Here is a 140,627-nt window from a genome sequence, read left to right as displayed (position 1 = left end):
ATCGACGTGAGGTATCATTGGATACGTGATGTGCTTGAGGCAAAAGAGCTGAACTTGGAGAAGATTCATACAAGTGAGAATGGTGCCGATATGTTTACGAAATCCTTGCCTAAGGACAAATTTGAAGATTGTCGGGAGAGAGCGAGTTTATTGGAGCCCGCGAAGTTGCGTTGACGGGGGAGATTTGTTGGGTCAGCTCATTTGACAGCTGGGCCTAACAAATTAATAAAGCTCATTAGGGCATATTTAATTAAGGAAAAAAAAACACAGCAGTTTTAGTGTTGGTTTTTCTCTCTCTCTCTTCCAGCAGTTCTTCCTTCATTGAAGCAACAATTCCTTCACTGGAGCAACAGGTTCTTCTTCTGATTTCCTTTATCTCTTCTCCATTTGGTTAGCCATCTTTAGTGATGATAATAATGTATGTGAATGACAAGTTAGGATGAGGTCAATTGATAACTTTTGTTAGATTACCTCTATGCTTGTATTGAACTACATTGTATACCCATTTGATATAGTGGATGATTTAAGTGGCCGAAGTGTCCCGTGGTTTTTACCTAATTTGGGTTTTCCACGTAAAATCTTGGTGTCCTGCTCTCTGTTTTTGATTGTTTGATTGTTTGATGTTCAATTGTTTTGCCTGTCTATTTGATTACACAAAAGGGAAAAAGAATTGTTAGGCCTTGTTGTAGCTTGTTTATTTCTGAATTGCTAAACATGTGCTATTATTCGATTTCTCCAACATTAAAATATATTAAAAATTCATATTATTATAAAATACAAAATTATAATTCTTATAAAATATGAATAATAAATAAATTAGTGATATTAAAATAAAATAAAAATACAAATATCATTTTTTTCTCAAAATTAAAGAAAAATCATTTCAAAACAATTATATTCAAAATCAAAACCCAATAAGCGAAATATAATGGTCATTTATAATATTGTTAATCATTATTGCTCAAGATCTGTACAAACACTTTGAGATATTCACATCTATATAATATCTAAAGTAATTATAATCCTTTGAGGTACATCCTAAGTTTATGAAAATCTTTTTTATTATTAGTCTTATGTTATAACTCATTTGAATTAAATTAAATATGATGAGTATTATTATATGATATTTCTTTGTGTAAAATCTTCAATTACAATAGTTATTTGAAATGTTTTAAGTCCTACATTATGAATGAAATCTAAACTTTTTGAAAGAAAAAAAAAATGTTGTAGAAATATTAAAGTACTTCAAATTAAATTCCAATAATTTGTATCAAACCGACATTAATAAAAGAAATTTGAACTATAACATTAATAATCATTTCCTTTTTGAAGCATATCATAACAATAATCAATTGAATCCACAAATTTCTACTGAAAAATTATACATCTGTAACTTTTTATAACAAGATCATAAAGTCCTTAGATTGATAAGTGCTCATTTGAATGTCCACTAAAAATATGCTCATTTGAAATCTTCCTTTTTCAAATCCTTCCCCCATTGAACTTTCTACTTCTCTTTCTCTCTCTTTTCTATTCCAGGTTCTATATGAAACTACACAGATTCATTTATTCAGAAAACCAATTTTCTTCAATCTATTCTCATTTTTTATGAATTCGTCACATTCTGGAGAAGATGAAGATTGACCCCTGGAAGTAAAATATTGTGATAAGATATCAAATTCTTCTTTGTTGCTGTTTACAAGGAATGCTTTGGAATACACTCACTGATAAGAAAGGAATATAGTGGGTTTCCATCTCCAAATTGGGTTTTTTATTTTTGCTAGGGCTTGTATCATCTGCTCCATTGAAGAGGTCTAATCAGTTTCTTTTGCAGACCACTGTTTTGATATGATTGTGGACCACATCATCCATGGAAGCTATTATCTACAAATGGGTTTTCATATTTCTGCTTTCTTGCTGGCTCATGTTCACAGTTTCATACTCAGGTCAGGTTTATTCCATTCTGTACTTCACTTTTCTTTCTTTTCCATTCTGAGAAAATTGAATTCTTTTATTCATCTTAGTGGAGGGTTTGCATGGAGATTCAAAAGTGAGAGGGGTGAATCTCGGTGGATGGTTGGTTATAGAGGGCTGGATTAAACCTTCCCTGTTTGATGGAATCTATAATGGGGACATGCTTGTGAGCTTTCTTATTGACACAACAAAATGTTTGTTTGATTTTCATTTCTTCTTCTTCATAATCTTAACTGTTGTGATTAAACTTGCAGGACGGAACTGAGGTTCAGCTGAGATCAGTAACACTGCAAAAGTATGTTTCAGCTGAGAATGGAGGTGGAATGGATGTTACAGTTGATAAGGATATCCCATCTTCATGGGAAACATTCAGGGTGAGAATGGAGATTTGATTCTAGTGCTTCAAACATCATCATTTGAAATTAGGTTGATATTTTAAGGTTTCTCACTAATCTTTTAATTCTCATTCACTAAAGTTGTGGAGAGTATCAGATTCAGAATTTCAGTTTCGTACTATGCAAGGCCAATTTTTTACCTTCAATGGTGAAGGGAATTCTGTAACTGCAACAGCCGAATCACCATCTGCTATGGAAACGTTTTATATCGAGAGGTATAACAACGATAGAATCCATATTAAGCTTCAAAGTGGGACATATCTTCAGGTATGTACTATGCTAATAGATAGGAAAACTAATAGGGATGATAGCTTATTGTGAATTATGATTTTACATTTGTAGACCTCGATAGCAAATCGAATAACTGCAGACTACCCAGGAATCCCAGGATGGGATGATAATACAGCCACGTTTGAGATGACGATTGTTTCAAATGATCTCCATGGCGATTACCAACTTGCCAATGGATATGGTCATGCTAAGGCAAAAGAAGTTTTCAAGGTAAAAAAGCTACTTTCTGGAAATTCAGAAAGAAAATGACCTGATTTGATCAAATTGAATTGCAGAAGCACAGGAACAAATTCATAACCATTGAGGACTTTGATTTTCTGCATCAACATGGTATAAATTCGGTGAGGATACCAGTAGGTTGGTGGATAGCTTTTGATCCTAATCCTCCATACCCTTATATAGGAGGTTCTTTGGAAGCTCTTGACAATGCGTTTACTTGGGCCCAGTAGGTCCTGCTTTGATCATTCCCCTCTTCATATTACTCTGCACCCCCATTATATGACATTTTCTCGAGTTTGATGCAGGGCCTATAACATAAAGTGTATAATAGATCTTCATGCAGCTCCCGGTTCTCAAAATGGGATGGAGCATAGTTCTAGCAGAGATGGTTTAACTGGATGGCCTACCTCGCAAGATTATATTTCACAAACTTTGGATGTTATAGACTTCTTAGCCTCCAGGTAATAATAATGTAACTGGAAATGTATCAAGAAGCAAAAACAATAGTAATGAAATTAAATTCTATATTCACAGGTACGCAAGCCATCCAGCCTTGCTGGGAATTGAATTGCTCAATGAACCGTCAGCTGCGAATGTCCCATTGGATGTCCTGACTTCATTTTACAAACAAGGATACCAAATTGTGCGAAAATATTCCACGACAGCTTACGTGATTGTTTGTCAAAGAATTGGAAAGGCAGATCCTTTGGAACTGTTACAAGCCAATATAGGTCCTTCGAACCTTGTGGTGGACATACATTACTACAATCTTTTCGATAATTATTTCGTCAACATGAGTAGCAAAGACAATATACAATTCATTCATAAAAGTAGAGAAACCCAATTACAAGCTTTAAACAGTGCGAATGGTCCCCTCGTTTTCATAGGTAGAGATTAGAAAAACATATTTTCTTCTTTTATTGATTGTTATCTGAAATGTATCTGATTTATGAAAATGTGTATGGTTGGTTACAGGAGAATGGGTGAATGAGTGGAATGTGACGAGTGGTTCTGAAAAAGACTATCAAGATTTTGGAAAGGCTCAGTTAGAGGTCTACGACGAAGCTTCTTTTGGATGGGCTTACTGGACAATAAAGAATGATCGAAAACATTGGGATTTTGAATGGAATGTCAGAAATGGTTATCTTGAAATAATAGGTATAACCCTGAAGATGCTGATTATCTTTCTCTGTTTGATTATAAAGGTTTGACAATGGTGCAATAACTGATTGATATTTGCAGGTTATGGCCACAAATTGAGAAGCAGTTTTACTAATTTTCTTGGATTATCATGCTGCAGCTTCCTACTACTCATAATTTTTTGATTCAATAGTTCAAGCTAGTCAAAGTTTTCAGTTATTGTATGACATTGAATGCAGAATGTTCATTATTATTGATTGAATTCTCAATTGCAAAATCTCTATTGGAGGATTCCTATTACTCTATTATTCTGTTTTCTTTATGTTTGTTTGATAAATTGTATTCTAACATGAACCCTTATGCTCTAATTGATATTATAGACAGTAATTGTTCTTTTTATTTGATGAATTGGGATTAGTTGATTATATAAAACGTTTGGGGAATAAATTGTAAATAGATCAGAAGTTCAAGGATTTATATATTTTTTTCAGAGTTATTTAAATATTCTGTCTTATTTTTGTACATATATTTATTAATATATAAAAATAAATAAAGATAAATTAAATGTATTGATATAATATATAAAAAGGGAATAATGACAATTTTATTATTAAACTATAACAGAATATTTAAGTATATTACTGAACTAATTTTAAAATGTTATTTTTTAAAAAATAATATATATTATATATTTATTTTTATTCACTATTTTTAAATAATAAAATTTAATTTTACATTTTAAATGTATTAATCAAACAAATTATACATTTTGAGAGGCATTAATAATAATTTATTTTTTTAATTAATATATTTTTAATATTTATTTTTATTAACATTTCTAAATAACAAAGTTTATTAATAAAAATATATTAATTAAAAAAAATGAATTATTATTAATTCCTCTCAAAATGTTTAACTGTTTTGGTTAATAATTCTGAAAATATAAAAGTTTTATTATTTAGAAATTGTGAATAAAAATATAATATATATTAATTTTTAAAAAAATGACATGTTAATTATACGTGTCATCGTTTAACGGACTTGAATTCTCAACTACAATGGTATTAACAAACAAAAATTAGTTCAGTGATATACGTGAATATTTCGTTATAATTCGATGATAAAATTGACATTCTTTCTTATATAAGAATACGAGTGAAATGATAATTGATTATATTGTGTTATTTAACAAAGCTCAACCGAATAAGTCATAATATCCTAACCCACGATTTTGTTTAAACTCTGATATGGTTGGTCGGTTTAATTGTGGGATGGTATACTTTTATTTAAATGAATTAGTTATCATTGATTTAACTAAAAAAATATATAACGAAAATAAATTGCAAAACTTCGTCAACAAAATCAAAACTTACAATAATTAAAATTCTAATCAAACAATCATAAAATCTTTTCTCAGTGATTCTAGAAATTCATAAAGATGACGAGTGATTTAATAAAATAAGCTGAATAAATATATTTAACCAAAGATTAGTATGTAGTAAAAAGTCAAATATTATATCAAATAGAAATTGACTATGTACACATGTATTAAAAAAAAGTAGAAACTTATTCCAAATCATTTTATTAAAAATAATAAAAAACAACCCGATAACTTTATCTTATGTGCGGATAAAAAGAGACGCAACATAAACTTAAAATATGATCTAAAATAGGATTCAAGACAATCAAAATGTATAAACAAATTCATTGAAAAATTATTTGAATTATAAAATTTTCAATGAAAAAACTAACATAAAACAAAAGTAGATCATTACTACTTATTACAACGAATAATTATCAACTAAAACCGACTTAAAATGTAAAAATAAAATATAAAATAAAAAAAGATATACGTAAAATAAAAATATACCTGAAGAAGAAGAAGGCTAGATCCAACGTCAGGCGCTTGAACCCTTCTTCTCTGACGGAGCTAGAGAGAGAGAGAAAGATCAACTGAGAAACCTAAAAACTATTTTCTCAATCCTTTGTGACGTTTATTGCCATTTTCTCTGTGTTCGTTGTGAAGAAGAGTTCTTCATATCTCTAGCTAGACTCTGTTGAATATGGCTGGACTTCGATTGCAACAACCTGAAGAACCAGAGCTATCACAGGCGCGAGTAACCGCCGCCGCTGCATATGCTTCCAATGATCTGATCTCCGACGACGACCGATCTATTGCAGCCGACTCATGGTCTATTAAGAGCGAGTACGGCAGTACTCTCGACGACGATCAACGTCATGCTGATGCCTCCGAGGCGCTTTCTGTTTCTGCTTTCCCTGCCACCTCCGATTACAAGTACGCTTTCCATATCTTCTTTGATTTCCTTGTCAACATTTCATTTCGAGATTTCAGGAAAATATGCGTCACATTTATCTTATAAGTACTTGAGAAATTCTTCTTGTTTGACCTTAATCATTACCGAAAAGTTAATAGAGTTCAGATTGACTTATTCTATTGGAAGACTAAAATTCACTGTATTCTCTTACACTTCACATCTAATATATTTTTCAAGGCATAGCATATATGTAAATGAAATTGATCATTCTTTATTTTTTAAAAAGCTCGGATAAGGAGGAACCAGATGCTGAAGCTATTACATCGATGTTGGGCTTCCAGAGTTATTGGGATGCTGCGTATGCAGATGAACTGGTTAATTTCCGTGAGCATGGACATTCTGGTGAAGTGTGGTAAGTTCAATAAACCATTTTCATTTCTTTGATGTTGAGTACTTTGGAAGGAGGTGCTTAATTTGTCAAACTATGGAATCTCAAACTTGAAAGAGGTTGTAACAGGATTTTTGAAAGGTTTGTTGTCAGCCTAGACTTTTCTTTCGCTGTTTGTATAATATTTCTATAGAAATTCAATTTGTTGTTGATGCATGCTTAGTTCTGCAAGAAAGTTTTGGTTTAGATGGCTGTGCTGTCCAGGGTATAAAAGAGAATTGAAGGGATTCATGAATAGAGAAGAGTTATTTAGAGTTCATAACAAATAATGAAGAGTATAGAGAGTTAGTGGGAGCATCCAAAAAGGCAATACAAGAGATTTTGTTTCCAATCTTCAAGTCTCTGCACCATGTTAGAAATTCTTCTCTTTGATATCTACTTTAGCTTCTAAGAGGTTCCTTTGTGTTTTGGTATGTGTACTTTGGAAAGTTTATAAGCAATTTTCAGGCTCTAGAGTCTAAACTTATGGAAGATTAAGATTGAAGGACTCCCCGCAGATGATTGATGATAGTACTAAACATCTTTTTTATGTTCACCATTTTGCATAGGCCTCTGGCTTGTTGTGCTTTGCATCCTGTATCATAGTTCTTTAGGCTTCATATGTTAGGACTACTTGCATTTGAATGAAGCAATACTTTTAAAGCTGGACAACAGGATTATGGTTATAAACATTATTGTCTCTATTTTACTAACTTTTTTCCTGGTTTACCATCTCCAGGTTTGGGGCTAATGTCATGGAAACTGTTGCTTCTTGGACAAAAACTTTATGCTCAGACATATCTGAAAGGCATTTTCAAAATCATATCGATGGTAAATCTGGTCCTGTTGAACAGATTAATAAAGATGTTACTGGTTGGAATGTTCTTGATGTTGGCACAGGCAACGGGTTGCTTCTCCAAGAACTTTCTAAGCTGGGGTAAATATTTCCTTCAACGTTCCTCTTTTAGTTTTTGGTGGAAATTTAGTTAACAACCTTTGGAATGTGTAGTACCATGATTACTTTGTATATGTGTTATATTTTATTTTTCTTGATTGATGCTCTTACTTTTCAATGGGCTGTATAAATGCTATTTTGATTAAAAAAACTGAATGTTTCTCTTACATTTCAATGGTTGGTCTGGGTGGTTGAATGAAACTGATGCATGATTAAAATATCGTCAACAAAATTAGTGATTTGATGTCTTCTTGAATGTATTTGTGTTTGAAAGAGCATGTTCTAATGTATACAATTTAGTTGATATTTGCACCTTAGAGGTAGAATACAGGATGGATTCCTCCAATCCCTCTAGAATTGTTTTAAATTCATCTGTTTGCTATATTAACATTTGATGGATTCAACTTATAGAATGATTGTTCTCAGCCAAAAAAAGAAAGAAAAGAACTTATATATTAAAAGGATACCTTCCTGAACATGATTTGAATCCTCTACTCTAGCTTAAAGCATTTGGTAAATCCTCATAATGTCATTGATGTAAAACTTGAGATGTCAGTTTTCCCTTTGATGTCACAGATCTTCTACATATTCTCTAAGCACCAAGAAGTAAGGTTAAGCATTGTTTTATTTTGCCTGAAAATCCATTCTGGTTGAAATTGGAAAAGTTTATATTTGAGCCTTAAATGATGCACATGAAGTATCTTGTTATAGATCACATACTTGTATATATTAGTAATTTTTAATTATTTAGAATTATGTTTAGGATATTAGTAATTTATTTATTTAGGGTGGTTATTTAGACCAGTTGAGTATCTATAGTTAATTGATTTGTGTACAAGTTGAATTCAAGTTAGAAGTATAGTTTTGCTTTTAATTAGGGTTATATTTCATAAAAGTGAAATTTAAGTGCCCATAGCTATGTAGTTAATACATTAAGTGAAATAATATAAAATCTTATGAGAAATAAGTTTGAGACCTAATTTTTAAGTATGATTCAAGAAATTAAGTGTTTAGTACTAAGTCTTGTCTAGTACTGATACTAATTTAAAACTTGACAAGTGTGATCCAGTAGTATATTCTATTGGTCTATCAATGGAATTGGGATCCAGATGTGCAATGGTGGATGAAATAATTTTTGGGTCTATAAAGGCTAAACACATGTAGTTGTGTACAGAGAGCTTATAAGTAAAGCACATGAATTATCATGCATAAAGATTTATCTATTCATCAGTGTTCTAAACGGCGGTAGGCGGTGGCGGAGCGGTAAGTGACTGCCTACTGCCTTGGGTGCCTAGGCGGTGCCTAAGCGGTGCCTAGGCGGTGCCTAAGCGGTGCCTAGGCGGTTGAATATAAATATAATAAAGATGTTCTATAATTATCATTTTACTAAAAAGTCAAATTAATATTCTCTAATATAGTAACATTTAACAAAAATAAGTATGTAGACGAGCTGGAGAAGAGATAGAAGATTAGATGATCTAAGAAGATGTAGATGATCAAGGAGGTGAGTTGAATGAGATAAGAAACAGAAAAAGAAGAAGATAAATGAATTGGAATGTAAAGAGTCATTTCAAAATTTAAATAAATAGTGGGTGATAAAGAGTTTTTTTTATTAAATATATATATACATATATTAATCTTAGTAATTAATTAATTAAAAATAATTAATAATTAAATAATCTGACCGCCTCATGTATAGGCGGAGCGGTGTTGGACCGCCTACCGCCTAGGCGCCGCCTAGGCGGCCGCCTCGACCGCCATTTAGAACACTGCTATTCATATAGACTACTAATATATTTATTTACTTTAGATTATGTTTGGAATAATAATTATGTAAGTTAAAAAGGGTTTGAATAGTTTTTGGTTTAAGATAGAAATCTAGTTTACTTTGAATAAGACTGTAAATATTTGACATAAATCTAGTTTTGGGGTTGTCTGATAGGCTTCTCTCTTTCTCTCTATCTCTCTTCTGTCTATACTCCAGAACATAAATCTTATATGTTTGGTGTTGTTTCATTGGTTTTAAATTTGCATCTTCTTCTTGTCAAGTAGGTATCTCCAAAATGCTTGAGAAGTAAATTTGATTCCAATCTTTTGACCAATTGGAAGTTAGGAAGAAATACTAGGAGTAACATTCTTTGTAATTGTTTTTTTACTAACGTAGTTGATAAAGAGTGTTAATAATATCATGGTGGAAGATACAATTAATCATTGTCTAAAGTATTTGCATTTGTAGTTGTTTGTTAATTAATCATTGTCTAAAGTATATATAGGAACTAGTATAAGGTATAATGGGTGTATAGCTTTATTATAGGCAACCATCTGTGGTATGCAGTAAGAGATTTTTATAGAGGAATATTTTGGGGAGTTATAGATTGAGATGCTCCCCCAGAGCTGTTAAAGACCCTGAAGATGGATGCAGCTCATAATTGTGAAGCCCATGGTATTTACAATGTCGAAAGTGGGCCAACCTGTTTGATTGTGTTTATTCAGAATCCAAATGAATAAAGCAGGTCTAATTTGTTTAGGATAATTATATTTTGGGTTTGATTTGAAAGATGGGTTCAGCTTGGGTTACACCTGAGTGTTACCTGTAGGACTTGTTCACAACTGATATTTAGCTCCTTGATTTGTTTATGCTTTTTATGTAACAGTTCTTGATCAGCTCAAGTAACAACTATAATTTTTATCTTTGGTGTTCAGGTTTTCCAGTCTTACAGGTACTGATTACAGTGAAGCTGCAGTAGACCTTGCTCAAAAACTTTCTGAGCGTGATGGATACACAAACATTAAGTTCTTGGTATGCTGGAACTTGGCCTATAAACTCGTTTACTATTTAAGTAATTACATTAACACTAAATTTATCATAGAGGGAATTGAAACCTGCAACCATTACAAAAGAGTTTTCTTTGGGTGTAATGCACTGCAATTATAAAAAAAAGTATACTATGTTAGTTACTTGTAATTCTCTTCAAAATGAACATATGCATACTTACCATCATCTACCAGAAAGTCCATATATTTTATTTGAATGATTACAGGTTGATGATGTACTTGAGACAAAGCTGGAATCAAAATTTCAACTTGTGATGGATAAAGGAACTCTTGATGCTATTGGATTACATCCAGATGGCTCCATAAAGAGGTAAGGTGGAGATATTTCTACATTTTAATTGAGAATGATAGTTTCAATTAGGCTCTGTAGAATTTGATGGATTGAAAGTTAACCGGCAAAGTTATTATTACTAATATAAATTCAGGGTCTTGTATTGGGATTCAGTATCGAAACTGGTAGCACCAAATGGAATATTGGTAAGCATCCACCCAGCCCCATAAATATTATAGAAATAAGAAAAAGTAGGCATTTTCTTAATTTTACCTTATTATGTTTGTGTGGTATATGTTATAAGGTGATAACATCATGTAATAGCACGAAAGATGAGTTGATAGAAGAAGTGGAAAACTTCAATCAAAGAAGGAGGAGGGTAGGAGGAGATGATGAGAGTGGAAAAGTGGAGGATTGTTGTGATTATCTGCTACGGTATGTTGATCATGTTCGTTCATATCCAACGTATTCATTTGGCGGATCTGTAGGGTCTCGTGTAGCCACTGTTGCTTTTCAACGCAACTAGAAATGAATTATATGATTGGTTTGGTTGGTGCTATATACAAGTGAGTAGTGTCAACTAACTAAGTGCCTTTTTATGAATGTCCTATGTTCTTCTGATTGGGATTATTGTAACTTTTCATTACTGTTGTTGGAGGAAAGAAAACCAAATATAGGAAGGGAGAGGGGGGGATATGAAATAACTACTCTTACTGCTGCAAGTATTATATGTCACACTGCTTTGATGGATTTATTGATTGTTTGTTGCTCTAACTTAAATCTTCTTAACCCTTTCAATCAAACTTGTTTACTTTGAGATATGGTTTCTATTTATTGTTTAGATTATCATTTGAACAATTATGTTTGTTTTACAAATCTCACAACTTGATCAGCTATATTACTAGTAAATGTGTTTGCTTTGTGGATAACATTTGTTTTGTACTCTACTTCCACACTTATTCTTAATTAGGTCATTTAAGCAGATTATTTAAATACTTCGTCATCTCACCTTCTTATGTGCGACTTGTGACCCACTCTAAAACCAACTTAGTATGTTGGCAAAGTATCAACCAAAAGTTGCACAGTGAAAGGATCAATATATGCTCTAGGTGAGACAATGAAGTTCTTAAACTAGTTAATATTATAAATAAGTAGTGTTCATAAGCATGGATAAGAATTAGCACCTTTAAAAAACATTATTAGATCTATTGCATGGAAGATCATGATTACTTGATGTCTTGAATCCATCTACCCCTCAGACGGAATAACATATGAATTTTTAATATTAATCGACCGATCATTAACGAGTTGTCGGATTTCTTCCTCGACTAACGGTCTTATCGATTGACATGATAAACGTTGTTAGATTAGGTTTGGGCCCGAAACGCTCTCGGTTCCAATCGGGCGTTTAAAGAGCCCGACGTATTAGCTTTAGTTGGATAAGTCTACCTCAATCACTACTCTTTTTCCGTTCTTTATTTCTGAGATAGTTACAACTCATGGGTGTGTCTTTAACGTTTGAAATTTAAAAGATTTGGGTCTGACATAAACCGCCCTCGTCTAATCTACTCAAATAATTTGCCTCCCGATGCCTGTCAATATTGCAAAGGTTTGAGTTTTGGCCGGGCTGAGTTTGTTGCCTAAGCTTGTGTCACCACTCCCTCCTTTGGTTGTGGAAACAAAATTTACTCGAGAATCAAAATCTTTTTAGAGTCTTCACTTTACCACCAATAACATTATAACATTAACAGTACAACGCATTAGGCGCCCTAGGGGTGATGAAAAAATTGGCTGAAGATCAATGGTGTGTGACCCTGCGAATTTTTCAACAAGTAAAAAAAATTATTTTTAAAGGTAGTTTTAACCTTTCTTATAGGTTAATTTCACGTCGTTAAAGCGTATTTACGACGATAAAATTACCGCCGTCATTAAAAATTTTAGCCGTTAAAAATATTAATCAACAAGAGTTGAAAAAATGTCATTAAAAATTTTAGCCGTTAAAAATATTAATTAATAAGAGTTAAAAAATTGCTGTTAATATACTTTATTAGAGATTTAACTCAATTATATTCATTACATTATATAATAATATAAATAATTTAACGTCCAGTGGTAAAAATAACCTTAATAGAATAGAAAGTTTCGTTGTTTTCTAGTTTTTCTTAATTTAAAAAATTAATTTAATCATATTTATAAATAGTCTCATTAATATATTTTGAAGGTAAAAATTTATATTTATATTATATATAATAATATTCATAAGCTAAACTAAAATTTATTATACCTTTATAATTTTGTATACACTATTATTTTTTAATTTTATTTCAATTAAATTTCTAAAAATAATGCAAATTAAGAGGTCAATGTTTATATCATATTTACATTCCTAAAATAAGGTATATTATAATGTCAAAATTTATATCCAGCTTACATTTTATAAAAAATTATATATAGAGTAGTTTTTTCTAAGTATCAATATATTATATTACACCAACATATTTATTCGAATATTAGTTAGTCTTTTATCTTATTAAAATAATATGTTTGTTTTATATAATAACTTTTTTAAATATGACTTTTATAAATTGTAGTTAAAAGTGAGACTTTTAATAAGAATAAAACTGTTTAAATACGACTAGCATAATGTTTTTGCGTTACAAGGATAAATAAAATTCATATTTACAAAGTTGAAATAAACAATTCTCACATCTTTGACGTCGTCATCATCATTATCGTTTTCATCATCTTTTTCGTCGATAATATCTATGATATGGACATGAGGGGCTTCGATGTTTGAGACAATCAAGTGGTTGTCCTACTCCTCTCATTCAACGTTGTTTTTGTAATTCATAAAAAAGAGAAACATGATAAAAAATTTGATAAATATTCATTTAATTTTTTTCTCATAAGTTCATCAATTTAACCCTCATTTCTCGATCAACTAAAAGTATCATTTGTTACCTAATAGACCTATCATATTATTATTCTTGTAACCTCATATTTACACCCAACTATCTCAGTAGTACCAAAATATTTTAATTTTACTTTTGACAAACCAACAATCTCATCATATCACTAACCTCTTTACCTTAACTTTTTCGGTAGACCAACAATCTCATTCATATATTTAACCACCAATATTTTTTGTTTTCCAATTAGTCTATCATATTACTAATCTCTCATCTTATTCCTTGGCAAACCATCAACAAATCTCTTATCATTGACAAATCAATGTTACCGGCTTCTTATCACTCAATAAACCAACCAAAAATTTTAATCACACTTTCATACCTATTATCCCTCGGTAAATCAATCACTAATCTCAATAATACTTTCACTCGCCTCTTATGACTTATCCCTCCCTCTTAGCAAATCAACCAAAAAAATCTCTATCGACCTCTTATCTATCAGCAAATCAACCACAAATCTTAATCACACTTTCATACCTATTATCCCTCGGTAAATCAATCACTAATCTCAATAATACTTTCACTCGCCTCTTATCCCTCCCTCTTAGCTAATCAACCAAAAAAATCTTTATCGACCTCTTATCTATCAGCAAATCAACCACAAATCTCAATCACACTTTCATTGTTTCACAAATCTCTTATCCTTTTAGCAAACAAATATTACCGACATCTCATATAACTCAATAAATCAACCGCAAACCAACCATCAATTTTAATCATCTCAATCCCAATATTACCGATTTTATATCCATCGACAATCCATCCATCCATCTCAATTTACCTCAAAATCTATTGTTCTTGAAATTATTAATATATATATAAATATTTATTAAAAAATTCTATAAAATAATATTTATTATGTTAATATAATTAAATTAATTTTATATTTTTAAAATTGATTAATTCTTGAATTTTTAATGTTTTTATTTATTAGTTAAAAATAAAAATAAAAAAGAAATAAATGTATATATAATTTTAAAAAATGGTGTATAATTATTGATATATATATATATATATATAATTATAATGAACACTTATTATTTTTTTTTTATATATAAAGTCTTATCTATTTTGTTAATCAAATCAATATTCATAAAGGCTGTACATATTTACTCTCACGTTAACATTTCCTAATTTTTGCGGTTACTTTATATTTAATTTATTACTTAGAGATACATTTTATTTACAAAATTTATTAATTCTTGATTATATTTGATTAATTTGTTAGGTTGCAAGTTCGAAACATATCTATAGTCAGGAACAAATCTATGTAGGGCTCGGGTGGGCTAAAGCCCACCCAAATTTTTTTCTTTTTTCTTACAGTAAAAATATAAAATTACCCTTAATTTCTTAATTTTTTTAAATATAATTCATTTTTTTTATCTAATTATTAAAAAAATGTTAAACTTTACTTTTATATACTTGTTTTCCTCAAAATTTTCTCGTTATTATTTTATTCCCACCCTAAATTTTTTCAAGCCCGCCCCAGTTCGAAATTCTGGGTCCGTCCTTGCCCATAGTATTTTTATTTTTAACTGTTTTAAGTTTATGGGCGGGTTAACCTACAACTGACTCAAATATCCATTTACTCTCACATAGTCACATATATATTCAAATTAACTACAACTCTCAACCCGACAATCCATACATTTTGAAATTAAGCATCATATTATATATATATATATATGATGTTGGATCATTCCATTATTGATGTTGTGTTGAATCCTGCACTATTGATGTTGTTTCCGTATTTCTCTAATACAAAAAACAATGAAATTCTTATTTCAACGTAGTATTTATAAAAGTTTACAAATATCTAAATAACATCACATCAGAGAAACTAACATTATTTCGATCCATTTTGTTCATAACTCTTTCGATGGCAGATTATTTACGTTTTGTTGGTGGTCGACCTCTAACCCTTACTCTCACGGGGGTGGATCAATTGTGTTGGTGAAGAAGGTGTTGGTGGAGAAGCTGATGTTGTCGAATATGCAATAAATTTTTCTTTCATTTATGTAAGAATATAGAAGGAGATTGTATTGAATAATCTTTGAATTACATATGGTATGTCTCTTCACTCTTGTATAGACATTAAATTAGACTTATAAAAAAATAATATAACACAATAATATAATATCGGTATTATCACAAATTATCATATTGTGATAATATCTTATAGATATATTGTTTTTATATTATATTTATTACACCCCATAATCGAAGCAGGTGAGCGACGTATACTGAGATTGAATCGAAACTCTTCAAAAAGAATCCGAAGTAATTCCAAACAACGATGATGTAGCAGCCGAAGCCGAAGAAGTTGTCCCAATTAGTGTAACATCATATGAAGATCAAAGTGCCACTGAGATCGCAAATGATCCGAAAGTAAATGCATCATAATAAGACGACGATGCACTAGTTGTCATCCCAAAAGTAGGAGATGGTGAAGAACTAATGACAGTTGATCCAAATCTAATGAAGGAGTGGAGATTGTGGAAGTCGTTGTGTTGGTTAATCCAAATCCGAAAAGAGCAGAAGCTCTAGTTGCGCCAAATCCAAAGGAAGGTATGGAATCGACTGAAGCCGATACACCAGTTGTTCCAAAGAAATGTGTGGAAGCGACTAAAGCCAGACACCAATTGTTCTATTATAAAAATTAATTAATTTATGATTATATGCTAATAAACTTTTAAAAGTTAGAAAAAAAAACAATATTTTCTCAAAATCACTTCTAATATTTTATTTTTAAATATTTTTTTAAAACTTTAATTAATTTTGATTTTTCTTCCAATATTTTTTTATGTTAATAATATTAATGAATTTTAATATATTTTTTTAATAATTAAATTATTAATTATTTTATTTTGAATAATATTTTTAAAATGTATATAATTAATTTAAGTAATAATTATATTATAATTAAAATATATATTTTTTAAAATTAAAGTTTTAAAAAAAATTATTAAATAATAAAAATTAAAACTATATAAATAATTAGCTGTTATTATTATTTTTTGTTAAATAAATATTAAATAGGTTTAGAAAAATAATTGTTTGATAAACTATTAATTAAATAAAATTCATTAAATAATATTTTAATTTTTATTATAAATAATATTTTAAGTTAAAATATGAGTAATATAATATAATTATATATTAATTTACTAAGAATATTATAAATTCACTATTAATATATATATATATATATATATATATATATATATATAATATGATTTTTTGGTTAATATAAAATAATTTCAACCTTCAATATTTTAATAATTTTATACTTTATTCTACATTAAATTAAATAATGAATTTAAAATAATAAGGTATAATTATATATACATATATATATATAGACATATTTTATTCTTATTTTTTAAATATATATAGAGACTTCTATAAAAATATATATATAACATATTATTGAACATAACTATAATTAAAATTTGGAATGTTTTATTTTCTTTGGAAATTTATCATATTTTTTAAAATATAATTATTTATTTTGTATGTATGGGAAATGTGAATAAGAGAAAAAAAAATAAATAAAAAATGAAAAAATATATAATAATAATAATATAATGACTAAACAAAATACTGACAATATTTAATTTTTATAAATTAAAAAAAAATTATAATATTAATGTTATGTAATATGTATAATAAGTATATGGATAATAAGTATATATTATAATAACTTTATATAATTAATTAATTAAATAATGATTAACTAAAATTAAGAATAAATTAGAAAATAAAAACTATAATATAATATAATATATATTAATTTATTAAAAATAATATAAATTCTCTATTAATATATATATATATATATATATATATTTATACCGTATAATTTTTAGTTAATAAAAAATAATTTCAATTTATTTTGAAAATTTTATACATTATTTTTTACTAATTTAAATATATATAATAATAATATAATAAAAAAATTATTTTTTTATAATATTTTAATATATTTTTAATAATTTATTTAATAAAATATAATTATAATTATTATTTTAAATGTCTAATTATATTAAAAATAGTTATATAATTTAATAAAATATTTATAAATAATTTAAATATAAATGAAAGAAATAAAATTATAATTAAGGTAAAGATTTTCACTATTATTTTATTTTGGTTAAAAACTCAATTATTTATTACTTGTTTATTGGTGAAGCGTCTTTTTCTTTAAATTAATATTAAGAGATTATAATTTTACAAAAAAAAAAAAAATAAAGAATCTTTTTATATTTATCATTATATATATTTTTATTCAAATTATATATATTTTTATTCAAGTATATGTTAAATAAAAAATTAACTACTAAATAATAAATTTTATCTTTTTAATAATTATTTTATTTTGAATATTTATTTTTAAAATATATATAATAATTTAAGTTATAATTATATTATAATTAATATATATATATATTTTTTAAATTAAATAATTTAAAAAGTTTATTTGAATAATTATAAAAAAATTTAAAATAATTATTGAATAATAAAAATTATAACTATATATATATAATAGCAGTTATTTTTATTATTCTTTGTTAAATAAATATTAAATTTATAATTTTTAACTAAATAATTTAAATTACTCTATTAAATTAAAATTAAGAAATTATAAAATATAATATTAAATATATATTTACTTTTTATTAAATACTAAATTGTTTTAGAAAAATATTTGTTTAATAAAATTGTTTAATAATTAATTTTGGATTATATAATATATTTTAATAATTTATTTAATAAATATAATAAAATTTTAAAATTATAATATATTGATATTAATTTAAATGATAGTAATATAATATTAATAAATAAATTTATTTATTAAATAAATTTCTTTAATAAAATAAATAAATTGATTTATTTGAGTTAATATTAATAATGAATTATAATTATAATTATGAATAAGATATAAATTAATTAATGTATAAAAATAAAAATTATAATGTTTTTTCATTTTTGTTTGGATAAACTATTAATGAAGTAAAATTCATTAAATAATATATTTTTTTTATTATAAAATTTGTTATAAAGGATATTTTTTAGTAAAAATATGAGTAAATAATATAATATATATTAATTTTAACCGTCAATATTTTAATAATTTTATACATTATTCTACATTTATAATTTTTTCAATATGTTTATAATAATTTATTTAATAAAATACAATTACTAATATTTTGAATGTCTAATCATATTAAAAAACTAAGTGTGATAGTTATATAATTTAATAAAATATTTATTAATTAATTTAAATACAACTATTTAAATAAATTTTTTAATAAATAATTAGGTATAATACATATTTTATTCTTATTTTTTAAATATGCATAGAGAGTTTTATACAAATAATTATATAACATATTATTGAATATAACTAACCATTAAAATTTAAATTAGAAAAAAATTAAAATAAAACATATAAAAATAATAGAATGACTAAACAAAATACTCTTAAATGCTATATGGAATAAGTTAGTAAAAAGTTTAGTTATAAATATAAATATGTTGGATTATAATTTTATTTTATTTTATTTTTTATTAGTTAAAATTTTGTAAATATATTTTTTTGTTACAAGAATAAAGTATATACTGAAAAACAATTATGAAGATAAAAACACCATTAATCAGCATTAAAATGATAATTCCTCTTCCTCTTCCTCTGTGTAGGAAGTACCCAGCAAACCATAATATATTGATAGAAGCTAAATCCAAACCTTAGATATAAATGATATTTTGAAGGTCCATACTCAAATGTCAAAGAAAATAGAGAAGCATGAACACAAAAAGTAAAAAAGAAGAAGCAAATACCAAAATATGAAAGTCTAATATGAGCAAAGAAAAAATTTCACAACCTCCTAAATATAAACCAGATACTTTATTAAATTTAATGAACAATAACACTATCATATTACTTATTATGATTATTGTTAAATACTAATCTATTTAAAAATAAATTGTTTTAAATTTATCTAATGCTCAAAATTAACAAATAATTATTGAGATATTTTTATGTATAATTATTTGTGTTTGTAATATATACTATATATGAGAGATTAGTAGTTAGAAAAAAAAAATCACATTATTTTAAGAGGAATGATAGAGTGAGGGAATTTAGTAAGGGAATTTGGTGAGAGAATGACGTGCATCACCTTCATTGGAAAATGTAAAAGTCAGAGGAAAGAGAGAAATTATTTGATTTTTTCAGCGAATAAGATTATGCCACGTCATTCTCTCACCAAATTCTCTCACCTAATCATTTCTCTTATTTTAATTATATGTCATTGAGATAAAGAGTTATGTCGTTACACTATAATTTTAATAAAATTATTTTTAATATAATTTAATATATTAAGAAGTCATATTATTATAAAAAATATTAAAAGTAAAACTTGTATAAGATATAAAAATAACTAAATATATTAATTATGTTATATATTTATTTAATTTTATTAAATGGAATGGAAAATTTGGGGATAAATTATAATTGTATGTATGTAAAAAATGCAAGATTTAATTTTAATCTTTTAGACCTATTTATAATATTGTAAAAGTATTTATGTTAATTTAACAGTTGGTATTATATATATTATAGTTAATAGTTTAAGATGTTTTTTATTAATGCGTTAATTTATTAATGTATATATAATTCATTATTTTTCTTTCTTTTTAATATATGATGATTTTTTTAATATAAAAAAAATATTTTATTCAAAATTATTAAAAAAAATTTTTTTTTCAAATGTTAATTTATATAAATGAGATTTTTTTTATATATAACTAGTAAATTTTTTTTTGTTAATAATGTACTATTTTATTGTAAGTACTAAAAATATACCCTCTAATTTATAATAATAAAATAATTGTTTTGAATCATTTTAAATAAATAAGATCAAAGTAATTAATCACGTACCAAAAAACATATTTAAAATAATTAATTAGAATTAATTAATGTGTTCAAATTAATTAAGAGTTAAGGCCAAAAATAAATAAAAATATTTGGGATAAATATTGTACCCATAATATCTCCAAATAGTTTTAGAAAAATTAAAGGACAAAAATGATAATTAAGAGTGAATTTTGTATCCAATTCACCAAAAAGAATTAATTATTTAAATTTTAAAAATATACAACAAAAAAGAAATTAAAATAAATTGGTAAAATATTTGACATATTTATTTTAATATTTTGTGTATGGAAAAATATCAAATTTAAAGTTAAAAAGGTAAAAGAAAAATCAATTTCAAATAAACCCTTAAGGTTTTAAATATATATGGTTGGAATCAATATCGTCGGTACATTCGGCACGTTTGGCACAGTTGTTCGGTCGCGCGATTTAGTTGATTTTGTCGTCAATTACAGGAAACGTGGTCAAAGTAACGATCGTCGGCACGTTTGGCACATCGGGGAAAAATCGTCAAGGGTTTGAATAAGGTCGTTTCAAGATTATTGTTCTGACTTTAATCTCATGTTTTGAAGTCTTAATGGAATATGGGTAAAAGGAAAAACAACAAGGTCAAAGAAGTGCAGGATTTTGTTCTTAAATGAGTCAAAGAAACTATAGAGAAAGAAATGAACAAAATAGCTGAAGAGGTTATTAAAGAAAAAATACAGGAAATTAGCAAAGACCCAATTGCTGCCAAAAGCTTTTAGAAAATAATGCAGGGATCAAGGAGAAGAAAATGAGGAGTTTGGATGATATGGTATAATCAAATGACCAATTTATTTGGACTTAAAACTAAATCATCAAACTCTTGATGCATGCTAAGAAAGGAGAGATTGTATTTAGCAGGGAGAAAATACAAAGCACAACAGTCCAGCTTAATATTCAATACCTCCAATACTAGAATTTACTCAAAAATGATGAATATGAAGTAATAGTAAAGTGATTTGTTGCAACATGAGGGAGTTAATGAATTCTCCTAAATCGAATACTTAGACTATAAGAAGTAATTCTACATGTAAAGTCAATGAAGTCTAGAAAAACAATATTGGGAAAAAGGCTGAAGATCATGCATACAAAGAAAAAATTTACTTGGTCAATGTATAGACAAAAGTGGAGGTACTGAATTCTCATTTTAAATTTAAATTGTCTGTTGTAGTAGAAGAAAATTGTGTTAGGGAATAGGAAAATGTAGTGGTGGGAAATTACATAGGAAAGAATATAGTTTCTTTCATAGTCACTAAAGAAACATTTATGAAGTAATAATAAGAGGAAAATGTACTGGAGAAAATTTCAGCAAATGTACATGATCTCTAATTTCTGAAATTTAAGATGAGATCAAATTTGGATGAAATTCTAAAGAATTGGCATACATATATATATTGAATCCAATTGCATTAAGTTGGAAAGATGGTCGGAAGATTTGAACTTATTAAGCAAACCTAAGGAAATAGCTCAGATATTGTTCAAACTTTGGAATACCATGCACACATGTATAATGTAGAAACTCTAAGTCAATTTGCAGGTTTATTTGGTACATCATTATACATGGACTCAATTACTGAAGAAAGATGAGAACACCTATCAATTGCTAGAATTAGAATTGAAGTGCATTCTAGAAACGCACTACCGAATAGTATGACAATAATAGATAGAAAAGGAAAACCTATTGTCATGGAAATCATTTATGAGTGAAGACCATATAGATGCACTTTCTGCAACACCTTCCAACATGCAAGTCCAAATTGTGATTTGACTAAGGAAGAAAATCAGAAAAATTCATAAAGGACAAAAAGTAAAGTTGCAGGAAAATGAAACAAAGATGCTTATTATCAAAGAGAAAAATGTGATTAAAGAATATGAAACAGAAGATAAAGAAAATTATATACAAGAAAAAATCATTACGAAGGAGGTGGAACCTCAACCTAATCATGTTGAAGAGATAATTGAGGAATCTCAATCAAATCAAGTTGAAGTAGTTGCCGATGAAAACAGAGAGGAAGATACTCATGCTAATCAAGAGAAAAAATAGAATTTCAAGGTTGATATAGAGTAATTCAAAGTTTTGGAGGATTCTAAAGCTGAATCTGAATGAAATAAAGACAATAATATCGAAATTCAAGTTGAGAACAACAAAGTTAAGAGCCCCGAAATCCTGAAGAATAATTCTTTCTATCAAATCAGAACGGATTCATATAAAGAAAAAAAAATCAAAATGACAAGTGAAGAGGAAGAAAACTTGTTGAAACATCAGATTGGTATGAAAATAAAAATCCTGATTGGGATAATTATGATTCGATACAATTTATAATCATTGTTTGTAATTTATGTTTCTCGTATGTTTGATTCCTACTAATTAGGTTCTTTAGGATCGTTTGATTGTCATCATTTAACCATAGATAGGGTTTGTCTAGTTTTGATTCTTGACCCTCCCACTTTTGGGATTTAATGAAATTGTTTTAACCTTTTTCAATAAGTATATATATATATATATATATATATATATATATTTATATATATATATATAATCGGGTATAGAAAAAACAAATAGATTTGTTGCAACAGGAGCTGCGTCCATCAAATGAACAATTGTCCTCATCTGAAACTCTAAGCGCTTCCACATAACCGGTTGTAGCCAAGCAGGAGCGCACACGGAACGCCAACAGAACTAATAGCGCTCAAAACGACGTCGTTTTGAGCGCCACCTTCATCTTCATCGCGACCGCCGAGTAGATAGACATGAAGATCCGTGGATGATTTTATCAACTTGGAACTCCATAGTTAGTCAACTATTTCAGCTCATTTAAAGCCTGAAATGATCATCCTTACGATAGTGATCATTTTTCCCTATCAAAATAGGGATGAATCACCATATTCTGGCGACGACTTGTCAAGAACAACCAAAAGTCATTAATGGTTTTGGCTGATTCAAGCCACTAGGTGCTTCAACCGACCTTGGGACAGTATAAATACCTCCCCTAAGGTCAATCCGAAGAGAACCAACCAACACAGAAGCCTCAAATCAAGAAAAATCAAAATCCGTCAATAAATCTTCAAAACTTTGGATTTTTTGAATTTTTCGTTTAAGGCTTCAAACTTGAATCTGTGCATCCAGAAAGCTTCCCTAAGTATCAAAGAGTGTTCTCCAATCCTTGGTAAGGTTACAATCATCCTCAAATTCATATTCACAGTTTGAATTTGAAATTTTATATTTCAAATTACAAAAGATTGTATGCTTGTTGTTTATATGATTTTATGATTGAATATTGATCCTTGGATCATTTATAAACTATATGAATATGATAGAATCGATGAATCAATCTAACAAACAAAAACTCAAATTTGAATTTTCAAAATAAAAAAAAAAATCAGTTTGCTGTTATTGGGTTAATTCGATCGAATCACAACCAAGAAAGCTTCCCAACATGATTGTAATGATGTTGGGCAACCATTTAGATCATGTTTGATCCATCCCGATCATGTTTGGTCAAAATCAATTTTTTTTTGAATTGGTCAAAATGAACCGCTAGTGTTCTTGTTTTGGTACCAATCAAGTATATGTGTTATAAGGAAGCTATTGGATAGCTCCTTTCACTTCAAAACAGCCTTAAATCAAAAACTCGATTTTTGATCAAAAACTGTTTTGAACAAATTGATCATCATGGAGGTCGATCCATACCTTTAGATGATGATCAACATGTTCCTAGGAGCTTTGTGAAGTTATCAAAGCTCTTGGATCAAAGAATCAGAGCTAAAAAAACTAATTTAAAAAAATGAATTCTTGTGTTCTTAAGGACCGAGACTTGTGAGTCTAGGATCGAGAGATCCGACCGAGGAGACCGAGACCAAGGACCGAGAAAATCGACCTAGGACCGAGACCAAGGACCGATGTTCTTGAGTTAAGATCGAGACCTAAGACCGTTGTTCTTGAGCTAGGACCGAGAATTCTTACATAGGACCGGTAAAATTTGGACCTAGGACCTAGAGCTCCCAGGTCCATGCTTGAGAAACCTAGCCCCATGCTAGTCTATGCCCGATATGTTTTTAAAACCTAGACTAGTAAGATCAGCTAAGGATCGAGCGTCCTTAGAACCTTGACCGAGAGCTCCCAAGCCCATGCCGAGGGTCTCCGGACCCCGACCAATAAAATCGAACCCGGACCTTAGGACTCCGGTCATAAGGTTTGTTTGGTTCCACTTTTAAAAATCCAAAATTATTTTTATAATTTTGACTCCAAATTATTTTCTAAAAATCCCTAAAAATTAGAAAATACATTTTAAATATTTTTAGTATATTTTTACAAAAATATTTTTAAAATGTTTCTTTGATGTTTATTTTTAAACTCTAATGTCTTTAAAAATTCATATATAATGAATCTAATATATTGAAAGTATAATATAAAATAAGATAAATTGTGATAATATTAATATTATATTATAAAATAAACTTAATATTTTAATTTATTATTATTTAACATAATTTTCATTTAAATATATAAAATAAACTTATATTATCTATAACTAATTGAACTATTCTTTGCTCAATCTTAATACAAACTATCATAATTGAACAAATTAATCTGGAGGAAATAAAAAACAACTTCATTCCAACATTAAATTCACAATGATAAAATTAAAAACAAATTGTTTTCTCATTTATATTTTATAACTAATCATAATACGGAGTATCAATGATTTGATTTCACTTAAGTTATTAAGTTATAATGAAAGGTTATGACTAAACTTTCTAAATTCAAACAAAACAAAATAATTTTTTTAATTAATACTGATAAATCAAAAATATCACACTAAAGACTAAACTTCATAACTAGCTACTTAAAAAATGCTCATAAATGATTGAAATATCACAATTACTTAAAAAATTACAAACATTTTATTTAGTATTCATACCTAATCCCCATAAAAGAAGACATCAAAATTAAATCATGCTTGAGAAAAGAACATCAAATCAGTAAAAGTATGTGAAAAAAGAAAGTAGAGTCCCAAAACTTCAAACCAAGGCCATATCATGGAGCAGACCCCTCAGCAGCCTTCTTCTCTTTTTGCTTCTCTCTTTTCTTCTTATTTCTCAATGCAGTCTTGCTCATTTCCCTAAATGATCACCATTGCATTATCAGAATAATCAATTGATGAAATTCAAATCGACATACAAAAAGTTGGGCAATATGAGAATAATTTTACTTACTGTGACGGACCAACTCCAAATAACTGTGTATTCGTCGAAACCAAGCAAGCAAGAAAGCAAACACCCACATTAATAATAATAGATGAAAACTCGATGATAGCATTTGACAAATTAGTTTTTACATAATACCTCAGATTGAACAGCATCTAACAGTTTAGCATGAGGGGGACGATAAGCAGCAGGCTTCTGTACCGTGGTGGTTGTAGCAGCAACAGCCTTTTTTATGGAGGAACCGCCTTTCGAAGCTTGTCCTCCTGAGGATCACTCTTAACTGTTTTAGAGACATTTATTCTCAAAATTATTCAGTATTTAGGTTTGATAAAAACAAACAAACCTTGACTCTTTGTTTCTTCCGTTTTCAAAGATTCAAAGGACTTCACCAGTTCCGCAATTTCACCAAACCTGTCTGGAGATTCTGGTTTCCACTCAACCTACTCAAAATTTTCGACAGGAGGATTGTGAATTGTTTCGACTTTTCAAGAATTACCAATACAGACAGACGGACAACAATAGATCAAAACAACTCACCTGATACAATTTGTCAAACATCTTCTTGAAGAACAATGATCCATTATGGTGAAAGATCTTAATCCTGGAAACAATCTTATCATGTAAGATTTGCAGGATGAGGGCAAAAAGGGAAAGAAAAAAAAACACGGGGAAGAAAGATTCTATACATACCCATTGTCAACTTGTAGTCTAGGAGCAGTAGTAGCAGTCATAAAATAAAGCCCATCCGGTGACCATTCACTCGTTACTGATAATTCCGCCTTTGTATCCAGAAGTTTCTTTTTCTCTTCATAGTCCCAAAAGGCCTTAAAAATACATTATTATTATGAAACAACATAATGTTATTTGGAACCAAACACAACTTTCATGATTAACTCAAATTAACCTCAAGAATAAGGAAACACTAGTACACAAGCAACACAATTCCATAAAATATAATTGACTTACCATATAACCAGGCAAGTTTCCAAACCCAGCCAAACATAAAACTGGCCAACATTATTAAGGTTAACAATTAACTTATTGAACATCATAGAGACTATTAAAAAATCAATCACATAATAGAGAAACACTCTATTGAACATCATAGAGACTAATTTCAGAAAATATTGTAAAGCTGCATTTTGCACCCTATGATAATGCAACATCCATTTGTTCTACATCCAGATTTATAAATAAATAAATAAACGGAAAAATAAGGATACACTTCCCTTTCGGATTCATTCTAATAGTATTGTAAGGTCCTGTTCCTAGCTCAAGTAGAGGCTTGCACTTCTTGTCAAATAATGTAGCAGCAGCATCAGGCAACGCTAAGCTTTGTTAAGGATCAGTGACAAATTGCATATCAAAGTAGAGATGATTGACAACAAGACAAAAATATCACAATTTAAGCTATAATGATAGAAGGATACATCCATAAACAACAGCAAATTCGTTACCAGAATTTGACCACTGAACATCATGGACAGGCCCTTCTTTACCTGTCAAGACCTTCAGCCATTAAAGTTTGCTAGTAATATATCCACCAACTGCACATATCGGGTTTCTGAAATAGGAAAGTCTCTAATAATATGATAACAAAACATACGAAGAGGCACAATTCCTTCATGAGCGCCATCAGTTGTCAAGTAGTTTAGTTTTGTTTCACCATAATAATTTTGATTGGTTTTGTCAACATCTGACTGGACCACAACAAGAAGCCCAGTTGAACCAGTGTTCCAAATCAGTTGTATTGACGAGCATCGGAAGAAGCTCCGACGAGCAACTGGTTGACTTCCAGAATTTCCAGAAGGGAATATCTGGACACTGGCTGGAACGCCCTGCAAACAACATTCAGTCAGTTATTCAACAGGTAATTAGGTCAAAGGTTCTATTAGGTTTGAATCGCATTAGTCAACTATTGAAATATGTGCCTCTTATAATAACTTTCAGTTGATCTGTACCTTTTATAAGGTTAAGAGACTTATTAGTCCTTTTTTGTCAATGTTCAAGGGCTTTTTTTGTCTTTGTTTCCTATCTTTACATCAAGACATACATATAAATACAGAAATGCCACCAGAAAGAAAGCAAAAAGATTTGGTAGCATAGATTTCTTCCTAACAGGGTCCTTTTATTTGTATTATCGTCCTGATCTTAGTTCAGGGGGAAAAAAGAGAGGTCATTTCACATTTCCATTAAACAAACTTCCTTCATTATATGTACCTTAGATTCTGGAACATAAACTGCCACATGGGATCCAGGGGACTTTGATAATTCAACAGCAGCAACTCCAGGAACTCTAAGCCTATGCACAATTCCCTTAGAGAAATCGGCTCCATCAAAAAACTGAACCTCATTTGTTGCCATTCGACACGCAACAGATTCATCAGAACAAAAACGAATTACAGGCCTGAAGTCACAAAAATAAAAATATCATAAAAAGAAGAATTCCACTTAAAATAAAAGATTGGGGGGGCACTTCGTTTCATACCAGGTGGTTTTGTTCATGTTCTTTTGAAAATGTTGATAAACTGAAACACCATTCTCCACTTTCCACAGGGTAACATTTTTCTCCTGTGGGGTAGAGGCTTTCTGAAAGGTCTGAAGATAAGTCCCACATGGCGATAAGGTGTACCCTAGAAGATTGGGGACTTCAAAGGATTTGATTTCTTTCAAGGTCTTGCAGTCTTGGATGCTGATACGAGAATCTGGTTTTACCACCAACAGTTTAGATCCATCCTCACTGAACATGGTGCTGCTGCAAGGAACTTTCTCAGTCTTGACATTTGGTTGATTATTACTGAAAGGAAGTCTATTCCACAGTGAAAATTCATCAGGTGTTCTGACTGGACAGAAGAAATAGCAAGAAGACATATTAAATAAGCAACAAATTATATATATAAGTGCATAGTTTGTGAAAAAATATTTACCTAAGATCTCCAAAGACGGGGAGGGTCCTGGTCCTGTGGCTGTCATCTTCTTTAGATTATCTGTAAATCAACAACTGAAGTAAACACCCCTAGAATAGTAATTAAATGACTTCTTCTGGGAATGGTTAAAGATCTTATCTTTGTTCAACAACAGAGGATGATCACACTAAAGATTGTAAATGTGGAAACCTAGTTTCTGAAAGCTCCTACTTTCACTTCTACTGATCAAATTCAAAACCCACTAAAATGAATCCAAATTTACAAAACTGAATTTCTAATTATAGACAGAAACGAGCATGAATGTGACATTTTCAAAGATGGCTTGAGAAGAAATGAACACTTCGGTAGAGAGCTTGGATAATAGATATATCTCTATTCAAGAAGATGTTGAGAGAGAGGTGTATTCAAGAAGATGTTGAGAGAGAGGTGAGACTCACCGCCGCCGTCGCCGACCAGAAATCTCGGTGTCCCCAACTTCCGCCGGCCGTTTTTCAGATCGGTCCCCGTTAGTAAATTGGAATGCAACAACAGCAGGAAAACTTAAATGGGCTAAACCAGTTTGCTCAAAGGTATAATAATTAGCCCATAAGGTCAAAAACTTAAATATCATCATATTTTTTATTTTGTTTTTATAAGTTAATTCTTTTATTAGTTTAAATAAATAGTTAGGTATAAAAAAAATATAAATAATTTAAAAATTTTAAAAATTTTAAAAAAAAATTATATTTTAGATAATATAATAAAATTATAATAATTACAAAAGAGAAGAATCCACCGTCTTAAAATTTGTAAAATTTGTTATTGTGACTTAAAAAACAAATCGATCAAGTTAGTAAATAATGTCGAAAAAAATTATATTAAATGACTTATCATCTACGTATATTGATAAAAATAAGGAAAAATTTATAAGAAATGATACATATTAGAGAACTTTTTATTCGATAAAAAGAAACAATTTCTGATCACATAACTTTATCTCTTCTTGCTGCTAACAAATGAATGGACAAAACTCGAGAAAAAATTGTTAAGACAATTGGTGGGTTTGTAATAAACTACACAAAAAAAATAAAAATAAGAGTTTTATCTGAATATAAAAATTTGAAATAACAAATTCAATCCAATTAAACAAGATCGAACGAACAAAATAAGTTAGAAAAGAAACGAGTCACGATCATAAACTCTGCACTCTAACTTAAAGTGATTTAAACATTATATACATATGATTTAAGCATGGATTTTGAAGAGTTGTCTTTTATGTAAAGTCATCTCGAAGATTATTGAAATGCAATACTTTGGCACAATACTTCAAATGTAAATTTATTGAAATCTGGCCTTAGAATTATGATATTTTGGAAGCTAATATTGAAAAAATGAAGCTCAAGCAAAATCCTTTTGCCACTTCCCATCATGAAGTTTTAATAAAAAAAAAAATCTTTGGCATCTTAAAATTATCATTTTGTTCAGTCTACCCAAATAATCAGTTTTTTCATCAATCATAACAGATATTTGGAAGAAGTGAGAATAGATAACTTTCAATAACCTGTGGAAAGTGTCCTAAGATATTTTTTTCTTTCAAAAAATACAAATTAAGAACAAACAAACATAAGCCTTGATCAGATGATTGTATAATAAAACTTGCTCTAGTCTAGCTACCACAAATATGAAATATTATTATTAGATTTACATTCTATGCTCCATACTGACAGGCATTTGGTTTCTATTTCAAATGAAATAAATATTTTCCAATAAAAACTCATCTTGAAAGGAATTAGACTCTTAATAATCGAATGCAGATAACCTATGAATTGGTGGTACATTACACAAATCATTCATCAATAGCATAGACAAAAAAAAAAACACAGAATCATATACTTTTTTCTCAAAAACTACCAGCAAATCATGCCTAGTAGAAAGAAAGACAGATGTTTGGATTTTTTTTTTTTCATTTCAATCTCGGAGCACTTGGTTCACAGCAGACCCATAAGGAAATATGCCACCCAATTATGAGGAATGAGTAAATATAACCAAAAAAAATTCAAATTATTTTATTTTCTTTATTGTGCGAACCGAAAAACATTACTGACTGCAAATTTGGAATCATAATAACCAACCACCCTTAGATAACATCACAACCAAAATAGATGCCTTTATAAAGACATGTCCTCATTCGGTTGCGGGTGTATCTTCTGCTGTTGCGTTCCCTCCTGTGAAAGTCAAAACAAAACAAGCGTGTTATGAAAATTATCATACAAAAAATTATAGTGTCCAAAATCTTTTTGTCTATACCTTCATCATCAGCAGGACCACAAGGAGATTTCCGATATCGTGTTTGCTGTTGTGTTGGCTATACAGCACAAGATAACAAAAGAATAAAATCATTATTTGTTAGAAATATACATACTATAACGACCATTATTGTAAAAACTTTTAATTGACAATAATGACATTATCTTCTTACTATGAAAACCTTATCAAATGGAGTCATTTCTAAAATCTTAGCTATTCATTCTCATGATAGGTGGTTAGGGATGAGTTCAAACTTCAAATAGTATGTTAACTAATCCAAATAATTAAGTGCACATTTGAATTAAGTTCACTGTATAATTGTTATTACAAACAAAATTAAGCTAAAAAAATTAAATTGAAAATCTAGCATAATTCAATAAACAATGAATTACTTCACTAGAAATTTATCAAATTGCGTCACTAGAAAGGTAAAATAATCCATTTGATCAAACCAACCTATATACGAGATATACTTTCATATGGTTTATTAATCATTTATTTTCTCTACACTTACACAATTAGGCAATTGAAATTTAGTATTCAACATTCAGAACTAAATTCCAGTTTTAACAAATGCACCCTAACACCTTCTCTTGTGGAGAAAGGACAGACAAACGGAGCACAAGATGTCATGGAAATTAAACTTCTTAAGTTAACAACTAATGTAAGAGATTAACTTGTATTGAGTGATACCAACAACAATTACCAAGCTAATACTCATTGATTCAACAACTATAGCAGATAACACATTAGCATTCAAATTTATGCACCACAAACAAATTCAAGGACCCTAAAAAGAATCATAAAATAAATATCAAAACATGTGAAAATTAATTTGAAACTAATAGTAACTAGTATTACTACTACCTGTAGTTTAGGTCGAAGTGCTTCAAGTGGTCCTTTGGGCTTATCCGCTCCTTGCTGTTAAAAGTGTCCAATTAACATAAGGCATTCACTAAATAAAACTCTAAAAGACTAAAACCAATAAGTTTGTATGACAAATAAATTTACCTTCCCTAGAGCCCAGTCAGCAGAGTCAAAGTATGCACGTTCGTGATCCTGAATCAAGAAGCAGACTGAAAACACGCTCAACCTGAAGACTAATATTTTGACGTTTCATTATGTTAACAATGTTACCTTTGAAATAAGAGGTGGTTTCCTGGGCATAATCCCTCCATATTTCTTCTTAACAGTTTCTTCCTACATGATACCAGGAGGAAATTCTTTCAATTTTTCAGAAACAAAATAAAAAATAAACTACTCCAAGATGTAAGAATTTGAGATATCTTAAAGTATGATAGCAACCTCCTGTTTGGCTGATGGCATGCACTTTTCTGATTCGTCTACATGCTCAGGTTGTTCAACATCCTCAATGCCAGACATGTTGATTTGATTTCTGCAGTATAGAATGATAATAAATAACTTTAGTTCCCCATGATATCTTTGCTAGATAAGAAAAGATTAACTATGCAACCCCTTAAGCAATAACTGCTAGGAAGCCTCACAGCTATACCAAACTATCATTACTAATTGATGTAATAATTTGTATGTTCATCATAGCCTATAGCTACTAAAGAAACAGAAATGAAAGGCTGTTCAAGAATATATGTAAGCCCCAGTGAGCAGGTTCAGGAAAAGATACGAGAACTATCAAATGGAAGATCCTTGGATTGTAGCCTTCATGAAATCTTAATTCAAATTGATGTCAACAAAACATTCTCCTTTAGTGTATAGCTTTTCCTGAGTCTAAAGAAAGCTTTTGACTTTCAAGGCCTTTTTGTGATTTTCAAGGGAAGTTTTAGCACATGAATGGCCCTAAACAATCTCTATGGAATAATCAACTAGCCTCTTACTTCTTAGCAAACTAATGCCAAAAGATCAACAACTAAATAGAATTAAACAACACACAGTTCAATATCCTTAATAAAACAATCAACAGGACTTCAAATTCCGTAATTACGTTGTCCGATGTAGTTCTCCAAGTTCGGTAAACTAAAATGAAGATAAAAGGCAGAAAAACCAGGGAAATTTTAGGATGTCCGCAAATCAACGCTGTATATGTCAAAATAATGAAAATATGAACAGATCTAGTAAACATTATTGAAATTTTCTTTCATTTCAAAGTAAGATCTAGTTCAGAATGGTTGATCCAGAGACGGATCTATCGGAGAAACCAGTCGTCTATTTATACATTTCTTCGTCCTCGGTTAACAAATGGAACGACATGAATAAAGGAGAGATTGATCAATACAAGGTTTGACAGATATTATTAACTTACCAATGAAAAGGAACTTTCAGCCACCTCCAACTTCGACCTCTGTTAGAGAGAGAAAGAGAAGAGTGATACGATTGAGGCTAAGTGAAATGAAGATGGAATTTTTTTGAGAGATAAATATGGGTGTTAATTACTCTTCATCTTCATAATTGAAGGATTAAAACACCAAAATTTACTCCTAAACTTCATAAAAATAAAATGATAGAATAAGGTATATATTAATAATATACAAAATAAAAAATATTGGTAGATTATTTAGATAAATATCAATTAAAACTAAGTTTGAACTTTTAAATCGATATTAAGCTATTAGTATCTTCTACCGATCCTCTATGTTCCCTCTCACCTGAAGGAAGGGTAAAATATGAACATAAAAAATTCTGTAGCAGACAATTATATATATAATGATGTTTAATTTTAAAAGTGTTCGAAGACAATCATATATATAATGATGTTTAATTTTAAAAGTGTTCGAATTATCGAGTTGAGAGTTGTGGTTAATTTGGATATATATGTGAGAGTAAATGAATATTTGAGTTGGATTGTGGGTTGACCTACTCATAAACTTAAAACGATTAAAAATTAAATTAAAAATGTTATAGGTATATTTCGAACTTGCAACCTAACAAAAACAAGTACAGATTCATATTTGATTGACCAAAGTGTGAGATTACGATATTAAATGTTAAAAATATTAATCAAAATTTTGATTACCAAAATGAAACTGTAAGGTCATAAGATGAGAGGTTTATTCGGAAAAAAAATATATGATGAAATATGTGAGAATATAAATTGTTTTACCGAAATGAATAAAATGTGGATTGAGAGTGTTCTATTTTTTATTTTCATATATTATATTTGTTCGTAATTTATTAAGAATTTTAAACATTGAATACATATTATTATTTTATTTATATTTGTATCCGTTTGTACAAGTAAAACTTCTTACCCTAATTTGTTTAATAAGTCCATTCTCGTTCTTCTTACCCTATTCCAAAAATATTTGATTAACTATTATATTGTCGAATTTGTACGAATTCAATTCCGTCATAAATACTTTGAATGAAAACGGAGAGGTGCATATGTTATATGTTAGTTCTTCTTAAATCAATATATATATATATATTAAGATATATAAATACCTCACCCAAATCTTGTGTAACTCAATATATTAGTTAATGTTACGATTAAATAAATATATCAACTTAATTTGTATATTTGTATTTAATAAGTTTTATTTGTTTGAATTTATTATTATACTAATATTTTTTCTTACTTAATTTATTTAAAATGTGTTTTAAAAATTAATCTATATTTACTTTTCAAGATTTTAATATATAAATAATAAATGTTTGATAAGTAATAAAAAAAAATGAACTGGGCTTAATCATATCTTGGTTGAATTTAACTAACATAGTAAAACAGGATTCGAATTTATTTTAAAATTACCCAATCCAAGGGTGGTTATCCTAATTAAAATTGGTTGAATTATGATTTGTTTTGTTTCTAATATATATCCAATTAATTATTATTATTTTTGATGAGTTTATTTTATAACTTTATCAATTAACTATTATTTTCAATTAGAGTTTATTCTTAAAAAGAATTAACATATGATTTTTTCTGTTATTACGTCTCACTTTAATTTAAATGAATTCTCACAATTATTATACACTCTATTTTTATTGTGGTGAAACTTTTTAAAGTTTGAGTATTATAGGTCTTTTTTGCCATTAGACTAAAATATTGGTTCTATTTAAATATTTTATTATTATTTATGTGTCTTGTGCAAATTAGAAATCTGACAATAAAATTATACAAATCAGAAATAAATAAATAAAATTGACTATATTTTAAAATAATATTTTTTTTCAATTTGTGTTTTACTATATTAAGTTTTATTGTAGCTGAATATATAGTTTTGTACTATTATTTGTTGTTCAAATAAAACTAGCTTATGGTGCAGTTTAATGTTGTAATAATATATAATTATAATTACATCAAAAGGTTATGTTTATATGTAATAATATATAATTATAATTAATCTAAAATATAATTTTTAAACTATATATTATAAATAATAACAAATTATCCTAACAAAAATAAAAGTAATTACATTTTTTTGTTAAGAGATGACTACTTAGACTAATAGTATTGTTGTAACTTCTAATTTTTGTAATTATTGCATTAAAAAATAATAATTGGGTAAGTAAAAAAAAAAAAAAAAAATCAAAACTAAATAATTATCAGATTTGAAATTTTTTCACGAGGCTTTAGGAGGATTCAACCGTAGCCCACACTTGTAAACATAATTCAAAGGTGATTAAGACTAAGTTTATTAATTTTGATATCGATTAATATTGAATTTATTGATCTAGTAGTCGTTTAGGGTTCATCAATTCTCACGTGTCGGTTTGGAGGATTAGTGTTGTCTTTGTCAAAATATTCGATTTTGTTTTTCAACTAGCTAGATCGTGGGAGTTAAGATTTGCAGTTTGTCCATTAACAACACACAAATGGAATTTACATTAACAAAATGATTCTCATGCCATGTGACTATTATGCTCACATGAAAATAATAATTGTTCTAACAGTTTCAACTTATGTCTAGAATGACATCTTTTATAAATTCATGAAATATTATTTTTTCCTTGAAAACATCTTTCTACATTGATAAAAAAAAAACATTTTTTTTTGTGTTCACATTACTTGTTCATTATTTTGAATTCTACTCCATATTTTATCTAAATATCATGCAACACCAAAAAATTACTTAAAGAGAAAAATGATTCACTTAGATAAAACCAAAATATTCATTAATTTTGAATATGAAATATAAAAAATATTTTAATAATTTGATCCAAATAATTTAGTTTTTCATCTAAAGGATATTTGAATGACTCAATTTTCTTTAAATGACCCAAATTAAGGTTGGCCAAACAATCCCACATTAAGCATTTTATTATTATTATTACAAGCAAAACTTAAGACCAATACCAAGAATGCCTTTTAGGAAGAAAAAAAAACAATTTGCAATGACATCTCCGATTCAACTTTTTTTATTATTATTATATACACCGAATTGTCAAACTAAATCTTATTAGGATGATTTTAGACGTATTCTTTTAAACATCATAAGGGGTTATTTACGGTTAAAGTTATACAAAATGAAGTTTTGTTTAACAGTTTCAAACGTCATTAATTTATTATATACGTGTAATTTAATAATAAATAAATAAAAGATAAATGTCATTAATTAATTAACGAATTTCACCGTGAGGGTTTTGACTACCAATTTTTAAAAAATCGTTAATCAAACCTTTCACTTCGTTAAAATTCGATAATTAGTTAGTGACATTTATCTTTTGCTTGTAGATAATAAGTTAACAATGACTTCTTTACATAGTTAAGATTGGTATCAATTTAACAATTGGACAAATATATATTAAATTAAAATTTGTCCCCTTACCGACATAAAAATATTAAAATAGAATTAAAATGAGAAAAAGAGGAGCCAGCCATGGGACTCTTTGAAGTCCTATTTTGAAGCTGGTCCTCTATTGACCAATCAAATAAAAGGTGGTGGTGTTTTGATTATGGCCCCCTGTTTTCCGGTTCAAAAAATAGACAACCTCTCTCTCCAGATTCTCAATTATTGATCATCGTGTTCATATCTTGATCACACGATTAAGATTAGGTCAAATCCTATCCGTCCACGAACGTCTTTAACATGTGTACGTTAGCTTTCCTCAACATTTGACTATATTTATCTTCGTTGGATCAAAAAAACCCATTTCCCAAATCTATGCCAACTGTTGTTATTTCAACCTGAAAACAACTCCCACCCCTTTCCTCAATGGTTTGGGTTGGGTTGGGTTGAGTATCCCCAATTTCTGGACACAAGAACAATAACAGACAACAAAATCAATCAAAACACTTCCAATTTACAGATCAACAACCAATACATGAACTAGATCGACCCTTTTCATCTGCTATTAGTTAGTAATCATGGCGGCAACTATGATGATGATGAGTGGAATTGGAAAGAACAATATCTCCTCACTCTTCTCCATCTCCATCGTTAACAACCCACAAAATGGATCATCTTGTTCTTCTGGGCGACAACGTTTTCCTCCTGTGAGTCATCATCATGTCAGGTCTCATTCCCTTGGATCATCGTCCGATAGCGTTTTCTACGGCGAAAGACTCCCTGTAATCAATCCTATCCACAAACGGGTTAATTCGTTTCCTTCTTCTCCGGTGATTAATTCTCAGGTATCCATCCATCCATCCATCCAAGTTTCAATTTTTATACAATTTCTTTCTGATAGTTTTTCAATTTACAGATGAAAGTAGGATTATTGAAGAAATCACCGCCATGGTGGGAGAAAGGGCATCATTCAAATATGAAAGAAGTGAAAGATGCTCAAGACCTTGTCGACTCGTTATTGAACGCCGGTGACAATTTGGTTGTCGTTGATTTCTTTTCCCCTGGTTGTGGCGGCTGCAAAGCTCTTCATCCTAAGGTATAAAAAACAGAGCTTTTTTTTTTTTATCTTGTTTTTGCCATTTTGGGTTGATTTTTACACAATAATTGGAAATTTTTAACTACAATTTGTAGATATGTCGATTGGCAGAGATGAACCCAGATGTGCAATTCATGTTAGTTAACTACGAGGAACATAAATCCATGTGTTATTCCCTCAGTGTTCATGTTCTTCCATTTTTTCGATTCTATCGTGGCGCAGAAGGTCGTCTTTGTAGCTTTAGCTGCACCAATTCAACGGTTCGTTCTTCTTCTTCTTCCTCCTTTCTTCCAATTGTAAATGTGTTTGCTTAGACATGAATCCATGATCAATATCTTCAGATAAAGAAGTTTAAAGATGCATTAGCCAAACACAGTCCAGATCGATGTAGCTTAGGACCAGTGAAAGGTCTGGATGAAGCAGACTTGATCGCGCTTTCAGCAAACAGGGATCTTTCCTTCAGCTATACACCATCACCAGCAAAGCAGGTTCCTGCAATTTCCGAAAGACAACAAGAAGAAGAAGAATCTAATACTAATATACATACAACACCAAACAAACAATACCATCATGATCATCATCATCAAGAAGAAGAGAAGTCATCATCATTGATTCCATCTGGAAGATGATTTGATTATACATATGTACATAGTCTCTTCACACTCCTCCCTGTTTCCTATGGATTGAGAATCGATGCATATCGTGTACAATTATCGTGAAGAAATGGTTGTTGGATTAATATTTGAAGTCCAAGCCGTCTGTATAAATCAAATTCCACCACGAAGAAGCGATTAAGCAACCGCGACTGACCTTGTCCGCAGGCGCTTATGATCTCTCCCTCTTTATATAATATATACATATCTGTTAAACTTTTATCTGAAGTTGTTCACTTTTATAGCTTGTAATGAGAAATGCTTCAGATTTCTTATATTAATAAGCTTTTGATTGTCATCTGTAATTGAAAAAATTGAATTGAAGGTGGTTGTTTCAAATAAGGAAAAATGTCAATCAATGACCATAAATAATGTATATAAAAGACTTCTACAAAAATAAGATCTGCAGAAGCAGGACAAAGAATGTAACCAAATGAGCTCCAACAAAGAGTCCTGAGGTCCTCGACGTAGGATAATCGATCTGAACAGCGAAATTACATGTCGGAGTAGACAAGTTCTGCGACGTTACTCTCGCGAGACCTTGAAAATTACAGCTCAAATCCCCTTGATTCTGACCCTGATAGTAAGCGTTAAACGCATACGACGCATTCCCATTTGCATCCAAACCATTACAAGAAGAACCAAATTCAAGTGGGGTGCAGTCCGCAAATGTACAAGCGAAATTGATATTCTCTGCAAGCTTACTCAAATCCTTAGCGTTCGGATTGAACTCACACCAGCTCGCAGGTAAATACTTCACATCCTTGGCACCGATCAGAAATGTATTCTGCCCCTGTCCTGAAAGATCCAAACTGTATTTCGGCTGCCCGTCATACCCAAAAATCCCCCAATGCCTTTCGAAATTCCCCGGCATAATACTCTTGATATCCTCATCAAGAAGTCCAAATAAGTAAACTTGTAAATGCCCAGGACGAAGTGGTGTCCCTTTATTAGCAGCTAACCTAGGTAAAAGCCCATTGTAAAATCTCATAGCCAAATTCTTGTTCGCATTCTTATCCCCATCTGTCGGCCATCCAACTTCTCCAACCAAAATTGGCAATTCTCCAAATCCTGCTAATTTCAGAGCCGAAACTAAAGTGTCGAAATTCGCGTCGAAAACATTTGTGTAAAGAATACCATTGGTGTCTTGAACAGGAGTGGCGGTTCCATCAAAGAATGCATAATCAACTGGGAAATTATCATTTCCATATAGACTTAAAAATGGGTAAATGTTGACTGTAAAAGGCGCTCCATTTTGGCTCAGAAACTGAACTATTTGTGTCATTAGACCACTGATATCCGGTCTGAACCTTCCCGCTGATGGAACTGCGTTACCAGCCGGTGATTCATAGACGTCAGCGTTAAGTGGAACCGTTGCTTTGATTTGATCTCCATAACCAGCTTCGTTAAGTGCATTTTGAATGTTTTGAAGAGCAGGAAAAGTAATATTCAAGAATGAATTGTTATAAGATTTCAGAAACGGTTCATTCCCAACAGCAACGTATCTGTGTAAGAACAGTACTTCATTTAAAACATTGATTTCAATTTTAAACAATGAATAGTTAGAAATGGGTAAAAGAGAACTAACTTGATGTTAACTCCTCCAGTGAAATGGTAACGAGTGACATTCTTGCTGACCCATTGTTTAGCTCGATCATAGCTGTTCATAGAAGCAAGTTGATCATTGGGGATAGCCACCATAACTTCAAGGTCTGAATCAGCTAAAGCATTCATTGTACTCTGATCAGCATCAAACAGCTTCACCTTGTTTATACCATTATCTTTCAACATCTGAACAATTGTCTTAGGAGGAAGCTTATGGGTCGCCATAGTTCCCCAGTTCACGCCAAGCCCATCAAGGGTTCCATCAATCAACCAAACCATACTCATTAACAATAATATCTTTAAAAACCCAAAACCCCCCATCTTAATCACTGAAAATCAAAACAAACCCAGGTAAAATCGAGGAGAAAGGAAGAGAAAACAATGCTGTTATATAAGCTCTGGTGTGAATCTGGCGAATCCTGGCCGAAATTTTAGAAATTTTTGGTACCCACAATTGGGTGAGAAGAAGTAGATATGTCGTGCAAGGAAATAAGATCAGAAAAGGGAAAATAGGCAAACGCGTATAATCTAGAGAGAAAGGAGATTATCTTTAAAAAGAATCTAAAGGTTAGGGTTTTGATGGAGATGGGTAATCCAGTGTCAGATTTCAAATAGTACTTCTCTTTTGTGTCCACAAAAACATTTTTCGATTCAAACAGACAAAGAGAGAGACGGAGACAAGTGGCTTCATTTGGAAGGTGCTACAACGGTATGATTCCATAAAAAGAAGGAAATTAAATTAAATGCATTTAAATTCATATTTAATGGACAATTCTCAACCTGACGCCGTAAATAACGTAATATTGCTTTTTCCACTTTAATTGCATCATACCTAATATTTTAAATATTTCCTTTCAAATTATACCCACTTTTTCATTTCTATTCACACTACATTAAATAATTTAAATTAAATATTATATATTCAAATAAAATATATAAAATTTTTATTATATTTTAACAATTTAGTTTATTTTAACGTATAATATTTTAGTTAATTTTTATTTTAATTATATTATATATTTATAAAATTGAAAGGTATAGTTTGAGAATAAAAATGAAAAAGTAGATATAAATTATAATAATAAAAAGTGTATAAAAGTATTGAGTAGAATTATTATTATTATTTATTTTATTGAATATTAAATAATATTTAATTAAAATAACTTAAATACATTAACTTTTCCTCTTATATATTACCTTTTCATTAAAAAAAAGATAATATATTTAGAAAAAACTCAAAATAGACAACTCTTTATATTTACTTTCTTTTGCAAAGTTTCTATTTATAAACTTTATACAATAGCAAAATATAAGAAAAATGTAAAAATTAAAGTCCAAGCTGTTTTAAAAAAATTAGTATAATAGGTTTTAAAAAAAACTGATAGATAATCTATTCTTTAGTCAAATTTACTTCTTTTAAAAAGTTTGAAAAAAAAAATAAATAAATAATAGAGAATGTATTGTAATAAGTAATTTGAAACAGTTACATTTTGTGACTTTTAATATATGTAAATTTGAATAACTATATCACCAATGAATGAGCATAAAATAATTATTTAGAGGTGCACATACACATTGTTGAGACAAAGAGATACACTAGTAATAGTAAAAAAAATACAAACAAAAAGGGTAAAATTTTGTTTTTATCTCAAAAACCACATCAAAGCATTTTTTTTTTTAATTGTGAACTGAAAACTAGTTGAAAATTTTCTAATAGATAGTCTATTTACACTAAATCCATAAGAGATAGATTCTTATGTCTTTAGTGAAAAATAAATAAATTGAAAGTTATCTTAAGATAAATTCTTATTAAAAGTCACAATTATAATTTTTTTTTCTAAGCTAATAAAATATTGTGAAAATAAAAAGTGACTAGCATTATTTAAAATTTTATCATAATTTTTCGCTATACGTCAAAAAAATACTTTTTCTATAACCTAGATTTTTCGATAACGACAAAATATAACTTTCAATAATTTGTACTATTTTGGCATGTTAAATAGACTATCTAGAATAAGTATTTAGATAAAATTATGTTTGAGATTTTGTATATTTACAAATATATATAGAATAGAGGGAATTAATGCTAATCTCTCCCAATCAAAAAAAAAAAAAAAAAGTTCAAAAATATGTTAACTTGTAATTCAAATTAAATCTCAACTATATATTATTATCAAATAAAAGTATGATTTCCTAAAATAAAAAAGTCAGCTATGAGAATAACTTGAATCACAAACAAGTCAATCAATTATTCTTTAAACCACAATTTTGGCCTTATGATACTTTTTTTACGATTTTAGAAGATAAAACCAAGACAAATATATGTAAGTCCATCCCGAAAAAAGTAGTTTTTTTACGATAAAACTGTAACATTATTCCCTAATTTTGTTAAATTTTTAATATAAATCACTGTTTTGTTTATCTAATTATTAAAAAAGTGGTAAAACTTATCTTTTATTCATCAAAAATTTTCTACCCCATCTTTCATTCCTGAGTTCGGTCCCTGAATAAAACTATAGAAAACGTTTGTTTAAATATGAAATTAAGTACACTTTGGTAACTTAAAATTACTTTAATATTCTAAGTTCTAACATGACTGTTATATTTAGTATTTTCCAAACTTCAATATAACTTCAATGTTCAAACATGAATGTTACATTTAGTGTGATTTTCACCGATTATGATATGCATATAACATTCATAAATAAGTAATAACCAATCACATGGGCAATGCATAAATGTCAACACCATATATATATGAAAGCCCACATTATTCTTAAGATGTAAGATCTAACCCGATATTCTTTTATTTATTTGAGATATACTTTCGACGAATAATCTGGGTTAAGAATATACAGAACTGTACATAGAGTCACATATAATATCAATGTCAATTAGTTGACGACTACAATCGTCATATGTATTGTATGTATGTATATATATATATACAGATCATAGCCAGGCATATAAATTTGAGACGCCACAACTGATAAGATGATGACTAAGATAGATATTGACGCCACTCTTCTGGAGTACCCTTTCTCGTTTTTAACATTTTCATGGTAAAATTCGTCAAGGGTATGGCAAGTATGTCATATTCCTTGGGAGCCTGAAGAAGTATGGCATCAAGTATAATGGACATTTTTTCCTTCTTTCCATATTCTTGTTTTCTAGTTCATAAGACAACTTAATTATCACAAACTGTTACCTTAGGCACCTTGAGAAGTTTCATGTTGGCTTCCTCCAATGTCTTTTGCCCTTTCTTCGAATTGCATCCAAAACAGGCCGTAACCTGTTACATTAAAAAACTTTCTTAAAGTCCTATGCGTAAAAAAATGTCTTCTCATAACTATTCCACACGTGACAATTGAGTTAAAAGAGTCAGAATACTCAAAATCAGACGGTAAATTTCTGAAAGTGTTTGGCAAATCAATCTTGAAAACATTTTGATTCCTACTAAAATATGTGAAATCATCTGCAGCTCCAAACAGAATGCAAACATGTAAACCTGGTGAACTACCAATCAATTATGAAAACCAGGGTTCAAAAAGAAAATCAGTGTATTCAAACTCTTTCGATTCTCAATGTGATATACTTAGGCAATCGCCGCAATCCACTCCTGGATCGTTCCATTTCTGTAGTCCAAATGACGAATACTCTGCATTTTTAATCCATACTAGAGGCAAGGTCTCCTCATAACCACTGTCAAAAGAACCATTATTACAACACAACCCTAATGGGTTCTATAGCCTAAACAGGCGGTTGGATGACTCAGGAGACCCTCAATCGGATGTCAAAGCTCAAAAGTAAGAAAAATCAGAATCCTTGTCATACGAGAAAGACAATTAAGATAGATAGTTACACATGACATTAGTAATAGTCGAGTGAAGTGGGAACAGTTAACTATATATGTTGTATGTACCGGTCTGCTTACTTGTCACTTAGGCTACATTTGTTTGATGACATAGAATAAAGAATTATAATTTCATTGAATGTATATGATTTTTTAAGTTTCAATTCTATCCTTCCTACTTTGAAATTGCAATTACATGATTTCTTCAAACATAAGAATTGAAAGGGAACTGAAATTAGAAATCTAAGCATAAAGTTACAATTCAATTCCTATGTTTAGAGAAATCGTTGAATTGTAATTCTTAAGAGAACTGTTTGATTTCTCCTCCTTCCTTTTTCTTACTTAATTTAAGTTTTCAAACAAAAATAATAATTGTTTCAATTCCATAAGAATTCAACTTCTAAATCCAAATCCTTATTTTAAGTCTTTACACAAACAACATAATTGGATTTTCTCTTCTAATTCCAATGTCAAATGCAAATACACCCTCATAATACATCTCCAAATATAGCCTTTTTATCTATAGCCCTTTTTTTTTATATATAATCTTGATCTTCCTTCTAATATGATATTTTGCCAACTTGGAAACACTTCATAGTTATGTTTCTCTATCAGGATCCAAATGAGAAACAACTAATACATTTTTTAATCTATTTATGACTAAATTTAGTTTCTAAACGTTTTTGTATATAGATCTAGATATAAATAAATAAAAATGTATTCCCAAATGGGACCATATCTTCTTGCTCTCTTCGCAAACCTAGTTATCAATATTGAGTTATCAAGGGGATAGTAGTTTGGAGATTGTATTGTTAAAATGATTGTGATATATTTAACAGTGAATCACAAATAGTGTCAAAAAGGAAAGTATTGAGGTGTATTAAAAAGTAACTTCCATTTGATTTATATTGTTCTCATAAACATGAAAACCTTTCACCATTTTTAACACCTCCACTAAGCAAAATACAATGAGAAACCCTCAGGGAAATAAAACCACCAAGAACCTTCAAGAAAGTAGATTTCACACTTATAAAGGATAGTTTTTTACCAGATTTTCCCATTCCCATTCTCCGCCTCTTGCCATAGGCTTGACATGGTCAATAGTCAAGTTTTCGCGTGACGAACAATACCTGTTCCCAATCAAATAGAGAGTATCAACATAACATGGAAACCTAGAAATACTATCTTTTGTGGAATCTAGAAATTGAAGAGAGTTCAATGGGAGTGGCGACATCCAATCTGCATACTTACTGACAAGTGAAACTGTCACGAAATAAAATGTTCTTACGACTAAGAGTATTTCTAACTCTTTTTATCTTGACAACTTGCAATAAGTGGGGAACCTGAGAAAATAAGAAATATCAAACCCAATGTTGAGAAGATAATGTCTCAATACTGATGGTTCATACCCTTAGTACAGCAGGAATATAGAAAGATCCACTTGGTGAACTAACAGTTTGATCATAATATTCCAAAACATCAGCCTGCAAGAAACATTTGCAACAAAGGAAAACGGGAGCTAAAATGAAAGAAAGCCAACTCAATGTAATATGCAAGCAAACAAGCAAGCAAACGTAATGTTTATCTGTATTCTTCCCCCACCAAATGTTCTTCCTAAGCATGATGATGTTATGATTCTACCTTTTCCAAGAACTCTAAGCAAATAGCACGCTTCCAACACACAACATTGACGGGCCTAACAGAGTAGAACATATGTTTGATGAACATAACATTAGAGCTCAATCGCAAAGAGTATTTCAATCAATTGGGAAAATGAGCTAACTATCGAGTGACAAACCTGTAAGAGACATCCAAGACTAAGCCTCTGAAAGAGGAGAGCTCATCGTCACTATCAAACTCACTGATGTCATCGTCTCCTGAGAAATTTTCGCCATAGAAAGTTGCTTCAGAAAGTCTATCATCGGTTTTCCTCTTTGATGACGAAGGCTGAGACGGAGGGGAAGAAGAAAATGATCGTCCCCTCGTATTTTTATTGTTCAATGCGGAGGAAATAAGCTTGCGTTTGTGAGCCGGACGAGAAATTGGATTTGGGTTACCCCCACCTCCTCCTCCTCCAGAAAGCTTATTATTATGATATGGGTTTTTAGATTTAGATTCAGATGATCCAGTGGGTAACCCATTTCCATTCAAGAGAAGTTTTAGTCGCCCCTGAGCAGTGAATTGTGCCATGAATATGATTATGATTATCTATCAATCAATCTGACAGACGACAGCAGCAGAGCATTGGACTGATGATGATCAAGGAAGGGCGCTTTTTCTTTTGGGAGAATCAATCATCTTTCATCCTGCTGCAACGCGAGAGGATTGTGTGAACTGTGAAGAAAGATCTAGGGGGGTTTGTAATGGTAAAGCGAATGTGTTTTCTTCTTCTTCTTCTTCTCAGAATAGAAAAAGACATGATTTTCTTTTTAGGAAAAAAGCTGTGGCCACAAACAGGTCTAGTTACGTACTCTCTCCCGCTGCTTCTGGAAAATATCTCTGTTCCATGGTCCCGGCAAGGCCGCCGGAGCCCATTTTATTTTTTTCTTCTTCTTCGCGAGAAAACTCCACAAAATAAATAAACTATTATTATAAACATTAATAAAAAAATATATACTTTTTCTTATTTATTTGTATATGAAAATAGAATAAAAGAGGTTTTTTTATGATGAGTTATTTTTTCTTAATTGAATTAGGGAGTTATATTACACAATTAATTTGTTAATAATATTATTTTTTATATTTTAAAAAAAGTTCATGTATATTAAATATCGTTTGAGTATAAAGACAAAAACATATCATTAAAATAAAAATAAAATAAAAAAATGGTACTCAATATGTTATCGAGTTCGTAAGTCCTCGATATAACAATTAACTTCTTAACAGACTCTACTGACTTTTCGGAACGAATCTCAAAAATCGTCATAATAATAGTACTATTATTATGATTGATACGCATCGAACTATTATGATCACTACAAATTCGACGATTTCTCTCAAATCAGATAGTGCATCAAAAAATAATTGGGATGATAACTAAAATATGTAGGTCTTTCATTTTAGCCGCATCAATCCAAATTTCTCAGCAATTATCTAAAGACTCGGGCATTATCCAATTAAATTCAGTAATACTCCACAAAAGACTTCAAATACTAGTCACCCATCGACAGTGAAAAAATAAGTGAGTTGATGATTCAACATCTTCATTACATATACGATTATACATAATATAACATTTTTTCATGCACACATATCATCCGTAGAAATTTCACCGTGAATAACGCTCAATCAAAAAAATGAGATCTTGGATGGAATCTGACTACCAAAGTTTCTCCCAACAAAATTTTATGGAATCTTCTTAGCAAATAATTTGTAACAATGCCCTATATAAAAACTATTCATATTTTGTCAACGCATAACGTCTTTTTCAAACGAGGATACTTGTTTGCGTGCTACAAAAAAATAAAACTCTATTATGGAACGAAGTCTCCATAATGTTTAATATTTTTTTATATCTAATTCGGCTAGTGAACCACTAAACCGATGATCAAACATGTCTTTAACTATGACATTTTTATCTATAGCAACGAAAGCAAGCTCAAAATACTGTCATAACTAGACTTTTGACACTACACTAAATGTCGTCCCAAAAACTAATAAAAAACTATCCCGCACAATGAATCTAGATTGCTCACAATTTTTTTCCACATAGAATATATTCCCCTCCAAATTACATATTGCCGAATAATTAGACATTTTGGTGAAACAACTAGACCAATCATGATCGTACGGTCCATACTTAAATCTGATTATTGATGTCCAAAGACTATCCGACTCCGTTGTAAATATACTACACCATTTTCATAAAAGAGTCTTATTAAAAGAAATATGATCTCAAATATATAAATTTTCTTGACCTTTAAAATATTTAACCTTATCACAACTAACTATATGACAAAACGATGAGTTAGAAGATTCGCATAAAAATTTACACATTATTTTCTCCATTTTTACCGCCACACTTTTGAGAAAAATGAATAAAGACATCACAGACTTAATGAGGATTAACCATCCTCTTTCGAGATTATTATATTCCATTTTAGTAATAATTGGGTCTCAAAAGACATTGGATCGTAATTTAGCACCCAATGACATACCAAAATATATTGACAAAAGAATACCAATTCTAAACGTCACCACATTTGCCAATTTCATTCTTCTTCTGTTCGAAATAAAATATGAGAAAAAAATGTATGACTTATTAAAATTAACTCGAAAACCGAAACTTGCACCGGATAACCATAAAATATTTCAAATGTGCTTAAAATTCTTATATGTAACAAGAACCATACGTAGCATGTCATCAGAAAAAAACAAATGTGATATGACAAAATGATATCTTCTTAACTCACAACTCACCGATTCCCGAGTTTCTGTAAAATTCATATTTTTTTTAGAGAGCTTTCATACCAATGTGACAAACAAAAAAATGAGAGGATAGATCACTCTATTTGATCTATTGAGAGCTCTCGTAAATTCACGAGAACTCTTATTAATAATGATAAAAAACTTAATCGTTGATGGACAAAATCTAATATAACAAAATCATTTTGCCATAATTCTAATTTGGTTCATTTCATCAAAAAAAACTAAATAATGTTATTCATCTTCTTAAATTGTATAAATATATTTGAGTTAAAATAAATTCTGTAAATAATAATTATAACTCGATAATTAATAATTAAATATTATAATATATTCAAATTTACAAAACTTATTTAATTATATTATCTATATTATTAATATATTAATATATATATATATATATATATATCATAATTTATTATGATAGCTAAAAAATATATAATATCTATAAATTTAATATTGACTTAGTTATAAATAATAAAATAATAAGATTTTTTTAATTTAATATATATATTAAAATTATAATTTTGAATTAAAAAATATAAAATATAAAATTACATTAGTTTTAGTTTGAATTTGATTAGAATTAGAATTACAAATCTTAATTTAACTAAATATTTAACAAATATAAGAATTATAATTAAATGCTCAATTCAAATTCTAATTAAAGGTTACCAAAGACATCCCATATAATATGAAGTTGGAGAGAAAACAAATAGTCACTCATTTGATTAATGGCTACTTTGCTCTCACTAAGATAATTACCTGAGCAAAATACTTTTCTAATTAAAAATTTAGACCAAAATCCACTCTTATTTAAAATAAATTTATTGGCAGTTGAATTTGATATTTTAGCAAATACTCTTATCAATTAACATATGCTAGCAAGTTTTTATTCTATATTTATAAACTTTGAAGTTTTTTTTTAATTAAAATAATCCACTTCTTTATAATCCAAAAAAAACAAGTTGATTTGAATACTTTTGATTATTTGAAAGGTGAGCTTATAATTAAATACAAAAAAGAGTATGAATAAAAAAACAAGTGATTTATACTTTATTCCAAAAGAAGGGGAAACATTATCTGACTTAACATATTCTTCTGTTTACCAAAACAAACAAACAGCGCATATTTTTAACACTAAAATACTCCGCTTCTCCCCTGCATAGAAAACGTCCAGATTCATATTAACCATAAACAGAAGAGTAAGGGAGAAAGAGAAAGAGACCCCAAATATAAAATAGAACGTAAACAGTAGTAATTTCCCATAACGATCCCATAAAGGAAACACCCGACTGCCTCGCCGGATCTTTACTAAGGTATTTAAGGTGGGTTTATCATCTGTCTTCACAGATTTTGGCCTAATTCAACTGCAAAAGGGTTTCTGTCAAGAAGGTATTTTTATCAGATCTAATTCAAACCCATTTATGTTACCTGCCTTGAAATTTATTCTTAATGTTTCCCCAATGCTATCAGCTTCTATTGCTCTTTATCTTCTTCTTGTTATTCTTTACTGATTTATTGTAGGTGCGATAGTTGGGGGTTAGTGGGTTACCCACAATTTTATTTGACATTTCTTCTAGTGGGTGTTTGATCATTGTTCTGTGTCATATTTATTAACCATCATCTTCTTGAGAGGAAAACAAAATGTTGATAATTGAAGTGGTGTTCTATGACATTTGTGTTTTTTTACTTTGAAAATAATAGAAAATATAGAATTGTTTGTAAATTATTGAGGCTATTGGGTTATTGTTATCTTTGTAAAATAACTTTTTTCGGCTTGATACCTCAAAATTATTATGCTTCATTCTCTTCTCCTTCAAACAAAATTATTAGATCATCATTATTAGTCATTCCTCAGAAGACTTTGCAAACAATTAGCACTGAAACGCCCTCAGTGATGTACTAATATGAATGAATTAAAGAAGATGCACATAAGCATGCTGTTGAAGATTGTTAGACAAGTTATGTCATATTGCAAATTCAAGCTGATCATAAAGTTTACCATTTTGGGTTTGAAGAAGAGTGTTAGAAATATGTTTATATCTTTGATTTGATTGAGATGTTATTAATTTGTATTATCTTATAAATAGACAATGGTTATCTATTCTGTAGAAATTGAAAGTCTTATCGTGGAAAATGGATTCAGGAGAAGTCTTATTCCTGCCTGTTTCACTGTGTTGCTAAAACAAGTTCAGGAATATGTAAGTGTGAAAGACTGAATAAACATTAAGATGAAGAACTGAGTTATTTTCTTATCAGGTGTGTGTTTGTGTGTGTTGTTAGATATGGGTTTTAGTTGTTGTTTTCTTCCAACACTTTGCTTCATTTGATCTGTACCTATTCTGATTCAGTTATTATACACTTACCACTGGTTATAGTTGGAAGTAGACCAAATAGCTTTCATTAACCTTTTTAATGGAATATATAGTTTGCATTTTTGTTCTTTTGTAAATTGATTGTTTTCTTCCATTTGCCTCTTCTGTCCTAAATTTGTATTGACTTGATTCAATTGTTTGTTTCGCTTTTATTTTGTGTCAGAGTGATTGCGCTTCCTAATGTCTACTGTAGGCAATTCTACAAATATTTTCTGGCATGAGTGCCCGGTTGGGAAGGCTGAAAGGCAAAAATTGCTTAATCAACAAGGTTGTGTTGTATGGATCACAGGTCTCAGTGGCTCAGGTTATAGCAGCAAGCTTATCTTCTATATTCTATTCTTTTTCTTTAGTTTAAAAATTTGTTCTTTTTCTTTAACTAATGAAATATCCTGTTAAACATAGAAGAAACTTCTGATTTCAATCTTCTTTAGTTACATTGTGTCCCTTTTGGTCTTCTCTTGCCAACCGGCCATGAGAATTGTATCGTCTGCTCTCTCTTTTTTTCCCACAAATCAACAGATAATTTATCATATATGTAATGGTACTAAATTGGTTTGTGGATATGCAGGATAACCTATATCAATAGCAAATTATATATCCTTCCATTGTGTGTCTAACATGATCCTCCATGATCTTTTGTCCAAAATTCTAAGGGAAAAGCACGCTGGCCTGTTCAATAGGCAGAGAGTTGCACACCAGGGGAAAACTCTCTTACATTCTTGATGGGGATAATCTTAGGCATGGTTTAAACAAGAATCTTGGATTCAGTCCTGATGATAGAACAGAAAATATAAGAAGAGTTGGTAAGTTTATATGCTTAGCTAAGATTTTTTACTTTCTAAACTAGGATGCTCTTACATTGTCCATAATTGACATAATATAACTTGTATTAAACTGTTATAAGATAAATTGAATTAAATGATTTTACATTTAATATCTAGGTGAGGTTGCAAAGCTCTTTGCAGATGCTGGCATAATCTGTATTGCCAGTCTGATATCCCCTTATAGAAAGGATCGTGATGCTTGTCGTGCAATGCTGCCTGATTCGAATTTCATCGAGGTAAGTTCATATAGAAGAACCATTATGTAATTAGGTTTGTTATTATTAAGTTTAAAACATGACAAATTGAACTCAGTTTATATATTTTTTCTAGGTTTTCATGAACATGCCTCTGGAACTCTGTGAAGAGAGGGACCCTAAAGGCCTTTACAAGCTTGCACGTGCAGGAAAACTTAAAGGTGCATCACTTAGGTTATTGTTTGTTTAGGTTGTCAAAGATAAAAAAAAAACTCATCATTCTCGAAAAACAAAGACAAATCTAGGGTAGCGGATAGCTCAGGTGATAAAAGTCTATATACTAAAGAGGTTGAACTCTCAAGTTTCACTGAAATCACATTACAGGAAAAACCATGATCTAAAAAAATGGATAGATCTAGGCTGTTCATATTCATTTCCATCCATGTACAGCATCTTCTATATTATCCAGTCTGTTTATAAAGGACGAGTTTCTTATGGTCTTTAAATAATTCGATGGAAGGGAGTTATTATTCTTCTGACAAACTACTAGCATTGGGGAATTGCAGGTTTTACTGGAATAGATGATCCTTATGAGTCACCCTTGAATTGTGAGGTGAGCAGTTACTAATATGATGAATATGTGCAGATAACAGTTATTTTGATTGAAGGTGTTAAAAGTAACTTTCTTCAAAATCCAGATCGAAATACAAGAGAAGGAAGGAACTTGTTCTACACCATCTGAGATGGCTGGACAAGTAGTTTGTTACTTGGAGGACAAAGGATTTCTTGAAGCTAATAAGTGAGATTTTGACATATTCCTACAGTAATTGATTGAGATGATCTTATTGAATTTCTCATCATATATATATATATAATAACTTTCTTCAAAAAAACTGATCCTCAAGTTCATAGAAAATCACATTATTATTCAACTCAGTCTCAATAGGTAATACATTTTGTTGGGTTTTGTAATTAATTATGGTTGGCATGTTAAGGAATTGCGTTATTCGGTTGAAATCCCATCATTTATTGTTGCCTGTTGGTCTGCAAAACTTCATAACAATTGAGTTTATGTGCCATTTATTTTATCAGTAAAAACCTACTAGTCGTGTCTAAAAGACGAACAATCACAAGTTTGTAAGATACTAATAAGAAACAGAAGTAGGTTTTTAAATAAAATTAAAAACAAACAAAAGTTATAGGCTAGTTTAAGGGCACTAAGAGAACAAAGTTATTGTCAATTCTTGTTAAAAATAAGTAGCTAATTGAGAGCTTGTGCATTATCTAATTGAACATTTAACAAGAGGGATAAATACTTAACTCTGTTTTTTAAAGAAAATATATTATTTGAACATTATTTAGATAAATTAAATATATTCATAAATTTATTAATATTTTCTCATCAAGTCTCACACAAATTCACATAAAAAAAACAAATGGACCCAATATTTTTGTTCATATTTTATAAATGTCTTTAAAATAAATACACTATTTTTTGAAAGAAAGCCATTAAGATATCTGTTCTAACTTTTCTTAAATAAAAATGAATAAATTCCATTACAACAATATACATATAGATGTTCAATTCTTTAAAAAATGCACTAAACTGAAGAAGGGCAACAAGGTTCACTACCAACCAAAATTAGGAAACATAACATTGGAAGCAAACAAAATAGACTATGAAAAATATAACTCTTTTTTTTTTTATAATAACTTGGTACACTTCAATTAAACCCTAAAAATGTTTAACAAATCTCATATCATTATCTTTCATTTTAGTCTCATGCTTTCAATGAGAATATCACTTTTAAAATGATAATGGAGTAATATTAAAAGAGAATGAAATCCAGGAGGTAGCATTAACTAGAGGGTGAGCTTGTTTTCATGTGTCCACTAAATTAGAAAAATAAAAATAAATTGGCAAGAAATATGTCTAAAATGAATACTGTTAATCTGTCCAAAAAAGAAGAATAAAATACTCCACCTAAGTGAACTGAAACCAAACTCCAGTCAATCACAAGATGGGTACAACAGAAGATGCCAACTATGGTGTTGTAAGATAACTAGAGAAGAAGATGGTAGGGTACTCCTCCCAATAAGATTCAACTTTATCGCTAATCAAGATGATGGTATTCTCCTCGAGAAAAAGGACCGACCTCTCATCATCATCATCATCCCCTCAACCATGTGTTGCGATAAGATGAGTTGTCGCGCAGTGATGCATCGTGAGGTTTGTATTCCATCATATAGCTGTGGGGAAGTTTCAAATGCCTCTTTATTGCATCTCTTAATGCCATCACAGCCTGTTTGCATTCACATACATACATAGACAATAAGTTTCTACTTATTTTAAGGAAATAACATATAATAAACAAGTAAACCAGCACAAACATTTGGAAACACTTATTGCTTTTGTTTATGCATCTCCTGATTTCATTTACAGATACAGAAAGTAGGCAAGAGCTCACCTGATGATCAGATGCATTACGGTTCCATACGCTTAGTATGTCTTCATTAAATCGAATACTTAGCACAACACCACATATGTTTTCTCCATAATCAAGTTGATCACCCACTAAGGCCATAACCTGTGTAAAATCACAGAAGGCAAGTCGAAGCAATCCTTTTCAGAACTTCTAAGAATGTGACAGTAATGTAAGAATTATATATATAAGAAAGGTATGACATTTTGCAGACTCAAGATAGCTGTCACACGTGTTAATTCATATAAAAGAATAGTCTTTCCATACCAAATCCTCCCAAAAGCGGCCTGAGACAGCTTTCTTGAATCGTATTATCCATTTTCCACCATTGCAATTCGCAGAATCCTGGTCAATCAACAATTTGCAACACAAAACATAACATTACAAATTGAGCCTTCTATTTACACTGGCAGACTTCAGGTATTAAACTAATGAACGTAAAGAAAATCAGATGTAATCCTACCTCCCAAAGGGGGCGAATTCCGTCCTTGAAAAGATGCAAATCAGTTGGGCTTGGTAGAGAAGCAGGACGAGTTAGATGACAATAACAGACCCAAAATGCTTCAACCTATAAGCATTTAGAATTAGGAAACAAAATTAGATAGCTTCAGTAATCGTACTTGTTACTTAAAAACACAAAAGAGAGCTTACTGTACTGAAGTCCACAATTTTCTTAATGTTGTCTTCATATGATGTTTGAGTACGGACTCCAGGGGTGCGTCGGGTATACCAAAAAACAAACTTGTGCTGGTAACAAATGTGGATAGGTATGAGCAAACTTGTGTTAAAATTTAAATGTATATAATTTTACTAGATAGACTAACTTCTAAAAGAAAAGAGTATTTATTCCATACCAACAAGATGATCAAACAACCAGATCAACTTTTAACTCATTTCTTAACATTCACTACAATCAAGCGAACAAATGCTAATTCCATAAAGAATTGATTTATATAGACACGGTCTATCTTTTTGAAGATGACCCTGTAACTATACAGGAATAATATTAACAGTGCTAAATTCTTTTCCTTTTAGACCAGTTTTTTTCTATCTTGGAGGAGGTTAGCACAATATTCCACCCCCGTGACCTCCCACTTCAAGACTCTCACCACTTAAGTCTACTTTGCATTTATTGAAATGTTCCAAAAATATATTTCTAACAAGAGATTTATATACAAGAGAAATTGAATCTCATCTATACAGGCTATCTCCCTCTAGTATCCTACCTTCTAGTCTCCCATCATTTTGATGTTTCAGAGAAAACCCTAAACACCATTTACATTGGTGTGTGGGCTTTCTTGACTTCTACAATCATTTGGTGTTCTATCTCAAGTAAGATTATACACGAACAAATAAAAAAGGTTTATAGACGAGCTGATGTTGCCATACCTGAAAAAACATTATTCTCTCATATAAACAGATACAATTAATATCCAGAAAGTCAGGTTTCTTCATTTTACCAATAGAAAAATGATTCTTAAATAGATTTGAACCATGACAATTGCTATTGAACCACAATTAATAACAGTTGGTGGATTTTTTCAGAGTGTATGCTTTGTCATAGTAGGGATTTTTTTGGATGCAAATGCTAACAAAATAGCTCCCAAAAGGACTCCTGGAAGACAAATTGCAGCACTCAGAAAGAGCTGTACAAGCAGTTGCATCATTACCATCAGAGAGGTCAGTACATAAACTGGTTTGCACACACAACATGAATATGCTAAGTACTACTAATGGATTCCAAGAAAGTATATCAATCAGCCAAAATAATCACAAAAGTGTAAAAGCACATGTGAAGTCTATTATCATCCATCAGACTGCAAATTCAATGCCTTCTTAAGTAATCGTGGTGAAGACCTAAGATCGAAACAAAACTAATTCGGCGGATACACAAAACGAGGGTTTTAAAAGCGAGCATCTTGAAAGTTGTAAGACAATAAAAAAGTTGGGAATTGGCCATTATTACATGTGGGTTAGACTAAAAGCAAGAGATGTGCGGGAACATACCTTGAGAGGATGAAGTCCTGCTTTAAGATCGCGAGCTTGTCGTTCTCTATCCTCCGCATTATCGGTTGGTGCTGCGTAGAGGGAATTTGAAGAGGGGTCGTTGATAATTTGGCCACTGCTAGAGTTCTTGTTATCGCTTTCTTTTCGTTCGTTTGCAAACTCCATTTTTGCTCTTTTTATCAGAACCCTAGCTCAGCACTTATCTTCTTCAATCTTTATGCGTCTCCTTCATGTCTCTAATTTATAACACTTGATTTTTCATCGACCAATCGGGAGATAGGAAAACTAGGGTTTGTTTGGTGGAATTCACTTGTCTTAATAAAATGATATTTTTTTAAAAAAATATTAGTGCATTAAAAAAATCATTTAAATAACCATATTAAAAAAAGAAAAACTAAGTAAAAATTATATATATATATATATATATATATTTAAAAGAATATATATATATATATTAAAAATAATAAAAATTCGATTTAAGCACACAATCACAAAGCATAAGCATGACATTAAGAAAAAATAAATAAAAATTTAAAAAATGTTACTCAATAGGTTATTAAGTTCTCGAGAAAAACGATTAATTCTCTAACGGACTCTACCGAATTTCCGGAATGGATCTCAGAAAAAATCGTAATAATAACATTATGAATAATACACATCGGACGACTACGATTAATAAAAATTTGAAGATTTCTCTCAAACCAAATAGTTCACCAAAGATTAATTGAGATAGTTACGTAAGTCTGTCATATTAGTCGCATCAATCCAAATTTAACATTCGGTGAATTTTAGTGATACTCCACAAGAGACTTTAGATATTAATATCATAGACAATGCAAAAATAAATGATTTGACTCCAACAAGTAAAAAAATTAAAAAATAAATAATAATTTTTTTATTTTACATAATATATGCAAAGTTTTAAGTTAAATAGAGGATCATGACTTAATCGGGCTACTTTTTCTCTTTTAAATCTAGCTGGTTTGACTTTTTTTTAAAGGTAAGTTATTTAAATTTTTAATTAATTTTATTAAAATATTTTTTTATTTAAAATATAATAAAATAAAAATATTTTAATATTTTATTTAATAAAATAAGTGACTCAATACAGATGATTTGATAAAAACAAATTTTATAAAAAAAAAACTCAAAAATAAAAAAATTTAAATAAAACCTAATCAAATAAGCACTAAATTATTTAAAAGATAAATTTCTTATAAGGTAAATCATAAAATCTATACCTATGCAAAATATGATTTAATGAATTTCATCTACAATAAATAAATAAATAAAAAATCTAATCAAAATGTTATTTCATAAAGAAAAAGATTCTGTCATAAACAAATATATTTTTTTTATAATAATTCTAAACAAAACCAAAAGTTTGACGAGACTGTATTTTGAAAAATGATTTAGGCTCCATAAAGTTTGTAAAAATAATATTTTCGAGTTTCGGAACCGACAAAATAATCATTCGCGTCACGGAACGCATACATTATCGTGACGCGACGAGGTGGTCTGTGAAATGTCCAAAAAGCCCTTAATATTTATTATATTTTCTCCCAATTTTTTTATTTTTTTCTTCCCCGTTCTATCTTCTCAGTCTTCTCCCCTTCTCTCTAAACCCTTAGCGGCGAACGGTGAACAAAACGACGGACAAAACGACACACAACGGTGGAGAATACCATGAGCGATGAAGTCTTAATTTGGTGCTCATTTCGTCAAATTTCCTAGATCCGGTGAGCGATGGAGTCTTTGGTGCCATAAACACATGACGCGATCACAACAAACAAACACAACGACAGACAAAACAATACACAACGACGAAGATAACCATTAGTGAAAAAGTATTTGATGCCCATTTCGTCAAATTTCCCAAATCCGATGTGCGGTGGAGTTTTTGGTGCCATAAACCCGACGCGACCAAATAATAAATATTAAGGGCATTCTAGATATTTCTGTCACGTCACGAGAATGCATATATCGCGTGACGCGAATGAAAATTTTCGTTTTTAGGAAAGATCATTTTTGTAAACTTTATCCGTCATTTTCCAAAATTAATCATTATTAGAATCATTTTGTCAAATTTTCTCCAAAAGTTTTAAATAATACATAATAATTGAACCAAGACATTTGGGTCTTAACGTAAATCTTTATTCAACTAAAATCAAAATCACGAGCTTAGGTAAAAATATAAACTCTTAAAATTAAAAAAAATTATTTTAAAAAATTATTAATTATATATTATTATTATTTATATATATAATTAAGTGTTTTTAATAAATTGATCATTTTCAAAAAGAAAATTTTAATTAATTATAAAAATAATTAAATAATAATAATAACTAAATGAAACTTTAATATATATATATATATATATTATATATAAAATCATAAAATTAAAATATTTATAAACTAGTGAAATTTTATTGTTATAAATTTACAAAATAGTAATTCTGATTAGTTTAAAAGTTGATTTCAATTAACTTCATTTAATATTATAAGATTTTAATAATCAATTCTATATTTTTAACTTTAGTCAGTGTTTTAATCTAGTATTGAGTATTTGAGTTATATTCTATTTCAAGATAAATGTGTTACTAATATTTATTTATTTTTCTGCCTGAGATAATGTTCTAACATGAAGAAATTAGACATTTTAATTTACCGTGCAAATTAAAGAAATGATGGCAAATGCATACTCATATTTAATGGGCAAAGATAAAGTTTAGAGAATTTATGAAGGATTTTAATGTTCAAAATCAATTCATTAACAATAGCTTTATAATATATAAAAAAAATAAGTGACACATGGGTATTGATTGTGTCAAAGGACTTAAAAAATAAGTGATTAAAAATATTATTTGATTTATTATTATATTTACATTATTCAGCTTAAATACAACTCTTATATTTTGTATTTAATAATAATATTCTTAATTTATACATATTTCTTATCTTTTATATACGATTTCATTTGTCAGCTGCAATCAATAGAAGGTGAATATTTTATTTATTTATTTATTTAATTTAGTCTTAAAAATGTTTCTTTCTTATTTTTTTCTTTTTTATTATTATAAATTTGAAGAAATTTGATATATATATATATATATATATATATATATATATAATAATAATAATAATAATAATAATAATAATAATAATAATTAAATGAAAATGATATTTGGTTAAATAAAATTTACACAAAATATTTAAATGTGAATTAATAGTAAAATTTAATTTGAATAAAATTCACATCAAATTTAAATATAAATTAATGGTGAAATTTAATTCAAATGAAATTCACACAAAATTTAAGTAACATGAATTAAGTTGAAATTAATGCAAATGAAATTTACATCAAATTCAATGTGAATTAAGGGTGAAATTTAATACAAATGAATATAAATTTGTTAATTTAAAAGACAATTAACAAATATTATTAATTATAATTGTAACTACAAAATACTTATTATCGATGCAACTTAATAATGAAAAGGTAACCAAAGGTTAACAATTTAATGAATGGATGATAGATTAATGGCCGTTAGATTAAAAAATTGGTTGATTAATTAATTTTGAGTTTAATTTTCAACTATAAATATCACTTCATTTTATATATCTTCTTCACATTTCATTTTATCATTTCTCACTCTAAATTTCTAAAATCTTTCTTTGTTCTTTGAGTTTCTTGACTCGCCATTAATGTGAGAAACCTGGTGATTGTGATTCAGGTATTTTTGTCTAATTCGTTGTTATAGTGGTTTTTTCTGTGCTAAATTATTCACATGTCTCAAAACAATCGAGAAATTTTTTCTTCATTGTATCTGTTCCATTATCATAATATTGTATTCATGTTGTCTAATTGTTAACAACATTTAGCATTACAAATTATTCTAATTCCATTTTTTTAACCACTCAAATTTTAAGTTTCTTACATGTTTTTGTTAGTTGTTTTGTTTATTTAATCAAATTTGTGGTCACAAATTTTGTAATGTAAATAACATGTCTAACATTTGACAATGTCTATTTCTTATATATGTTGGTGATTATTTCTTAATTCCTCATTTTAATAAAAAAAAATAAGATGAAATAGTCTCATCTAAACCAAAATCATTTGTTTGGTAAAAAGTCATTAAATTGATTCTAAAATTCTATTCTAAATAATAATTACTAGTTCTTTTTACAAAAAGAAAAAATGGTAATTAGTTATTATTCAATCTTGACCGTTGATAAATGTTATCCATTGATGGAGCTATTCTAGGGGGGTCAAATTTGTTTAATTGCGTAAAATATGCCTACCTCTTTGGTCTTAATCTTATAAAGAAAAACAACAAAATTGATATCCTTTCGATCGTCGGATCTCCCTCGTATTCTCACAACTTGATTAAAGATCACATGGACGATGAAACGGGTATTATTATAGGGCCAAATGTTGTTGGCTCGAGAGCCATCCCAATAGAAACCACAAACTCGAAGAACATCAACAACAACAACAACGAAAACAACTCGAGCATTTACACTATTAACAAAGAACAAGATCGGTTTCTTCCTATAGCCAACGTTGGTCGTATAATGAAAAAGGTCATCCCCGGAAATGGAAAGATCTCGAAAGATGCTAAAGAAACGGTTCAAGAATGTGTATCCGAGTTCATAAGTTTTGTTACGGGAGAAGCTTCTGATAAATGTCAACGTGAGAAGAGAAAAACAATTAATGGAGACGATATTATTTGGGCTCTTACTACATTAGGTTTTGAAAATTATCTTACTCCCTTGAAACATTATTTGGTTAAGTATAGAGAACTCGAAGGGGAGAAACTACACGTTCCGAAACAACAAAGAACCGATCAACAAAGAGGAATACAATTACACGATGAACAACAATCGCAACAACAACATGTAAGTTATAACGGTGGTATGTACCCGCAAACTACGTCGGGTTATGTCTCGCAATCTTCGTCTTTTATGGGGACGGAACAAACATTTCCTATGTCGTATCCTTCTAGTTCTGTCCAACAACAAATATTGCATCATCCACCCGACCAAGATGTTGATTCATTGGGACACTGGTAAACATTGATTAAATTATTAATTTTTTTTCCTTTTTGATTCAATTGTTAGAATATTTTTTTTTGTTGAGATAATTCATTTTAGAACCATTTATCTCTAAAGTTTTATAATAATTTTTTTATTATCATACTTGAACTGATGAAATTGTTCTTTCTAGTCACGTATTCAAACTTGTTTATGTTGTATAATTAAAAATAGTTTTGTAATAACTTTATTCAATACAAATTTTAACATTTTAACTATAATTTGTTTTTTCAAATCATTTTATTGAAATAAGAAAACTGTAATTGAATGCTTTATGTTTTTTTTACAATATAAATAATGTCAAAATTAAAACAAATTAATCTAATTATCAAAAAAACTCATGATTGTCATAGAAAGATTACCACCTAATACACATAAAACACTTTAAATTTATGACAACAGATTAAGTATGTATCTTTCTATTTCTGTCCAACAACAAATATTGCATCATCCACCCGACCAAGATGTTGATTCATTGGGACATTGGTAAACATGGATTAAATTATCATTTTTTTTTCTTTTTTGATTCAATTGTTAGAATAATTTTTTTTTGAGATAATTTCATTTTAAAACAGTTTATCTCGTCAGTTTTATAATAATTTTTTATTATCAATACTTGAACTGATTGATGAAATTGTTCTTTTTAGTCACGTGTTCAAACTTATTCATGTTGTATCATTAAAAATAGTTTATAATAACTTTACTAGTAACATTTTAACTATAATTTGTTTTTTTCAAATCATTTTATCATTAATTGAATGCTTTATGTGTCTTTTTTTATAACATGAATAATGTTAAAATCAAAAGTAACTAATAAATGGTATAATCTAATTAAAACTTTGAAATTTTTTGAACTTTTAACTATTTAAAATGTGAAGTACGGCTTGAATTCTTTAAAAGATGTTTAATGTTTAAAATAATCAAAAAAAATATAATTATTTTTTAAACTTTACAAACCTAATAAATTAATTAAAATGATATATTAAAATAGAAGTCCCTTCTTAAAAATCTAACACCATAACACAATTTAAAGTTCTAATTTCTTTAATAAAAACAATTCAAATTCAAAACTCTTTTAAATAGATCTAAAATTAGTCTAAATATGGGTTTTGGAGGGCTAACCAACTTGTTAAACTCGAAAACTCAAATAATTTGTGCTCATTACACTTTATTTAAGAAATATATAAAACGATATAATGTGAATTAGTATTAAGCATCTAATGTACACAAACAAACAGACAAAAAAGCAGAAAATTGGGACAAATTAATTATAATAATAGAAAAATTAAAGGGAAATAAAGAGTTAGCACACTCATCTGCTTGCTTCATCTATACAAGAATTCAAAATGACAGATGATGGTGAGGTGGGTGGCCTCTTCTTTTGTTTGCCAAATTAGTTTTGATCCAAAAACAAAATTAAAATAGTTATAAGGGTTACTTTCTGACAACAAAATCAAAAGAATCAGAAAATGCCCACCCAATACCAAACACTTCAAACTACCACTACCACTATCCTAGGATTTCGTATTACCTCCACTATTTATCGGTGGTTGCCGGAGTAGAAGGCTGGTCTTCACTATCACCGCCTCCTCCACCACTACCACCACCTACACCGCCACTACCACCACCTACACCGCCACTACCACCACCTACACCGCCACTACCACCAATCCCAACAGCACCACCACCAATCCCAGCAGCACCACCACCAATCCCAGCAGCACCACCACCAATCCCAACAGCACGGGGAGGACGATTAGGCTGCGGTTTATTTATTACGAAATACTTTTTAATGAAACCCTCCGCCACCTCAGGGCATTTGACTTTGACGTAATTCTCTAGACATTTTCTGTAAGAGAAGTCTTCCTTGCGTCCATCAGTAGTTACTACGTACAAGCATCTCGTTTCAGTGAACTTCTCATGCTTGTTCACCTATCCCCCACCCCCAAAAAAATCATACATATTATTAGTATGTATCAACCAAATAACATTCATACCATTTGGAAACAATTTCATATTTTCAGTATGTATTGACTTACCATGATAAAGTCGATTCCAGACCCCGCCTTAATATCTTTATCTGGATGATGTTGAAAGACGTTCTCTAGAATGAAAGATTGATCATCCGCTGGCAGAGGCTCGGCATCACTGTACATCAGTTGGAAAATATAAGTAAAAATTATAAGACATCATCACTACTATTGCTTGCTTTCTTGAATTAACTAATCATTAATAATAAACTAATGCAACATTCAATCATCTAGCCACCACCATATTCTCACAGCATTAACACCCCCAACCAACATACAATCGTCAAATAGTAGCATTTTTATTTTCCAGACATTTCATCAATTGTCCAAGGGAAGTGAAGGGAATGATTCATTAACCATTACTTTCTATTCTTCTTGTTACAAAAAAAATTAAAGCCAACAATTTGAACCTCTACAGTGGAACTAAAGCTGTAGCAATTTTACTAAACAATCATTTATTTATCTATAAAATTAAGGAGAAATTCAAATGTATCCAATAATAGTGAGTAGAAGAAGTAATTACCAGGATTGTGACATTATTCTTTTGATTGATCGCAACTTCTGTTCCATTTCCGAGAGGATATCCTGCTCTTCCGTGGTAAACATATCCAACCGCTGACGGGTTGCAGTGAGAAGGCCATCAGCTATTCTTCTCCTATCTGGTACTGAACTATTATTGTTATTATTATTAGGGGAATTCCATCCACGAGAGTTCTCTCCAAAGTCATTCTTGGCAGAAAACTGCTTTTGGCCCCACTGAACCTGTGCACCATTTCCAACTTTTGGAGAAGAACCCCAACCATCTGTGCGTCCTCCTAACTCACTGTTCTCCATGTCAGAACTCTCCAGCTGAGATTTTGGTTCAGCAGCAACTGCATTCCAGGCGTTTGACTGACTCTTCTCCTCTGTGTTTGCCTTAAATGACCAATTGCTCTGCTTTCCAGCTCCCACATCTGATTTACTGCTCCCAGACCAATTGGTCTGCTTTCCAGCCCCCGAATCTGATTTACCACTCCCAGACCAATTGGTCTGCTTTCCAGCTCCTGAATCTGACCAATTGGTCTGCTTTCCAGCTCCTGAATCTGACCAATTGGTCTGCTTTCCAGCTCCCGAATCTGACCAATTGGTCTGCTTGCCAGCTCCTGAATCTGACCAAATGGTCTGCTTTCCAGCTCCCGAATCTGACCAATTGGTCTGCTTTCCAGCTCCCGAATCTGACCAATTGGCCTGCTTTCCAGCTCCCGAATCTGACCAATTGGTCTGCTTTCCAGCTCCCGAATCTGACCAATTGGTCTGCTTTCCAGCTCCCGAATCTGACCAATTGGTCTGCTTTCCAGCTCCCGAATCTGATTTAGCACTCCCAGACCAACTGCTTTGCTTTCCAGCTCCCGAATCTGATTTAGCACTCCCAGACCAATTGCTTTGCTTTCCAGATCCCCAATCTGATTTACCGCTCCCAGACCAACTGCTTTGCTTTTCAGCTCCCCAATCTGATTTTTCCACGCCTTTAGGAGACATGGATGGAATCTCTTGTGCTCCTTTATGAGACTCGGATGGGGTATCTTCTGATTGAGTTTTTTCCTTACTCCAAGCAGACCAACTGCTTTGTTTTGGTGGTGAAATGGACGAAGGGAGGTCCTCTGAAGGAGTTTTACTGCTTCCCCAACCTGACACGCTGCTTTGCTTGCCAGCTGTTGAATCTAATTTACCGCTACCAGACCAACTGCTTTGCTTCGGTGGTGGCATTGATGAATGGAGGTCTTCTGAATGAGTTGTACTTTTTCCCCAACCAGACACACTACTTTCTTTGCCAGCTTTCGAATCCGATTTAGCGCTACCAGACCAACCGCTTCCACTATCAGCCATTTCTTTACCACGATCTGTTTGTTGCTGATGTTCACCCTCATGGCTTAACGAGTCCCAAGTACACAACGTTTTTGATGGGGTCTCAGGTTCTCCTATATTAGACATGGATGAATTATCTTCTTCCGAAGTTTTGTTCTTAACCAAACCAGAAGAAGTGAGGTCTTCTGAATGAGTTCCCCAGTTGGACCAACCACCTTTTTCCGTTGGATTTACATCCGTCCCTACTTTTTCAGTTGCTACATCCCACCCACCTTTATCAGTTGTGACACCCCACCCACCAGATGAGGATGAAACTTTTTCCCATTTAGACTCAAGTAGATTATCCCCATCTTCCAGACGTTCTACATCGCATGAAAGCTCACAAGCATCATCAAAAATTGGTTTTTCATTGGTATGCTGTGGAGATAACTCCCACTCCTTGTCCTCCATCTCGAAATCGTCAATATCAGCTCCAAGACATGTGGTGTCTGCTTTCTCCTCTTTCAGGTTATTTCTAACAAGGTAGAGAAAGTCATACACATTGCTTCCTTTTTCTTGACTCATTTCAACCTAACCAAAAGGTAAAAACATGAAATCTAACATTATCCTGAATTATAGAGCATATCAGAGAAGTGTTAAAAAACAGAATTATCCAAAAATATGTACTATGTCAAATTTGATACCTCTCTAGTGTCCCAAAGAATGTCAAATCGGGATCCTGTTCCTACAGCAACATGTTTACCCCATGAGCATGACCCAACAACACTACTGAGGGAATCAACATGGCACTTCTCAGCAGCTCTTTGAAAGCATCTTTTAGGAGTCTATAGTGTATGTAGGGAAATATATCAGCAAGTTACACCAACACTTTCATACTTTTTAATAATATTACAATTGAAAAATCTACTTACATATAATGTTGCCTCTGTAAATGGAATTTGGAGATTTAGAGATTGGGACAATGATTTTATTCCACCCGCATTGAAACCAATCATATTCCCCGCACAAGTCATACTATTGGCCAACAGAATAAGATGGTCAATAAGCACACCCTTTGCAACCTTGGAAACGGAGGTTGAGAGCCGCTGTGATGTTAGATCTCAAAGGTCAGTCAGTCGTTTATAGGCAATAACAATAACATGAGAAATTATTATGGTGTAACATCCACTTGTAGAATTCCTTATGACAAGTAAAGAGATTGTTTTAAATTTCACATGCAGCTTGACAAATTAAACATCTAATACATAGCAAAAGTGAAAAACTAAAGCCTTAACATTCCAAACAATAAACACAAATATAAGAAAAAAAAATCAGTGTCTTAATGGTTACTTCAGACATAAGCATCCAAAACATAAGAACAAAAATAAAGGGCAGCCTCAAAGAACCACAAAATATGCACTAGTGCCATTATTTTGAGAAAAAGAATTCACAATGAGATGTAGGTTCAAAGCACCTTTTCTACCTTGCATGGTAGACATGTTTAATATTATAAGTATCATGAAAATGTTGAATTCTAAAAATGACACATGTTTAATATGTATATCATGATAATGTTGAACTCTAAAGATGACAACATTTCTTGTTCAGTAAAAGCATGATACAATTTGAAAACACTTCATATGAAACTCCTTTGTAATAACAATATTCAAAGATTAAATTTCAAAAGAATTTACTGAGATTAAAGATGAGAAAATAGTCCGTGGATTGCATACTTTCTATAAGATTCACTTGACATTAAAGTGATACGAGACAAAGATTACGGTTTAGAAGGAAACGGGGCTGGTCAATTAGAATTAGATAATTATTATATTATTAGCCGATTAGGATGACTATGATTGACTTTTATGTTATCTGATTTATCAGTATTTGATTTCTATTATGATTGTGCTTTAGTTCTATAAATATATGAATATCAAAAGTTTCATCTTTATTCTCTAAGTCTCGTATTAATTCAACCCTAAAAATTGGTATCTATAAATAAATAAACAGTTAAACTTACAGCATAATATATGCAATGTAACACAAAAAAATATTGCGTGTATTAATCAGTTACTCCGTATAAATCAATTGATGCTAAGAGCATACTTCGCCAACAATTTGATATTACGGAGCTCCTCTAATCAACTGTGCATCAATTGTTCAAAAACTAATCCATAAGAACGAAGGGATACCTGAACAGTTTGCTCAAACGCACACGAAATTCCAAGTAGTTCCTGTACTTGTTTTATTGCGTATGGTACCGTCCGACTAGTGTCAATAAGATGTATAATCGGAAGACAGGTATCCAATACAATCCTCCACCCATCTCCGGATTGCTTGACTGCCTCCTTCTCTAAAATGACATCAATGGCTAACTCACCTTTTTGATTATTGTTTGGGTTTGGTATCCAGCTATTTGTCTCAGGACTAATCCAAACAATTTTTGCTTTGCAAACCCGGGGGTCACCTGTCAAATTCAGGGACCCAAATCAGAAAGATCAGTCAAAGAACCTCTAAAATTCATAGCATCAGAGAATTAGACAAATTATAGGAGATTTCAATGAGGATTAGAAACTCAAACTACCACTATGTATAATTCTAGAAGACTGAATATTTAAAATAAAAATACCACCTTTTACTATCGTCCCAAGTATAACAGGGCAAACTGTATCTGCAAGAATACAAGACGTCCTTTCAAGATGAATGTCAATTGCATCAGGCCAAAAGAACTTCAAACAAGGCACACCCACATCACAAGCTTGTCCACAAGAGCAACAATCGCTAAAAGAAAGTAAAACATGTAACATAAGTCAAATGACATGAAACATGGAGCAGTATTACATTGTCAATTTTTATGTAATGTGCATAGTCTATCGAGTTATGATAAGTCAAGTAAATCAAACAATAAGAAGAGAATTACTCAATTGATTAATAATAATTCTACTCACAGTGACTGGAATCAGAAACATATGGAATAGTGAAACAACATATTTACAGTTCACCAAACCAGAAAAATGTGCATTCTAGCAATTCCCCGTGTTACTGGGTTTTGCAAGCTATTGATGTTCAGCCAGAGAATCGAGTTCTCTTCTGCATATATCACTGGTGAGCAAACATCCAAAGTTAAATTTACCATGAGACCGACATGCAATCATCAATTTATTGCGGTTTCTCTATGGAGGCAAGGCTCCCTATTAGGGATGAGTTATACATCCTGTCATTTCAGCAGTACAGATTTTGAATGAAATTTGAGTAAGGAATGACCAACCATTTAGGAACATTTCCCACACATAATTTGACATGTTTTATGTACTAGTCAAAAATGTGTGCATTTAACATTTTTTTAGTTAAATCGTTGAATAAATATCATACTAACATTATATAAAGATAATAATACTATTAGTAAAAAATTACAGATATTCACCTAATCTGATTTTTAACAAATATTAAAGGCCAATTAGTACAAAATTTGGCAGAGATATTAAAATAATAAAAGCTATGTATCCTTAGTTAGATTATAGAAATGTAATACAAATAAAATACATTTTTATTCAACTCAATGTACTACTATACTATTGTCTATTCTTGCAATGATTTTAGAATACATCATACTATATTTATTCCTCTTCATTGAAACAAATGAATTGAGTTTATTGACAGCTGCATATTATGTTATACAACAAAAATATGTATTTGTGCTTGGAAAATTAGATTTAAGCTTTTGGATGTTCAACCTTTGAATAATAACTAATAAGTATACAAAATTATCTCTGATAATTTATGGTTGGTTCTGCAAAAATTTGAGCTGAAAGTACTTCCTAAGATAATCAAATTTGAAAAGTATAGAGAGAAACCTGACAGAGAACTTTATTCTCTTGAAAAGATAGCCGACATTTTTCTTTTTGCGGAACTTACTGATGGTCTCTTCACATTTCTCAAGAATCGTATTCATATCTAGGTTTAAGTCATTCAATGTCATCTGTAGAGTAAATAAAGGGAAAAGAAGCTTTAGCAATGAACACGTGCGACTGTCAAATAAATGATTTTTTTGTTAATGACCTTATTGAGATGAATATGACCAACAAGATTTGCATTGAATTCAGGACATTCATGCTCAATTGGCTGACCTGGGTACCTGTAGAAGACAACCCCAAATTCCCATCACTACAAAGCACATATCATGTCTATCTAAATACTGAACAAGAAAATTTAATAGGACGAAAACAATAAAAAGTATAACACTGAAGTTAAAAAATCTAAGGAATAGCAGTGACTAAGAACTTGATAGACTGAAAAATCAAAATGCCGATTCTTCTTTATTTTTGAGGTCAAAATTCATTCGTAAGAGAAGACAGAAAGGGTAAGATCATTGCGCATATGTGTTGGATACCAACAAAGAAATTAGAAGAAACGTATTCCCACATGCAGATACTCAACATTTAAGACCAATATATACAAATTTACAGCGGGATACTATGTATCCCTTGCATATGATCATTAAGATCATATGATATTTTTAAAAGGAACATATGAAGCTTTCATGGTTGATTAATATACTAATACCAATCAAAGTTTAAAAGAATGAGAATTACAAGATGAAGTATGTATGATATTATCTATCCATATATAGGAAAGGGAAAGTCCACTTTAACTTTTCAGTGACATGCTAGAATGATATACTTTTTCTAACCAAATACACCAATGATCGCAGTTTCATAAGTAGCTTCTAATTTAACAAAATTTAAATTCTATAAGAACTCTAAGTATCACATGGAGAAATGTAAAATAACAGAAAAGAACTTTATCATGGGAATCATGATAAATTAACCTAATAAAAACATTTAAGAAGAAGCAACAGCCAAATGGAGAAACTACCAATACAAGTAATATCAATAAAGCACTACACATAAGTGAAAAATGATAGAGGTCAACATAAAAAATAGTCCAGAAAAGACGCACTCTATTAGCAACTCATCTGCAGTATCTTTCAGGCTGACTTTAGATAAATAGTTCTTCACAGCATAGGCTGTATTTTCTTTGCAATAGCTTCTACCACAAGTGCAGTCATTCAAGTATAAAATCACCCGCCTATCAGAAACATCATTCTTGAAATTTACTTTGCAAAGCATGATCTCCTGAAAGAAATTTAAAATTAGATATATTTTGCCTCACAAGCAGGCCATCAAGCAAAAGAAAACCATGACAGAGTTACTAACTTTCATCATCTCCCATGAGGAATTGCTACCAGGAGATGAGTCAAGAACTGCCTTGTATGCAGGATTTGACATGGCAGTTGCTGCCAAAACACCAACTGGTTCCCCAGCAGCCACAGTGTTCAGTGGCTCAGCACCATATTCAAATTGAAGGACAGAATTGCTGCAGACATTCCGTACAGTCCCATCATAGCATATTACAACATCACGTAAAATGGCCATCAAATTCTTGAATAAGGTTCCAGGTTCTGAAAGTCCTCTAGATGAACGGACAATCACTTCTCTAGCAGAGATTGAATGAACCATCTCCTGAAATGGGTCCAATCCATAGAATAGTCCGTTTCTGACCAACCCATATTCCTCGGAAGGATATTTATCACAAAAGGGGTATTTCTTTTGAAAAAGAGATGCCATATCATCCACCAAGTTAACTGTGTAGAATTTTCCTATAGCAGAAAGTTGCATCCCCATGAAACCAATCTGCTGGACAACTTTGTTTATGGAAGATTCACTTTTTGCATCAATCAGAGTACCTATTGCTGAGGATTTTATGATGAAATTAATGAAAGGGGCTTTCAGAGTATGCAGTTGACTCTCTACTTGTAGTTCCATCAGATCATTACGAGCTGATCTCAACATGAGTAACAAAGGTGCAATGCACTGAATATTATTTTGACCATTTTCAGTAACCAATTTAGAAATAGAATAATCTTCCAAAGTAACACTAAAACCTTCAGAAAACATGTTTTCCATCAGTAAAGGCTGCAAGGAGTTAAAGAATTTCAACACTTCTTGTGGACCCTTCTCAAAAAAAATAGATGTCACCATATCATTCATGATTGACATTATCTTTTCCCTACTAAAGTCAAGATTGACAATGTTACTGCAACGGATAAGATGTCTTTCTCCAGAACAGTCAAAGCAATTAGGTAGAGCCATCTGTAATAACTGTAAAGCAGTCCAATTAGGACCAGACGTAGAAGGCCTCAATAAAGCTGGATCCGGCAAGGAATTTGAAACAAACATAGCTAATTGTTGTGCAGACACTTTATTGAAGAAGCATTTCCCAAACATGAGCTTCAGGGACAGCATAGAATCTGATGACAATTGCAAGTTAAGGTTCCCAGTGTGAGAGCTAAGCAATTGCTTTTCAACAGAAAATAGCTCTACAACCTCAGCTTTTGCAGCAAGCGATTGCGGATAAAATAAATGGACACAGTCACCATCAAAGTCTGCACTCAAAGGCCCACATATAAGAGGATTAATCTTGACAGTATGGTCTTCATGGACATATACAGAGAGAGCTTGAAGAGAATGTTTATGGGTAGTAGGTGGCCTATTGATGAATACAATATCCCCATCCATAATCCGCCTATGAATCACCTGGCCAGGTCTTAAAAATGTGTGCCCCTTTGTACCCTCCTTAAGAGAGTAGGAAGACAATCCATCTTTGTAGGTCAAACATAAATTCTTGTCAACCAGCTTCTGCAAATATTGCATGTTATGTTGAGTCACTCTCTCCTCAAATGTTATCTTTTGAGCAATCTCAAATGGTAACCCAATTTCATGCACCCCTTTGTAAGCATCACCCGTAATAACACTTCGTGAAGAGAATCCACTGCCCTTTCTAATAAATAGCGTCTTCATCTTCTCAAGCCATGCTTTAGTAGACGAGTTATTCAGTTCTTTTGTGATACCAAACCGACCATCAATATCACGGGTTGGCTAGTGAAAAAATAAATGAGAAGCATAATCAGTTAATACCAATGCTAATTCATTTTAGTCTAGCAATAAAAACACCAAAGATCTAATAGCATCAAAAGAAATGACTATCATATATTACAAGCGAGATCCATCCAAACACCTGAAATGTTTTTCTAATGCATCAAGTATAAAGCGGTCATCTAAAGAAAAGCAAGAGTTGATGAGCTGGAAGAAAACGGCATATTGGACCCAGATGGAAAGATAAGGCTCTCCAGAACAGGTCCTGATCCTCATACAGTTCTCATTTTTTGACAAATTTCCAATGTTGGAAAACTGAATAAGATAGGTTTTGCAGTACAACATCGAGCCAGTCAACCACTTTTTTCTTTCATTCTCTTTCTAACAGTAGCTCATGGGGTTTTATTATCGTCATAATTTATATCACTTGTTCTGGGGCACATTTAGAACTTTTTGAGCTGTCTGACTGACTGAGAAAGAATTAAGAAGAGCTGGATAAAACTGTCTTCCAGTGATATATAACTAATTGCTCCAAGTTTGATATTGTTCAAAAAGAAAGTGGACAGGATCCTCAAGCTAAATAAATCTACTTAGACAACTTTTACAGTTTAGTTTCATATCATATATCTGCCAGCATGGAGCAGTTTCAGATGAGTAGAATATTGTGTTTCTTCCTGAGACTCATATTTACTTGTGGTTAGTCATTTACTTCAGCCAGTTGGTTTTGTTTGGCCACATGTTCATAAAAGAATTTATCTAGCTTTTATCCTACCAAGAAAAAGGAAAATAGTTCATATGCACAGATACACAATATTCCTCTAATTAAAGATATGATTCACTATCATAGCAAATAATATATAGCAATGGAACTGCAGAAATTAAAGGGAAGATTGTGCAAGTTTTAGTACCCAGGTATTTCCTTAAGTACGTGGTTTTCTGACTTAGGATGTAAGGTTCATAGAAACATGGAATCCTGATTTGGTGATTACAGATACTTATTACATGTGAATTTAAATAAATTTAGTAAGTAAATAATCTAGAATGCGGTCTCCGCAACACCGGGGATTATAATCTAAAATAACTAATTCTTCCAATATTATCTACAGGAACCAACACATGTCAAGCTATTGTGATGTTGAGCATTTAGCTTGAAGAATAATAAAATAAGTCAGCAGTCAATGTTCAACCGGTAGCAAAGTAAAGACCATATCAGGGACGTTGAGTACCTTGCCAGCACCCCTAACTTGAAGATATCGTTCTACAGCTGCTTGCAACTCATTAGCCTCAACTTCATGAGATTCGAAATTTGGTGACCCAGATCGTGAACTTTTAATCACTTCAACTTGTTTCAAAACTTTTTTAAGCATGGTGGTGGAAAGATCCTGGAAAAGACAATTAAGAATTATGCATTCGAACTTAAGAAACTCAAGAGAGAAACAAGATCAGCAAGATTGCCTAACTGAAGACATGATACTGATCCCATCAGATACGTCAGGGACAGACAAGCAATTTGGAGGGACAGGCAGATATTGCAATATGTATCCATCCTGAGGGAAATATCCCTTGATAGAAAGCTTTTTTGTTGTCTGTGGCGAAAGCTTCTTCAGCATCTCCAACACCTAAGCATTACAAGGAAGTGTGAATAAATAGAGGAAACTGATAAGTGTAATCTTAGTATTGGGGTGGGTATTGGCATAGTTGTAAAAATACTAGACTATGTTATAGAGGAAGTTAGAGAGAATAAGTATAGAAAGTATAAAGTTAGCCAAAAAATGAGTGATATTTGAAGTTAGAAGAATTTGTATGAAGACTTGTTAGCTCAGTGATGGAACACAAGAACTTGTGTCCTTAAGGTCATGGGTTTGAGTCTTCATACTCAACTTACGAGGATGTCTACAACTATAAACCAATGGATGATGTTCAAATAATCTAATAGAAATATATAAGCAAATAATTTCATTGTTCAATGAATTATAATAATATAATAATATTAAAGACGATCAAGAATATACATCCATTATCTCTATCATTTTAACACAGTTGGCATGAAATTACAATAAAAATTGAAGTATAAGAAATTAGAAACAACCTTATAACCCATTAAGATATTCTTTTTACCCCAAGGCAGTTTCTGCCAAAATGATTGCACATGACACAACTTCTATTTACTCAAAAGAACAATGAAGAAATCAATTACATGTCAAACTCTTGAAACAACTATCAAAGAGAGATCAAAAGAATATAAGTTGCAACAGCAACAACCTCCTTCAAATATCACTCATTGGTTCAGGTCAGATGGGAACATCCAATGTTGTTTGTACCATCCAAACTACTAGTAACAACATGAAATCTTTTGTTTTTATATATCCCAACATAATAAGATACATGACACTGAATATTGTGAAAATCGTCATGAATAACAAACAGCCTCAGGGAACAGCTCTATATGCTGCTTAATCTTCAAATTCCACAAAAGAAAAATAAATCATCAAAAGCCCTGACGGTTTCAAGTAACTATGCAGAAACAAACAGAAGGAGCAATAAAAATATGATAACCTTCTACAAGTAGCCACAGTATGTGTACAAATGATAAGGAGCTTACCAAAGTAAACAAAGTATTAACAATACATGCATCAAGAGACTAAAAAAGAAGTCTTCCATCCATTTGCAACCAATGTAAGAACTCCAAAAAAGGAAATACAGGAATTCCAACAATCGTCTTTCCAGGAAGAATCACAGTAGCTTATACAAGATATCTTAAGCAGTAACATCAGAAAAACATTGAGTATCATGTAGGAACACTATCTAGAGCAGATTTTAAGGAGGTCACGTTGAAGAATATTTAAATCAATGTGCTCGTTTTCTGATTAAGAATAAGATGTGGAGCATAGGTGTGCTCTACTATAGAAACGTGTAGTATTTTGAGGAGTTGATAAAAGATACCAGGGATAATAGAATAAAAGCAGAGTTACAGAGTGATGATGAGACTCATAAGGCTCACGTAAACTGGGATGACCTTTTTTTACTACAGTGCTATGAAAAATGGGATGAGGGAGCAAACCTAAAAATGTCAAACAGGATACCATAGCAGAGTGGTGTAGAGTGAACACAACAATGAAATAAATTATTGTTAAAATTTATAAACAAAGAGATAGCATGCATATTCCAAATCATTACTCCTCATTGAAAGACTGTAATATCTGGAATCCTTCAAGTATATGAGATAATTTGAAAAGACAACATCAAACACACACCTCTGAAGGAAGGAGAGGCCGAGTAAAGTTATCTCCATATCGATAACCATATTTTGCCAAGAAGTTCCAAAATCCCTCTCTGAATTTTGACCTGGATGACAATTTCAACTCCAGGTATGAGGCCCCATCGGTGGTTTTGACATCGTTAATAGCAATTTGAGAAGCCTCCTTCAAAAAAGAAAGATGTAAAATCAAATAATTATTGCAGATTAAAAGCACACTGTATAATTTAACATATACATACATTGCATGGATTAGTTTCAGAGATCAAAAAATCACATTACTGATGCACCTACTACCTTATGACTTCACACAACTAAAACAACACTAAATCATATACGCTTTAGGTTCTTTGCCTCAAGTTTTCACTGATAAAAGATGTTACAAGACCATTAACTAAAAGAGAAAACGAAGAAGTCGAAGTTGCAATAAGAACCATCATACTTTCCACCACAATGTCATTCTTCTAAAGCTAGCTATGAGTACTCATCTGAACTCAAAATTTACAAATTAACTGGGTTCTGCTATAAAAAAATCTTTATTTTGTTGAGCTCAATTCATGAGCCAACAGCTATATATGACAACATCGTTAAAAGCCAAGAAGATATCAGACAATATGTATTTCAGACCAGCTGTATGTAATCATAGACTTGTAAATAGACATAAAATCAAATAAACCCAGAAGGGAATAATAAATCTGGTTAAAAATATTGTAGCAATATAAGAACATCTCCTAATCTCATAAGTAAATGGGTCCTCCTTTCCACACACATAACAAGTTACATTCCCACTTAAAGTAGTAATTGTTTGTGTCCGTTCTTTTACTTCAATAACATACTTAATTATGCTTATTCTAAAATACTGTCTATTGTTTGCTCAAGTCAAACACCACTAGTGATGTTGTTATCTCCGATGGTTCGTTTGGACTAAGTTTCAGATGGAACTTTTCCCTTTAGTTTTTACGTAGAAAAAAAAAATAGTAGTTATTTTTTCATTATCCACAGTTAACAAACTTTCTAGTAAAATTCAAAACAAGAAAAAAAACATAGAAATTTAAAACTGCAAATAAAAATAATCACATGATATTTCCAATTGTTCAATGTTTACCTCACAACAAGAGGACAAAGTTCTTTCTAGTACACCAATGTTCTTAACCTGAAACAAAAGCATTAAAGGTTGATGTAAGTAGATGAAAAGAAAAATATAGGATTATATGAACTTCAACAGTAGTAATAAACAATGTAAACATATGCAGGAAAAGCACATTCAAAAAAGATGATAGAGTGAAATCAATTTCTATCATCATACTTCAAAACTAAGGAATAAAGATGGAAAAATAAAAAACAACTCAATTAAATGATATAATCTAGAGAAAATTATGGAAGTGACAACATAGTTAAGGTGAACCCACTGATCACCTTTCTGTTCTTCATTTTCAGGCATTTGAGGCATAATAGGCTCAGCAACCTTTTCAATTCACCGATGTGTGAAGGATGGTATATAGGAATTGGCAATTCAATGAACCCAAAGTGTCCTGAAACATCAATGAAATAGGTCTCCTTAGCATTTATAATTTGCAAGTGTGAAGTATTCACAGTTCTCAATCGGTAAGGAAGAACAAAAGCCAAATACCTTCACAGCTACCCGGTTCCCCAGCACCACAAGATTCACATTTTCCAGCTTCCAAGGGCAAACCAAGGAAAGGATTTCCCAGCTGACTAATATGACTAATTGGGAAATCGCTACTCGAAGATGTGCACTAGCAAAAGAAGATTAATATCCATTCATAGGTAAAACAGTAAGTCAGTAAACAGTAATCAAACATCCAAAAATCCATTCATCCTGTTAGGCATTAGATTAAGAACCTTTTATAACCATATTCACTTTATAATCACACAACAAAAGTGAAAACAAAGGAGAAACAAGCCTCTAAACTTACAACTTCCTGACGAGTTGCCAAACTAAATTTGATTCCAGTTATTCTCCCATCCCAAACAATTGGTGAAGGGATTTCTTCCATCCTTCACACAAAAGCGAACCAAAAGGCTGAACAGAAAAACAATAATGAGAAAACATACATAAACAAATGAGATACTGAGCTACTCCTTGACAGAATTTCAGATTCCAATTACCAAAAACAAGAGATGTATGCATTGTCGAATGGAGAGTTAAATCTGTCATGTTACTTTTCTTGATGATAGTTGTACATATTATATAAGCAAAATATCATAGTATGATTATGAGTGACCAATAAAACAAATAAACTGTTGTTCTCGGTATAACCAAATTCAACTTAAGAAATAGGCGTGTTAAAAGCTTATAATACTCAGTTTTACTGTAAAATAAAACAAATAAAGGCCTAATACTTACATAACAGTGAATCAAACCAAATTCCAGCAGATCAATTCTGGATAAACTTCCCTAAACTGCACGGAAATGCAAGAGAAACAAACATCGTGTTAAATCCTTAGTTACAGACAGCCGAATCGACATGCAAAAAGATATACTAATCGCATTCATACGACTTATGAGTAAACTATCTCATAAATGGACATAAACAATGAAAAATGGAAAATAAATGTCAGCCTCATGCGAATAACAAGTTTTCTAGATGAAAAAACATATGACAAAGGTCGAAACAAAACATCGATGACCTCAGAATCAAGAAGACTAACCCTAGTTCTAGCAAATGTAATGTAGCTACTAGAGAATGTCAGAGAAATCGACGAGATCAAGACAGAACATGAAGCGGTGGCGAAAGAAAAGAGAAGAAAACATGACATGTATTTGTAAGCCTAAAACCTTACTTTTACTATGTAGTATGTGCTGCTAAGAGTAGAGTGAGAGAGAGCGCCAACGGGAGAGAGACTGAAAATGGGTTTTTGAGGTTTCATGGGTTTTATTTTTATTTTTATTTAACTTCATTTTTACTATGAATTTCTTCATTTTTTTTTTCTTTTTCTTTTTTTTTGGTTTTCTTAAATTATAATAGCTTCCTTTGTAAGCAAGGTCTTGTTTTCAATAAAATTTATGAACTTTGGAATTTCTACTAAATTAAGGAGATCTCGAAACTAAATAGTTATAACAAGTTTCTTATAAGATTACTCTTTTTTTAAACATTGAATATTTTACAAACAAATTTACTTTATTACTATTCGAATAATTTAAAAGATCATTAACAAAATAACGATATCTTTGGGTTCTTTTAACGAGATTCAAAAGGGATTCTAGAATCTAATTAGACTAATTCTTATGGGTTAAGTACGTAGTCCGCAAAAACACATTACAGACTCGAACGGACTCGAACTTATAACCTTAATGAGAATGAAAATATTCACGTTTATGTGATCCAATTTATTTATGAAGAGAACCCATTAGAATTTAGAACTATGATTATTTTATTGAATTTGTATTTTTATCTTATCATAACAATTTTTTTTATTAATAACCACTTCCTAAAAATAATACATTACAATTATTTTCATTTTATGGTATTTTTTTTACTTTGTTGACATAAACACATAATCTCAAAAATCAAATTTATAATTTTAATTGATTTAGAGAGAAAAATAATATTTAATGAAAAAAATGTACAATTCATAACTTCAAAATAAATTTATATTTTGTTAAATATATCTTCTTAAAATTATATGTTATCGTCTTAATCTATCTTATTATTTGTATGTAACGATATTTTAAGATTGTTTTAGATTTAAAGATAAATTTGTTTAACTACACTAAGATGATTTTAGAAAAATAATTTGCTTTTCAATTTGCTACTAATAATAAAAAGAAATAAGAATAAAATCACCTCTAGAAAACAAATATATCCACAAAATAATGTTATCATAATCACCTTGGCAAAGAAGTAATGTAGATATTTTTATTTTTATTTTTATTTTAGATCAATTCATGCTCTTTTTCCTTCTTCAAAAGTTATAATCTCATGGTTACATTCTTCTTTCTTAATTTGTGTCATGTTTTATTCTTTAACCACATATCTCAACTTAAGTTTTTTTTAATTCCTTTAAGAACAATCATTGTACCACCAACTAATTTTGGAAGAATGTAACTTGTTAGTGCATAGAAAATTGTCTGATCAAACTACTATGATACTTTTTATACACACAAGTTATGTATATAAAAAAAATAAACAACTTATTAGAGATGCTAATGAGTACCCGAAAATTTGATACCCGTGAGTATTTTCCGATCTTGGTTGAATCCATGTAGTTACAATCGGGGATCTTGGTTGATGTAGTTATAATCGGGAATGAGTCGGAATAGGAAATGAAATTGAAATTTTCTTTGGGTTTGAATAGTAATTATTGATGATTGTCTCCTAAACTTGTCCAACAAAATAAATAATATATATTATATATTTTATCTTTTATCTATATTTCAAGGGGAGTAAACTTTGCAAACTTGATTTTTTTTCCCTGACAAAAGATCAATATATCCCTTACAAAAATCTCATTATTTCTCTTTCCCTTTTACTCCCCTTTCTCTCTTCTTCTCTATTAGCGCAACGAGGGAACCACAACCACAACGAGTCGTCCAAGCAAACGTTTTAGTATTTAGTATTCATAGATGAAGTAATTTATTGCATTCAAAACAGTAGAAGAAGCAAGCAACTTGGATCTGAATGCAAAAATTATGAAGATGGATACTCCTTGCTTCTCAATTTATTGGGAAAATAAAAAACAACTACTCATTAGGTTTTAGTATAGGTAGGGTTACCGATCTCATACCAATTACTGACTTATGAGCTGCAATAATCTCATCTATAATGAACTTAAATAACAGTGACACAAGACAATATTTCACATTCGATAATAAAAACAAACAGAACAAACAAAACTGGGATATGAAGGACTAATCCATGATTGGTATCATCGATAAAGGCTTAGGTTGAATATATAATCAAAACTCACACAAGATAATTAGCTTGTTTGATATGGGACTAGAATTTAGTATTTTTTAATTAAATTATCAAGAAAATATTTTAGTAATTTAATTTTTAAATGTGACATTGTTACTTGTTTCAAGGAAATAAATCATGCCAGGTGGGTTCCATCTCTTCAAAAACTCAGCTGGCCTTGTTTACAAACTTATGAATCTATGTTTCAACAAATTTTATTTTTTTTATATGTATCAGATTCAAATATTGATTTATATCAATAAATTTAAAGAGAATCACTTCAGATTTTTTTATTTTTTTGGTAAGCTCTTCCAAAGATCCGATTGAATGTTGCATAGAGACAATAATGTAAGACAAACAAATACGAAGGGTTGCCACTTTTAATAATTTTTTTTTTTTTTTAAATTAGAAACAATAATTTGAATTATTATATTCAAAAGGATTAAATTGGCGGTAGCTTATTATTTATTATATTTAAGACTGAAGCTGATTGGTCAGTCGGTCAATTCCATTCAATTTTAAAAAATTTACAAAATGACGGAGATAGAGAGATTAATAAATATCCTATTATTTATTAGGATAGTTGACTTCGTCTTCTTTCCACATTAACCAAACGTTGAATACAGAAAGAGACGGGGAGAGAGAAATCTTTGCAAGGCTAGTTTGTTTCTATTTATTTTATTGGTCCCAAACATAATTACATATCTTATATATATATATATGAACTTCAATAACCTTAACTTAATAATATTAGATATTTAAGCTAAATCAAATAAAAAAAGGTTAGCCAATTTAGAAGAATACGAAAGCGTTTTGAATAGAAACGGAGGAAGGAATATAGGTTGGTGGTATGCGAAAGCGTTTTGAATAGAAACGGAAGAATATAGGTTGGTGGTGTGTGATGTTAGTCTAGTTCTCGATAATTAAAAAAAAAAAAAGCTGAATCAAACCATACCTCAATGTTGCTTACTAATAGCCAACAGCTACCTTCCATTTTATTTCTCAAGCAATTCAAAGTCTTCTTCTTCTTCTTCGTCATGGCTGTAATGGAGTGTATAGCTTAAGCAAATAACTGGGTCAATACAATCCAAGACTATATCACACGTTAAACTGGTCTTTCCACACACAGGAGAAATTAACCTATTTCCAAGTCGTCTCTCTCTGTTTAGTCTCATCATACATTCATATATATACCCATAGCGAAGGAGATGGAAATCCAGAGCCAAGCCATGTCTGAATATACAGCTTTCCTCGACAAACTGAGGCCAATTCTAGATGAATTGAAGTGCTGCAAGTTCATGGATATCAACACCGTACGTAAAACTGTGGAATCTCTTGAAGTCGAGCTCCTGCGAGCTGACAAGGCTATGACACCAAGCACCGATGACTTCACATATTCCACTGCTAAACAGATGGAGCATATGATTCATCATTTGGGAAGGACTCTGGGTCTAGTCCTTTTCGCTACACGAAAGATTATACTGATAGATAAGAGAGAAGAGATGGAGGATTTGCGAAAGGAAATGATGGGAGCCAGGTTTGTATCATCCAGACCCAACAGCTATTCGGAATTGGATATTGATTATTACGAATATCCTGAAATAGAGCCGATGGAGACTACTACTGATCAGGAAGAGTCGGAAGGGGAGATTAACTTGGATATTGATGATATAGTTTTGCAACTCAAGTATGGAGCTGACGACGAATTCGGACGAGCATTATCCGGATTCAACTCCTTGATTAGAGACAATTCTATAACGAACGATTGGATAAATGAAGAAGGGATCGTTCAAATCTTGTTCAATAGGTTGGGTTCGAGTATGCTTGTTAATCGGTTGACTGTGCTTCAGACATTAAGACTCTTGATAGCCCACTCTTCTCAAAATAAGGAGAAGATGACAGACAACGGGTCAATGGGGATTTTGGTGAAATCGCTGGCTAGAGATGTGGAGGAGAGAAGGGAAGCAGTAGGGTTGATGTTAAGCTTATCGGATATGGCTGCTTTTGGGAGAAGGGTTGGTCGGATTCAGGGCTGCATAGTGATGCTAGCCGCCATTTTGAACGGAGATGATTCAGTGGCCTCAAATGATGCAGAAAAGTTGTTGAATGCTCTTTCAAATAATACACAGAATGCAATTCATATGGCGGAAGCCAGTTACTTCAAGCCCCTTGTTCATTACCTACACAATGGTATATTGAGATAAGCTTACTTTATTTTCATCTCATAAAAATAGGCTTAAACCTTCATATATATCTGCAGGATCGGACATGAGTAAGATACTCATGGCTACTGCACTTTCAAGAATGGAACTTACAGATCAATGTAAAGCTTCTCTCGGTGAAGATGGTGCTATCGAGCCATTGGTTAAGATGTTTAATGGCGGGAAGCTTGAAGCTAAATTCTCAGCTTTGAGTGCCTTACAGAAACTATCAAGTTTAAAAGAGAATATCAATAGATTAATCGCTTCAGGAATGGTTACCTCTCTTCTTCAGCTTCTTTTTTCAGTCACCTCTGTTCTCATGACTCTGAGGGAACCAGCATCCGCCATTCTCGCGAAGATCGCTCAGTCTGAATCAGTCCTTGTCAGCCAAGATATCGCTCAACAAATGCTTTCTCTATTACACTTATCCAGTCCAATTATTCAACTTCATCTACTTGAAGCCCTCAACAGCATCGCTGCACATCCAAATGCTTCAAAAGTCAGAAGGAAAATGAAGGAAAACGGCGCAATTCAACTCCTCTTTACCTTTCTAAACGAAACAAACACCAATATCAGGACCAGTGCGTTGAACTTGATCTGCACTTTGAGTCAGCATTTCCCTGAAGAACTGACCGAACAACAACCGAATGAATCCGAATTACGATTAATCGTTAACATCATAGATTCATCTGTTTCAGTTACCGAAAAGGAAGCAGCAATTGGCATTTTAAGTAACATTCCACTAACTAACAAGAAAGCTACACATACCTTAAAGAAAGCACAACTACTCCCAATGATCATCTCCATCGTCAACAATTCAACTTCGTCAAACAATTCACGTCTCTTAGCCGAGAGAATTGCAGGTTTATTGATACGATTCACATCAGACAAACAGTTACAAAAATTCTCAGTTGAAATCGGGATCATACCTTCGCTAGTGAAGTTACTCTCAAACGAATGGTCCGTTATTACACAATCAAGATCTGCAACCGCTCTATCACAACTATCTGAAACCTCTCTATCCCTGAAGAAATCCAAATCAAAAAGATGGATCTGCGTTCAACCGTCGTCGAACACGTTATGCTCTGTTCACGAATCATATTGTTCGGTTAAAGGAACGTTCTGTCTGATCAAAGCAGGTGCAGTATCTCCATTGATGAGAATTTTGGAAGGGAATGAAAGGGAAGCGGATGAAGCTGTTCTTGGAGCATTGGCGACACTTTTAGAAGACGGAATATGGGAAAAAGGAAGCAGTTGTGTAGTGAAAGCAGTGTTACCGATTATTAGGGTTTTGGAAAAGGGAACGACGGTGAAAGCGCAGGAGAAAGGTGTTTGGATATTGGAGAGGATATTTCGAATTGAAGCTTATAGATTAGAGTATGGTGAATCTGCTGAAATGGTGCTTATTGATATGGCGCAGAGAGGTGATCCTTCGTTGAAACCGATTGTTGCTAGGATCTTGGCTCAACTTCAGTTATTGCAAATTCAATCTACTTATTTTTAATAGACTTTTGGGTTAGTTTTGAATCAAATCAAAGTTGAAGTGAGAATTGGGAAAAAATAAAAATGACCGAATTACTATTTTGGGTTGAACTTATATAGTTTTTACTTTATCATAATTTTTTTTTTCTTAATTAATTTATCATCCTATAAAATCAATATAAGGATTTTTATTTTTTTTATTTGTCCGATTATTCTCATAAATTACACATTTTTTTTTTAACAGTTAAACCTTATTAGTAAGGTTAGTAAGTCTCGAAAACAATATTTATTTTAAAATATAAATACGTTAAAATATGTAGACAGTACACAAATTACGTAGTTATAATTTTTTTTTTAAAAATAAATAACAATCCTGACTCTTTTCAAAAAATTCAAACATTTTTTCATATTACACATTTTTTAGTTACTTAAACCAATTTCAATAAATTATAATGCGAACTTTACGGCTTTTTTAGAATAAAATGAAGTTAGGGGACGGAGCGAGTAAATCTTAAAAATATATTCAATATATTAAAAAAATAAGTCTAAATTAATTTAAAAATATAAATAATATGTTAAAATAAGATGACGGATATTTTGTACATTTAGAAAAATGTTCAAATGATTAAAATTTTGAAGCGAGTAAATCTTAAAAATATATTCAATATATTAAAAAAATAAGTCTAAATTAATTTAAAAATATAAATAATATGTTAAAATAAGATGACTGATATTTTGTACATTTAAAAAATGTATCTAATTATCATTTTATTTAAAATGTGATAAATTAATTAAAAAACGAAATAATATTTTAAAATAAGATTTGGAAGTTTTCGTACACTAAAATTTTGATAAAATACATTCAACAAAATGTCTTTAAGAAATATGATAAATTATTAACAATGAAAATAATATGTTAAAATAAGATAATTACTGTTTATATATTTACAAAAATAATAAAATGATTAAAATTTTGATAAAATAAATATAAAAATATCCCTAAATATCATTTTATTTGAAAATGTGATGAAGTAATTAAAAAATAATATGATAAAATAAGATTAGGAAGTTTGTGTGCATTTCATAATCTGCTGCGTTTGTCTTGGTTTGCGTTGGATAAGCCGAGAGAGGCCAAAAAAATTGCAGAAAACCTTGAAAGAATATCTCCGTTTAGTCTTGGCCTTTGCTGCTACTGGAAGAAGGGAAGAATCATTCAGCCGACTATCTGCTCCATCATCATCTTCATCTAATCCAGGTCTATTTACCGTCTTTTATGGCTACCATAGGATGAGTTTAAAGATGTAGTTGCTTAGATTGTAATAAACCTTTGATTTCAATGTAATATGGTTATGTTTTTCTGTTTTTATGAAATGGGTTGTTTATTCTCTTGCTATCCGAGTTATTACTTCTATGATGTGCGATTAAATGCATTTAGATTGCATCAAAATGTTAGAATCTGTCAGTTTGCGCTTGAACAGATTGATTGATATCATGTGATTTTGGTGGACATTTGAATTGGAGTTTACTTTGAATACCTAAATTTATGTCTTGAGTAGTTTTATTGTGTCACAATTGCAGTTATCGATCATTAATGGCCTCTCTTACTCCTCACTGGCCATGTTTTTGCACGTCCATATCGGTCAGAGGAAACTTTCCAAATCCCAGAAACAGCGGAGTCATTGTTCCTCTTAAGGCTTCGTCTAGTAGTACCGAATCTCCATCACCCACTTCATCGAATTCCCCTGAAGTTTCTCGAGAACCGGAGCCAACCAAGATTGACCCTGTGAAGATTGCCTTTGCCAAAGCTAAAGCATACAAGAAAGGTGTACGGCTACAACAACCACCAAATCCTAGTTCTCAAACTGGAGATATTATCGAGGTGAAACCAAGTGATAGCAAAAATGAAACAATCCAGAATACAGAATCCTATGACAGGTAATTTAGAGTTAGAATAGCTGAAACTCTTTTCATGATCATGATCCATTATTATTGCTTCTTATGGTCTATTCAATGTAGCTGTCAATTTCCTGTTTGAAGCCCAGATAACCAATCAACTCAAGTGGACTTTGAGAATGCAGCAGCTAGCAGAAGAGAGCAGGAATTGCCAGCATCTGTCAAACTTGCCATGGAGAGAGCAAAGAAGTACAAGGCGAACAAAGAAAGCGTTCTTCCTGTTGCCTCAAGCAATGAAGACGGGGAAGTTGTTGAAACAGAGGAAATTATCATGAAGAAAATTATTGAGAAGGGAGAGTTGAAGGTTTCAAAGATGGACTTTATAGGACTTGGATTCTCAGATAAGAGGAAAACCAGAGGGCTTCCTGCTGGTTTGATTCCAATAGCAGATCCTTTCCCAGACAGAGATCCGGGTGAGGTAGAGATAATAGTTGGTGATAGGACCAAGTTTGGAAATGCAACAGTATCAGAGCCAGAGTCAATTGAGGATGATGATAAATCAGATTTGTATAAACCTAAGGTTTCTACTTGGGGAGTCTTTCCTCGTCCTGGAAACATCTCAAAAACGGTATTTCCTGAATGATTTCATTCCCAAACAATAGAATTTATAAATGCTTTGACATTCATCACTGATATGACTGGTTGTTTAAACTTAAAAGAGTTTTTTATTGTTCAGTATGGTGGTGGAAGAACGATCCAGCCGGGAGATTCACTTGAAACAGATGAAGATCGAGCTGCTAAACAAGCACGCACCAGAGAACTACTTTCACAGTACAAGAAACGAACTGGCATTAAAATTGATCCCGAGTTAAAGGACGAATGTGAGAAGGTAGAGTATAGTACACTCTAATTTTGAACAACAATTCTCTAGTTGGAGAGACCTTCAATATCAACTTATTGTCACTAAATACAGGATTTGAAGAATGGCGATGCATTGATGGAAAATGGAATGCTCGAAGATGCACTACCATTTTATGAAAAAATCATGGAGAAGTTGGCCTTTCAGGTAAAATTAGTTACTTTTTTTTTTAATCTATTTGCATCATCTCATCTGTCTATTTATGCAGAATGAGCTTCATGGATTGGCTGCTTTACAATGGTCTATTTGTCAAGACTCCCTTGGAAGGTTCTTCATAAACCTTTTAGAATTTCTCAATCTTTTTATCTTTCTTTTCGGGGGTGCTCCTCAAAGAAGACAAATCAAAATTGATACCTAATTGACCTTGTTTGATAAGGGGTTATTCCATCATCATTCAAATCACCCACTAAAGTAGATTTTGTCCAAATAACCCTACATCAAACAATCTGTATGGTAATTAGTAGATTAAGGATATGGTTTATCTTCTCTAAAGGCTTTAGGCCACTATATCCTATTTATACACTCTGTTGCATTGCGATTATATGTTATATCAGGCAAAGTAAAGCTCGTGTTATGTATGAGAAGCTTCAATCACACCCTACATATAGTGTGAGCAAGAGTGCAAAACAATTCTTGTTTGGGTTTCAGGTATGTTAAAATTGTGATTGTAAGTAATGAAATAGAGTTATTGGGATTTTCAGCAAATTCTTGTCTAATGTTTGACGACAGGCCATGGATATGATGAAAGTTAGGAGCATGGATATGTCAAAAGTTAACGCGGGCTACCAAAACTACTTTGAAGCGTTTATTAAAGATAAGGAAATCGACTATTCATTGAAAGATACTGAAACTGATAATGTTGATCTAGGTCTAGATCAAGTGCTGCCTTATGTTGCTTTCATTGTTTCTCCAATTTTTCTAGTGTTTCTTGTTGCCTTGACAAAGGCCAGATAGCTGAAACATGTATATATATCACATACTGGTTTCAAATGTTAATTTTGTTTCATTCTGTATTCAGTTGATGTTCTTTGTTGATTTCTTTTTTTCAAATAGTCGAGAAGGCTAGAACTCATTTTGATCGGCAAAACGACCCTTAATTTAACAAACCTGTAACAATGATGACACCATCAATTGATTTCTCATATAGACTTCCAAGTTGAAGTATTTCTTAAATGAAGGTTCTTCTATAATTTTTTTTTTTCTTTCTAAAAGGGGCAAAATTTTCAATTCTTCTAGGATTAGTAACTTCGGGTCGAACTTGGGGACAAAACACAATAAGTTTTATTTTTATTTTTTTGTGATATCATGTTGTCTAAATAAAATAAATTATTGTGTGTCTTGTTATAAACTCCCTTTTGTATTGAATAAATACAATTTTTTTTTTTATCTTCAATTGACTTTATTTAATTTAGGACTTAAAATAATGTGATGATTCTAATTCAAAATATATTTTACAGAGAAAATATTGTTGTTTTTAACATTCCCTTATTCATTAAAAGTTATTATTGGTAATGAATACAATCTAATAGTAATTCTTATTATTTTATTTTCATTCAAAACTATTGTAGGTAATAAATACAATTTTATAGTAATCCTTGTTATTATATTTTTAATTGGATATTTTTATACATTATTTTTCATATTAATCATGATTTCAAAACATTTTTAATTGGATATTTTTATACATTATTTTTCATATTAATCATGATTTCAATACGTTTGTATTTTGTGATTTACAAAATAATATGAACTGTGTTAAAAAAAAAATATCTTTATAACAAATGAAATAAAAAATAAATCACAATAATATAGACCATAACTCTTAAAATTATATGAAAATGATTAAAAAAACAATTTAAATATTTTATGTTTTATGGGAAAAAAATATTTGGTATTGTTTGAAATAGTATTGGGCAAGAAGTAGAACATCAAGTCGCCTTCCCTCGCCGGAACCCTTGATTTGTACCTGGAAGATCTCCGTCCACCGTCCACCGTCCACCGTCCTCCGTCAAGGTATCTCTCTTTCTCTCTCACACACACACACGGGCTTATATCTAGATTGACTTTCGCGGCAAGTTAATTCTTCATTTCTAAATCGATAATCAAATTGTTCACTCCATTGCTGATAAACACGACTGAAACATCCATAAGATTTTGTCCAAAGTTCCTTATTGCTTCTGTCATTATAGTATAGAGCGAGTTTATATATAATTTCCACAAAAAAAGCGATATCCTTTTCTCTAACATTTCATACCCTAAATTTGCAGGAGTTAATTGCTTATGAATGGCTTGGAGCAAGGCTGGGAAAAGGGTGCGTCCTCTTTTTGTTTGAACATACGCAAGCTAGAATGTGAAATAGCTTTAATTTTTTATTGTTCTTGCAGGGGAATTTTTCTAGCCTGACTAGAGCTCTAGATTTAACAACTTATGGAAATTTACGAGCATCTATATCTTCACATGCTATTCTGTACAGGGAAAAACCATTTTCTAATTCAATCAAATGTCTACGAGGTATATTGTTATTGTATTTCCATATTCCCTCAAAGTTATTTTACTAGGGCCTGTGAGTTCTATGATCTCATCATGTTGTATCTGAAATTTGGCTTTGTATCTTGTTCTACAGATATTTATAAGAATCCTTCATGTGGGCCTGATCTATTGGCAAACCGATCATTGATACGGTACTTTATCTGTCTATTTCATATTTTTCTTTTACACATTTGAACAACTTGCAAATTAGTCTCAGATATCTGATGAAATAGTGGTATGATTTGTTCTAGTGATTAACTGGGTGATTACGCCATATCACTGCATTAATTGGATTGGATGAATGGCGAGTTTAAGTAATACTCTTTTCAGTAATTTTCCTTAATCTTGGATGGTTTATATATGATTGTTTTTTCTTTTAGGGTTTGTTAAGTTGGCTGGGTGGGTGATTTTGTCATGGTTTTATAGACTTTCGAAGCTACTAACTTTCATAAGCTTAATTTATATTCAGATTTTATGAAATTGTTTGAGTAAACGTAGAACCTAAACTTAACTTAGTAAGGGACAAATTAAAAAATATATTTTTGTTTATGTATTTGGAAACGGATCCATCTGCAGAAACAAAAGTAATACGTTTTCTCAAATGGGGGTGCTAAAACTGAAACTGCATAGGTTGCCACTTACTATACCAATTACTCTTAATCATTATTATGAGGAATAAGTATTCTGGAAATTTTTACAATCTTTTGCTAAGATCGATCTCTCATATATTCTATTGATGAATCTGCTTTGTTGGATTTGGCAAAGGCGTAATCCTTATGTAGTCAGTCTATGGGAAGATTTCAATCAGTATATTAAGGGGTGTTTGAAGTTGCTGACTCTTCTAAAATTTCTGAAGTCCTAATGCTGGGATTAAATTCACTTGTAAAATGTTATATAGGGGATTTCATGTGAGTCCGGAGTTACTGAATAAAAGAAAAGACGAGCCATTTGGTGTGAAGACTACTAACAGGAAAGGGAAATATTCCAAAAGACCCAATACGGGACAGACACCGGTTGATGCCCCTTATGTTCCTCCTCAACAAAAAAGAAATTCCACATCAATGCAAGATAAACCGATTGAAATATTTGAAGGAATGACTCTTTTGGAGCTTGCCAAGCGTTCTGGAAAGCCTATTTCTGCACTTCAGGATGTCCTTGGAAATGTTGGGGAGAGTGTTGGTTCTGAGTTTGACTCGCTGAGCATTGACATCGCAGAGTTGATTGCAATGGTACCTTTTCTAATTTTCCGGAAACTAAGAATGTTCCCTTTTTAACAGAACACATTTCTTGTTTTCTTTTGAACAACCAACTTCATTACAAATTTCTTACAGTAATTTTTTTAATGATTTGTTGCTGAATGTGGATATTATGTTTAAGATGATTTGAAGAGTGGATAACTTTCTCAGAGAGATTTTTTTGGAGTGGATTAATGTTGTGGTAATTTCACATTATCATTTGAATCACCCCCCATTGTTGACAGGAAGTTGGTGTAAATGTGAAGAGGCTGCACTCTGATAAAGGTTCGGAAATTCGAGCAAGACCTGCAGTTGTAACCGTTATGGGTCATGTTGACCATGGAAAAACATCTCTACTGGATGCTTTGCGTCAAACCTCAGTTGCAGCAAAAGAAGCAGGAGGAATCACTCAGCATCTGGGTGCGTTTATTGTTGGTATGCCTTCAGGAGCATCAATCACCTTTCTGGATACTCCAGGTCATGCAGCATTCAGTGCTATGCGAGCCAGAGGTGCAGCCGTCACAGACATAGTTGTTCTAGTGGTGGCAGCCGATGATGGTGTGATGCCCCAAACATTTGAAGCCATGGCCCACGCGAAATCAGCAGGTGTACCAATTGTAGTGGCAATTAATAAGTGCGATAAGCCCGGAGCCAACCCAGAAAGAGTGAAAGTCCAGCTTGCCACAGAAGGCTTACTTCTGGAGGAAATGGGTGGGGATATTCAAGTGGTTGAAGTTTCAGCCTTAAATAAAACCGGGCTCGATAAGTTAGAGGAGGCTTTGCTGCTCCAAGCCGAGATGATGGATTTGAAAGCCCGAGTTGATGGGCCTGCACAAGCTTATGTGGTCGAGGCTCGACTGGACAAGGGACGGGGGCCACTTGCTACGGCTATAATAAAGGCGGGGACTTTAGTTTCCGGAAAGCATATTGTTGTTGGTGCGGAATGGGGGAAGATTAGAGCTATAAGGGATACGGTTGGGAAACCCGTAGACAAGGCGGGGCCCGCCACTCCAGTTGTGATTGAAGGGTTGAAAGGATTACCCATGGCGGGTGATGACATCACTGTTGTCGAGACTGAGGAGAGAGCGAAGATGTTGAGTGCAGGAAGGAAAAAGAAGGTCGAGAAGGACAGATTGAACAAGATAGAAGAAGAAAGGCTTGAGAAATTAAAATCGGACAAGGAATCTTCCGAAACATTAGATGAATCGGAAGAAGTCATTCAAAGGGTCGAGTTGCCTATTATTGTAAAAGCAGATGTCCAGGGCTCCGCCCAAGCGGTTACTGATGCTTTGAGAAGCTTAAATAGTCCCCAGGTAGGTATTCTTGTTTTTATATATATATATATGCTTTAATATGACAATTCTACTAATTGATTCATTCTCCTAGGTTTTGGTGAATATTGTTCATGTTGGCCTAGGACCTATTTCTCAGTCTGATGTGGACTTGGCTCGAGCGTGTGATGCCTGCATAGTGGGATTCAATGTTCGGAATCCTCCTAGTTCTGTCAGCATGTCTGCTACCCGAGCGAAAATACAGGTAAGTAGGGTTGTTGTGGATGATGATGATGATTGAATGATTTAGTGATTGTGTTACACTGATTTGAATTGGTTGGTTATAATAGATAAAGGTACATGCAGTGATTTATCACCTGTTGAACGAGATGGGGAATTTAATAGTGGAAAAGGCACCTGGAACATCAGAGATGAAGGTAGCGGGAGAAGCTCAGGTGATTAACATTTTTGAACTTAAAGGCCGAAGCAAAGCCAAGGGGGATGACGTGAAGATTGCTGGGTGCAAAGTGGTAGACGGTCATGTTTCCAAGTCTGCGACATTCAGGCTCCTGAGGAGTGGAGAAATAGTGTTCGAAGGGTCTTGCTCATCGCTCAAGAAAGAAAAGCAGGACGTTGACATGGTTGGGAAGGGATGCGAATGCGGGCTCGTCATTCAAGATTGTCTTGATTTCCGCGTTGGCGATGTTGTCCAGTGCATGGAAATGATTAAGAGGAAACCCAAGTTTATTTCTTCTCAAAGTGGTGCTGTTCGCATTGAATGCTGATCTTATCTTATTCTTTCAGTTTTGTTACATATATATATATTTATCGGAGGATCTCATATCTGAGATATAACTCTTGTTCTTCAATTTTGCCAATCACTCATTTATAATCATATTATTATGTATTGTAGAATGGGAAATAAAATTAATATTCTCACTTTAGTATGATTTATTTGTTTTCACTAACTATACTAAGAGTTTATTTTAAAATTTTAAGGTTTGATTTTTTTTATATATATCTTTTTTTTTTTTCCCAAAATTGATATTTTTTTAATAACAAAAACATAATAAATGTTTTCGATAAATCAAAATAAATGAAAATTAAGTTTCTTCTTATAAATATTCAGATTCTCATCATTTTTCTTAAAAAATATAATCACAAAAGTCTAAAAATTATCGACCGAATTTATTGTGATGGTTTAATTTATAGTTATATATATATATATATATATTCCTTCGTGTTAGAAATTTTTAATATATCTTCATTCATTTAATTATTTATAGAATTCGAAGTTTTTTTTTTTTTTTTTTGTATTCTTTGAGTTTCCACTAAAATCGAGTGTTCTTCGAGTTATTGGTTCGTCGTATTTATATTGAAACTCAATTTAGGTATTGAAACTAGATTCGAACTCAATTTGGGTATTGAAACTAGATTCGTTGTATTTTGAGAGACTGTCATCTGAGATCAATCAAGTTAAAGATAATGGGAGATGATAAAACTGTTTTAAGAGATTTATTAAAGGAACTATATTAATTTATTTTGATTGAGATTTAAACATGAAATAATTTTTTTATTAAATTCAAATATCGACATTAATTTACAAGTTTTTCCAATGTTTACAAGTACAATGGCTAAAAGATCTAGCCTGATTTATAAAATGAAGCTTGCTAGCAGCAATTGACCCGAATTCCACATAATTTCAATTCACCGGCTATGTCGGCACTACACTATTCTCTCCGTTCAAGCTCGTTTGCTTCAACCATTCTTCTCCTCTTAACAATCATCCCCTTAACTCTCGCCCTTTTCGCCTTCATTCTCCAATGGCGCGGCGGTGGAGTCGACGATCCCGTTACTCGTTGGTCGCCGGAGGAATCTCGCAAGTTTCCCGGTATGGATAGCTCACCTTTGTCTACTGTAGAACACTCCTCTTCTTCTGATTGTGTCAACCTCGGAAAGAGTTCTTCACCGTCATTTCCTTACTATCGCGATTGGAAGTTTAACATCGGATCCGATCTCAAACCAAAGGTTCGTTCTTTCGTTCATTCCTGTTTGTTTTAGAAACAATTGAATCAACGAGATGCTTATGTGGTGATCAGATATGTATTACGACAAGTACATCTGCCGGATTGAGTCAGATTCTCCCTTGGATGTTCTATCATAAGGTTATTGGCGTTAGTACGTTTTTCCTATTCGTTGAAGGGAATGCTGCATCTCCTAGCGTTTCTAGGGTTCTTGAATCAATTCCTGTAAGTTCATTGATACCCTTTCATCAAAATCCATTCTTGTATTGATTATCTTTTATGTTAATTTCAGGGTGTAAAAGTCATATACAGAACAAAAGAGCTAGAAGAACAACAGGCTAAAAGGTTGGTTAATTAGTTGTTAGTATATGAGATTTGAATTAAGATACTTTTCATGATCTCATATTTGTTTTTCTATTTACATTATTAGCCGCATCTGGAATGAGACATGGTTATCGAGCTTCTTTTATAAACCGTGTAACTTTGAGCTTTTCGTGAAGCAATCTCTCAACATGGAGATGGCTATAGTAATGGCAAGGGTAAAGAAGATTGATCATCTATCGATTATTACTCTTTCATCTTTATCCTCTTAAGATCTTCTTTATTTGAATTAGGAAGCTCACGTGGATTGGATAATGCATCTTGATACCGATGAATTGATACATCCGGCGGGTGCTAAAGAGTATTCTTTGAGGCAGTTACTGGCTGACGTGCCTGCAAATGTGGATATGGTTGTTTTCCCCAATTATGTAAGTTGAGTAATACATTTTGATGCTGAACAATTAAGATCATGGTACTAAAAGGCGACTATCTTTGTTCAGGAGAGTAGTGTTGAACGAGATGATATCAAGGAACCTTTTACAGAGGTATTCATTTTGTTTCTTCAACTTGCATTGAGATTACGATCATCATTTTGTGTCTGTATATTGATAATGACCATCTTACTCGAACTCGAAAGGTATCAATGTTCAAGAAGAATTACGATCATCTTCCAAAGGATACGTATTTTGGAATGTATAAGGAGTCAACTCGTGGTAATCCTAACTACTTTTTGACATATGGAAATGGTAAAGCAGCTGCTCGAGTTCAGAATCATCTTCGTCCTAATGGTGCTCATAGATGGCACAATTACATGAAAACCCCAAAGTAAGTACGCCACAAATATACGCATAAATGATTCATTTCTCCATTATTGGAATGTAATAAAAAGGAAAAAACTTGACATATTTCAGTGAAATCAAACTCGAAGAAGCTGCTGTTCTACATTATACATACGCTAAGTTCTCAGACTTGACTTCAAGACGAGATCGATGCGGCTGCAAGCCTACGAAAGATGACGTCAAGCGTTGCTTCATTTTGGAATTCGACAGATCTGTGAGTTTTGCAATCACTCCTTTTGTACCCTTTTTTCACTTGATAACAAATTCACTATTTTACAGGCCTTCATTATTGCTTCGACTGCTACTGAAGAGGAAATGCTAGCATGGTAATCTTCTTCTTTTGTTTTTCTTTTCTTTCTTTCTCGAGCTTACTTCAAAACAAGCTTCAATTATACCCTGTCTGTTGTTTCTTTAGGTACCGCGAACATGTTGTATGGACAGACAAATCACTGAACACCAAATTGCTGAGAAAAGGAATTATGGCACGAATATACGCTCCCATGGTAAGCAGTTGATTCATCTGAATAAATATCGTTCAAAACCCTTTTTTCTAATGTATTATTGTATTTTCAGGCCATAATCCAAGGTTTAAAGGAATCTGGTATTTTTGTATCAATTATTTCATCTGCCCCATCAAACCTAACAAAGGACTTTGATAGTTCAAACTTAACAACAACGAGAAAGATGGTTAGAGATACTGTGGCTCATGCTACTTCCAGGAAAATTTTAGAAACCGAAATCTTAGAAGCAGCTGTCCCGCCTTTATCCTCTCCCGGAATGGATGAAAATGGCGACGAGACGATCTTCCATCTGTAAATCGCGGCCTTTTTCAGCTTGATTTTTTGTGCCATTTGTATGATCTGGTTGTGTATCTGCATAGAGAGGGCTTTTTGTGTGTATATTAGAAAATGATAATTTGTAAGACTATATAATATAAGATATGATTTTTATTATAATTTCAAAAAGTTACATAAAATACTATTATTGAAACAAGTCATTCATTTTTCTTAAATAATAGTGTGACATTTGAGGCCTTTCTGGAATGAAATGGTGACATTAATGAAATATAGCTGGGCAAAATGTAACCAAAAATACATTTTTCTGATGGTATTTATATCATTCACGGGTTATTTGGTTGGATGAACATTTTAAAATCATCTACATTTTTTTTGTTATTTTTTTTTGGTATGAAACAATTCATTACAAGTTAAGACAAGATTCAAACGTTTTCATTTTTTTTTCCGAAGAAACGATCAAATACACTTCAATTCGATATAAATGTAACGAGAGAGATTTAAAGTTCAATCTAAAAACATAATATATAGTACTTAAATGAATAAAGTTAACATTTATTTTCAAAGATAATTTGACTCATTATTAACAACTTTTTACCCATTTGTCATAATCTTGTTTAGTCATATAAGATAAGAATTAAGAAATTCGTGTTAGAACGTGCAACAATAATTTATTATTTATAAAATATTAAATGAATTCTTCAACTTATTTTTCAATTACAAATTGAGAATATTATATTAAAATTATAATAGTGGGTTTCATACCAAAAAAGTTATCTAAAAATAACTAATTATTTTAGTTATAATTTTAAGATTGTAATATTCTAACAAATTTCATAATCTATAAACATTTATTTATTATAAAAATAAAGAAAGTATTGGTTTAAAATATAATATAATATAAAAATACTTTAAAGTAAAAATAAAATAAAAAATATATATATGGATACGTTTTAAAAATAGGCAAAATGTCAGTGCTTAACACTTTAAAAAGCACTGAAAAAAGGAGAAGAAGAAGGAAGTGACAGACTGTAAAACCTTCTTTCTCTTTCTATCTCCCGAGATCTTCGCTGTAATCGGCGCCGCCGCCGCCGGCCGGCGAGTAAGCTACCGGAGAAGGAGGCGGAGAAGAAGAAGTACTATACATATACATATAGTGATATAGATAGATAGATACAAAATGTCAGTATACGATGCGGCTTTCTTGAACAGCGAGCTGTCCAAGCCGACTTCAATCTTCGGCCTAAAGCTATGGGTGGTAATAGGGATCTTCGTTGGAACAATTTTCGTTCTAATCCTCTTCCTTCTTTCCCTCTGTATCACCTCTCGCCGTCGTAAGTCACCAAAGTTGCTTCCTCGACAAGGTAAGCTTTCAGGCCGAGCATCCGAACTTACTCCTGTTGTTTCAAAGGAAATCCAGGAGATTATTCATGATGCATCGGGGATTGATCACCGGTCGATCGTTGCGCCGGTTCCGCAGATCCAGATCGACATTGGTAAGGCTGAGCATCGAGTTGTGTTTTCCGATCGGGCGTCGAGTGGGGAGTCTAGGGCTACGAGCGCAACGGATACTGCTTCGTTTGGAGGTGGATCGATGCCGGAGGTTTCGCATCTTGGTTGGGGACGTTGGTATACGCTTAGGGAACTTGAAGATGCTACTAATGGTTTGTCGGATGGGAATGTGATTGGTGAAGGAGGTTATGGAATTGTTTATAGTGGTTTATTGACTGATAATACTAAAGTTGCTGTGAAGAATCTGTTGAACAATAGGTATTTGTTTTTGTTTTTTGTTTTTGCTTTCAATTCAATCAATGGTCTTGTTTTGGGACTAATTTAGAACAAACAATCATCAGGGGTCAGGCCGAGAGAGAGTTTAAAGTAGAAGTAGAAGTAATTGGGCGTGTACGCCATAAAAACCTAGTCAGGCTCTTAGGTTACTGTGTTGAAGGAGCTTACAGGTATGAATGATGATCTATCAATCTCTTATCATCTTCCATTTGTAACTTTTTCAATTCTTAAGCTCTTTGATTGAATCAGGATGCTGGTCTATGAGTATGTGGATAATGGGAACTTGGATCAATGGCTACATGGGGATGTAGGGGAGGTTAGCCCTTTAACATGGGAGATCCGTATGAATATTTTGATGGGAACAGCAAAAGGGTATAGCAATTTATGAGATTTCAAATACCCTTATCAATTTATGTAACTAAACTTGTATTCATTTGTTCATTCCTTTTTTTTTTTCAATTTCAGATTGGCTTATCTTCATGAAGGTCTTGAACCAAAGGTTGTCCATCGAGACATTAAGTCTAGCAATATATTACTTGATCGTCAGTGGCATGCAAAGGTTTCTGATTTCGGGCTTGCTAAGCTCCTCTGCTCCGAGAGAAGTTATGTAACAACCCGAGTCATGGGAACTTTTGGGTGAGTGCGTTGATTACCTTATACAAGAATGTATTGATTGATTGTTTCTCATAAGTATAATAAAGTTTTTTCATTTTTTAGATATGTTGCGCCAGAATATGCTTGCACGGGTATGTTGACAGAAAAAAGTGATGTCTATAGTTTTGGAATACTTATAATGGAGATAATATCGGGTAGGACTCCAGTTGACTACGCAAGACCTCAAGGAGAGGTCAGTCCTACAATATCATTGATGATTATCATGTTTTTCCCATCCAATGGGGGCTATCTCGAGCTCATAACAAATTCAATAAAATAATATGCAGGTAAATTTGGTGGATTGGTTGAAGTCTATGGTTGGTAACAGAAAATCTGAGGAAGTGGTTGATCCAAAGTTGCCTCATATGCCTTCTTCAAAAGCTCTGAAACGTGTTCTGTTGGTTGCTCTTCGATGTGTTGATCCTGACGCACAAAAGAGACCTAAAATGGGACATGTTATCCACATGCTGGAATCTGAAGATTTGATGTGCCGCGATGTATGCATATCTGTTTTTTCTTTTTCCATTCGATAATGGTTATTCTTTCTGTTTATTGGTTGTTTCTTTTGATTTGCAGGAACGTCGTGTTGTTAAAGATCCTTCATAATGGTAATAATATTGTTCAAGGCGTTTCAAACACAAGGGAGGTTGATAATAGTACGAAATATCACCAGCCCACCACCAGATGGAGATAATGCATGGATAAATGATAGCGACTAACGGTTTGCAAACAAGTCTTTTTCTTTTAATATAATTGTTACTTATAAGCTATGTTTTTGTTTTGGGTCCACAGTGTTGTTGCCTGCCTCTGTAATGTTTATTATATTTTGTTAGCAATTGTTTTGTTTATTTATGTTTCATATGTATGTATATTTGAAATTGACAAAATTGATTGATAATATAGGGAAATGAGCCCCCCCCCATTCAATTGATCTTACTTCCTCCTATTGTTGGATTATGAAATTCCCATTTATATATGATTATAGTATGAAAAAACATCTGAGCTTTAACTCAGTTTCATTGCCAGTTATCATTTAGGGTTTAAGGTTTTGAGGATGATGATGATGATGATGTTTTGAGTGGACCATTTAGCCAGCTATCTAGCTAGCCAATATGAGTTCAATCTCCTTTCTTTCTGTCATTTTGGGTTTTTGTTTTGTTTTGTTGTTGATGCCAATCTGGAATGGTGGGGTGCAGGCCATAAGCCATTATTTATATTATTTGTCAATTTGGATTTTTTCACACAATCAATGGCTTAGCCATTTGGCTGCTCCTTAGAATATATCCAAATTGTATTGGTAGGCTGGCATTGGATTTTATTGATCATCAATTTGTTGTTTTGTTGGTTTGTGACTTGGTTGGGTTTTTTCTCGTACATCATATCGTGGGTTAAATCTTTTTCGAAGCTGAAATTGGGTCTGAATTAGAAAACGTTGATGATAATATAATGAGAATATATTATGCATATATTTATAAAGAAAAATTACAGTAGATGGGAGATGGGAGCACCATCAAATAGAGATTTTGAATTTCGACCATATTTTTTGGTAATACGATATATATGGACCCTTTAAGATCAAACAATTCCATTGGATTGAGTATAATTGTATGTGTGAAATCAAACAATTCCATTGGATTGAGTATAATTGTATGTGTGATAGCATCTAATATATCAGGAATATCAATGAACAACCCGATTATTGCAATTACACTTTTATCTTCGACGAATGGCCCGACATTAAGTTGAAGCATATGTCTGCCCATTGAGTTGAAGCATATGGCTGCCCAGTTGGTTAAATGCACAGGAAACTTAACAAAAATGAGGAATGACAATCATTCTTCTTTTAAGTTTCTTGTCAAATTATTCTCGTCCCTATAATTTATCATTTATAAATTCGAGTTCTTAATAGACCGATGGATAAGTAATTCGACTTATTCACATCCAGATCATGAATGTTTGGAATCCATATTATGCAAGGAGACATTGCTTTTGCTAATTCGAATTGAAGGGTGATATAAAATAGGTCTATTTTCGACACCATATCTATAGTTAGCACATTCATCATAGTTAGCAGCTCCGTATCAAGGTCACGACATTAGCCATTTAATTAAAAAAAATGCTCAATTTTAACATTTTGAAAATAGCATAATTACCAATACATAAGTATAAGATGAAATTTGAAGTTTGATGAATAAAACTTGCTTTTAATGAAGGGATATACTAACCAATAAGGGAATTGATAAGAGAATCTCCAATTGACTTAAATTGTAAAACACACCAAATTAATTTTAATTGTCTAACCAAAGAGATTTTTATGTTAAGTTACTTATAAAAACGTGAAACATGTTACGTGTTAACTATTTTTAACTGAAAAAATAGAGATAATTTTTAAGTTTTCCTTTAACTTAAAATTCATTTTTAATGTTTTTTTAGAAGAGTCCGTAAAACTAGGATGATTTTTGTGTGTTGCTTAGATATATTTGTTTTCATGAAAGATTATGTCATTAAAGAGCAACTTTATACCACAAAAACTGCTTATTTCTTATCTTTTACGTTAAGAAACAAAATACATGGTTTTATTTATTTATTTTAATATAAAGTTGGTTTGAACTATTTTATTTTATGTAAATAAATAGCCCAATATTAAAGTAGAGTATATTCCAAATTTTAAAAAGAAAATATATTTACTCCTGATTATACATACAAAAATTATGCTACAAACTTAAAACATTTTTCTTGAATGTTGCTTGCTGCCCAGTTAGTCTAAAATTCTAAATAAATAAATAAATAAATAATTTAGTCCAAAAATAATTTCACTGACCATGTCTAGAGTGGGTTTAACGTAAATTGACTATTATAGAAATGGATGAAACCGTGTTTAATTGGTAAACAAATTTTGGTGTTCAATATTTGACAATGTCAAATTATTTTTCTACCCAACCAACCAATCACGTTAGTTTAAGACTAAGATTGAAATTCATTTTATATTTATTTATTTATTGACCTATTCATGAAAAAAACAATCGCATGGAGAGGTTGAAAATTCTTTTTTTTTTATATAATATTTATTTTAATATAATATATTGAAAATTCATATTATTATAAAAATAATAATTTAAACTTTTATAATATAAATATTATATACTAAAACAAATTATTATAAAATAGAATAGACCAAAACAAGAGACTTGTCTTCTCTTTGAAAAAAAAAACTTAGAGCTGGTTTGATTTTTAGGTTATTTAAAAATAATATTGGATTATGAATTTAAAATATTATTTGATAAAAAATGGAGTATTTAGCTTAAATCATTAATTGTTTATTAATATTTAAAATTAATTTAATATTTTATTTGATAAATTTAAATAATTAAAAAATATTTAATTTAATAATAAAAAAATTATAATCAATTACCGAAGATCAAACTAACTCTAATAAGTAATGACCACTCCACAATCAGTATTATTACTTTGTTGAAATATGTCTATCTATATTAAAAAAGAAAAAAAATCATTTCAGCACGTTAAGAAAAAAAAAAGATTTATGAAAATAAAAAAAATAAAAGATTGAAAAAAACAAAACTTAATATTTAAAAATTCGACAATTTCTATTAATTTTTAATAGAAATAAGATCCCGATTCTTTTTTTTTTTTTTTTTTACATATACCACTAGTCATAGTATGCAAATATTTTAAATTAGAATTCCAAAAGAAACAGCCGTTTTAAATAAATTAAGAATATAAAAAAATATTTTTTTATTAAAATATTAGAAATTATATTATTTAATATTTTCGGTGGACGTCGTGTTAGATTGGTTAAAGGGTCACAATCCTTTACCTATCCTTGTTTTCTGGCCGTCTCCGACGACTTTCGAAGGCAAAAGTAACTTCTGCGAATATTCGCTAAGGCGATTTCGTCTCTCTTTCGTCTTCTTCGGTATGCAAATCTCTTCTTCTATTTATTTTCTTCACTGCATATGTTTCAACTTGTGATGTCAATTGTTTTAATCCTCTAAATCAGAGGCATCTCCGCTTAACACCATTCATTCTCATTCAATCTATTAGATCTACTGCCAATCTGTTGTTATTTTACTCCTCTTAAACGGAGGAATCTCCGTTTACCATTTATCTTCATCGATTTCCATCCAATCTGTTAGATCTACCGCGGATCTGTTGTTTAATCGGTATATTTCTCTCGTATTGTTTTTCATTCTGTAGATCTAGTTATATTTATCGATCGATTTGAAAATGGAGTCAACTAGGATGATTTATCGCGTATTTATGATCTCGTTTTTATTACTCTTTGATTATATGAATTATCTAGGAGTTCATTCTGTAGATCTAGCTTGATCTCTTCTGATTACATAAGATGTTGAAAAAGGCGTCAACTAGGATGATTTATCGCTTATTTATGATCTCTTTTTTATTACTCTTTGACTATGTGAATGAAGGCAGGCATCAGATTTAACCTAAGGTTCTTGATTTTGCTGTGTTTGCAGTTTTTATTACTCTTTGATTATATGAATTCCTTCATTCTGTAGATCTAGCTTGATCTCTTCTGATTACATAGGATGTTGAAAAAGGCGTCAACTAGGATTTTTCGCTTATTTACGATCTCGTTATTATTACTCTTTGATTATATGAGTTCCGGTTTAGAATCATCTATGAGTTCATTATCAACCTTAGAATGAAGACAGGCATCAGATTTAATCTAAGGTTCTTGATTTTGCTTTGTTTGCAGTTTATAATTAAGAATGAGTAAACCACAGGAACCGCAAAGGCATCATCATCTATTTCAATTTGGTAATCCATTCAAGATGATGTTACCAAAGGGATCTAACATGTCTCCAAAACTTCTTACCATGACAAACAACTTCGGCATCACTTTAGCCGATAGGCTCAAGAACCTTAAGCCGAAAGACATGGATGATTTACTCAGTTTACCATGGATGAGACTTGCAGTCAATTCCTTGTGTGAGACTCATACTGATATAAAAACCTTTATCAATAAACTCGAACTCCCTGTTTGTGATTGGGATGAGAAATGGATCAATATATACTTCAACAGCACTGTTAAGATACTGGATATCTGTATTGCTTTCAGTTCCGAGCTCTCGCATTTAACCCAAGGTCATCTCCTTCTTCAGTTTCTCTTGCACAAATTGGAAACCGAAACCAAACCCACAATACAATCATCAAAAGTTCAGGAATCTCTTGATTACTTTAGACAACACATGAGTTCTAAGAACCAAAAACTTGCTGACTGTTTCAATATCTTAGATACTCTGACTCAAGATATGATATTGCCTAAATCTAAACTGAAGAATTCATCCAAAGAGAAAGCCTTGATGCATGCTTTATATGGAGTTCAGGTTCACACACTATTTGTCTGTAACATATTAGCTGCTGGTTTTGCCGGTTCTTCAGAGAAGATAATTGATTTACATGTCCCAGAAACATTTTTGTGGGCCGATGCTTTTGTAGATGTTCAGAATTGTATAAACGGGGAGATTAGAAGAATGTTGAAAACTAACATGAGATCGGGTTTGGTCAAAGAGGTTGAAGCAATTGATAATTGTCTGAAGAAGTTGGAGCCTTTGTTACAGGATGGGGATGATTTGTCTGAGATTGATCTCGAGAAATCAAGTATCGATCTTGGTCAGAAAAGAGAGAAGCTTTCACAAGGATTGGATCTTATGATTAAAGGTGTGGATGGGTTCTTCAGAATTATTTTGACAGGTCGAGATGCTTTACTGTCTAACCTTAGAGCGGATTTTGTTTCGGAATCTTATAAAATCGATAGGTATAGCGTCGTAAAATTTCAAGTTGTAAGGTGATAATAACATGCTTTAATTGAGTTGAATGAACTCCATATGCTTAAATCTACTACTATATTAATGCAAGAATTATTGTATAATGTAAGTATATATATATATATATGTATTAGTGTGTGGGGGAATGTTTGATTTAAATGAATGCTAAAGAGTTGCCTTGTAATCTTCCAAATCCCTAGCTCTTGTTTTATTTTTCTAGCTGTTATACCGATCCCTTAAACCTCCATATCAAAGGGTTCCTCTTCAAGTTCATTCCCAAGTTTGCAAATTCGACCAATTTCATATCCGATCGGAATCCAACTTATGATCGGTCTTTTAAGTCCCCTTAGAATCGAACTTATGATCGGTCTTTTAAGTCCGCTAGGGCTAGCGGACTGCCTTAATTGACTTAGATTAATAATTTTAAAGAAAAATGGGTTAATATTGAATTATTACTTTAGTGAATTCCTTAATTGACTTAGATTAATAATTTTAAAGAAAAATTGGTTAATATTGAATTATTACTTTAGTGAATTTAATATTTCAATTCCTTATAATTTAGGTCTACTTATTTATATCCTCATTATACAACTATTCATAAAATTGAACAATGGAGATCTTAATTTTGATTGATCTGTAGAAAATATAATGTATTTTTTTTTTTTGTTGGTTTATAATACCAATTTCAATATTGAACATTAGTTGTAAATGACTTATTTAGGCCATCTCCAACCTCTGGTAAATGTAAACGCAAATTCTGCTCCAACCGACAAGCAAACGCAAATTCTGCTCCAACGGTTGGCAAACGCAAACGCAAACGCAAATTCTGCTCCGGCTCCAACCGGTTGGCAAACGCAAACGCAAATTCTGCTCCGGCTCCAACCGGTTGGCAAACGTAATCCCATAATGAGATTTCACAAAAAAAAAAATATATATATATATATATATGTATATATATATATATATATATGCAGTATCATTATTCATTTTTGGCCATTTTTCAAAAATGGCCATTAAACTTTTTTTTTATAATAACTTTTAATTTAAATGTATAATTAAATTATTAAATTTATTATACTTGAAATTTTATTTAATTAATTTTATATTTTTACGTTATATTTGATAACTTAAATTTTATAAATTATAAATGAATTTTAAGTGTTTTTTTATTAATAATATTTATTTTAATATAATATGTTTGTTTATTTAAATGTATTATTGAATTATTTTGTTGTTTATGAATTATTGATATATAATTTATTTTATTTTACTATTATTAAATGAATGAGAAAAGATTGGAGTTAAATATGTAAAGTTGATAAATATATAGATAACATTAATAAGGTTAAAAAGTTAGTGTAAAAAGAAATATTCTAAGAATATTCTTTTGGGTTTGAAAATGATTTTGGGGTTGGAGATGAATTACTGTTTAATATAACGTTTACTATATTTTGAGTTTGAGAATGAGTTTATGAGTTGGAGATAGTCTTAAACTACAACATTTTCATATTTATCGGCATCTCAATTCAATTGCATTTCAACTGCTTCCATAGTAAATTCAACGCAATCCATTTTACTCAACTATGCAATATTTTAACTGTCCATACAATATATTTTTTTTCTTAACATTGATTACTATTTCCATTATGACTTCTATCACTCATTTTACAAAAATAATATTTTGCCACTTTTTCCTATCATTTATCACTATTTTCTGTTACTTTACCTTTTTTTTTTTATTTGTCCATCACTTATTTTCAAAAAAAAAATTGTACTTTCTTATTGATTGAGAAAAATGAATTAATTGAAGAGATAAGGGAAACAAATGTTTACTACAACTTTAAAATCCTATCATTTAAGAGATTTGGTTAAGACTCATTTGATTTGGAGTCATTTTCAAATAATTTATAATTCTTTTCGAAAAAATAAAAATAATATTTGGTGATAATTTGATTAAATGATCAAATAAACCACATCAAACAAGCCGTTTAGTATATAAGAGATTGTTTGATTCGTGGGTTGTTTTAGAAAGAATAAATCAGAATTATCAATTGAACATCCAGTGGGTTATCAATATCTTAATTTTTTTTTTTTTGACAAAATATAACTCTTAAAATAATCTTTTGAAGGATACAAATAATTTTATATTTTCTGGAAATTATAAATTTATTTTGAACCCTCAACAAAATATTTAAATATAAATTATTATTTGATTTAAATATAATTAAATATCTAAATCCTCAAAAATAAATGCAAATATGATGTAACACAAATCAAAAAATGTTATGACCTTCACCATAAGATATTTACTATATGTTATGATTTATTTATTTATTTTTAATTCTTTGTCTTCTTTCTTAATGAAGCTTACATCTTTGATCTTTTCTCATATATATATATATATATATATATATATATATATATATATATATATATATATATATATATATATATATATATATATTTTATTTTAATATTTTAACCAGGTTTATTTTTTAAAATGATTAAAGTATAACTTCACAATAATTAACTTTTTTATTTTCCAAAAAGACATGGTTGGTTAGATTTGAGTTATTTAAAATAAAAATAAAAAATATAATTTTATGCTCTTATCTATTAAATTAATTAATTTATTAATTAAAATATTAAAATATTATTTATTTTAAATTATTATTTTTTATTTTATCATTATATATTAATATACCTTTTAATTATTTTGATTGAAAAATTTCTACCTCATCAAAATTATCACTTTTTAAAATAATAAATTATTTAAATAATTTAATCCAAACAAGGCCTACAATAAAATTCCATTTTTTTCTTTTGTATTTTTGCAATGATATTTTTAAGACAAATGTTAGGCCTTAGTATTATTTAATAATAAAAAAATTAAAAATCTAAAAAATCAAATATTTTTTTTATATTTTAATTAATTAATTAATGAGAATTAAAAAATATATAATAATATGATTCAGTAAATAAAAAAAGGTAATAATAATATTATGTGAATCCACACATTATTATGGGGTTCCGTGAGATCTGCACACAATTAAGAAAAAGGTAAAAAAGAAAAAGAAAAAGATAAAATTACAGACATCAACACCAACTATATTTATATGGGCATTCTTCTTATATTATAATATTATAATATATATAGAGAGAGAAATATATATACATATAGAATATCGTCTTCTTCGCCCGACCAAAAGAGTGTGTTCTTTAGAAATGAGGATCAGGAAACTTGCAAAGCTTCGTGGGTTAACTCTGGGCAACAACAATGCCACTTTCTCACAGATGAATTCTCTCTCTTCTTCATCTTCTTGTTCTTCTCCAACTGCATTTCGTCTTCAATCTCACATCTGTCGCCTCAATCAATCTCCATGGGACGTTGTTCAATTCCCTTCCAAAGAAGAAGAAGAAAAAGAAGAAGAAGAATCCCCTCCCTCTCCATTATTACAGGTTTCTTCTTCTTCTTTTTAGGTTTTCATTTTTAGGGTTTCCCCAAATTCTACCCAGATTGATTGAGTTCATAAGAAATGTTTGTCTTAACATGCTCTAAAAATATAAAATACTAATTCATTTTAGAATGAAATAATTTATTGTTGATAGGTGGACGTTATAAGAAACGCTGTTTCTAACTTCATTTCATCTAGCGGAGCTGTTGACAGGTAAGTACAGACGGCGGCGGCTGAGGCTGCGGCGGTTTCTCTCTCTACAATTTTTAGGGTTTCCTTTACATTGTTTTGTTTTTTTATATATTTTTTTTTGTTGTTGTTTACATGTGTACTTATAATAGATTTGATGATGAGAAGAAAACTAGCAATGAATTGGATAAAGGAAATGAAACTCGCCGGTCGGAAAAGAAGAGGGGCCGGAAGCCAATAATGAAAGCTAGGTCACTTAAACCCTTATGTGATAACTGAAGTCAATCATTCTCTCTCTTCTATGTTGTTTATTTCGAGTTGGAGAGAGAGAGAGAGAGTTAGAATCTGGTTTTGATGATTTTGAAGATTAATGTAAAACATTGATGTTGTTTTTAAAAAAACAGTAAGTAAATATGAAGGCAATAACTTTGTTTCTGAGTGTGACAGACAGGTTTGATTTTTGGATCGATCTTTAAATGGAAAGGGCCTTTCTATGTTTTCCCCACAACATCATAAACTTAGTGACGTGGGGCCGACCTCAGTGGTCAATAAAATCTCAATTATGTTATTATTTAAGCTTAATTGTTTAATTTAAAAACACATTAATTTATTATTATTATTATAATAATGAAAGAGAAATGATTTCGATAACTAAAATAAATAATTTTTTTTAGACATAATTTTTTTTTCCTTTCTATTTCGCATATGTGACGTATCACGACTCATTATAGATATATTTCCAAACCGTTGTAAAAAAATAAAAATGACTGGCCGACTAGGTTTTAACGGATCCATGCAGTTTTGGCAAATCATTTTATAAACTACTTTACCTATTATTATCTTTTCTATTATACCCATTTTTGGTAAAGTATCTAGTTTTATTATACCCATATTTTTTTTGGTAAAGTATCTAGTTTTATTATACCTGTTTTTTTTTTTTTATTATTTAATTTTATAAATATAATATATATAACTAAAATTAAAAACATTAAATTAAATATTATACATTATAATAAAATACATAATATAAACCTTAATATAAAATATAAATATTAAAATAAAACAATTTTAATAAATTTTTTATTAATCTATTATATATATATATATATATATATATATATATATTTAGTAATGACCAATTTTTAAACCTTTTAATTGTAAAATTACAAATTTACAGGATAAAGAAATGAAATGATGGATTCATTCTCTATTTCTCTTTACCTCTAAATTTGAATTCATAATAAATATAAATAATTTGTTTGGAGAATTAAGTTCTATGTCTCATATCTTAATTTCTATATTCTGTTTTAGAGAATAAATAGTTGTAAGCGTAATTCTTGGATTGAGACCCAAAATACATTTACTATTTTATTCCAGTCCCATTTTACTTCGGAATTTTTTTATTACCATCCTCTTTCGTTCGGTTTCAAGAAATCTGCGCGGGGCACCGACGTTATACCATATTATTTATTTAATAAATTATATAAACGATTTTTTAATATTATATATATTGTAATATATGAAAATTTATATTATTATATAGAAATAAATTTAAAACTCTTATAAAATATTATACATTGAAATATTAATATATTACATAAATATTAATATTAAATATATTAAATAAAAATTAAAATAAAATATAAATAACAATTTACATCATCATCCTAGTATATACTTATGTTAAAACTAATTGTATAAAAAGTCAATAATTTATTCAAATAAAAAAAAAACTACATTTATATAACACCACAATTTTACAAATATTTTACTTTCTAAATCTTTTATTATATAATCATATATTGTATCATGTTTTTATTCCTTTGTGTTGTGTCTAGTTGTGTTATTGGAACTCAAAATTAAGTTAAACAAGATGCATATTGAATATATAAATTAGTGTTGTAATTGGGTTGAGTTGTGCCGACCCTACTTATTATATAGCTATACTTGAAATTAGGAAGTTATAAATAATAAAAGTTTAAATTCATTTTTTTATGTAATTTATTTTAATTTTAATTTAATATTTAATTTTAATAATTATATAATATATTTTAATTTAGTGTATATTAATATTGAAATTAAATTTATTTTATTTTATTTAAATGATTTATTTTAGCATATTTAATTTTAACTATATATATTATTTTTAAACAAAAATAATTTATAAATTTGAAAATAATGTGAATAGTTTAAGAATATGAATAAAAATAAGAATGAATGAAAATATTAAATATAAACTGAATTGCATCCCAGCAGTTTCACGGTAGTTGGCCAAGAATCTTAGATATATCCAATACGTACATAGATGAAGTAACACTGTATTGAATTCCAAATTATCTTCTCTAATAACTTTAAAAAAAAATAGAATTAGGCATGTAAGGGTGTTGTTAGGGTTAGAATCTATATTCAGTTCAGACAGAATAAAATTTTTATTTTGAATTTTTATAATAATAATAATTATTATAATGGGTGGGTTGTTTAGTTTGACTTTCAAATTGTGTTAGTGATTATATTATAAGTCTTTATTAATCTATTTTTTAAAATGATTGGATTTAGAGTTCTTTGTATATATGTTTAATAAAATATTATTACAAACGTTCTTTTCATATATATATATATAATAATAATTTTTAAATTTAAAGTGTTCGAATTATCGGGTCAAGAAGCGTGATTAATTTAGATATTTATGTGAGGCAAAATGAATAGTTGAGTTGTATTTTCGACCGTAAATTAATGAGTATGGGTATAAGTTATACCAAATGTTTTTTATTTAATAAAAAAGAAAAATACATATATTAAAATTTATTGAATGCATAAATAATTATTAAAAAAAAATAGTATATGAAAAGTGATTTATTTTTTTAACTCTTTTTATTTTATAATATATATAATTATTTAATATATATTACAATCTATTTAAATAATTATTTTTATTATTTGTCACCTCTTTAACTCTAGTTGTTTGACCGAAGTGAAAGTTACGTTAATGAGGTGAGAAGTCCGATTTAAATCGGTAGATAAATTTGGATAACTAATTTCAATGCTCATTATTTAATAACTAAAATGTGTATTTTCAGTAACTAATAACAAATTGTTAGATAAATACTTTCAAATCTGAAAAAAAAAATACAAATTGTTTGTTTGAGAAATTAAAGTTCTATGTCTATTATCTCAATCTCATATATTTGGTTTTAGAATAAAAAGTTGTAACTACAACGTCATTTATGTTGCTAGTGTAAAGACTTTATTTCTTATTTATTTTTCTAAGGTTCACCTGATTTGTCTCAATAATTCTATAAACAATAATAAATAGTATAACTAATGTTCTAATTATCTTATTAGTATTAAATATTAAAAAAATCTGATTTCTTACTGAAGTGCAGAGTTCTAAAAATGCCCTTATCTCTAATTTTATATATAAATTTATTTTAAAAAAAAAAGAAAAAAGAAAAAGAAATCAGTGGCACCGCACTTGCCCGGGAAACTAAACATTTCTCTACCTCTACTCTCTCCCTATGTCAGTTGTCTGTTATAGTTAGTTACAAACATCTGACGTGGCAGTCAATAAACCCAACTAACTCCGCAAACCTCATTACATTCCATAGAATAGTAGTACAGATCCAGATCCGTCATACAACAAAAACAAAAAATTAAATTAAAAAATAAATAAAAAATAAAAGAAAAAAAACAAAGAATCGACAAAATTGAGGAAATTAAAGAAAAACATGGGAAGGAAACAGGGGAAGAACCAGGATGTTCTGGTTCTCGTTCCGGTTCTTCCTCCGACGAAACTGAATTAAACTATAGGGTTCCTCTGTCTTTCGAGATGGAAACCGCTGCAACAGCCGACCTACACCATGCTCCAACCGGATTCGTCGGCTCCTCAGCCGATTACCCTCCCATTACAACCTTTCAAGATGCGAAAGCAGTTTGTCTTTTGGAATCGGTCAAGTTATGGACCATTGCCGGTCCAATTGCCTTCAATATCTTATGTAATTACGGGATTAATTCCACCACCAATATATTTGTCGGTCATATTGGCGACGTCGAGCTCTCTGCCGTCGCTATTTCCCTATCCGTTCTCGCTAGTTTCTCTTTCGGATTCATGGTCAGCTCCTCTCATCTCATCTCCCCTACTTTTTCTTTCTTCTTATTGTTATTATATTAATGCAGTTAGGCATGGGAAGTGCATTGGAGACTCTATGCGGGCAGGCGTTTGGTGCCGGTCAAGTGGAAATGCTCGGTGTCTACATGCAGAGATCTTGGATAATCCTGACTTCCGCTTGTTTCTTCATCATGCCATTATACATTTACGCAACTCCACTCCTCCGACTCCTCGGCCAACGTGACGATATCGCAGATCTCGCAGGAAAATTCTCAATTCAGGTTGCAACAACTTTTATGATTGAAAAAATGAATAGAACAGAGTCAAGACCTTATTTTGTTTTTTGGGTTACTTATGGTTACAGGTGATTCCTCAAATGTTCTCATTAGCAATCAATTTCCCCACTCAGAAATTCCTCCAAGCTCAAAGCAGAGTAGTTGCGTTGGCCTGGATTGGATTCGTAGCGCTTTTCGTGCACATCGGAATGTTGTACTTGTTCATCCATGTGTTAGGATGGGGGACCGGCGGTGCGGCCATGGCTTACAATCTCTCAGCATGGGCGATTGCGGTGGCTCAAGTGGTTTACATTGTCGGGTGGTGTAAAGAAGGATGGAAAGGACTATCATGGTCGGCATTCAACGATCTTTGGCCTTTTGTTAAACTATCCGTTGCTTCAGCAATTATGATTTGTTTAGAAATTTGGTATTTCATGAGTATTATCATCCTCACCGGCCATCTTGAAGACCCTGTTATCGCTGTCGGATCTCTTTCCATATGTATGAATGTTAATGGATGGGAGGGCATGTTGTTTATCGGAATCAATGCAGCTGTTAGGTACATAAACAAGAACAAGTCTCTGTTTTTTCTTATAACCAAATTGATCTTATTTAATATTACAGTGTTAGAGTTTCAAATGAGCTTGGATCAAAGCATCCAAGAGCTGCGAAATACTCAGTGGCGGTTACAGTAGTTGAATCCCTGATGATTGGATTGTCATGTATGGTAGTTATAATGGCGACCAAATCTAAATTCTCCATTATCTTCACCGACAGCAAGGTTATGCAGAAAGCCGTCGCTGATTTAGCTTACCTTCTTGGCATAACCATGGTTCTCAACAGCGTCCAACCCGTTATCTCGGGTAATCCAAACTTAAATTTGAGTGATTAGGTTGAGTTATATAGCCAAATTGATCCGTTTAACGATCTTGTTTGTGTAGGAGTTGCGGTCGGAGGAGGATGGCAGGCTTTGGTGGCTTACATAAACTTGTTCTGTTATTATGTAGTGGGTCTCCCTCTTGGCTTCTTCTTAGGTTACAAGACGAGTTTAGGCGTCCAGGTGTGTTTGTGAATCTTGATTCTTGATTTATGTTGGATAGAAACTAAAAATGAAGTTGTTTTTTGTATGAATGAAGGGGATTTGGATTGGAATGATATGTGGGACGATGTTACAGACAATAATATTAATTATCATCACATTGAAAACTAATTGGAATGATGAGGTATGTAAATAAAGTCATAATATTTTTTATATATTATATATTTTGATAAACTAATTGATTCTTGGAACTCAGGTTGAACAGGCGTCTGAGCGATTAAGGCGTTGGAGCGGGCAAGATGAAGGATATGGATTATTGTAATTAGATAGAATATTTAATAATAATAATTCATTTATTTTGTTATGTGAGGAATTAATTAGTTATATATATAGATGTAGCTAGCTTAGTTAATTAGGTTTAGGTAGATTAAGGTAAACCATTTTTGCATCAATAATTAATTAATGTTTTTTCTTCTTTTATTTCATTTTCTTAGTTTACTAGTAAATATGTTTGGATGAGATCAAATTCTAAGTATGAATCATACTCATTTTTTAAATTTAAAAAAATAAGTTTAAGTATATTTCTTTTGAAAGTTCTTATGATAAATGGTCAAAGATATACTGCCTAAGTAATTATATTTGAAACTATGCTTCATTAACTATTTTCATTTTTCATTTTATAAATTATTATTTTATTACATATTATAAATGGAGTAATAATACACATGACATCCTTAAAAATAATTACAAGAATTTTTCTATATATGTTTTTTAAATATTACTATTTAACACCAAATTGGTAACATTTATATTTTTTATCTACCCCAAATTAATTTTTTTTATAAGTTATTAGTTTATTATAAATGTTATAAATAATAACATGATATTTATTTTATTATTTTAAAAAAATCATTAATATAAATATTGAGTTAAATATTAAAAATTAAATTACAGAATAATGTAACAAAATAAAAATAACTTATAAAATTTAGGTATTAAATAATATTACATATTTATAATTAAAATTTTAATAATAAATTAAATGACATGAAATCTAATTACATTATATATATATAATAAAAAAACTATATATATATATATATTTTTACCATTTTATTATTCTATTTTTTAAAAAAATTAGTATAACATTAAATAAGTTATTACAAATAGTTTACAACTTTTTATATTATTTTGTAAAACTGATTTAAAAAACTATTTATTATTAAAGATAATATTACAAGAGTATTATGAATCTACCTATCTAATTTATTAATTTTAAATTTTTTTTTTAATTATTTTAAAATAAATAAAATTAAAATAATTAATTTTAAGTCCAAAACATAATCAAACAAATAATTGAATTAATTATTGTAATAATTAAATTCTAAATTAATTAAAGATAATAAGAAAAAAATAAAAATAAAAAATTTAAAATAAATTTTTTACCCATTTCATCTCAAATTAATTTAAAAAAAAATAAAATAAATAATTTAAGATAAATGTGTATCCATTTTATTCTAAATAAATTATTTATTAAAACCAAAAATATTATAAAAAAAATTTTACAAAATAAATGTCACATTTATTTTAAATATTTTTTATATTTTAAAAGATTTAAAAATAAATTCAAAAAGGTGAATAAATAAATAAATTTAAATAAACCGTTAAGATTTAAATAAAAAAACAAATTATAATTGGGTGTAGTTAAATTAATACTACTCTAACGCAGAACGCCCGAACAAAGAATGCCAACGGAGTGGCCCACGTTCGCCAAATACGCTAGAAACAACGCCGTTTCTTCATGGATCGTCGTCTTCATCGCGACGCCGGATAGATAATCATCCGCAACCATCTTTGATTTTTAAAAGATGGAATTTCATCATTTCTTGATCGTTTGACTTGATTCGAAAAGTGAAATGATCACCCTACTTCGGTGACCATTTCCCCTAAGCATAGGATCTCCATAATGGCTTACATCGACGATTACCGGAAGAACAACCAAAACAACATAATAGCTGTTTGACTCAATCCAACCCACTTGGTCGATCATCCAACATTGGGAGGATATAAATAGACTCCCTTGATGAATCCGAAGACAAAAGATCAATTCTCAAGCCCTCAATTCAAATTTTCAGAAAATCCTCCATTGAAGCTCCAAATTTCTAGATTTTTGAATTTTTTGTACAAGGCCTTAAAGCTCGAATTCAGGCATCCAAAAGCTTCCTTAAGGTCTAATGAGTGTTCTTCAATCCTTGGTATGCTTTTAATCACCCTTTAATTCAATCTTCTATTTTGAAATTGAAATTTTTATATTTAAGTTTTCATAATTTTGTATACTGCCTGGTTTGAATTTTTTGATTGGAAAACGATCTTAGGATCATTTGCAAGCTCTCCGTTGAAGTTAAAACCAATCAATTGATCTAAAATAAAAAAACCCAAATTTGAATTTAGAAAAATACAAATTGGGTTTTCTGTTCTTGAGCTACTCTTAAAAAACATCAGCCCAAAAAGTTTCTCAACGTGTTTCTAATTATGTTGGGAACCTATTTGAATCATATTTGATCTATCCCGATCATGTTCGATCAAAATTAAAATTTTAAATTTTTTTTTAAAATAAATGAAAATTTTATGTTCTTAATTTGGTCAAAATGAACAGTGTTCATGTTTTGGTATCAATCAATCATATGAAGTATAAGGAAGCTATTGACAAGCTCCTTACACTTTATTAAAGCTTAAAACTCAATAACCCGATTTTTGGTCTCAAAATTGTTTTGATGAAAACATACATTATCCAGGTTGAATTAAACCTTAATATGATGTTCATAATGTTCCTGTTAGTTTTGTGAAGCTACCTAGGCCCTTGTATCGAAGAATTCAAGTCTTAATCAAAATTATAAAATTTATAATTTTGATATTCTTGAGGACGGACAAGTTCGACAAGGACCGAGAGGTCCGATCGAGAAATTTCAGCTAAGACCGAGAGGTCCGAACGAGGAATTTCAGCTAGGACCAAGAGGTCCGACCGAGGATTTTGACATCCGACCATGAATTCGAACCTGGGACCGAGGAGTCTCGCATCCGACCGAGAACTCCCAAACCTGGGACCAATGAAGTTAGCTCCAAGCTAACCCATGACCGATGGTTTCCGCACCCGGCCGAGGGACTTTTGACCCAGGACCGATAAAAACGCACCCAATACCCAGGACAACGACCAGGGCCTATTTGGTTGCAATTTTCATTTTGAACTTCAAACCATTTTTTAAAAATCCTAAAAAATAGAAAATAATTTCAAAATATTTTTGGGATATTTCAAAAAAAAAACTTTAAAAAGGGCTCGTTTAGAATTTATGTTTAATCTCTAATGCCTATAAATAATGATATTCTTCAATTATTTTCCTCCATAGTCATCATCATCAGCAACATGTATCAATATTTAAATATTGTTATTACAATTTTTAAATACACAAAAACTTGTGCATGTCTAGGATCGAAATAATAATTTGTTAAAATAAAACGTTATACAACCAATTTTCAAAAGCTGAGATTTTATAAAGTAAATGACGTTTTTAAACGGGTACGGAGAATGAAGCCTAGTAGATATTTTCTGCCGGGACGGACCTAGAAATTACCGTTAGGATGGGTTTAATTTTTTTGTTGGCATTAACGAGGTATAAACATGAGTTTAGTTTTTTTTTTAGATTTATAAAAGAAAATAATAAAAAATAATGAGCCACGTCCCTTTTTTACCATAAAAAAATATTATTTTTTATTATAGTCTAAATTCACTCAGCCTAGAGAGAGTTATTCTTATCTATAAGGGAATATTAAAAAAATATATATTATGAAATTAAAATAAATTTAATAAAATAAAATTTTAATTAAATTTTTATATAATTAAATATAATAAAATAATTCAAATTCACAAGTAAATAATAATAAAATATTCTCCTATAATAATTAATTTTTATTAAAAGACTTTCTTATATATGTTTTTATTGATTCATATCATCCTTAAAACGGATTTATAGAAAAATATAAAATAATATTTAGAATTTAAAAAAAAAAAATGAATAATATGTAATCGAAAATAATCCTAAGATATAATTAAAAAAAAGTTCAAAAAGTAGGTATTATGTAAATAATAATAATATTATTATTTTTGATAAATTGGAATATACTACTTTAATATTAATTATTTAAATAAAATAATTATTTATTATAATATATGATTTGAATATAAAAAAATAAAAAAATTTAAAAGATTAAAATATCCATAAATTATAAAAATATTAAAATTACATGGGACATTTTAAAATTCTAAAACATAATTAAATCCAAATAATCATTCAAATCAAAAAATAATAATAATATTAATAATTACATCTAACCTCTTCTTTTTCTCTCTCACAAACAATGCTAAAAACTTCAAATTCCATCCTCAACATAATGCACATTCCTCTAAATTATATATATACATATTAAAAAAAATTTATGTATGACCAAGGGGTGAGCTTAAGCCACATCGGGCTCTTCGGACATCTTTGATTTTTCGAGTATCACTAAATTACGAACCAAACTCAACTTTAAATAAAAATATGTTTATGTTTGTACATGTACATATTTTTATTGTTTTAAAACAAAAAAATGAATGGATTACTCTGTTTCAAATAAATAATCTTTTAAATTAATTATTTTTAATTAATTTAAACAAATATTTCCAAAAACCAAATTTTAATTTGATTATTTTAAATTTAAAGATTGTAAATAGTTTCAAGCTATCATAATTTGTTTAAAATCTTTTAAAATAATATTTATTTTAAAAAGATTCATAATACATAAACCCAAGCTGAAAATTTTCGAATCTAGAATTTTTTCAAGATTTCTCATACATTGTTATTAGTTTAATCAATCATTTATTTTTTTTATAATGCAATTACTATTTAAAATAATAAACATAACCAATATTAATATATAGTGAAATTTTAATTAAAAGAAACCCATTACTAATAGAGTGAAAATAATTCTTTTTAGTAAATATTTATTAAATAAATAAAAATAATTTAAATATATATGCTTAAAATAAAAATGTACAAAAATATATATAGTTTGTAAATAATTTTTATAAATTATTTATAGAGTAAATAATATATATTTTTAATAATTAACTTTTTTTTAAAATTAATAAATAATTTTAAAATATTTATACTTGTGTAATTTGTGTTTAAAAAATTATAAATATTTGGTTGGTCAAATAGTTACCCTTTCAAAATAATAACGGTGAGACTCAATGATTTTTCAATCAAACCTCATTCCCCGTGGTGTCCTTCTCCCTTGTGAATTTCTCAATTCTAATCATATTTGGAAGGTTGATCTTTTATGTAACTTACATGGAATCAACTCATAAATTTTGTTACTAAATTCTCTAATAGTTAATTTTCCCAATGTGATAAAATTTATTTGGAATGACACCTAAAATGGAATACAAACAATGACTCTCTGATAAATTTTGCCTTTAAAAGTTGTGCTTTTTGATAGATCTAATTCTCCATTTTCATCTTCAAATGTTAATCCTAAATTTTAGAATTTAATTTGGAAGATTTAATGTTTCTAAAAATAAAAATAAAAAAATGTGAATAACATGCCGCAATGCCTTTTCCATCATAGAAAACTGTTTTAAATGAAAATTTATTATTCTGTTATTTATTATAGGTGCTCTACTTATATTAGGACAATGAAACATGCATTACTATTATGTTCCTTGTTTAGTATTAATATTTATAAGAGGTCTATTAGGATATTTGATACTTTTTTGAAACATTAATAATCAATCTAAAACCTCACATGAAAGTTTCCATAATAGTTTATTTCTACCATTTGTTGAAATGGGTGGAAGAATAGAAAATCATAATTATTTGATAAAAATAAATATTTTCTTTTTATTTACAATGTGAGTTAAGAGGTTTGAGATTTTTTTAATTGTAAGGAAATTAATTTGATTCTCCTCTAATACACACCAACTTTGGAGTTAGAGAAGGCTGTATTCTTCCGGAACTAGTATGAACACAAATTAACATTAATCCCCTCGTCTTTTCGATTAATCGAAAACATCAACTGTGTTCATTGTTCGGGATTGTAGACACTAAACCATACCAATTTGTAAATTTTAAATAATTATTTTGAAAAGATGTTATATTCATAAATTTAAAATAATTAAAATAAAGGCCTAAAATAAATTAAATAATTATTTGTGATAAATTTTGTACACATTAGTCCCAAATTAACTAAAACTTAATGACAAGATTAAATTAAAAAATTAGTTAAGATAAGTGTTATATTCATTAATCTAAAATCAATTATAGAAAGCTAACAATTATTTTAAACAATTATTTTAAAGAAGTGTTGTAGTCATTCAAACCCCAAAATAATTAAAAAAGACTATAAAATATAAATATAATGTGTATTAATTAATTTGGTGTATTTTGCAGGTATTTAAAAAATAAAAAATAAATAATAAAATGAAGAAAAGAAGGTCGAACGGCGTTTAAAGTCGTTTAACCCAAACCAAACATACTTCAGGTCACGCGGACCCTAGGCGTGCAACCAACAAGGTAGACGGAAGAGCTAACAACCTAGAAACGAAATGCCTGGCCTAAACAGAACGTAGACAGAATGCCCATGTGGTTGCGCATAAGACTAAAACGACGTTGTTTCAAGTCATGCTTAGCGCTCAAAAGCGGAAGAACCAAACAACGTCGTTTCCTACCTAGTTCTTATTCTTCCCCGCGATGCCTAGATAAGATCAATCTTGAAGTTTGAATTAAAAAGTCGAATAATCATTTTAGCATGTTTATCATTTTGCCTATAATCATATATTGAATCATAGCCTAAAGAGATATATTTCGGTTGAGCAAGTAATATGCTATTAATGGCCTTTTACCAAATTCTATCATTTTGAAGCTTCAAACTAACTCAGTTCGGCTATATATAAATCTCATCGGCCAGGACTTACAAGAAGAACCAAGTCTAACACATAAATCAAGCTTCATCAAAAATACACCAATAAATTTATAAAGTTTTTTACAATTTTAAAAAATTTCCCATAAATGTTATAAACTTTGTTCACGTCGTCCAAAAGCTTTGGCAAAAATTTAAAATTGTTCTTCAACTCATTATAATTTTTTATTCATGTCATTGTAGACAATACTTATTTTTTTTCCTCTAATTTATAATTTTAAATAAATTTGGAGCCTACCAAATTATTATTTTTTAAAATAAAATTACATTGGAGGAATAATATCGTATCCATTAGATCCAAAAATAAATTTTATTTAACTATTATTAATAAAATAAAGTGTTTTAAATCAAATAAATAATAGGTTGAATTATAAATGATTAAATTTATTATTAAAAAATATTATTTTATTTTATGTGTTAAATTAAATAGGCTAATATATATACTATTTATTTATGCAAATAAATTGACTAAATAAAATAAATAAATATTAACTTTGAATTTTTTTTTTTGAGGGATTAACGAAATAGGAAATTATTTGAAGCCAAAAATGAACTGGGCAAACTAGTAATGTTTTTTTTTTCCGACCATAAATTCCAAACTTTTTTCCTAAAAAAAAGGCCATAATCTATCATGCTGGGAGAGCATTGAAACTAGGGATACAATGGGTATCCGTATACCCGATACCTGTGGGTACCCGATAGTCAGGTTTGGATATTTTAAAATGGGTTCAGGGTTAGAGTTGGGCATAGAGAGGGTGAGAAGGTACTTGATCGGGTTCGGGTTCTAGGATGGATAATATGTGAAATCCAAACCTGAAACCCGATACTCGTTTATATTGTTATTAAAAATAAAATACTTTTTTAATTAAGGAATAATGTGACCTTTTTCATACCCAATTATGATAAAATCATAATAAATGCATCATTTATTTTGTTCTTAACTACACTTCACTAACCCTACCAAGGTAGTCTAGTGATAAGAGTTGGCTTAAGAGACCAAAATGTCACATGTTTGATTTCATCTGCAAACGTTTTAATTTTAAGCGGGGGACCATAGTTGTGGGGTGATATGCTAGTTCTCTTTTAATTTCCAAAAAACCACACTCCACTCAACTTTATTTTTTTAATATTTCCAATAAAATTCTTTATCTCTCATAAGTACTTTTAATCTTCAATTTTTTTAATGAAAAATTGTTATTTCTCGATCTCTTCTCATCTTTCATATTCAAAAAATTTATTTATCTCTTCTCATTTTTATCTAAAAAACTCTAACTTTTCTTCAACATTCATTCTAAAGTTTTTCTTTAGTAATAAAGTAGTTATCTTTTCAAGATCTACTAAATAGTTAAGTAATCATGTATATGTCTTTTTGTTTTCTTCAATATTTTCAAAGTTATGTTTTTTTCTTAAATCTCTATAAATATTTAATCAGGTAATGGGGTGTCCGTTAGGGATCGGATATCCGATAAATCGGGGATGGGGATAGAAATAGCGATATTTGTCGGGTTCGGAGTCAATGTCAGATAGTGAGATAAAAATCGGGTTCGGAAATAGGTACTTCACTACCCAGAGGGTAGGGTACCCGTTGTCATCCCTAATAGAGAGCACTATAAATAGAAAACTAGGACAAGAGAAAGTGAAAAAAATAGGCAAAAGGCTTAAATAAGATTCACAAAAAATTCTATTTTTTATGTATGGAATTGTTTGAGAGTTAGTTATTTGTTCAAGAAATTTCAAGCATTTAAGGATCAAAGCTCTCATTTTGTCTTAATTCCGTTTATAAATTTCAATTTAATACTGAGTTTTTGATATATTTCATTTATAATTTAATTTCTTTAAATTTAACTTTTTAATTAAGATTCACTAATAAATGGTTTAAAGTTTTTTTAGTGAAATAAATTTATTAATTAAATTTATATTGAAAATATTTAGATTTAAATTTTTAGATTGAAAAAATGAATTTGTTGTTCTCGAGTTTTGCTCAAGAATGACCGTCCAAAAAGATTATAGATAATCTGCAGGTAGGTTGAAGATGAAGTTTTATTTAATTTTTTAATTTAAATTTAAATGTCTTGAACCATTTTATAAAAAAAAAATTAAAAAAAATTATTCAAAAAAAAATCATTATTTAAAATATTTGCCTATAAAAATTCTTAAAAAATTTGTGAGTTGATTATTTATATTTATAAAATTAATTTACTAATATAATATATTAATTTCTCATTTTTTCGGGTTGTAGGCATTCGTTATAAAAAAAAATCGGGTTACAGATATTTTTATAACGAAATTGACAAATAAATGGATAAAAATAAGTGAAAATTATTTTTCTAATAATGGCCAAAATATTAGAAGTATAGACGGTTAATAACGGACACATTAGCGTCCTAAATAAGTCAAAGCCCTTTCTCATGAGTAACCAAGCACTGAACACCTAAAGGATCTTTTCCAATAGCGTTATTGTTTTACACGCCAATAATTTATTTTTTTCCTAATTTTGTAAGAAAATTTATGTGGTGACTCTTTAGTCACAAACTGATTTTTAAACCGTTCTCCGATTTGATTTGATTTGATTTTATACTTTATATTTATTCCTTAAAAGAAAAAAATTATTTTTTGGGGGCAAACGTTTTTCAACGCGTACATTCATGAACCAAACTTGAAATTTTTACATTTCAGTTCGAGTGTTCTTTATAATACATTGATTTCTTGATTTGAAATTGATCCTAAGATCATTTATAAGTTATTCATTTAAGTAAAATTATACCAATCAAACTAAATTAGAAAACTCAATTTTGAATTTTATAATTTTAAAACCGGGTCTCCTATCTAGCTCAAGAATAGTGAACTTAAAAGATTCCTAACACATTTCAAATGATTTTAGGAATATTTTTAGATTAATTTTAAAGCAAAAAAGATTGTGGGTCTAAAATTAAAAATTTCAAACAATGGTTTTTAATTTTGAAAATGGTTAAAATGTATGGTCATTTATGGTTTAAAGGTTCATTTCAATTTAATGAACATAATGGAGCTTTTGGTAAGCTTGGAATTCAAGATAAGGGCTTGAATCGAAAAATGAAATTTTTTCAACTAAAAATCTCATTTTCTACTCTAGCTCTGTCAATGTCCTTATCGGTTGAATGACGACTTCGGTTATATTAGATGAATTCTAAATGGGGAGACGTAGCTCCCAAGTCCCAATGTGTTTGGAATCGTGATTAGAGCCCTCTAACCGAGATCCCAAAACATGCACAAAGGCCTTGCTAAAGGGTGAAGACAACCTAGGACTCAGCCAAAACTCGACCTCCAGTGCACGAGTCAACCCGCGCCTCACTCGTTCAATCCTCGTGTACTTGGCCCGCATTGTTCAGAGGCTGGATCACGTTGATCCCAACTCAAATTTCTCATGATCCGGCCGAGGGCGCTCTTGAACCGGCATCGCGAACCGGTGGTCCACATGGCGTATGGTCTAATATAGCCTAGGGCTGGTTTGTTTCAACTTTTATTTTTTTATGATTTTTTGAAGTCCTGAATTATTTTTAAAAACTTTGAAAAAATAGAAAACGACTTTTAAATATTTGTAGACTATTTTCATAAAAAATAATTTTTTTGGGGAAAACGGTTTAAACCATTTTATTAAAATCCCAAAAGTGAGAAGATCAAGAATCAAAGCTATACAAAGTTTAGCTATAATTAAAAGTTGACAATTAAACGACCATAAAGAACTTGATTAGTAGAAATCAAATACAAGAAATTGAACTTCACCAAGGTAGCTCAGTGGTAAGAGTCAGCTTAAGAGACCAAAATGTCACAGGTTAACTCAGTGGTAAGAGTCCTTCATTAGTTACTGACCGTTGAATAATTTCTTCATATTCTTCTTTTTTCAACAGATTACAATCTTGAAGATGGTGAATGTTGAGTTGAATTATAATATGATGTGCTTTTTCCTTATTAATGACAATTTCTCCACATTGGCATTCATAAGGAGCTTTGTAATTTGATTCTTGAGCTCCTAAACAGATTAACTCTTTCATTATAGAGAATCTTTCAAACTCCTTTATTATCCCCATATTTTCATTCATTATTTTCTACAGGAATTTTCCCAATAGCAGTTAGAGCAGATTGTTTACTTGTGTTGTTATCCTGTTGTTCTTTGCTAATTTTTTCAATTTTTTGAATGTTGATTCCTTAATTATTTCCAACACAAATTCTCTGACTTCTTTAGATTTATTATTTTTATTCTTCCTCTTCCCCATGATGGAAGAAACATAATAATAGAACAGAGTAATTGTAGAAACTTTAAGAGATTATCACAAGTAAAGTGCAATCGAGGGCAATTTCTAGTGGCGCTTACAAATGCACAAGAAACCCTAAACTACCGACACTTAAAAGATGACTTACGGCGCAAATTATTATCTTGTCTCCCGTGCTGAACGTGCCGTGCCGCCTGTGCCTATCGTGAAGATCAATGGTGATTCCGGCGTCCATTTGATGACTTACGGCGTAAGACAATATCGAGTCGCCTGTGTCAATCGTGTCGTGCCGTCTGTGCCGATCGCGTTTCCTTTTAAACTCTCTTATGTGATTTGACTTTTTGACTAAAAAATATTATATAAAAGGCTTGGTTGGATTTATTTTAAAATTTAATTTGTTTAAATTGATATTTTGAGGTACTTTTTTTTGTTGAGGGAAAATGTGCAATATGTTGTTACACTTGGACAACTAAGCAATGCACAAATCATCTAAACTTGCGAATAACGTTTGACATGCAAAATTTCTTCAAAGAGATAATATTTTAAGAATAAAAGAAGTGAAGCAAAAAGGAAATAACAATAGAACAACAGGAGTTTTTTTTTAGTGGTTCATCAAGATGCCTACATCAACTTGTGAAGATAGAGCAAGGTTATTTAGTGTGATCAAATGATAAAATTACAAAATTATACATAAAGATTTACAAGAAACACTCAGAATTGGAATGTTATCTTAGGTAGCCTCACTTGAAATTAATATATCTCAACTCACTTCGAATTTCAGCTCTATATCATAGGTTCTCTTTAGCTTCCATTAAATAACCAAAGTCTAGAAAGTTAGAGTTTGACAAATCAAATAAGAGATGCAATTGTTAAAACAATTTCATATTTGGAATTTTCTAGTAATGTATTGTCACTTTCAACTTTGGTTAGACAACCAAGAATTCAAATTAACTTGTCTTATTCTTCCTTATTTTTCTCTCAACTGTTGTGATTTCTCTCAAGCTTCATTGATGTCATTTTCAAGACATGAATCACTACATTGATCAATACTGGTATCAATGACATGACAACTATATTTCATTATCCTATCAAAATCAATAACATAAATTAAATACTTTATTTTTAAGTTTTCTGTCCCAACATTAATTCATCAACAAATAATTAATGGCCAAAATTACAAAATAAGGCTTCATATTGGGTGCTAATCGCAATTTCGGACCTCCTATTTAAAACCTTACAAATTGGGGTTTCGCATTGTAAATTTGTACAAATTAAGACCTCTCGCTAAAGGACATGGACGTCCTTTAAAAAAATAATTATGTAGCATTTATACTTATAAATAAATAAATACATGTGGCCTACACTTGGCCACTTTTTTTTAATAATTGTTATTATTATAAAATATTATTCATTAAAACAACACAAAAATATCCCTAAATCTTCTCTCAACACATCCCCTATCTTCAAGCTTTCTTCATCTTCTCCATTTTTCTCTATGTAAGTCGTCCGCTACTTTTCGTCCGCTGCCCACCTCCGTCGTCGACCATTCCTTTCTTCTAGCATTCGCAAAAGTAAACCCTCATCTCTTTCTTTCTTTGTTCAATCTCTTAACCGTAAAAAATCACATTGACGAATCCTTGTTTAAACACTAATTCTGTTTTTGATAAAGTCTCTCCTAATTTTATGATTCATGTTTGATTTTTCTCATTATTTCATGTTTATCTTTGATTATGTAAAAAATGAGGAAAATATCTGGCACAGGTTCACAAGTAGAGTATACTAGGGCGCTTGAGATAACCATGTCGAAGGAACTCGGCAAAATGACCTCGTCTCTAACTCTCCCACTCCAGTCGTTTCTTTTCTTTCTGTTACTTCGAAAGTAGCTGTTTCAGCTTCAGCCACTCGAATTTTCGATATTCCTTTTTATTTCTCATCAAACGAATGTCATATTCTTCTGGAAATCCTAGCTATTCTTAGCATGATATTGAGAAATCTCATATCTATTACTCAAACAAGCATGAAATGTATGCTTGGATATTCGTCCATAGGTCAAATCGGATATGTAATTATTGGAATAATTGTTGGAGAGTACCCATTTGCGGAACGTCCAGTGCCAAAGTCACTGAATGGGTAAGTCGTCAATCATTAAAACGGAGTATGTAATGTACTTTATCTGTTGGGTTACGAGCGGGCATTTTACCAGAGGTTTCTAATCTAACCTTGTGTGATTCCCATACTCGAGGGTGGGTGCAGGGCGGGCAATTTTAAAGCAGACTCCCCATTCATTAGATAGAGAAGATCACCAACATTTCGTGATTCGCTGCCGAACTTTTTCTAATTCAATGAGTATTTTCAATATTATGCCTTGAGGAAAACAAAATTCTTCCCAAAATCCATACAGTAAGGAAGAAACGAAGTTATAATTTTTAGATTGTGATTTTGTATATTGAATGCAGGTGTGATGCATTCAATTGATTTTACAATAGAGATTTGATCCCCTCCTTGAATGTTTATACAAATTATTACTGAGATTTGTCCATCATGATTCATATGATATCTTTAGTTGTAGTCAAATATAGTTGTTTTGTTCCTCAAATCTCACTGTTTAACATATTTGATATTTTCTTTCAAATAGTATTTATAATATGATTAATGCAAACTTCACAAAATTGGTCTGAAATCATTAAATGAATATGGGCATTGTTCATTCTTTCTCTAACTGCATGTTATAATACCAATGTTGTGTGAAGTAATGGTCGACGGCGGAGGCGAGCGGCAGGTAGACAACTTACTAAGAAAGAATGGAGAAGATGAAGAGAGATGTAAGATAGTTGTACTGTGTGAGAGAAGATTTAGAGATTTTTTTGTTTTATTTTAATGAATAATTTTTTATGATAATAACAATTATTATGAAAAATTAAGTGTCCACGTGTAAGTCACACGTGTAAGTCTATTTATTTATTTATAAATATAAATGGCACATAATTTATTTTTAACGGACGTCTATATTTATTAGCGAGAGCCTTATTTTGTATAAATTGACAATGAGAAGCCTCAATCTGTGAGGTTTTAAATAGAAGATCCGAAATTGCAATTGACATTCAATAAGAAACCTCAATTTGTAATTCTGACCAATAATTAATCTTTAATCTTTTGTTTTAATTTGATTAGGACTTGATATTAACATATTCATCACAAATCCCAAAATTTATAATTTCGACATCAATCACATATATTGATGTTTATTTAATATTTTAAAATTTAAAATATTAAATTTAAATATATATCTAAATTGTGGAAAATATTTGGATAGGTAAAATGTAAGAATTCAATTTTATAAATAAAGTTAAAATTTTGTAAAGTAGAAACCATTTTTAACTGGTACAATTGAAATAACGCAATAGCCCTTTCTCGAGTATTACCAAACATCGAATCCACCAAGAATCTCGAATAAAATTACGTTTATACACGTAAAATATTCTTCATCATTTATTTAGAGGGGACTCTTAAATAAGAAGGATGACCAATAATTTTATAAAATTAATTTTTTAATTTATTATTTCAATTCATTGTGGGAACATTTAGGAAGACTAATTCGTGTTCTTGCCCACAATTTTATAAGCCTCTCTCCGACAGTGGAAGCGGTGACCATATGATATGCAATGTGTTTGGTCATCTATAATCAATGACAAAATGTGATTTTTGAATGAGATGTTAAATGAGACGTCTATTCTCGACTCTTCAATTGGATATCATTAGAGTCTTAATCCAATCATTGGAAATATTAAGGGTTTATTATACCTTCATAAATCTTCTAAACTCCGGTTTGTCCCACACAATGACAATGAACTTGTAAATTATGTGGCATTTCATTGTCGAGATTATTTGTTTTATTGTCATTTTTCTTTGTTCTACACCCACCTTTAATTTGGTTATTTTGGAATAATATTGAAAATAATATATTTTTTAAAATTGATTTTTCACTTTCTTAATAATTTTAAAATATTTAAATAAACCCAAAAAAACACATAACAAAAACATAACAATATTTATCCAAAAATTGGATAGTGGAATGAAACCAAAACTCTGAAATTTATTTTCTTACACTCCTTTCTCGTCTTCATATTTAATGTATATGTCAATTAGTTTAGCAAAAAAATAAATAATATATTTATTTTTAATAATATTTAGCTCTAATAAATAAGAAAAAAATATTAAATAAAAAAATAAATGTATTAATTAATAAGAAAATAAAAAATATTTAAAAAAATAAGAAATTAAGTAGAAGAGGGTGAAAATAATATATATTTCTAAATTCTAATAAAAAAAATCATATGATCAATTTAAGGAATATATATTTTTGCTATGGTTGTGAATAACTTAAAGTGTATTAAATTAAAATAAATAATTTTGTTTGGTTTATTTATTTACAAATATCAAGTTATAAAATTAATATTACAAAGTATAATAATAAAATAAGTCAATAATATAATAAAAAAACTAAAATGGCAACAAATGTCTTTATATCAAATTTTCCCACTAATTACAAAATTTTATAATAAAAGATTAAAAAAACAATTAATCAACATTTATGTTAATTTTTAATTATATCTCCCAAATAAACTTATTTTTATAAATAGAAAACTGAAAAAACTTATATGAATGTGTAAATTATTATTATTTTTTTTAATTTACATCAATCAAGTTTATTTATAAATAAAATACCAAAATTTTGAATTCACATATGAATATGTTAAAAATAATTTGTAAATATATAAAATATTATTTCTCAAATCTGTAAAGAAAGAAAAAAGTATATATATATATATATATATATATATATATATATATATATATATATATATATATATATATATATATATATATATATGAGCATTTCAAAAAATGCATAATTTATAATTCTCTTAGATTTTCTCTCAATATACCATAATCACTTCCATTTAAATTTTATTATTTCTCAAATAACTCTTTCACACTTAATAGGATTCAAACTATTTTATGCGTTTATATATCTTACCAAATTTGCATCCACATTTATTAATAACATTCTTTATTTTAAATATTTATAAATAATACTTTTAATACAATATAATTGATTTAAATTATTTTAAAAATATATAAATATTTTAATTATTAAACCATTTATGATTGTTGATATATTTATATTTTAGTGTGTTAATATATTTTGTAAATATATTTTTAACCCATATATCATTATATTAACCTAAATACGTTACAAATTTAAATAGGTGACATTTCTTTAAATAACATTATTGATATATACTAGCATTTTTTCTGTGCATTTGCACGAGTATTAATATAAAAATCGTGAAAAAAAATTTACAGATAACATTCTTTATTTTATTTTTAACCGTTTTAAGTTTATGGGTGGGTCAACCCACAATCCGACCCAAGTATCCATTTACTCAACACCTATATAGATTAGTTAGTTAAAAAGTTGAACTTATATTAATATTAAAACGTCCCGCGTTTATCAAATTTGGTGTTGAATTTAAAATATAAAGTCTTTGTAGCTTAGTTGGTTAAAGAGTTGTACTTGTTTTGTTAGGTTGCAAGTTTGAAACATACCTATAGCATTTTTAATTTTATTTTTAACCGTTTTAAATTTAAAAACGGGTCAACCCACAATCCGACCCAAGTATCCAAATTAACCACAGCTCTTGACCCGCCAATCCGGACACTTTAAAAATTAAGCATCATTATATATATATATATAGATTAGTTAGTTAAAAAGTTGAACTTATATTAATATTAAAACGTCTCGCGTTTATCAAATTTGGTTTTGAATTTAAAATATAAAGTCTTTGTAGCCTAGTTGGTTAAAGAGTTGTACTTGTTTTGTTAGGTTGCAAGTTCGAAACATACCTCTAGCATTTTTAATTTTATTTTTAACCGTTTTAAATTTAAAAACGGGTCAACCCACAAACCGACCCAAGTATCCAAATTAACCACAGCTCTCGACCCGCCAATCCGGACACTTTAAAAATTAAGCATCATTATATATATATATAGATTTGAAGTCATTTTATTTTTAATAAAAATAAATAAATGATGCTAAATATTTAGATTAAAATGAACTACGTGATCACTTGTATATTGCCTCACAGATTATTTTTGGTCAATTCCACTTGCATAAATATTAGAATGGTTACTGCAACCCAAATCTTTCTTTAAATATTATATATATGAAATTAAATATAAATGTATTAATTAATTTAAAAAATATTAAAAATACAAAGTATTAAATAAAAAAATAACATATTTATTTTTAATAATACTTAAAAATGTGGTTAATCGATTTGTTAATTTTGTCCTTTTTTTTAAAAAAAATTAAGAAGATGACCTGTGAAATTATATTAATATTTTATTTAAGTATATGTTAACAAATTTAATAATATTAAAAGAGGTTAAATATAAAAAATTTCGAGCTAACCTAATTTAAAATTATATTTTTTATGGTAAATTATGAAAATTTTAACTAATAACTAATTAAGATTATTTATTTATATTTGTAATTCTATTGATGGATATTTAAATTAAAATGAATTATGTGGTACTTGTATATTGATATATGAGTTACTTTTACTCATCTACACTTGCTTAAATATTAAAATGACTATGAGCTCGGGTTTTGTTAATTAACGTTGATTCTAAATTTAATTATTGGCCCAATTTAAAAACGCATAAATTCGAAGTTAAATTTGATTTGACAAAATAAAAACATTTTAATTCATTTAAATCAAATTTTTTTAATATTTTATTGGAATATTGTTTTACATTTTGAAAATATATTGTAATTATATATACTAACAAATTAATTATATTGGTCAGTTCTGTTTTTTTTTTTTTTTTTTTTAAACTCAACTACATTAAGGCCCATTATTTTTTCATTCTAAACTATTTTTTTTCATTCAAACTTTAATCATACCCAAAAAGTTTAAAATTGGCCCATAATAAGAGTGGGCAAGTGTGTAACTAATGATAACTAAAAAAAGTGTTCCAAATACAAATAATGAGAGGGTCTTTAAATTGTAAACCCTAGTAGAAGTATTTTTTTTACTTGAGACCTAACCAATAGTAAATATGTGAGTTTTTTTTTTCATTTAATAAATAGTTAATTATCACTGTTGATATATATTTTTAATTGTTTTATTTTTAATAAAAATAAATAAAAGAGGCTAAATATAACAACTTTGTAGCTAACCTAATTAAAACTATATTTTTATTAAAGACTATGAAAACTTTAACTAATAACCAATTATTTTTATTTATTTATAATTTTGTTTATGAATATTTAAATTAAAATAAATTACGTGATAATTCGTATATTTACTTATGAGTTACTCTCACTCACATATACTCACATAAATATTAAAACATCTATGAGATATCAAGATTTATTAATTCTCTCTACTCTTTTTCTAGGAAATAATCTGTACTTATTCTAAATTTAATTATTCAACCAATTTAGAATTGTTCATATTCGGAGTTCAATTTGAAAAAAAAAATATTTTAATTCATTTAAAACAATTTTTTAATACTTTGTTAAGATATTAATTTACATGAAATAATGTAATAAAATGTATTTTAATTATGTATATTAACAAATTTAATTATATTTTATCAAATTATGTCTAGTCCTTTGTACTCCAACTTCCATTCAAACTTTAACTATACTCTAAAAGTTTTCAAAATTGGCCCATAAACAAATAATAAGAGGGTGTATTTGTGTAACTAATGATGATTAACACAAAAAAAAAAGGTGCATGTACAAATAATGAGAAGGCCTTTAAAATGTAAACCCTAATAGAAAGTATTTTTTTAAGTTAAAGACCTAACCAATAGTAAAAAGGTGACATTTATCATTAACAAGTAGTAAATAGGTGACATTTCTTTAACTATCATTATTAATATATATTTTAAATCATTTTATTTTTAACAAAAATAAATAAAAGAGACTAATTATAAGTAGCTAACCTAATTTAAAACTATATTTTTATTATACATTATGAAAACTTAAATAATAACCAATTAATTTTTTTTAATTATAATTTTGTTGATAGATATTTAAATTAAAATGATTACTTACAACTTATGAGTTACTCTTACTCATTTATATTCACATAAATATTAAAATGACTATAACCGCACAATATTTGTTAATTCTGCTCCATTTTTTTTAAGGAAATCACCAGTAACATTTAATTATTAACTCAATTTAAAAACGTTAAAATTTATTAGATTTAATAATTTTTTAATATTTTATTAATATATTGATTTATATGAAATACCAATATATACTTTAATTATATTTATTAACCAATTTAATTATACTTGTCAGTTTTTTTTTTAGTTAAAGTCAATTGTGCTTTAGCTTTTTATTTCATTAAAACTTTAACAATACCCTATAAGTTTTTTAATTGGCCCATAAACAATTAATAAGAGGGTGTAAGTGTGTAACTAGTGATAACTAATACAAATAATGAGGTCACCAGTAGAAAGTATTATTTTAACTTAAGACCTAACTAGTGGTTAATAAGTAACATTTATTATTAACAAATAGTAAATATGTGACAATTCTTTAACTATCATTATTGATGTATATATTTTAAGTCATTTTATTTTTTAAAATTAATAAAAGAGGATAATATAACAACTTTAACTATATTTTAATTGAAGATCATGAAAACTTTAACTAATAACCAATTAGTTTTTTTATTTATAATTTTGTTGATGGATATTTATATTAAAATGAATTACACTGTAACTTGTATATGACTTACGAGTTACTCTTACTTGTATACATTGACATAAATATTAAAATGACTATGAGCGAGCGCGAGATTGATTAACTCTCTGTTTTTTTAGGAAATGGTCAGTTTAGAAATGCTTATATTCATAGTTCGATTTGGAAAAAAATAAATATTTTAATTCATTTACAACAATTTTTTTATATTTTATTGAAATATTAATTTATATGAAGGAATGTAATGAAATATATTTTAATTATATATTAATCAGTTTAATTATATTTGTCATTCTATTTGTTTAAACTCAGCTGTATTCCACCACAGGCCCATTATTTTTCAATTTTTTTTTCATTCAAAGTTTAACCATATTCTAAAATATTTTTAAATCGGCCCATAAACAAATAATTAGAAGGTGAAGTGTATAACTAATGATAACTAAAAAAAGTGTATATACAAATAATGAGAAGGTCTTTAAATTGTAAACCCAGGTAGAAAATATTTTTTTAAACTTAAGACATAACCAATAGTAAATAGGTGACATTTATCATTAACAATTAGTATATAGGTGACATTTTTTAACTCATTATTAATATATATTTTTAATTATTTTATTTTTAATAAAAATAAATAAAAGAGTCTAAATATAAAAACTGTTTATCTAACCTAATTTACAATTATATATTTTTTTTTATTGAAGATTGTGAAAACTTTAACTTATAAACAATTAATTTTTTTTATAATTTCTTGTTGATGGATATTTAAAATAAATGAATTATGCGGTAACTCTTATCCATACTCATTTATATTAAAATAACTATGAGCGCGAAATTTGTTAATTTTGTTCTTTATTTTAGAAAATGACTAGTGCGATAGTTCTAAATTTAATTATTGGCCCAATTTAGAAACGTTGAGATCCGTAGTTGGATTTGGGTTTGAGAAAGAAAAGATAATTCATTTATAAACCATTTATTTAACATTTTATTTGAATAATTACTTACATGAAAATGTTGTTCTAAAATATATTATAATTATGTATATCAACAAATTTAATTATATTTTTCCGGTACCAAGCTTAGTTGCATGTTATTTTCCATTCTAATTTCTTTATTCAATCTTTAACCCATACTCAATTTTTTTTAAAAAAAATTGTCCCATAAACAAATAATAAGAGGGTGTATGAGTGTAATTAATGAACTAAAAAAAAGTGCATATACAAATAATGAGGTCTTTAAATTGTAATTACTCTAGTAGAAAGTTTTTTTTTTTTTAACTTAAGACCTAACCAATAATAAATAGGTGACATTTATCATTAACAAATAGTAAATATGTAACATTTCTTTAACTATCATATTGATATATATTTTAAATCATTTTATTTTTAACAAAAATAAATAAAAGTGGCTAAATATAAAAATTGTATATCTAACCTAATTTAAAACTATATTTTAATTGAGGACTATGAAACTTTAACTTATAATCAATTAAAAAATTTTATTTAGAATTTTTTCGTTGATGAATATTTAATTAAAATGAATTAAGCGGTAATTCATGTATTGATTTACGAATTACTCATACTCATTTATACTCGCATATATATTAAAATGATTATAAACGCAAGATTTGTTAATTTTGTCCTGTTTTTATTTCAGGAAACGACCAGTGCAATGATTCTAAATTTAATTATTGGCCCAATTTAGAATCATTAATATATATTTTAAATTATTTTATATTTAAATAAAATAAATAAAAGAGGCTAAATTTAAAAATTGTGTATCTAACCTAATTTAAAACTATATTTTTATTAAAGATTATGAAAACTTTAACTAATAATCAATTAAAAAAAATTATTTATAATTTTTATGGATATTTAAATTAAAATGAATTACGTGGTAGCTCATATATGATTTTCGAGTTACTCTTACTCGTACCCATTTACACTCGCATATTAAAATAATTATGAGCGCGAGATTTGTTAATTCTGTCTGTTTTTTTAAGAAATGACTCGTGCAATGATTTTAAATTTAATTATCGGACAAATTTAAAAATGCTCTAATCTATAGTTGGATCTGAGTTTGAACAAATAAAACATTTTAATTCATTTAAGAACCATTTTTTAACATCTTATTTGAATATTAATAACATGAAATAATACATGAAATAATGTTCGGAAAATAATGTATATTAATAAATTTAATTATATTAGTTCAGTTCGTTTAAACTCAGTTGCACTTTATCTCAGGTCCTTTATATTTTTATTATTTTTGTTTTATTCAATCTTTAACCTACCCAAATAGTTTTTTAAATTGGCCCATAAATAAATAATAAGAGAATGAGAGTGTGTATATTTTTATTGAAGATTATGAAAACTTTAACTAATAATCAATTAATTATTTATATTTATAATATCTTTTTTATGGATATTTAAATTAAAATGAATGACGCAATAACTCATATATGATTTACCTCGAACTCATTTACACTCGTATAAATGTTAAAATAATTATGAACATGCGACGTTTATTATTTCTGTCCGTTTTTTTAAGAAATGACCCGTGCAATGATTTTAAGTTTAATTATCGGCCCAATTTAAAAATGTTCAGATTTGTAGTTGGATCTGGGTTTGAGTAATGTTTGAACCATTTTTTAACATCTTATTTGAATATTAATAACATGAAATAATGTTCTGAAAATTATGTATATTAACAAATTTAATTATATTTTTTTAGTTCGGTTAAACTTAGTTGCACTCTATCTAAGGACGATTATTTTTTTATTTTACTTTTTTTTACTCATTCTTTAATCCTTCCAAAAAGTTTTTAAATTGGCCCATAAATAAATAATAAGTGAATGTTAGTGTGTATATTTTTGTTGAAGATTATGAAAATTTTAACTAATAATCAATTATTTTTTTTTATTTATAATTTCTTTTGTATGGATATTTAAATTAAAATAAATGACGCGGTAACTCTGAAATATAATTTACGAGTTATTCTTACTTGTACTCGTTTACACTCACATAAATGTTAAAATAATTATGAGAGCGCGATATTTATTATTTCTGTCAGTTTTTTTAAGAAATTACCCATGCAATGATTTTAAATTTAATTATCGGCCCAATTTAAAAACGCTCAGATATATAGTTGGATTTAGGTTTGAACAAATAAAACATTTTAATTCATTTAAGAACCATTTTTTAACATCTTATTTGAATATTAATAACATAAAATAATACATGAAATAATGTTCTGAAAATTATATATATTAACAAATTTAATTATATTGGTCCAGTTCGTTTAAACTCAGTTGCACTTTATTTTAGGTCCGTTATATTTTTATTATATTTTTTTATTCAATCTTTAACCATACCAAAAAGTTTTTTAAATTGACCCATAAATAAATAATAAGAGAATGTGAGTGTGTATATTTTTTAAAAATTATGAAAACTTTAACTAATAATCAATTAATTTTTTTTATTTATAATTTCTTTTTTATGGATATTTAAATTAAAATGAATGACGTGGTAACTCATATATGATTTACGAGTTACTTTTACTCGTACTCATTTACACTCGTATAAATGTTAAAATAATTATGAGTGCGCAACATTTATTATTTCTGTCCGTTTTTTTTAGAAATGACTCATGCAATGATTTTAAATTTAATTATCGGCCCAATTTAAAAATGCTCAGATCTGTAGTTGAATATGGGTTTGAGCAAATAAAACATTTTAATTAATTTAATAACCATTTTTAACATCTTATTTGAATATTAATAACATGAAATAATACATGAAATAATGTTATTAAAATTATGTATATTAACAAATTTAATTATATTTTTCCAGTTCAATTAAACTTATTTGCACCCTATCTCAAGTCGATTATTTTTTTTATTCAATCTTTTAACTCTAGCAAAAAGTTTTTAAATTGGCTCATAAATAAATAATAAGAGAATGTTAGTGTGTATATTTTTATTGAAGATTATGAACTTTAACTAATAATCAATTAATTTTTTTTATTTATAATTTCCTTTGTATCGATATTTAAATTAAAATGAATGACGCGGTAACTCATAAGTGATTTACGAGTTACTCTTACTCATTTACACTCGCATAAATGTTAAAATAATTATGAGAGCGCGAGATTTGTTAATTATGTCCGGTTTTTTTTTAGGAAATGTCCCCGTGCACTGATTTTAAATTTAATTATCGGCCCAATTTAAAAACGCTCGACCTGCAATTGGATCTGGATTTGAGCAAATAAAACATTTTAATTAATTGAAGAACCATTTTTTTAACATCTTGAATATTAGTATACATAAAATAATGTTCCGAAAATGATGTATATTAACAAATTTAATTATATTTATTCAGTTCGATTAAACTCGGTTGCACTTTATCTCGGCCCGTTATTTTTTCATTATATTTTTTTTATTCAATCTTTAATCATACCCAAAAAGTTTTTTAAATTGGCCCATAAAAAATAATAAGAGAATGTAAGTGTATATAATGATAACTAAAAAAAGTTTTTCAAATTGGCCCATACACACATAATGAGAGGGTCTTTAAATTGTAAACCCTAGTTGATTCCTTTTTTTTTTAACTTAAGACCTAACATTTTCAGACAAAATAGAAGAACAACCTCAGATCTAATACTTATTTTCCTTTGGTGTAGAGACATTCATAATAATAAGCTGATTCTTTTAGCAAATAACTCCAATTTTAGTAAGAATTAAAGACAGATTAAAATACAGCGAGGTACAAGCGAAACGATTTTACAGACGACAGAAGTTTTTTCTAGATAAAAACACAAAAATTAGTTTTGCTAAACATGTAGAACAAAACACCAAATCAATCTAGGTTGCCATAAGAGAAACAAGGCACTATATACATAGAAGATGACTCTTGAGATTCTTAAGATGATTGGTTTATAAAGAAGCTAGATCTATAAATGTCAAAGTTGTTTTTGTTTCATAAATGGTATATTCTTATATAATTTGTTGATATTGAATATATTCCCATTCTTAATCAAATTTAGGGTTTGTTTAATACAAGCAATCTCGCGATATGCATTCAACGATTTGACATTTAACAGTGCGCTACGACGTCGTTTAGAGTTCTTTATCAGTACGCTACGACGTCGTTTAGAGTTCGAGAACAAATTAGAGGCCACAATTCCCCCAAACCCACATTAATCAAACAAAACCTAACCCTTTCTCCTCCCCTCTCTCCACACTATAAATTCATATTTTCTCAATCTAGCTCATTTGTAAACAAGAAATTGATATTATGAATAGAGAGAGGGCTTAGGGGGGAAATAAGCGAAAGGAAAGGACAAAGAGGTCATGGAAGGGTCATCCCACAAAATACTCTGTCTGGTACGTTTCTCCTTCCCCTTTCTCTTCTCAATTCGTCATGCCCGCTTTGTTCAAATTTTTGTAAAATAAAACCCTATCTTTTCGTCTCCCTCCTTTCTCTTCATACTTTACGTTAAAACATCATACGTTCGAAACCCATTTTCCTTTCAGATCCACTTGCCTGTAGATTACTCTTTGACGTCTTCTTTTTCTACTTCATTTCCTTCCAAGATAGCTCACCATCCAACTTCTTTTGCAACGTTTTTTGCTTTTGTAGCGATGCTTTTATTAACTGTTTCTAGGGTTTGAATCTTTTCTCCATGGTAGGAACCTTGAAGATAGCTGATCGTTATTCCCTAGATCTCCTCAACTTCTTCCATAAACAGTACAAGGAACTTTGTTTTGATATTGGGTCTGTGGAAGGAGCTGAAGAAGACAAGATTCGCATCCTGTTCGATCGATTTCTTCTTTCGACCGAAAAGATCTGCGCAACAGATTTCTTCAGGCTTAGACCACCGATGATGGAGACCGACGAAGCAATTGACGTGTTGAAACTTTACATGGCAGTGAGAGAGAAAGGAGGGTTCGATGAAGTTACGAGAAAGGAATTATGGGATTCAGTTGCTGAAGCGAGTGGGTTAGGTTCTCATGGTGGCTCTACTTTGAAGTTTATTTATACAAAGTATTTGGATAAGCTTGATACGTGGTTGCAGAAAATTGGTAAGGAAGTAAAAAGTGTTTTGGATGCTAGAGATAGGGACACTACACCTTCTAGTTTGATGGATGCAGATGTAGAATGTGAAGAACTTAAACCATTGAATTCAAACAAGAAAGATGTAGTAGAACACTCAGAGGCATCCGGGTTGAACTCAGGAAATGTTCTAAACGTAAACGATGGAAGTGATGTGCTAACGGATGAATGTGCTGAAAATGTAGATAGTTTTGTTGCTGAAAATGTAGATACATGTGATAATATTTCCGAGAGGAGGAAGATAGATCTGGAGAATGAGATTAGAATGCTGCACTGGGTGACTCAGGTTGCGAAGGATCCTTGTGATCCACAGATTGAAAATTTGCCCGACTGTTTCAAGTGGAAGAACATTGGCAATGATCAGAAATGGAAGCAGATCTTGCTGGCTCGAGAGGCAATGTTGATAAAAAGACCCACTCATATGGGTGATGAACAATCGTCTACAAATTGGTTGGTATGTATATAATCAATTATTTTATATGAGCTTTGAATGGTGTACTGTTTTGATGATCTTTGTTCATGTCTTTTAGTTGGACAAGGGTTATACCTATCAAAAGAAATATAGGCAACTTCTCCTCATTTACCCTATTTGCTTACATTATTGGTAACCTCCGGTCATAATGCTTAATCTACTTTTGTCACATCTATCCCATTACTGAAAACACCTGGATTACGTAAATGGTGGGTATGAAAGTGGGTTTTTGTGCTAATCTCCCCACGATTAGTTGAGGTGTGCTCAACCTAGCCTGAACATTCTGGATCACAAAAAAGAGAAAAAAAAACTACTTTGGTCACTTATTTGCATGTCTCTATTACCACGATTTATTTGGCATGTCTGTTGTTGTTGATGTGAGCTTGTTTGATGTGGGGTAACTTGAAAGTTATGAATTCAAAATCTTGTTTGATGAAAAGTTTTTTTCTTTGGGATTATATGGGTTAAATTACTAAATTATCTTTTTGTATTTACAATTTAATTTATAAAAAAAGGTAAAGTAAAGTTATTTTGTTTTGATGAATTAAGTGGTTTGATAGTTGAAATGATAGGTGGTGTGATAAAGTCTCTTTTTTTTTGAAAAATCTTCAATAACCCGAGATTGAACAAGCTTCTTTGGAATATATATTTTTTTCTTGTTTTTTAAAATTGAAACTCATTGGAGAAAATGTGTAGAAAAAATCACCCCATAAAAAGCTTGGACTTATGGTTTGATTATTTTCTGAAGC

General features: G+C 30.0%; 20 protein-coding genes and 1 long non-coding RNA gene across 23 annotated transcripts in view; 14 read left to right on the top strand and 7 right to left on the bottom strand.

Annotated features, from left to right (window-relative positions):
* Positions 1-1,466: 1,466 nt before the first annotated feature.
* Positions 1,467-4,327, top strand: LOC124945251 (probable glucan 1,3-beta-glucosidase A). The gene is made up of 11 exons (XM_047485649.1): positions 1,467-1,743; positions 1,835-1,946; positions 2,025-2,140; positions 2,229-2,348; positions 2,451-2,636; positions 2,712-2,870; positions 2,936-3,105; positions 3,185-3,340; positions 3,414-3,766; positions 3,855-4,037; positions 4,122-4,327. Exons 2-11 carry the CDS (start codon positions 1,871-1,873, stop codon positions 4,202-4,204), a joined length of 1,602 nt encoding a protein of 533 aa, XP_047341605.1. The 5' UTR covers positions 1,467-1,743; positions 1,835-1,870; the 3' UTR covers positions 4,205-4,327.
* A 1,576-nt stretch (positions 4,328-5,903) lies between these two features.
* On the top strand, positions 5,904-11,557 carry LOC124910602 (EEF1A lysine methyltransferase 2). Its single transcript, XM_047451274.1, has 7 exons — positions 5,904-6,315; positions 6,582-6,707; positions 7,462-7,659; positions 10,381-10,477; positions 10,719-10,822; positions 10,938-10,989; positions 11,088-11,557. The coding sequence occupies exons 1-7, from the start codon at positions 6,083-6,085 to the stop codon at positions 11,307-11,309; spliced, it is 1,032 nt and encodes a 343-aa protein (XP_047307230.1). The 5' UTR covers positions 5,904-6,082; the 3' UTR covers positions 11,310-11,557.
* A 13,998-nt stretch (positions 11,558-25,555) lies between these two features.
* Positions 25,556-29,417, bottom strand: LOC124944987 (eukaryotic translation initiation factor 2A). The gene is made up of 14 exons (XM_047485342.1): positions 29,292-29,417; positions 28,855-28,914; positions 28,416-28,770; positions 28,148-28,334; positions 27,534-27,765; positions 27,358-27,426; positions 27,151-27,255; positions 26,894-26,934; positions 26,618-26,751; positions 26,465-26,528; positions 26,271-26,367; positions 26,066-26,190; positions 25,937-25,959; positions 25,556-25,842 (listed from the first exon to the last, which is right to left on the bottom strand). The coding sequence occupies exons 2-14, from the start codon at positions 28,898-28,900 to the stop codon at positions 25,758-25,760; spliced, it is 1,563 nt and encodes a 520-aa protein (XP_047341298.1). The 5' UTR covers positions 28,901-28,914; positions 29,292-29,417; the 3' UTR covers positions 25,556-25,757.
* A 1,292-nt stretch (positions 29,418-30,709) lies between these two features.
* LOC124945560 lies at positions 30,710-33,571 on the bottom strand. The gene is made up of 7 exons (XM_047486014.1): positions 33,419-33,571; positions 32,446-32,536; positions 32,278-32,340; positions 32,152-32,199; positions 32,008-32,061; positions 31,141-31,198; positions 30,710-31,058 (listed from the first exon to the last, which is right to left on the bottom strand). Exons 2-7 carry the CDS (start codon positions 32,521-32,523, stop codon positions 31,018-31,020), a joined length of 342 nt encoding a protein of 113 aa, XP_047341970.1. The 5' UTR covers positions 32,524-32,536; positions 33,419-33,571; the 3' UTR covers positions 30,710-31,017.
* A 3,633-nt stretch (positions 33,572-37,204) lies between these two features.
* LOC124944860 (thioredoxin-like 1-2, chloroplastic) lies at positions 37,205-38,896 on the top strand. The gene is made up of 4 exons (XM_047485207.1): positions 37,205-37,690; positions 37,762-37,941; positions 38,037-38,201; positions 38,283-38,896. Exons 1-4 carry the CDS (start codon positions 37,424-37,426, stop codon positions 38,568-38,570), a joined length of 900 nt encoding a protein of 299 aa, XP_047341163.1. The 5' UTR covers positions 37,205-37,423; the 3' UTR covers positions 38,571-38,896.
* On the bottom strand, positions 38,800-40,766 carry LOC124944859 (glucan endo-1,3-beta-glucosidase 8-like). The gene is made up of 2 exons (XM_047485205.1): positions 40,183-40,766; positions 38,800-40,099 (listed from the first exon to the last, which is right to left on the bottom strand). The coding sequence occupies exons 1-2, from the start codon at positions 40,518-40,520 to the stop codon at positions 38,983-38,985; spliced, it is 1,455 nt and encodes a 484-aa protein (XP_047341161.1). The 5' UTR covers positions 40,521-40,766; the 3' UTR covers positions 38,800-38,982.
* A 2,224-nt stretch (positions 40,767-42,990) lies between these two features.
* Positions 42,991-46,481, bottom strand: LOC124910689. Its single transcript, XM_047451364.1, has 7 exons — positions 45,851-46,481; positions 45,694-45,748; positions 45,462-45,536; positions 45,304-45,395; positions 45,101-45,182; positions 43,408-43,491; positions 42,991-43,308 (listed from the first exon to the last, which is right to left on the bottom strand). The coding sequence occupies exons 1-7, from the start codon at positions 46,240-46,242 to the stop codon at positions 43,201-43,203; spliced, it is 888 nt and encodes a 295-aa protein (XP_047307320.1). The 5' UTR covers positions 46,243-46,481; the 3' UTR covers positions 42,991-43,200.
* A 3,180-nt stretch (positions 46,482-49,661) lies between these two features.
* On the top strand, positions 49,662-52,884 carry LOC124945427 (adenylyl-sulfate kinase 3-like). 2 transcript variants are annotated; one of them, XM_047485867.1, is made up of 8 exons: positions 49,662-49,872; positions 50,593-50,681; positions 51,019-51,159; positions 51,509-51,658; positions 51,797-51,915; positions 52,010-52,094; positions 52,440-52,486; positions 52,572-52,884. In XM_047485867.1, exons 3-8 carry the CDS (start codon positions 51,036-51,038, stop codon positions 52,674-52,676), a joined length of 630 nt encoding a protein of 209 aa, XP_047341823.1. In that variant the 5' UTR covers positions 49,662-49,872; positions 50,593-50,681; positions 51,019-51,035; the 3' UTR covers positions 52,677-52,884. The 2 variants fall into 2 exon arrangements, with proteins under 2 accessions (XP_047341823.1, XP_047341822.1); XM_047485866.1 differs by lacking the exon at positions 50,593-50,681.
* Positions 52,885-53,713: 829 nt separating this feature from the next.
* On the bottom strand, positions 53,714-56,601 carry LOC124945426 (eukaryotic translation initiation factor NCBP). Its single transcript, XM_047485865.1, has 6 exons — positions 56,364-56,601; positions 55,008-55,103; positions 54,820-54,924; positions 54,624-54,701; positions 54,342-54,461; positions 53,714-54,176 (listed from the first exon to the last, which is right to left on the bottom strand). The coding sequence occupies exons 1-6, from the start codon at positions 56,526-56,528 to the stop codon at positions 54,045-54,047; spliced, it is 696 nt and encodes a 231-aa protein (XP_047341821.1). The 5' UTR covers positions 56,529-56,601; the 3' UTR covers positions 53,714-54,044.
* Positions 56,602-60,761: 4,160 nt separating this feature from the next.
* LOC124910017 (nuclear transcription factor Y subunit B-3-like) lies at positions 60,762-61,457 on the top strand. Its single transcript, XM_047450642.1, has one exon. The coding sequence runs from the start codon at positions 60,762-60,764 to the stop codon at positions 61,434-61,436; it is 675 nt and encodes a 224-aa protein (XP_047306598.1). The 3' UTR covers positions 61,437-61,457.
* Positions 61,458-62,714: 1,257 nt separating this feature from the next.
* LOC124944494 (DNA-directed RNA polymerase V subunit 1) lies at positions 62,715-78,396 on the bottom strand. Its single transcript, XM_047484753.1, has 20 exons — positions 78,308-78,396; positions 77,871-77,926; positions 77,440-77,546; positions 77,133-77,259; positions 76,919-77,034; positions 76,608-76,655; positions 75,501-75,668; positions 73,707-73,865; positions 73,473-73,628; positions 70,528-72,249; positions 70,271-70,446; positions 69,371-69,446; positions 69,166-69,290; positions 67,944-68,092; positions 67,504-67,778; positions 66,244-66,417; positions 66,016-66,156; positions 64,011-65,902; positions 63,497-63,605; positions 62,715-63,389 (listed from the first exon to the last, which is right to left on the bottom strand). The coding sequence occupies exons 3-20, from the start codon at positions 77,518-77,520 to the stop codon at positions 62,994-62,996; spliced, it is 6,090 nt and encodes a 2,029-aa protein (XP_047340709.1). The 5' UTR covers positions 77,521-77,546; positions 77,871-77,926; positions 78,308-78,396; the 3' UTR covers positions 62,715-62,993.
* A 2,876-nt stretch (positions 78,397-81,272) lies between these two features.
* LOC124945410 lies at positions 81,273-82,875 on the bottom strand. The gene is made up of 2 exons (XR_007099982.1): positions 82,737-82,875; positions 81,273-82,601 (listed from the first exon to the last, which is right to left on the bottom strand). It is a non-coding gene; the product is annotated as an uncharacterized LOC124945410 (long non-coding RNA).
* Positions 81,630-84,211, top strand: LOC124945409 (U-box domain-containing protein 44-like). The gene is made up of 2 exons (XM_047485839.1): positions 81,630-82,611; positions 82,682-84,211. Exons 1-2 carry the CDS (start codon positions 81,630-81,632, stop codon positions 84,124-84,126), a joined length of 2,427 nt encoding a protein of 808 aa, XP_047341795.1. The 3' UTR covers positions 84,127-84,211.
* Positions 84,212-85,197: 986 nt separating this feature from the next.
* LOC124910291 lies at positions 85,198-87,926 on the top strand. The gene is made up of 8 exons (XM_047450918.1): positions 85,198-85,359; positions 85,683-86,039; positions 86,142-86,625; positions 86,734-86,886; positions 86,971-87,063; positions 87,125-87,183; positions 87,471-87,564; positions 87,646-87,926. The coding sequence occupies exons 2-8, from the start codon at positions 85,696-85,698 to the stop codon at positions 87,868-87,870; spliced, it is 1,452 nt and encodes a 483-aa protein (XP_047306874.1). The 5' UTR covers positions 85,198-85,359; positions 85,683-85,695; the 3' UTR covers positions 87,871-87,926.
* Positions 87,927-89,167: 1,241 nt separating this feature from the next.
* LOC124944756 (translation initiation factor IF-2) lies at positions 89,168-92,896 on the top strand. The gene is made up of 7 exons (XM_047485094.1): positions 89,168-89,227; positions 89,301-89,427; positions 89,540-89,597; positions 90,344-90,674; positions 90,926-91,993; positions 92,067-92,216; positions 92,302-92,896. The coding sequence occupies exons 1-7, from the start codon at positions 89,201-89,203 to the stop codon at positions 92,734-92,736; spliced, it is 2,196 nt and encodes a 731-aa protein (XP_047341050.1). The 5' UTR covers positions 89,168-89,200; the 3' UTR covers positions 92,737-92,896.
* A 736-nt stretch (positions 92,897-93,632) lies between these two features.
* On the top strand, positions 93,633-96,120 carry LOC124945154 (glycosyltransferase-like KOBITO 1). Its single transcript, XM_047485536.1, has 11 exons — positions 93,633-93,979; positions 94,051-94,200; positions 94,268-94,320; positions 94,406-94,514; positions 94,590-94,724; positions 94,797-94,841; positions 94,934-95,121; positions 95,208-95,349; positions 95,415-95,461; positions 95,551-95,638; positions 95,709-96,120. Exons 1-11 carry the CDS (start codon positions 93,668-93,670, stop codon positions 95,949-95,951), a joined length of 1,512 nt encoding a protein of 503 aa, XP_047341492.1. The 5' UTR covers positions 93,633-93,667; the 3' UTR covers positions 95,952-96,120.
* Positions 96,121-96,932: 812 nt separating this feature from the next.
* On the top strand, positions 96,933-99,307 carry LOC124945599 (probable serine/threonine-protein kinase At1g01540). The gene is made up of 7 exons (XM_047486061.1): positions 96,933-97,699; positions 97,783-97,887; positions 97,967-98,089; positions 98,183-98,353; positions 98,435-98,564; positions 98,659-98,868; positions 98,948-99,307. Exons 1-7 carry the CDS (start codon positions 97,110-97,112, stop codon positions 98,975-98,977), a joined length of 1,359 nt encoding a protein of 452 aa, XP_047342017.1. The 5' UTR covers positions 96,933-97,109; the 3' UTR covers positions 98,978-99,307.
* Positions 99,308-102,189: 2,882 nt separating this feature from the next.
* LOC124946148 (protein BPS1, chloroplastic-like) lies at positions 102,190-104,370 on the top strand. Its single transcript, XM_047486717.1, has 2 exons — positions 102,190-102,305; positions 103,110-104,370. Exon 2 carries the CDS (start codon positions 103,123-103,125, stop codon positions 104,203-104,205), a length of 1,083 nt encoding a protein of 360 aa, XP_047342673.1. The 5' UTR covers positions 102,190-102,305; positions 103,110-103,122; the 3' UTR covers positions 104,206-104,370.
* Positions 104,371-107,371: 3,001 nt separating this feature from the next.
* On the top strand, positions 107,372-108,167 carry LOC124944623. Its single transcript, XM_047484923.1, has 3 exons — positions 107,372-107,640; positions 107,791-107,849; positions 107,978-108,167. The coding sequence occupies exons 1-3, from the start codon at positions 107,407-107,409 to the stop codon at positions 108,102-108,104; spliced, it is 420 nt and encodes a 139-aa protein (XP_047340879.1). The 5' UTR covers positions 107,372-107,406; the 3' UTR covers positions 108,105-108,167.
* A 3,484-nt stretch (positions 108,168-111,651) lies between these two features.
* LOC124910016 (protein DETOXIFICATION 34) lies at positions 111,652-113,472 on the top strand. The gene is made up of 6 exons (XM_047450641.1): positions 111,652-111,933; positions 111,999-112,211; positions 112,295-112,764; positions 112,830-113,068; positions 113,147-113,265; positions 113,342-113,472. Exons 1-6 carry the CDS (start codon positions 111,652-111,654, stop codon positions 113,438-113,440), a joined length of 1,422 nt encoding a protein of 473 aa, XP_047306597.1. The 3' UTR covers positions 113,441-113,472.
* A 25,103-nt stretch (positions 113,473-138,575) lies between these two features.
* The window catches only part of LOC124910731 (AT-rich interactive domain-containing protein 1-like), a 3,581-nt gene continuing 1,529 nt past the window's right edge, over positions 138,576-140,627 (top strand). The window contains exons 1-2 of one of the 2 annotated variants that reach the window (XM_047451412.1): positions 138,576-138,676; positions 138,983-139,860. In XM_047451412.1, coding sequence (XP_047307368.1) covers positions 139,174-139,860 — 687 coding nt within the window. In that variant the 5' untranslated portion in view covers positions 138,576-138,676; positions 138,983-139,173. The other variant, XM_047451411.1, reaches the window with a different exon arrangement.

The sequence above is a fragment of the Impatiens glandulifera genome, chromosome 7 (assembly GCF_907164915.1).
Source record: "Impatiens glandulifera chromosome 7, dImpGla2.1, whole genome shotgun sequence".
In the NCBI taxonomy this organism is placed as follows: Eukaryota; Viridiplantae; Streptophyta; class Magnoliopsida; order Ericales; family Balsaminaceae; genus Impatiens; species Impatiens glandulifera.
The sequence above is the reverse complement of the archived record's forward strand: the minus strand, read 5'-3'. Positions and strand labels throughout refer to the sequence as shown.

What these genes read in the sequence shown, in the direction of transcription:
- LOC124945251 (XM_047485649.1), top strand. Translation starts at nt 1,871, where the DNA reads ATGGAAGCTATTATCTACAAATGGGTTTTCATATTTCTGCTTTCTTGC. An exon ending in TCTATAATGGGGACATGCTT is followed by an intron (nt 2,141 to 2,228) that starts GTGAGCTTTCTT and finishes TTAAACTTGCAG; the next exon opens with GACGGAACTGAGGTTCAGCT. An exon ending in AGGCAAAAGAAGTTTTCAAG is followed by an intron (nt 2,871 to 2,935) that starts GTAAAAAAGCTA and finishes ATTGAATTGCAG; the next exon opens with AAGCACAGGAACAAATTCAT.
- LOC124910602 (XM_047451274.1), top strand. Translation starts at nt 6,083, where the DNA reads ATGGCTGGACTTCGATTGCAACAACCTGAAGAACCAGAGCTATCACAG. An exon ending in GGACATTCTGGTGAAGTGTG is followed by an intron (nt 6,708 to 7,461) that starts GTAAGTTCAATA and finishes TACCATCTCCAG; the next exon opens with GTTTGGGGCTAATGTCATGG. An exon ending in CCAGATGGCTCCATAAAGAG is followed by an intron (nt 10,823 to 10,937) that starts GTAAGGTGGAGA and finishes ATATAAATTCAG; the next exon opens with GGTCTTGTATTGGGATTCAG.
- LOC124944987 (XM_047485342.1), bottom strand. Translation starts at nt 28,900, where the DNA reads ATGACAGCCACAGGACCAGGACCCTCCCCGTCTTTGGAGATCTTAG. An exon ending in TGAAGGAATTGTGCCTCTTC is followed by an intron (nt 27,427 to 27,533) that starts GTATGTTTTGTT and finishes AGGTCTTGACAG; the next exon opens with GTAAAGAAGGGCCTGTCCAT. An exon ending in TAGATGCTGTTCAATCTGAG is followed by an intron (nt 25,960 to 26,065) that starts GTATTATGTAAA and finishes ACGAATACACAG; the next exon opens with TTATTTGGAGTTGGTCCGTC.
- LOC124945560 (XM_047486014.1), bottom strand. Translation starts at nt 32,523, where the DNA reads ATGTCTGGCATTGAGGATGTTGAACAACCTGAGCATGTAGACGAATCA. An exon ending in TGCCATCAGCCAAACAGGAG is followed by an intron (nt 32,341 to 32,445) that starts GTTGCTATCATA and finishes GGTATCATGTAG; the next exon opens with GAAGAAACTGTTAAGAAGAA. An exon ending in CACTTCGACCTAAACTACAG is followed by an intron (nt 31,199 to 32,007) that starts GTAGTAGTAATA and finishes TGTGCTGTATAG; the next exon opens with CCAACACAACAGCAAACACG.
- LOC124944860 (XM_047485207.1), top strand. Translation starts at nt 37,424, where the DNA reads ATGGCGGCAACTATGATGATGATGAGTGGAATTGGAAAGAACAATATC. An exon ending in CTCCGGTGATTAATTCTCAG is followed by an intron (nt 37,691 to 37,761) that starts GTATCCATCCAT and finishes TTCAATTTACAG; the next exon opens with ATGAAAGTAGGATTATTGAA. An exon ending in TTAGCTGCACCAATTCAACG is followed by an intron (nt 38,202 to 38,282) that starts GTTCGTTCTTCT and finishes CAATATCTTCAG; the next exon opens with ATAAAGAAGTTTAAAGATGC.
- LOC124944859 (XM_047485205.1), bottom strand. Translation starts at nt 40,520, where the DNA reads ATGGGGGGTTTTGGGTTTTTAAAGATATTATTGTTAATGAGTATGGTT. An exon ending in ACTGGAGGAGTTAACATCAA is followed by an intron (nt 40,100 to 40,182) that starts GTTAGTTCTCTT and finishes GTTCTTACACAG; the next exon opens with ATACGTTGCTGTTGGGAATG.
- LOC124910689 (XM_047451364.1), bottom strand. Translation starts at nt 46,242, where the DNA reads ATGGCACAATTCACTGCTCAGGGGCGACTAAAACTTCTCTTGAATGGA. An exon ending in GTCTTGGATGTCTCTTACAG is followed by an intron (nt 45,749 to 45,850) that starts GTTTGTCACTCG and finishes CTACTCTGTTAG; the next exon opens with GCCCGTCAATGTTGTGTGTT. An exon ending in AATGGGAATGGGAAAATCTG is followed by an intron (nt 43,492 to 45,100) that starts GTAAAAAACTAT and finishes TTAATGTAACAG; the next exon opens with GTTACGGCCTGTTTTGGATG.
- LOC124945427 (XM_047485866.1), top strand. Translation starts at nt 51,036, where the DNA reads ATGTCTACTGTAGGCAATTCTACAAATATTTTCTGGCATGAGTGCCCG. An exon ending in CACAGGTCTCAGTGGCTCAG is followed by an intron (nt 51,160 to 51,508) that starts GTTATAGCAGCA and finishes CAAAATTCTAAG; the next exon opens with GGAAAAGCACGCTGGCCTGT. An exon ending in CTGATTCGAATTTCATCGAG is followed by an intron (nt 51,916 to 52,009) that starts GTAAGTTCATAT and finishes TATTTTTTCTAG; the next exon opens with GTTTTCATGAACATGCCTCT.
- LOC124945426 (XM_047485865.1), bottom strand. Translation starts at nt 56,528, where the DNA reads ATGGAGTTTGCAAACGAACGAAAAGAAAGCGATAACAAGAACTCTAGC. An exon ending in GAATTCGCCCCCTTTGGGAG is followed by an intron (nt 54,702 to 54,819) that starts GTAGGATTACAT and finishes TTGATTGACCAG; the next exon opens with GATTCTGCGAATTGCAATGG. An exon ending in GTAATGCATCTGATCATCAG is followed by an intron (nt 54,177 to 54,341) that starts GTGAGCTCTTGC and finishes GAATGCAAACAG; the next exon opens with GCTGTGATGGCATTAAGAGA.
- LOC124910017 (XM_047450642.1), top strand. Translation starts at nt 60,762, where the DNA reads ATGGACGATGAAACGGGTATTATTATAGGGCCAAATGTTGTTGGCTCG.
- LOC124944494 (XM_047484753.1), bottom strand. Translation starts at nt 77,520, where the DNA reads ATGGAAGAAATCCCTTCACCAATTGTTTGGGATGGGAGAATAACTGGA. An exon ending in CGTTTGAGCAAACTGTTCAG is followed by an intron (nt 66,418 to 67,503) that starts GTATCCCTTCGT and finishes CTAACATCACAG; the next exon opens with CGGCTCTCAACCTCCGTTTC. An exon ending in AGAATAATGTCACAATCCTG is followed by an intron (nt 63,606 to 64,010) that starts GTAATTACTTCT and finishes ACTGATGTACAG; the next exon opens with TGATGCCGAGCCTCTGCCAG.
- LOC124945409 (XM_047485839.1), top strand. Translation starts at nt 81,630, where the DNA reads ATGGAAATCCAGAGCCAAGCCATGTCTGAATATACAGCTTTCCTCGAC. An exon ending in TGTTCATTACCTACACAATG is followed by an intron (nt 82,612 to 82,681) that starts GTATATTGAGAT and finishes ATATATCTGCAG; the next exon opens with GATCGGACATGAGTAAGATA.
- LOC124910291 (XM_047450918.1), top strand. Translation starts at nt 85,696, where the DNA reads ATGGCCTCTCTTACTCCTCACTGGCCATGTTTTTGCACGTCCATATCG. An exon ending in AATACAGAATCCTATGACAG is followed by an intron (nt 86,040 to 86,141) that starts GTAATTTAGAGT and finishes TCCTGTTTGAAG; the next exon opens with CCCAGATAACCAATCAACTC. An exon ending in TGTCAAGACTCCCTTGGAAG is followed by an intron (nt 87,184 to 87,470) that starts GTTCTTCATAAA and finishes ATGTTATATCAG; the next exon opens with GCAAAGTAAAGCTCGTGTTA.
- LOC124944756 (XM_047485094.1), top strand. Translation starts at nt 89,201, where the DNA reads ATGGCTTGGAGCAAGGCTGGGAAAAGG. An exon ending in TTCAATCAAATGTCTACGAG is followed by an intron (nt 89,428 to 89,539) that starts GTATATTGTTAT and finishes CTTGTTCTACAG; the next exon opens with ATATTTATAAGAATCCTTCA. An exon ending in CTACCCGAGCGAAAATACAG is followed by an intron (nt 92,217 to 92,301) that starts GTAAGTAGGGTT and finishes TGGTTATAATAG; the next exon opens with ATAAAGGTACATGCAGTGAT.
- LOC124945154 (XM_047485536.1), top strand. Translation starts at nt 93,668, where the DNA reads ATGTCGGCACTACACTATTCTCTCCGTTCAAGCTCGTTTGCTTCAACC. An exon ending in GATCCGATCTCAAACCAAAG is followed by an intron (nt 93,980 to 94,050) that starts GTTCGTTCTTTC and finishes TGTGGTGATCAG; the next exon opens with ATATGTATTACGACAAGTAC. An exon ending in GGGTTCTTGAATCAATTCCT is followed by an intron (nt 94,201 to 94,267) that starts GTAAGTTCATTG and finishes TGTTAATTTCAG; the next exon opens with GGTGTAAAAGTCATATACAG.
- LOC124945599 (XM_047486061.1), top strand. Translation starts at nt 97,110, where the DNA reads ATGTCAGTATACGATGCGGCTTTCTTGAACAGCGAGCTGTCCAAGCCG. An exon ending in TTGATGGGAACAGCAAAAGG is followed by an intron (nt 98,090 to 98,182) that starts GTATAGCAATTT and finishes TTTCAATTTCAG; the next exon opens with ATTGGCTTATCTTCATGAAG. An exon ending in AAGATTTGATGTGCCGCGAT is followed by an intron (nt 98,869 to 98,947) that starts GTATGCATATCT and finishes TTTGATTTGCAG; the next exon opens with GAACGTCGTGTTGTTAAAGA.
- LOC124946148 (XM_047486717.1), top strand. Translation starts at nt 103,123, where the DNA reads ATGAGTAAACCACAGGAACCGCAAAGGCATCATCATCTATTTCAATTT.
- LOC124944623 (XM_047484923.1), top strand. Translation starts at nt 107,407, where the DNA reads ATGAGGATCAGGAAACTTGCAAAGCTTCGTGGGTTAACTCTGGGCAAC. An exon ending in CTCCCTCTCCATTATTACAG is followed by an intron (nt 107,641 to 107,790) that starts GTTTCTTCTTCT and finishes TATTGTTGATAG; the next exon opens with GTGGACGTTATAAGAAACGC. An exon ending in TCTAGCGGAGCTGTTGACAG is followed by an intron (nt 107,850 to 107,977) that starts GTAAGTACAGAC and finishes TACTTATAATAG; the next exon opens with ATTTGATGATGAGAAGAAAA.
- LOC124910016 (XM_047450641.1), top strand. Translation starts at nt 111,652, where the DNA reads ATGGAAACCGCTGCAACAGCCGACCTACACCATGCTCCAACCGGATTC. An exon ending in CAGGAAAATTCTCAATTCAG is followed by an intron (nt 112,212 to 112,294) that starts GTTGCAACAACT and finishes TTATGGTTACAG; the next exon opens with GTGATTCCTCAAATGTTCTC. An exon ending in CGTCCAACCCGTTATCTCGG is followed by an intron (nt 113,069 to 113,146) that starts GTAATCCAAACT and finishes TTGTTTGTGTAG; the next exon opens with GAGTTGCGGTCGGAGGAGGA.